Source organism: Anas acuta, chromosome Z (assembly GCF_963932015.1).
Source record: "Anas acuta chromosome Z, bAnaAcu1.1, whole genome shotgun sequence".
NCBI classification, from domain to species: domain Eukaryota; kingdom Metazoa; phylum Chordata; class Aves; order Anseriformes; family Anatidae; genus Anas; species Anas acuta.
The window spans coordinates 59,054,665-59,157,560 of record NC_089017.1 but is presented as its reverse complement, the minus strand read 5'-3'; the positions used below and the strand labels follow the sequence as shown (position 1 = coordinate 59,157,560).

Genomic DNA, 102,896 nt, shown 5'->3' with positions numbered 1-102,896 from the left:
ATTTGAGCCGTCAAGAGGGAATGGCTTCAAGTTGCACCAGGGAAGATTCAGGCTAGAAATGAGGAGACATTTCTTCTCAGAAGGAGCAGTCAGGCATTAGAACAGGTTGCCCAGGTAGGCGGTGGAGTAACCATCCCTAGGGGTGTTCAAGGAAAGGTTGGACGTGGTGCTTAGGGATATGGTTTAGTGGGCAAAATTGGTAGTAGGGGCATGGTTGGACCAGGTGATCTTGGAGGGCTTTTCCAACCTTAATGATTCTGTGATTCTGTTTATATTTAAGAGATTGATAATTGACATTCATGCAAAATAGGGTATTTACTGTTCATATATATTTATTTTATAAAAGCAGGATATTTAAAGATGATTTAGTAATATCTAATATCCATATGAACACTCTGCTCAGAAACAATCATTGCCCAAAATTTAGTTAGCTCTCATTTTGAATTAGACACATAACCACTTGAGCCATGAAGTTCTTTTTAGCAACAGGTTCCTGTGAAGAGGGTAGTTAGTAAACTGGTCCTTTACAGCAGCGTGCTATCTGAAGTACAGTGCCCATCTGGTCTAAATGATTTATCAGAAAATACATTAGAAATTATGGACATGTACTGCATATACTTTTAAATTCAACATTAAGCATTTTTTTCTTGGACAACATTGATCTGCTAGAGAATTAAATGCATAATGTGTGAGGCAATGGAATAAGATTTAGCGATGGGAATCATTTACAACATATATATGCTTTATTGCTTTCAGAGAGAGACTAAAAGTGTAGTAAAAAGAAACAAACAAAAACCACATAATTAGTCAGACAGTTGAATGATTCCAGTGGCTTCTTTTAGTCACCTCTCCTTTTCTAAGGATACCTTACTTGTCCTTTTCTTTATGTACAGTTCCCATATTTGCTATGTAAATATAAGAGTTTGCAGTTGGGTTGATCGCATGGTGATACTTCACCATGTGGGCAACTGTGGGTGTTCCCTAGAACATGATTTATTACATGATATATGATATGGCAATACCATATCATGTATTGTAACTTGTTATTATCCAAGCACAAATATAGGCTGGGCAGAGAATGGATTGAGAGAAGCCCTGAGGAGAAGGACCTGAGGGTGTTTTATGAGAAGCTTGACATGAACTGGAAATGTGCGCTCACAGCCCAGAAAGCCAGCTCTCCCATGGGCTGCACCAAAAACAGCATGACCAGCAGGGCTGGGGAGGTGATTCTCCCCCTCTGCTCTGCTCTCATGAGAACTCAACTGGAGTCCTGTGCTTAGCTCTGGGGCCCCCAGCACAAGAAAGATGTGGGTCTGTTATAGAGTGGGTCCAGAGGAGGGCCATGGAGATGATCAGAGGGCTGGAACAACTCTCCTCTGAAGAAAGGCTGAGGGATTTGGGTTTGCTCAGCCCAGAGAAGGCTCTGGGGATGCCTTATAGCAGCCTTCCAGTAACTAAAAGGGGCCTACAGGAAAGCTGGGGTGTGTAGCAATAGGACATAGGGTAATGGCTTTATACTAAAAGAGAGGAGATTTAGATTAGATGCAAGGAAGAAATTCTTTTTTATGTGAGTGGTGAGGCACTGGAGCAGGTTGCCTAGAGAAGCTGTGGATGCCCCATCCCTGGAGGTGTTCAAGGCTAGGCCGGATGGGGCTTTGAGCTTTGAATTGTCCTTTGGCCTGGTGGGAGGTGTCTCTGCCCATGACAGGAGGTTTGGAACTTGATGATTGTTAAGAAACCTTCCAACACAAACCATTCTGTGATTATGTGATTCTGTAATCCTTAGCCAAGCACATAATAGACTACATAGCCTCCTCTGGCAGAAAGCTGAGATATTTTTTGTTTAGTTGCATTCTATCCCATTTAAAAACAAACAAACAAACAAAAAACTCTGATGGTGTTAAAAGACAGAGAACTTTTAAACTAGTGTGCCACTGTGGATGGGTGAAGAGCAGACAGCCAAAGTTAATGCACCACAGCACCATGTTCCTGAATAATATGGATTTATTATTATTATTTTTTTAAATCACTTTTCATCACAGGTAATCAATAAATAGTTCTTTTTTGTTTGTTTGTTTGTTTTTTAACATAATGAAAGCACAGAAAATCACTGCACAAGTAATGTGCCTGTCCTGGTTTCAGTTAGCACAGAATTAATTTTCTTCCTAGTAGCTGGTGGAATGCTGTGTTTTGGCTTGGGATGAGAAGAGTGCTGATAACACCCCGATGCTTTAATTGTTGCAGAGCAGTGCTTACACCAAGCCAAGGACATCTCAGCCTTTTGCTCTGTCCTGCCAGCGGGCAGGCTGGGGGTGCAGTAAGAGCTGGGAGGGGACAGACCCAGGACAGGTGACCCAAACTAGCCAAAGGGGTATTCCATACCATCTGACGTCATGCTAAACAATATATAGGGGTGGCTAGCCGGGGGGAGGGGGCCGGACTGCTCGGGGTTAGGCTGGGCATCGGTCAGCGAGTGGTGAGCAATTGCATTGTGCATCACTTGTTTGTACATACTATTATTACTTTCCTATTATCACCATTGTATTATTATTGTTATTATTTTATTATTATTTTGTTATTATTATTTTCCTGTCTTATTAAACTGTCTTTATCTCAACTCACGGGCTTCACTTTCCATTTCTCTCCCCCGTCCCAGAGAGGGAGGGGGGAGGGTGAGCGAACGGCTGCGTGGTGTTTAGCTGCCGGCCGGGTTAAACCACGACAGTGCCATAGTTACACTTTGGTAATTCAGTGTTGGTAGGATGACACCACAGGAACCCAGTTCTTATTTCTGTGAATGGAACCAGGCTCTTGTAGTTTCAGCTGGAACTCCCATTTTTAGCTCCAGCTTTAAGGATGAACCTCTTGGAGCATGGCTTACATCAAATATGGACACATTTTTTTTCAGAACAGGCATAGTTGGTGCATCTTGCTTTCTGGATATCCAATTTAAAATACATTACTCATGTTTTTTTTAGTAGTTTCGAAAACTCAGAACTATCAGTGATTTCAGTTGGAGTTACTCAACAATCCACAATACAGAACTCCGAAACATGTGCCTGATTCACCTCACCTTTAAGAAGGAAACAAAATTAAGTAATTAGCCACATTGTATAGGTTACTGTACATAAATTGGCTAAAAGACTCTAAAAGTAATATCTTTTGCTGATTTGATATTGTGATCCTTCCTAATGCCCTCCTGGATTTCTCATTTTAACATTCTATATCAAGCTTTCTTACATGACATCTGTTATGTTATTGGAAGGATCTCTTCATAGTAATTTTAAAAGAAGATTTTTAAAATCCTGGTCCAACTTCAGATAAATTTGTAGAAATAGTTCCAGGTGAACTGCACACTCCCTGAAACTAGACCACCCATTTTACACATATTTAACAGGCATTCTGCATTTTTAAAAGAGTTCAGATTAAACAAAATCAAATATTTTTGAAAAAACATTTCAGATCTCGAGGAAAAAAACAGTTAAAACACTGTCAGATGGTTCTCAAGAAATATATTTTCTAAAGCAATGGAAATGTGACTTCTGTTTTTATTCTTTTGTTGCAGATGCCACAATATGTGAAAGCATAAGCTGTCTTCAGATCTGTTTAAGAATGGAAATGAAAGCAGACCTATGCTTAAAGGTGTACATGTGTGTATGATAGGCTTTTTCAATAGACCTGCATATATTATCGCCTCCAGACATGCATTACAATGTAAAACACAATTTGCATTCAGGATCCTTCACAAAGAGCTGTCAGACTACTAAATATATTATGAAATTGAGAAGCAATACAGCAACATACATAAACATTACAGAGTAATTTGAGCTATGAAATGAGTACCTTCCTGGTTAACACTGCAGAGAGAACTTCAGCTAGCCACAGGAATTATATGTAAATGATATAATTACTACAGCTATAATTTTTAGATATTTATTTAAAAATAAAATATTTTCATAGGTGTTTGCAAAACTAATTTGGATTCCTAGCAAACTAGTATTTTGCTAGACATTCTCTATTAGCTTTGCTGATTTTATGAAAAGTCTCCAGATACTTTTAGTGACAATTAATAGGCTAAATTTGATATTATGTTATCCATATGACATAACAACATATTACCAAAAACTATTGTATTGCTTACCCACATTAGGAGTTGCATTACAGCGCAACTTAGAACAGATTCAGTGGAAATAGCATACTAAATTAGCATTAATATATCACCTTGTATTTGCATGTCTTTGACATGTTCTCAAAGATGTGAAGAGTTCCATGTGGACCAACAGCTGCATGCTACCTTGGTTCTCTGTATTACAACTCAAATCTGGAGGAGAAAAAAGGTATAAAGGTTTTTTACCTGGTTTACCTTGTCCATGGAGCTTCTTGTTATTTCTACATGGAGTGCTCCAGAGATAACACCCTCATGTGCTTATTAATTATACCACCAACCCTTGAAGGTTTGGACACCCTTACTCACCAGTCAGAAAGAATCAAAGGTGTTTACTCCATTAAGGGACATGGACTGAATTCCCGTGAGATATGCACAGAAGAAAAACTGATTTTGTTCCTGACCGTGTCTTCAGAGCTCAATGCATTTGTGTTCAATGAAGTCAGTCCATAAGGACACAGAAACAAGAAGCCTGACTCAATTGCCCACATATATGTGCCTAGGATCTAGTTTGCCTTAGCTATCCGTGTAGTAGAGGCACTTAAGCTCACAGGGCCTGTGGTGGACTTGCATCCTCCTGGAATGGCGGCTGGTTATTTTAACACCAGTTAGGTTATTTTACAGCATTTCAAATGATATTTGGCATCTTTGGGTGGCCAGTTGTATCAGATACAATATGTCAGTAGATGGATCTCACACTTAGGATTTCTGTATGAAATTGTTCCTGTGTTCCTGGTGGACTCATCCACAAGTGTTGTTATTGTAGAGGTTAACATTTCCATTGTAGAGAAAAAAAAAAAAGAAAGAAAAGAAAAAAAGAAACGGATCAGTTATTAACCCTTGAAAGTTGGCTTTCATCTTAGCCATCAGTTATGCTCTTTGATGATACATTTTTGTTCTCTGCCTGAGTGCATGGAGGATACACTGAGGAGTGCTGAGGCTTAACTTTCTTTGACTTCTCTATGACTTCTTCCTATATTGGAGCATCTTAAGAGGAGAGTGGAAATGCCACAAAATATACAGTAATGAAAGGACTGTCTTCTCATTAACAAGATAGATCACTTCTCAAATTTTGTGCATAAAAATGCAGAAAAGGACAAACTATTTGCTGCATAGCACTATCAGCTGTTTATCAAATACTAGTACAGTGTTCTAGATCTGGGTGCAAATTAGCTTGCATACTGGATGCTGGCCTATGTTCCTGTTATGTCACTGGAAAGTTCACCAGCCTGATAGTGCCTGAGGTGCTAACCAAAGCTGAAATGGTTATCAAAAAGAACTACAGACAAGGCATAATGTGGACCTATATATATATATATATTTCCTAGACTTGTTAAGGAAAGGTCCCTTTTGATTTTTCAAGAGGGCAAAATATTTTGTCTCCCATGAGCTAGCAGTGATAATTTTGCCTAGGAAAGGAAATGTACCATGTATAGCCCTTTGCTTTGATTTTTCCTGGAGTTATGCTCAGTAGATTTCTTCGTGAAAAGCTCTTTATCTGTCCTTGGATTTCAACAATGGACTACAATACACCTCAGAAGGAAAAAAGAAATAACTTATCTTTATTTTTCTTAAACTCTTTTTAATATTATTTTTGGTACTAGTTATTAGTGTGTAATCATTCAGTCAGTCTTTGAAACAGGAAACTTAAATGAAATAATATGTTCTTTATGGCTCTTTATTTTCAGTCATCTTCAAGCAATTAAAAACTAGCATCACATCTCTTATTGCCAGAAATGTTATTTCCCATATAATTAGTGTAAAACACTATCAGATTTTTAGTAAAAGATTTTTACACAAATGATATTATCAACTTCTAGACTTGGCAATTACACCTGCTGACAGTTGTGTACACACAGGAGATGGAATATGTGGATGTTCAGATGATTTAGTCCCACTAAGTCTTCATGGATCTTGATATACTGATTTTACATTCTAGGATGATGGTGAGAGGGGGAATGGAAACATATTTCAGAATAGTTTTTTAAGCAAACAGTAGGAGTTACAACTCTGAAGTAGCAGAAAAGAAACACAAACAACCGTCATAACATGCATTATGTCTTGCATTTAGTTTCAACAGAATTTTTTACGTATTATGGAGATGAGTGCTTTCCTCTACTCAACAGAATGTTAGTTTTCTTCTCTGAAGACATATTTACTGGAATTGCAATAGCATCAACATCAGTTGCTGAGTTCATTGGCTACTCTTCAGGTGCTCTATCATTTCAGTAATCTAGAATTATTGTTCTCTAGGCTACTAGTAGGACTCAATGGTATAAAAAAATAGATGTATTTTAGTGAAAATAAAGTTTAAATGAATTAATTTAATTTTACTTCATTATGTCCTTCCCATCTACAGAAATACTATTATTTCAAAATCCTGACAAATAAAATCATACTACATGTAAGCCACTTGGAGATTTTTTTTGAAATATATCCTCTAATGCATAAAATAGTGCTGTGCTGTACTGCAGATAGCTTCTGCTAAATAGATTTTTTAATGAGAAAAATCAAATCTGCGTAAACTGGTGAGATGAAATGCCTAGTCTAAAGACATATAATATTTTTGCAGGCATAATAAAATTTGTCCAAAATTTGTATTCTCCACCTGTGTTCTACAAATAGAGACATTGGTTCAATGACTTTTTTTGTCCCATGAAAGGAAAAAAAAACCTTGCCCTCTTCTTCACTACCAAGGTAGATCAAATATCAGCTGTCTGTCAGGCATAGCACTCTTCGAAAAGAATCCTCACTTGATTGTAAACATGCTATTAAGTGCTGGAGACTACTTAATGCAAGTAACAGTGTTTAATTTTATGTTATTATATTACTGAATATACTGCACATTGTGTATTTTCCCCACTAAAATAATTTACACTTGAAAACCTAAGACCTTTGTCTTGTTAGTGCCTTCATATTTTTCTAAAGGGATCTAGTCTGGATATTTGCTTTTGCTCTTGACCAGTATCACAGAAACATTTTTAAGTCTTATATACACTAAGTGTCCAAAGAGTAAACAAGATCTAATGTGTTTTGGATTACTTTTTTTTTTTTTTCCTTTTAACTTACCTTTGCAGTACATTACTGACACAGGAGATTTCAGTTTTGCTACTGCCTATTACGTTTTAAAAGTGGTGTATAAAACTCAATATGTTCACTTACAGTTCCAGACAAATAAGATTTAGCAATGCCTATATTTTGTATTTTGCATCCTATAAATAACCATGAAGAAATTAAATTGAATCAACTGGAATTACCCTGATGTGCAAGCAGAATGACTAGATTGCAAAGGACACTGCTCCCAATTTTTAATATGCAAAGTTTTAAGAAATCAGCCTACCAATGGGAAGAATAAATGTAGTGTATGAATTTGCAAGTTAATATTTTTTGCTGCATGCTAGAATTTCCAAGCCCCCAAAAAACTCTCAGTAGAAAATTAATAAGGCCTCAGTGTCTGAAAAGTATTTATCTAAGAATTATTTGAATACATTTATTTCAAATTCTAGAAGCTTCTATGAATTGCAAATTCAGACAATATTTCTCAGATATTCTAGTGATCATTCTTTTCTTGAATATAATTTTACCTGTAAAATGTTAGCAATTGAACTACCAGTTAAAATAACGTCTAAAGCCCTGTTTGTAGTGATTGAAAGCCTTACTTGTACTGCTGAAATCAGAGTGCTAAATCATAAAAATATTTTTTCCTCTTGAATATGCAGTCTTAGATTTACAGCAATCCATTGCCAATACTGAACTGTTACTAGAATATGTATTTTTCTAAAGTCAGGAATTTTGCACGATTGATTGTTTCCCCATAGTTTATTCATACAAAGAATGGGATGACAGCTGTCTCACTGGCATTATCAGGAAAAGCAGAGAGCATAATTTATTATCACCACCATGCACTTTGGCTTTATCTGCTTTAAAATATTAATATCCTCTCATTATGATTGAATGGAATAATTTGCCTTTAACTTGCATGTAACCAGGACTCCAAGCAGGAATTTCTGGGACTGAAGTCAAGGGAACAATTCCCACTGGCACTGATGGGTGGTGGATTCCATGCAGGGCATTATACAAGATCATATGAATACCTTAAAATAAAAATCTCATGTGTATGTTGGTGAGAACCATACTTTGGCAACAAAAGATATACTGGATAATGTTGACTTACAAGACGATACAAAACCTGAAAAATACTTCACACTTTAATGGATATCTTTAGATCTGGTTCATTTGATGTGTTCTTTCACCATTTGATGTGGTTTCCTAGTCTTAACAAGCTTCTGCTGTCCTATGAAATCATTTTTTAATATGAAAAAAATTATAGTCTTCATCTTGAAAAGACTAAAAAAATATGAATAGACCTACTGAAGTCAACAGGCTAATTCATACGGAACAATAGCTATTCGTATACTTGTGAGTTTTCAGGTTCAGGTCTTAAATTTGTGACTTCTCAATAGCTAGAATGCACACAATTTTAAAATCGGCTTGCAATCATTCTACATGGTAGAGAAACAGTAGAAAGGTCTCAAAAATTGATATATTGATGGAGGAAATTATACCTGATGACTATCTCTCTCTCTTTTTTTTTTTTTTCTACGACAAAATAATAATATATATTCCTAGAGAAAATTCAATTTTATATAAATTAAAAATAGTTAATATTCAAGAGAAAGGTGTATATAATTATTAGAGAGGTATATATATATTTATTATATATATATGTAATTTCCCTGAAGGTTAACCCTACAAACACCATTTATTTATTTAATGTAATACTTTGCAAAGATCAAAAGAAGTTGCTTGTGCAGCTCTGTGTCTTGTTTTTTCCTTTTGCTCCTGGACTGGAGTTTGTACCTACCTGCATGCTTCTGCTTCTGACTGTTCTTGACGATTTTTGATTTTGTGCGTATTCATAATTAGGCCTCTACAATGATATCTTGCATATGCTTATATCTAAACATAAAACTACTTTAATAAATTCATTGTTTCTATAGGCTCCAATGCTTGATAGGACTGGGTTTTCAATAGCTTCTACAGTGACATAATATAATCATATTAGGCCATTAATCCATTTCTTCCAGATCAAGCTACTTCATTAACTTCTTTGGTTCTACCTTCTTTTTGTATGAAAGTTCAGTGCAACTACTGCTTTTTCTAAACTCAGTTTGGGTCTATCCTTATCCCACAGAGCTGGGAAGCATTGTAACAATATAAATATCATCCCTATAAGGAAAATGAAGCTTATTCTTTATGCTCCCTAATTTTACAGAAGCAGAGAATTTGTAGATTGACATAGAAGCAAGTTACTTTTGGCATATTTTCTTCCAGTTACATGGCCATTGGAAATCTCTTTGGAACAGATTAAACAACCATCTGGTTAAATTAATGTAGGTATGTATGGTCTTGAGACCGGGAGTTGGAGATAAGGATCTCTAAGGGCCTCTTAAGCAATATTTTTTAATTTAACTAATGTCAGATGCCTACAATATAAGTACTGACAACTTCAAATTGATGGTTTTAATTAATACTTTCAAGAAATGAGGACTGTGAATCACAAATATAAAGATCAAATTTATCAGAAGTCAGAAAACACTGTTAGACAAAGTTGCATAAAATGCTGGTATTTGTTTTTGAAAAGGCTACAAAACTAGGAAAGAAAATGATTCCTTTGAGTAGTAATACTGTTCAGACTGAAAATAAAAGAATGTTCAGTTCTTTTTTCTTTTGTCTGGATGTTGAAAATATATTGGGTAAACACCACCATTAATTTTTTTTTTTTTTCCTTCACAATGATCTAAAAGACTGAGAAAGTAACCTATTAGAAGTTACTATGTACATATACATATATATATATTTACAGTGGGCTCTCTGAGAATGGATAGCATATTAACCAAATGAGAGGAATAAGGGAAGACTTCATTCATAATTTCTAAAAATCCTTATGGTTCCATTTAGCTTTGGCAGAGGAAAAACTAAGAGGCACATAACCAGTTAAAAACTTGAGAATTCATTCTATGAAAATAGATTTTTTTTTGTAGAATATATGGTAATTTATATAATTTGAGTATCAGAAAAAGTAAAAAGAGGAAGAGGGAAAGAGTGCAGGAGGGAGGGAGTGTGCACCTTTCACATTTCAAGCAGAAAAGAAAACATAATGAAATAAGAGCATAGACCACAAACAACACTACAGCCTACATTGATTCCAAGTTATATCTCTACAAGGCTCTAGTCCATGAAATTACTAGAAATTACTCGAAATAACAGTAGAGAAATTACAGTAGAAATATAAATATTTAAATTGATAATGCTGAAAGATTTAGCATAATTGACAGATAATTGCAAATGTTATTACATGTACAACTGGAAGGCAAATTGTGGAATTATTTCAGCAGAATTTATGCTAAGAATAAACAGCCATAAAGTGGATCAGATCATAAAACCTGGAATATGTTACGTCCTAAAAGAGAACTGCATAGCTGTTTACTGGAAAGATTAGAAAATATTAAATCAGAAGCATACTATCTCAGATACCTTTTCAAGGCTTGGTCCTTTAAAGTCTTTCCACTCCTTTTACTTTGACATCTTGTTTCAGCTACTACCTAGTGTATGTGCTTATTCATGCATTTCCATGTTCAGACTTTGTGAGTTTCAGTCTGGCAATTCACGTACTTTTTGTTTTCTACTGGTGCTTCTGATTGCCAGAGAAAGAAGTAGAATGCATTCATTTCATACTCCCAGAGCTTTCATACTCCTAGAGCATACTTCCAGAACTACACTAGGAGCAGAAGAGCTACACTCTTCTCATGATGGAAGTATATTCGTCCAGACACTTCACCAGACACTTCAGAATTTCCTTTCACCTCCCAGCTGAAGTATTTCCTAGCATGATTTTCTTTAAGGCTGGTTTTCATTATTGCTCAAGTTCAACAGCTTCAAAATCTTAGAGAGAAACATCATGATGGACAGCTTCTATGGCCTATTATCCATGAAGTCAATGTTCATTCTCTTGTTTGCAGCTTACGGTTGGTAGTGGATCTGGTATTAAATGCCTTTATGTACTGTGGTTTCCACCTAAAGCTACACTGCCAGCTGTTCTTCTGCATGAAGAAGACCTTGGGAGACCACATAGGAAAACAAAAATATGGTGAATTTGAATGGAAAAAAAAATAAATTAATTTCAATGCAATGTTTTGAAAAGAGAAAAATGCTTGTATTTTTCAGAGTCAGATGCACAGAGATCCTTCTTCAGTGGTATTTTGGCTTCCTAAAGTACTGTACCAACCTTAAGATATGGGAATTTCCATATTTCAATGTCTTGTGATTCACTTGTTTTGTCTGAAACTGCCACTTCACTTTATGAGAACAAAGGACTACTACAAATCCAAGACTGATGTATGTTTTAAATGCATCTTAATTTTTAGATAATGTAATAATAAAATTTCCTGGAATACATGTTATGATCTCATGTCATGAGATCAAATCACATAGCAGTTGAAATGCCAGAACTTCAAAATATACAAAGATCGCATGATGGACATAGGGAAGAACGTTCCTAGCATCATATAGAAAATGACAGACTGATCATAACTACACAGACCCTAGTTTATGACATGTCTGTGCAAAACTTCAGCTTAATGCTTCATAGGGGCCAAAAAATAACATCAGATGTTAGAAATCATTTAAAAAGCACTATGAAATAAAACAATAAGACATATATTGTTCTGATCCCCTTATCTCAGAAAAGCAATACCGGAACTGGTGGAAGAATCACAGATGCGTGACAAGGATGACCAAAATGTGGAACACTTTCTTTACGTGGAACGACTAAATAAAGCAGGAATTTTCAGACTGGGAAAAAAAAGAAAAAAATTATAGCAGAAGTCTGCAAAATCATTTTCATCATCATTAGAAGCATATAAGGATCAATAAATTCAGTAGATCTTCTAAGAAAAAGGCCAAGGCTAGGAGGAACCAAATTCAAACCAAATAAAATTATTCAGACAACAGCTAAGTTTTCTGTGAATATTCTTACTACAGGATGTTGTTGATGCAAAAATTTGACATTAGTTCAAGTGGAGCCTTGGACTAGGATTGTGAAAGAAATCTTCTGGGGGTTATTAAACAGAAAAAATTAACAGGATTTCCTGACATGAGTAGTCAGAGACTAAGTACTTGGGGGCAGTGTCACATACGGTTGCTCTATTCTCTTAATATTCCCTGGGCCTAAATTTCTTTGAACAAGTCAGAAGGCAGCTGAGGAATGCTGGCTGCGTTTGTTCTCATGTTAAGGCCAAGGGCCTGTTTCCAAAGACACTAGGCTTCCAGCTTCACTGGTTCCAGTGGAAGTTGGTATCCCTCAATGAAGTTTTTGTGTCAGTTTGATGTTACCATTCTGCTAGTGTTTCTTCAGATAGGATTGCTATGAAGACAAAGCAGTTAAAACAGATCTTACCAAAGTAATTCTCCTAATAGGGGGGGATTCATCCATGGAAGGTCTGTAAAGAGCAAACATTTTTTAGATGAAAATGGAATCCCTGCAATGGTGCAGTGATATATCTTTTTCTTCAGAAAGACATAGAGGGAAAATTAAGTATAAATAAATCAAATATATGAGTGAGCCAGTTCACAGATACATAAGCTGCTTTAAGCCAGTTATGTTTCAATTCCTCACTTGCTCATACAGAAACAAAAATCAGGACATATTTCAGCTTTCCAGCCTTTACAGACAAAATATAACCGAGCACACAATATGATCCACAGAACTAGAAATTTTTCTTATGCAATTTTGGATTGTCAGAAAATTCTGTCCTCATTTTTGTTGATTAAAACAACACCTAAATTCCTGGAAAACCTCTTCCCACCCCTCCCCCCAGGTTTCTTTACAGAATGTCTAATAATTTAGATATAGCAACTTATTCATAAAAATTATTATTATTATTATTATTATTATTATATAGTATAATTATATTATTATACATTATATTATATAATATAATAATAATAATAATAATAATAATAATAATTATTATTATTATTATTATTATTAATAATAATAATAATAATAATATACCCCCCCCAAACATATAAAAACAACTCACTTTGTATCTATTTATCTACTCCTTCCACATAATCCAATATTTCATAAAGCAGTTGCTAGTATTTGTAGACTCAAGGATTTTCATGGAAAAGTAGTTCATAGAAATAGTAGTTCATAGTCCTTGATTTTTTCATAGTAATCATCATCCCCTGTGCTTAGCAACTAACTATGCCATTAGTTTTTGTGAATAAAAAAGACAAATTTTGTGGAAATAGCCTTGTTCTCTGTACATTATTAGTGAATTTCTCGAAAAATGTATATAATAATGTCAACAGGAAGCACGCAAGGAGCTCTCAAAAACAGACTTGTATTGAATTAATGAAAAGGTAATGATGTTAAGGAAGCCAAGCAATTAATATCTCATCCCTCATGCTCTACCTGACAGAATAATTGATTTCTATTTCTGAATGGAGCTTTTTTTTTTTCCTTTCTTCTAAATCCATATGAATTCAATTTCCAGAAATTTAATATTATATCTCAAAAAATAATATTATTATTTATAATAATATATAATATTAATTAATATTATATCGAAAAAAGATATGTTGAGGTTGTTTAGGGTTACTGCTCAAGTAAAATAAAATTACAAGCTTTCTAATTCAGAGCTGGTGGAAGAACCTCTACAAAACCCACAGCATAAACACAGATACAAATAAAAGCAATGAGATCTCATTTGACATGTGAGTTAGCAGCAAAGTTACTTTTTAGGGTGATGTTCTGCCTTTATTTCATGTCTGTTCACTAATCTCAGCTTTCAGAGAAAACATAAATAGAGCAATCAATAAACTGCAATATTTGTATCTAGAAAACCAAACAAACCAAACCAAATCTGAATACGAACTGTAATACAGTAAAACTAGTTAATACTAGCATGAGGCTAAGACTTTTGTGATGATGGGTATGTTTCACTTCTCTTTAACAACCTAACAAAAACTATACAGTCCCATCCTTTTCTGTCAGTGCCATATATGTGCACACAAATCTTAAGTGAATTCTGTACTTTATCTTATACAAAACCAAACCAAACCAAACCAAAACAAACAAACAAACAAACAACACAAATAATGACAACAAAACCCCCACCTTGGTCTAGGTAGCAGAGTCATATATCTGCCTGTTGGCTTTGTATTTGATCAGTTCCCCAATTTCAGGAAACATTTTAAATGTCAGTGGGCAGAATGCTATTGATTAGGTGGACAACTAGAAAGCCAAGGAGTTCCAGTTAAAATGGAAATCCTGTAGAATCTGTTTAGCTTGTTGAGCAGAGTGGTGCAACTCAAGTGCCTTCATTCTTTTTCAATAATCAAACAGCTGGTTTGACAGAAATGGCAAAATGGAAGTGTACTCACACTCTGTAGATAGAACAATGCTGGAAAATGTCTTCTAGAAGGTAAACAAGGTGCGCAAATGACATAGATTTTGGTACGTAAGGGTAAAGGAGGAAAGGAAACTCATCATATTGGACAGTTGAAATTAGGGTATATTAGGGTATATAGCGGTAGATACAGAGTCCAAGAGCTTCCTACAGAAAGGTGGCACACAGGAGGCTGCTGTTTGAAATAGAGGGAGCTCTTGATGTGTGCAAGAAAGCTGGTTTACAGAGACTACAGAATACGTTCTCCTTAGAACCAGCAGAATATTCTTGACAATTGTACAAAATATTGAAAGAAAAGTAATTGGCTTTGGGAAAGAGTGGCAATCATTCAGCAAGCTAATTAATGTTTCCCCTGTCCTGAGTACAGTTCTGCTTCTCCACATACTCTGCATTTAAATTACCTCCCACTATATTTGGTGACCTTAGACCATATTCAGTATAACAGCATGCAAAGTAACGTGGTGCTACTGTGAAAAAAATTGTCACATATTTCAGACAAAGAAAGTTTCACGAGAAGCAGACAAAATACAGACAGTGGTAGAATTTCCTTTGGAAAACATTAAAGGCCATTAAATGACATATAGGAAAGAGTAAAAGATCTAGTAGATGATGAGAGGGATGCAGAAGTGTCTACCAACAATTTAAAAAAAAAAAAAGTTTATTTTGCACTTTTGCCAGCTGCTTCTAATAAACTTTTCTTGTCTGCTTTGTTGTTCATGTAACCTATTCTGGAAATGATTAGCGGGCTGAGTGGGTGAGTCAGTTATTGAGGAGCAGCAGTTAAAACAATGGCTGGAAAATTTACATTCTGTATGACAGAAGAGTTGCTTCATTAGTGCAGAATGTGTGCTAAGAATTAGTGCTTTGTTACTAATTTACTATTGATTTTCTAAGGTAGAATTCAAACAACTCATAAATTAGAGAACAGGATTTGAGGACAGTGTATTGGAGATAAAGCCTAAAATGCTAGATTCAAGCAATGGACTATTCACTGTTTTTCTTCCAGAGAAAGAATTAGGAATTACTATAAATACCGGTGATGCCAATTCATTAATCATTTAGCAGCTGGCAGATGAAAGAAGTACAATTTATAACACAGTTTGAGATATATTAGCAAATCCAGCATTTTAAAAATCCTAGAACTTGACTAATTGCTTTTGTGAAAAGAAGTTGAAATATTGGAGAATAGCTTGAAACACATAAATGGTTTATTTGTACTCACAGACTATTACTTTACATGACAGAAAAATAAACACAAAGAGGCAGTACCTCAAATACTCAAACAATTTGAGTATGTTTATATAATAGAAAATTAAGTAGTTTTTTTTTTTTCAATTCAACTTGCAGCCAGCATTGAGACATTTATGAAACATACTGAAAACAGTAAATGAGGTAAAGAAAATATGCAAAAGTATCCATTACTGAATATATATATATATATATATAAAAACTCTTTAAAATGCATTAATAATTAAATTAATTTTGCAGTTGTGCTGAAATGGCACCCGTGAAGATTGACATGCCCTCTTTCTGAACTTTCTGCAGCTATGATTTCCACAAGCTTTTAAAAGCTCATTGTGGTCCATTAGTTTGGAAGAACTCAGCCAGAACACGCCACTTTTCTGTATCTCTTCCTCATCTGCAGTTCTTCTAAAGGAAAATTGAAAACAGCAAACTGCCAAGAAATCTGTTCAACCAAGAACTTCAGGATTGTGAAGAAAAAGTAGAACAATGTATGTAGCTCAGATGAAGCAGCCAAAGTCTGCTTTTGCTTTTTTACTTAAAGTACAGACATCCTGTCAGCTGCTTAACATTCTATGATGAACAAGGATGATATATTACAGAGATTCTCAAACTGGGCATGCTGTTTGCCACCATCACCAGCAATGACATTACTATGCCAAGAAGAGCATGAACTCCTATGTTTTTGTTGAGCTCCAGTCATGCAGTGCAGAAGGAAAGCCCCACCTGTCTCTCACGTGGTGCTATGTCTAGGTGCCTTGGTAAGTTCTCTGCACTGAGGACTATGCACTGCTCCTAATGGTCTTAAAATTTTGGAACCTACACGTGTACCTCAACCCCAATCTGCAAAGTCCAGCCAGGTAAGGCTTTCTGCTTCACAAACACCAAATGCTGCCAAACGGCATGAACTTTAGAACAAATGAAAAATACCCAGTTTTGTTTGTTTTCCCTGTTTGTACAGAGAAAACACATTTACATCAGCCAGAAACGGATTTCCTTCACTGCTTCTCCACAAAGAGCTAAGAGCTGGCTCATGACTCTGTAGCTTACTTACATTACAGGGATTTTCATTTTGCACAGTTGGAACTAGAAGAAAAAAAAAAAAAAAAAAACAAAACTTAAGCTAAAAGTTAGAGCCAAGAAGAATTTAGAAGAGCCATAAGAAAGAATTAATTTACTGCAGCAATTTGTATTACTGCTTGTTTAACTCTATTTTTAGGTGGTGAGATCTTCTTAGGTGCCTGGATTAAGTTACAGGATTCTGAATGGCAGAAAGGACTGTGATCAAGATACCACAGTGAGAGCAATCATTCTAAATGAGCTTGGCTGGTTCAAGTCATAAGAGAGTGGGAAAAACAAAACAAAACAAAAAACCAACAACAACAAAACCCAACAGTATTTAGAACTCAATATGCACTTAAAATACTGGGTGGAAGGAGGAGTATTATGATTATCCATTCCATCTGTGTGAAAAGAAGTAAGTTCTTAAAGATCTGGAAGCTGTTGTTAAGGGAAATCTGAACTGCGACAATGACAAACCAGAAGTTATGTCTGGGGGCTCTTTTAGTGCAAGTTCTTAATTTAACAGTATCTGATAATTAAGTGTTCCTGTACGCCATGTTGAAATTAAGTTCATCAGAAAACACTGCATAAATTAAATTGTGTAGGCTACTAGAAACAGACTTTGAATTATCAGTGCAAAACTATAAGTAGATATTAAAATGAAAGTTGAAAATTCACAGGAAATGAAATATCTCAACAAATTTCTCATAAAGTACTTTAAAAAAAAAGGTTTTGGAAAGTTAAGGGGCATGGTATTAGACAAGCTCTGTTATTCTGCTGTGTGCACAGGAATTTTTGAAAGATTCCCTGACAATGATAACGTTCAGCCTGGTATTAACACTTGAGCTAATTTTTTGTTCACTTGGAACAACATTTGTTCGTGTGTACCTCACATCATAAAGCTGAAGCCACAGCATTCCTGTCTGATTTTGTGTACTCGATGGTATGCTATGCCTGCATTTTCTTACTAAGCGTGCAAACACATTTTATACATAGCAATTATCTGCTTTGTTCAGCACTGACCGTAATTCCAACCACCCCAACAGATGCATTCTTTCTTCAAATTTCTAATATATGGAAAACATCTTTCCCTTTTGCCTTTGTTCTTCTGCTATATGGTAGTAATGAAGGTTACTAAATAATATGTTGAGTTGAATGAAAGGAAAATGAATTTAATTTTTGAAGTCAGAGATAATAACTTTACTGCAAAAAGCCCCTACAGCTTTTACACACAAAAGTCTGTATGCATTGATAAGTCTGTACACATCAGCAGGTTGCAACAGCCTCTTTAGTAAAGGCCAGGGAGTGCAGTATTAGGATTTGTGAGAATATGTCATTTTCTGATTAAGGCTGATGTCAAATTTGAGGATAGGTTCTGCAAAACAGATCTGGAGTCACAGCAATACCATGCTTATTTTGGTCTCTGGTTAGCCGGTTACAGGAGTGGAAAGTTTAAGCGTCTGACGGGATCCTGCAATAGTAGTATTAGTGGGTATGTGCCAATTGCTCTTTAACAAAACCAACTTTTATGGATGGAAAGCTTGTTACACAGCACAGTACGGATCTGTCCGCGGGCACTGCAGCCAGACAGCGGGTGAGGAAGGAAACCAGGCGGGTTGCTGTGAGGAGTCAGGCGTCCTGAAGGAGAATCGGCACTGTGCGTGGGGCGGGAGGCGATGCTCACAGGACTTGTGCTTCTGCAAATGAATGATGATGCTACCCAGGTCCACCTTGTGTGCCATACCGGCACACAACAAAAAGGTTAATATAAATTGGGGACGGGGACGGGGATGGGGGCGGGGATGGGCACAGGGATGGGGACGCGCCGCGGGCCGCCCCTCACGGCCCGGCGCTGCCCAGGCAGCGGCAGAGCGGCACCGCCCACGCCCTCTCTGATTGGCTACTTCCCCCGCCCTTCAGCGGGCCCCGGCGCTCTTTTCCTTTCGATTGGCCGGGAGGGCTGCCAATCTCCCTCCACACGGGCGGGAGGTGCCACAACGAGCCCCGCCCTCCATCCCGCCCGCCCGGTGCAGGGGCCGCGGCGGGGCCGGGGCCGGGGGCCATTTTCTGCCGCCGCCTACCCCGGGGGGGGGGGGGGGTCTCCGCCTCGCCGGTGAGTCTCCCGCCGCGAGCTGCCTGCTTTATTTTTAATAATAATAATTATTATTATTTTTTCCCCCGTTTTCGTCTGAAACGTTCTGCGGGGGGAGAGCTCCAGCTGGGGCTCGCTGCTTTGCAAGGGGAAGCGGGAGCCTTTTTTTTTTTCTTTTTTTTTTTCATTATTATTATGAAGTGATTGTTAAGAGGCGTCCTGCTGCCCGCAGCATCCTCCTCCTCCTCTCGGTTTCTTCTCCGCGCAGGAGTTTCAACAAGTGAAGCAGCAGCCGCAGAGGGATAAGCGGCACCGTGTGTTGCGGCTCTGAAATGAGAGAAATCAGCTGGCGAGCGGCGGAGGGATCGTTAGCAGGAGCTGGCTTTCAGCTGGAGAAGTGAGCCTCTTCTCCTGCTACTCGTGCTTCCGAAACAGGCTGGTTTGCTAATGAAATGTAAGTGAATTTCTGCGCCTAGAGAGCCAGTTCTGATACAGCGACGCTCGTGCAGCCCCGGTGCAGTCACCTCTTCTCTGTCCTGCCTGGCCAGGATGAAGGTTTTAGGGATTAGTTACCAGATGCCACCTGTGTGTGCCGAAGACCTGCGGGCGCGGTCCTAATAAACCTTTCTGAAGTTGCTCTTCCCCACAAGGAAGACTACTGAACCTGGAAAAAAGTTCTTTCTCGTCCAGTTAACAGGGCTGAGCTTGCTTACAGTGCTAACTTTTTCACTTTTCAGCAGTCGTGAGGCTTCTGTGAATAAACAGGTTTAACAGAGTTGATGGAGTGTATCAAAACTACAGTGTACCTGCAAAGTTATGTCCTAGGCAAATAATACTGTTTATGCTTCTAAAATGACTACACTGGGTTGTTTAAAGGTTAGAAGTGGGAAAGTGACGAGTGTTTGTAGCATCCTTATTTTTGTCTTAAAAATGAGTTTTAACAAAGAAAATTTTATAAAGTCTCCCAGTGTTTAGGATAAATTTCATTTTGTTCGGGCTTTGAGATAACAGTAGATGAAATGTGAGGAATAGGGAAGTGGTGGTTGTTACTTTTCTCAAGTATCGTGCAATGACACAAAACATCTCTACAAAGAATGAGGTATTGATTAGCTGTATTAACTGTCTGATTTATATTAATAAATCAAGCTGGCTAATGCAACCTTTTCAATCTGTTTAAGCAACCTATATGCTTTATTATAAGCAACCTATATGCTTTATTATTTATTTTTCTTTGGTCTTTATTTTTAACTAGTTGTTTTGAAGTGGCTATGGGTAGTAAATCAGTTGAGGACACAGACAAACCGCAGGAGGAAGGAGTTTTAAGGGGTGTCGTTTACCCGTTAAAGCTCACTGGCTCAACCAGAACCTAACTGCAGGAGTTTTTGCTCAGTCCTACCCAACCCGCAGTTGCGATGAGCTGATGCAGAGCTTAGAGGGGGAGTGGCTCAGTGGTTTTCCGTGGCTGACTCGTTAGATTAGCTTAAACGGATCATGATACTGAGAGTTATTTAGCAGTGAAATGGGGTGGGATATTCTCAAGGAGAATCCAGCCTGGAAGGATAGGCAGAAGCATTAAGAACTGCAACGTGCTGTTTGCTTTGTCTCTGGGCCTTTAACATTCTTCTGAAATGTTTTGAGACTTCGATATGATTGGTCTTTACCTTTTGGTAAATTGCGGAAAAGTAAGTTTTATCTGATTGTCTTACTTTCTTGCAAACCTTAATTTGAAGATTGTTGGCAGTGCCGATGCTTTGACTCTCTCAATGCTGCTGCAGAACCAGTGCAGTGAAATCAATCTGCTGTTTGTGAGCGTGTTTTTCTATGCTTAGTTCTGAGTAGCATCCTAGATAATATCACTGGGATTCTGGGAACTTGTGTGCTGCGATTGAAATAAGTCAGTGAAGGGAAAAAAAAAAAAGTGTGTTTATTTAATCTAAGTATTAGCATAAATAAAAGCACGATAGTTTGTTTGTTTTGTTATTTTAAATAAGTGAAAAGTTAGGAGAATAGGTAGAATACCAGTCTGTACTGTAGGAGTGGTTATGATTTTGATTACTTACCTTTCTGAAAGCACTAGTTTTAAATGTATTTCTGAAACTTCTAGTAAGTAGCAGAGTGCTCATCTGTATTCAGAAAACACAGAGGAATGCTTTATGATCTTCCCTTTAACCTTACTACCCTCTTCAGCTTCTAACATACCAAGACTTTTTAAGTAAAAAGTTATTTTAAAATCTGTTGATAATGTAATGTAATTTTCCAGGAGTGGATTTTTATTTTATTTTATTTTTTCAGATTACAGGGGTGTAATTGCCGGGGTGGCAGTTCATGCCCTTTGTCAATGTTACCTTCAAGTATTAAGCCGGTGTGAACGTGGAATATAAGAATGGAAGGTAGTGTCCTTTTCAGTGGTACAAAAATCCAGCAGTGTCCTCTGACAAGCTGGGCCTGGATTTCATGGTGAAGCATGTGGTTTGTCACACTGTAATTTCTATGTTTATTTATTGAGTGTTTCTGAGAAGCCAGTAAACTATGTACAGCAATAGTAAGTAGGTGAACCGGTCACAGGTAACAGTACGGTCTGGGTGGCAATTAGCCTGTGGAGGTCTGTGAACATTTTCTCTTTGAAAGATGCCTTAAGTTGATTGTGAAACAGCAGCCGTTGAAATTATGTGGAGTGCTTGGTCTGATTTGATGTCTGGTGCTGGGAGAGTCCTCCTCTTTGCTGCCAGGTGTTTCTTCTCCTTGCTCATTCCTGCCTGCTCTGTTTTGTACCTCTTCCCTTGCTCTGCCTCTTTCTCTTGTATCCTGAGTTCATTCAGCTGCCGTTCAATACTGAGTTTGTGTACTTTCTGCTTGGCTAGTGAACTTAATAGCTTTATAGCAGGCTTTAAGTTCAGAGTCTGTTGTGAATTAAGCAGTTAAAGCAGCAGGTACCTGTGGCCAGATGCAGCAGGAGAGGAGAGCCTTCGTGCTGAGCCATTGTACTGCCTATCTGTATTTTCCAAAACAGTTTCAGACCTGGATTGTCTGTACTGTTAAAGACTGTCTGTACTTAAAACTGACCTGTTTTTGGTTTGGTTCTTTGAGCTTGAGGTGTTAATTAGCTAGTAAGTGTTCATCTGCTGTGTTTGGAAGACTGAGTAGAGTATATTTTTGTAGAAAACTGCTGTAGTTCTTTGGAGGTAGGGGCTCCTTGGCAGATTATTTTTGTGATGCTAGAACTTGTGATTTAGTCCAGGGTATGACCCACCTCTGCGGCCTAGAAGACAGTAGTATTGAAAAAATGTGTTGTTTTGCACAGAAAGTCTCTGAAGTACTATTTTGACTTCAGACACTAAACAATTTCCATTTTAGGTCTTTATATTTGGACTTACATGGAGCAGCTAGCATTTCTATATGTAAAAATATGGAAGGCTTTTTATGTTCAATAGCTTTTTAATGTAATGATACAAAGTAGTTTTATAAAGGTTTGCTTTAGAGGAGTTCCAATATCTTAAAATGGAGTTGGTAATTATTTTCAAATGATGATGAAACTGTTGATGTCAGTTTCCATGTAGATGATATCCATGTAAATGGAGATATCTTAGAATAATAACTGTGCAGTATTGTCAGGAAGATGCAGTAATGTTGTAGAGATTGCAGTCCAGAGGCCTGATAAGGATCATTGGAGGTGTGACACTCCAGCCTGAACCTGTATTTTCTTACTTGTGTTACGCTGACTGGGAAAAATAGTGTGTTACACTGGTGGGAGGTTTAAAAAAAAAAAAAAAAAAAAAAAAGGAAGTCCAGTAAAAAATATTGGGCCATTTTTTCTCTTCAAGGTTGCCTCAAACTAATGATACTCATTGTAGTATTGTAGGAGCGGGTTCTCAGGAGCACGTTATGAAACTTGCACTTTTTACTTCTGTTCAACATTTTCTTTAAAGAGGCTGAGCATTTCTAAATCTGGAGAGATAACAAGTGGTGCAACTTGAGTTTACAGGTAACTGTAACTGGGTTGAGGTGAATAGTATCTACAGTTGACTGGAAGACCAAATGATTAAATTTATTTTCAGCTTTTACCAAACAGAGATAAGTATCTCTGACTTCCAGAAGTGCCCCTTTGATGTTTGTTTTAAATTTTCTGACTTTCAGCTCTAAGAATGGTCCATTGATAGTACTTGGAATGTTCTTCCAAAAGCCTTTAGTCTGTTTTCTAAAGAGATAAGACGTCTTAAGGTTAAAATAAAAAAAGTTTTTTTAATTAAAAAAAAAAAAAGCAAACTTTATTTTTAAAAAGTTTTAAGAAATGACATGCATTGCTGCCTTAGAATGACACATATTGGCTGCCTTAGATTTGCAAGAGTTAGTCTGTTGTTCCCCGTGTATGTCAAGTAGATGACATTGTTATGAATGAATTAAGTTACTGATGAGTAAGTTTCCATTATGTTGAGGTTGCTTTTACACAGTGCTATCCAAGAAATGTGTAATGACACAGTAATTAGCAATTTTGATGCAGTTTATTGTTAGCTGGAGAAAAATTGCCAGGAGAAATTGTTTGGAAATGGGTTTTTGTTTTTTCAAAACTCATCTCCAAGTAAGTAGTATATATGGAAATTACATACTGAATGTTTCAGTACTTTATCTTTGAGTTGTCTAGGGATTTCATCTTCTGTGATTTGGAAAATTAAGAAATAATATTCTTAAGTCAAAATCAGATTGGATATGTTCATGTGAGTTATGCAATGAACTTTTTAACATTTATTTTTAGGGTCTGAATGTGGCAGTTAGGGATTTGGGGGCCTTGATAAACAACTGTCAAAGTGGTGTAATACCAATATTATGAGTGTGTGTTTGAATGAAAACTACAGTTATAACTGAATTTATTTGTAATAAAAGCTGTAGGAATGTCAACTCTAGTTTTATGGGTCACATGAAGATCATGTGAAGATATGAATTTCTCTCAAGGGAATAAAATAAATATAGCACTGTTCAATAACTAGATTATTTTCAGTTTAAATAAACAATCCTAGCAAATTGTGTATCAATTTAGAGCTATTCTTCCTTTTAGATACCATCACAAGAATTTTTGGAGCTTAGAAGCTCTTAGAAAATTTTCTAAGATATAAGAAGATTAAGTTTCAAGGGCTCTTCAGCTGTGAATCTTTTGGCTGTAAACTTGAAATTTCACAGATGTCCTCTATTTTATGGAGACATGTTTATAAAAATGAAGGAAAATGATGCAGTCATCCCAGGTCTAGGCTAGAAAAAAGAGTTTAATCTTTTCATAATGTGTAAAAACAATACCATAAATAGTTTACTAGATATTTGAATGGTGTTTTGATTGCCTTACAAGGGAGCTCTCAATATGATCTAGATTTCTGACATGTAGTATGTAGTAATGTAAAAAAATGCATTTTTTTTTTTGTACTGTTAAGTACTTATGAAGGAGTTTTGTTGAGTAAAATTCTGCTATTCTGTCTGTCCATGCGTACTTGTAACATTTAGGTGAAGACTGAAAATTGAACAGGACTGTTCTTTGTTTGAAATAAGGGCTACTGAGTGGGTGGATTATTTCATAAAAGCTGTATGTAATGTTAGAGGAACACTGCTGGAAATCAGAGGCATTAGAAACTTTCTCTATGCATTTCTGGAAGGTGTGCAGAGAAGCTTTGCTGCTGGATTAATGCAAATGCCAAAAAAAAACACAACAACCATGAGACTATAGTGGAAGTACTATGAACCAAGAAGTCTGAGGGACTAGCAAAACTGAAGACATGAAAATGGTAGCGGCTTGGGTGATTTGTTTAAATGCTTTGTACTTAAACATGAAGTGCTTCTTAAAGTCTTTTTGTTTCATGGAGTCTTTTCTTTTTCCTCCCTAGCTCTTCTGCTACTGTATGCTTTTTCTAAAACTGGAGGAAAATGTTAGTCTACTGATACCAGCACAGATACAGGATCTTGCAATTATGCATTATCTTATGTAGTTTAATTTAATCTGATGATACTTAAAGGAAGAGTGACAGTTGTATGCTTCATTTAACTTTGTTATTTCCTGACTGGGAAATATTTTTAGCAGCTTTGGTGTTCTCTTAATATTTTTATTAAAGAGTAGATCTGGAGCATAGAAACTTTCTGGATGCTTTTTTCCTTTTAAAGGTGATTTGTGTATCTGAGAAAGAATGTTCTGGCATACACCTCAGATAAGCTTGCATGTGATTACAGTGGTGCTGCTGCAGCACCTGTAATCTAGGGATGTCTAACTCTTTTCTGGGTGTAGGCTCTTCCTGTGTGTCAATCCCTGTATTAGAATTTTAATTTTAGCAACGTGACACGGTTGCGATTAGACTTTGACCCTAAAAATGACTTGGAGCAGTGTTTTCTTATGTCATGTTCTGTTGAGTGTGGCTGTGCAAGATAATAGAAACACCCCTGTGATGATAAAATTTAATGGCACCTTCAAGTTGTTAGCCCAGCTGGCTCTCTTGAGTGAATCTGAGATTTTTCTTTTTAACCTGTAAATGTGAAAGAAATTGTTTGTGTGTTAATGTGATATCTTTGGTAGCGGTGCAACCTGAAGAGCTTATGGTTGTTTCCAGTGAACTTGAAAAATGTGAACTTTTAATACAAGTGATAAGGAAATTTGATTTTTTTTTTTTTTTTTTTGTAGCCTTATTTATTATGTAGCCTTATTTCCCTTTTTCTCATAGATGTTGTTGAAATGCTTTGAGGTTATGAATACTGATTCAAGGATAAAAAGATTAGGAGGACTTAAAATTTCTCCAGTGTAGGTTCAGGGAAAGATCGTTTTGCTTCACAGACTTTCTGTACCAGCATGTTTGCTTAATATATGATGTGTTCCTTTTGGGTGGTGTGTGAACTTGGAACAATAGCAGCAAAGCTGCTGACTATACTGAGTGTATAATGCAACAAAAGAGACTTTTTTTTTTTTTAAACTCATCCATTTATTCACCATGTGTATAGTATTACAGTGTTTTGTTTCAGTACCCTTTTTTCGAACTGTTTTCTTTTGATGTTTAAGTGCATACTTGTAAGTAGTTCAAAGGTCGCGATCTGTCAGAAGAAAAAAATACAGAACTTTCCCACACTGAATTCATTTGGAAGTGAGATATTTGCTTGTTTCCAGTTTTTCTATGTCTAATTCTTATGGAATTTTCAGTATTCTGGGTTCTTCTGATTACCCTACTGCAACATGGATTTAAAAAAAAAAAACAAACGAATATAGTGGTGAGTTGAGGCTCATTTTAATGCACATGTCCATGTAGTTTCATTAAATCATTCAGCTTTTTGTGTATGTAGAATTCAGTTTGGTAGAATGTGTGCAAAACAAGTGTTTAAACAAGCTGCATTTTCTGAGTTGGAAACTCCGTGTTGATTTTGTAAGCAAGCAAATCAGAAATGCACAAAACAATTCTGTAGAGTAAAAATGTTCTCTCAAGGAAATATTTGATGAGAAGGCTGAGAACTATCACAAAATGATCATCTAACTTTAGACAGTAGAGTCTTTAGGGAATGGTCTTTGTAATCCTTGCCTTGACTTCGGTGAACAAGAATTTGATCACCTATTGTATTTAGAAATAACATTATTGAAGTTGTAACATCAAGAGCAAAAAGTCTGAAAGAAGTAACATGTAGATGAACCGTAACAATAGGTTCCAATCATGGTGCAGAGCACAGAGCCAAACCCTCTTTTAGTGGGAATAACTATTGGAGTTTCAGAGTTGGTATGGCCGTACCAGCACGGTGGCTAATCTAGTTTTGCTATTAAGTTTTGCGTTTGACCTCATACTTCAGCTGATGTAGAGCAGTATTGGCATAAGCTTGTAATTCTCTGTGTACCCAGAAAATACAGTTGCTCTTACATGCTTCTCCCTTAAAATGGGGATTTTGTTTCAGGATGACTTTACTCTAGTATTACGGCTAATTTTATATTTATTGGGTTGATTTGACCATGTGTTCTCAATCTAAGCGGTATATTGACAGTATATATTGACCAGAAGCCTGCCTGTCTTTTACTGTCAATTTTAATTTCTGTCTCTAAAACTGAATCCTAGATTCCTTTTATACTTCAGCAGGTATAAGGTGTGTGACTGTTTTCTGTCAGCTGAAACATGCATCTAGGTATTGTTTTCACTGCTCTTGCTTGTCTTTACCACTCCTTTCTTTGCTTTTTAGGTGATCTCTTTACAGTGCTTGGGAATATCTGTTAAATTCCATCAAATAATGAGCTAATAGAGGGTTTGTTTATTTAACTTCACATTTCTATGCCTGTTAATTGCTTCCTTACAGTCACATTTCACCTTCTATCTTCCATCTATAGGAATTGAAGACTTAATTTGTAACTAATAGCTATTTTTTCTTGCTGTGTAATACAGTTGTGATTTTTTTGTTGGTGTTGTTAATGGCATACAAGTCTGATATATTACATAGAGTCTTTGAAAAAGTCTTCTGGGTTTTCTCTAACAGTTTGCTAAGACTGATGTGATTAACCCCATAACGTGCTCTATATGCATTCTACATCAGGACTATTTGAATGCCAAAGTAATTGCAAATGCTGCATATATGTATTTCCTTTTAGTGCTTTTCCTCTAAAAGGAGCATTATGATGAAGAAGAGAGATTGGCATGAGCAGCATTATTGTTTCATAGGTAAGTGCAATATAAATAAATACAAACAAAACCATTAATGTCTTTTGTATTTCTAAGGTAGATATTTCATAAAATGTTGTACAGGAACTTGTGTGATGAAAGTTGAGGTGATCTCCTTATGTCAAATTAACTGCAGATTATTTTATTAGCAAGTATTGTATCCTGAAGAAACTGATAGGAATGCCTTCTGACATTCTGACAAGTGTCTTCCTTCTGACATAGTGTGCTAAAAATGTAATGAGCTTATTATATTCATTTAGCAGAAATCTGATAAAAGGTGCTAATTTCAGTTTATATAAAGAAGCATACCCATAATGTAACTGGAATATCTGTTGGTTCAGTAGCAGAAGATGGAATTATATAAATTACCATATAATAGATTCATTTTTGGAAGCTGAAATATGTGTTAGTGTGGTTTAGTTTAGTAGTTAGTGTGGTTTCATGCATTGTTTCCTTAAATTTCAGTGAAGTTCTCAATAAAGTATTACTTAAACATTGTGAGAATTTTTTAATTTTTTAGGAAATAATTCAGTAAGCAGATTATTTAGTATGTACTCTATTATATGGAATTTTATTAGTTTTATTCTTGCTTTATGGTTTGCTCACAAAATGCTAGTACAATTTACGAAACAAATTATTTTGATAATCTTGAATATAAGCACAAGTATTTATCCCATTAAACCATTGTAACTTAACCTTTTTGATTTTTGGTTCCTTGGTTTTTAAAATGATGTCTGGCGAAATCTGTGTGTGGATACAAAAAAAATTTGGAAGTAGATGTTCCTTATTGAAAACTCTGTGGTAGACTATTTCTACTGAAAGCTTTTGCTGCTTTAGAAAAGCAGTTACTCACCTTCATTTTTTGGAATGTCACATATCTGAAAGACACGAACATTGTTTTTGTAAGTGTATTTGTTATCTGTGACAAGGTGTCGACAGTGAATAGCTGCAGGGTAGCTTCCATGAGAAGAGGCCTGGGACTGCCCTGTACTGGACACAGCTGCTCCATCCAGTACCAGTGACCCTGCCAGAGGACACAGATGAGCTCAGCAGCCAAGTGTGTGTGCCCCTCTGGGAAATCATATTTTAAAACGTGCAAAAACTGCTATGCAGCAGCTGAGGAAGATTGGAGTGGGAGAAATGTGAGAGAAACTGCCCAGCAGTCACTGAGAGGGTGGACAGCAAGTGCAGAAGGAGGGCAGGAGGCACTCCAGGCACAGAGCAGTTCTGCGTGGGCTCCTCTCCACGGGCTGCAGCTCCGGCCCGGGGCCTGCTCCTGCGGGGGCTCTCCATGGGCCGCAGCCTCCTCCAGGCCACATCCACCTGCTCCAGCGGGGGCTCCTCCACCCATGGGGGGGCTGCAGCGTGGAGATCTGCTCCATGGGGGACCCATGGGCTGCAGGGGGACAGCCTGCTCCACCAGGGGCCTCTCCCTGCACAGCCCGCAGGGGAACTGCTGGTCGGTGCTCTGGGGGGAGCTGCCACCCACCTGTGGGGGACCCGTGCTGGAGCAGTTTGCTCCAGGGGAATGGATCCCATAGTATGGAGCTATGTGGGAGCAGAAGAGCTGCTGCCTGTGGGCAGGGCTGATAGTGGAGCAGAGTTAAAATGCGAGGAGGAGAGTAGCAGAGAGGAGCTGCTGTGCACTGACCACAGCACCCTTTCCCCAGCCCCTTGCACTGCTCAGGGTGTGGGGTGAGGTGTTAGAGGAGTTGAGAACAAATGTGTGAAATTGGGCCTGGGAAGAGTAGGGGCAGGAGGTAGTTATTTTTATTTTTCACCACCTTAGTTCACTTTTAGTTGTCTATAAATTAATTTTGTGCAATTTGTATCTTTTGTCTGTGATGGTAATTGGTAAGCGGTTAGAGAATCATAGAATAGCTTGGGCAGGGGTGGAGTCAGCTTTCTCTGCAGCGGCCCATGCCGTGCTGTGCTCTGCACATGTAGCTCAGACAGCCCAGGTATCACAGCAGTGTTTGGTCTGTTGCTGAGCATTGCTGGCACAGCATCAGGACTCTGTCCAACCCCCACCAAGACTATAGGGGATGGGCAGGAGGCTGGGAGGGGACTTGGCCATGGCAGCTTGCCTAAACTGACCAAAGGGATGTTCCATGCCGTAATAGTGTCACACTCCGCAATAAGTCGTGGCAAAGGCAAAATATAGGGGGGGCTCTCATTATGAAGATGTCTGTCCCCCCAAACAACAGCTATGCATATCAAGGCCCTGCTTTCCAGGACGTGGCTGAACCCTGCTTGTTGATGGGAAGTAGAGAGTAACTTATTTTCTCTCAGTGCTTCCATGTGGCCATTGTGTATTTTTTTTCCCACTTCCTTTCCCCTTTAATTTGCTTATCCTTTTCTCAACCTGTGAGCTTTTTTTGATTTGTTTTCCAGCGTACTTTCTTCTCCCCTCTTCTGAGGAGGGGGAGTGAGGCAGTGGTTGTGGTTGAGTTCAGTTGCCCAGCTGGGTACAACCACCAGAACTGGAAGAGATCTTTAAAGATCATATATCCCAACCCCTCCTCTGAGTGATGGGGATGGTGGGGAGGAGGGGCAAACACTAGTTTGATGTCCACAGCTACGACATTGGCATTTTGATGACTAGATGCATAGCAGAAGTGTGTTATTTTACTGGGGAAAAAGAATCCTAAGAATCCTGTTCATTCTGAAATCAGATTTGGATCTTCTCAGGTTTACCTGCATGACCAGTCTCTGTTGTGGAACCTGTTGGTATCACTGAACGATTACTGACTGTCTAGCCTTTCACTGTTCTGAGATGATTCTTTAAGCACTTGGTAGGGTGAAGATTTTGGTATGTGAAAAATAATGTCAGGAAATTTGGCCTTCCCCTACTACTTAGATTACCAAAGCACTATGTTAGTACTGTGCAATTTTTATTTACTTATTTATTTATTTTACTATTTTGTGTTGGCAATTGTGTGCTGAGCTTAAGGGCATTGCTTCTACTTGCCATGAAGGCTGTATGTGTTTACTCAAAAATTCTAGGTTTGCTGTGCTAGTTCTCAGTGGAGAACCAGTAAAATATGGAACACAAGTCTTTTTTTTTCTTTTCATTTGCTGATTAAAAGATCTATATATTCTGCTGTGTCAAATGTACTGACCTTCTTTCCAAGTAATAATTAGTTCACTTAAAGTCCTACCTTAACATACTCCATTTCTAGTTTCCTTATTTCTTAACTGGCTTTGTAGCACAGTGGGTGAGGAAACAATGGGTAATGTTTCCTCTTTAGTTCTTCAAGGTCACTGGCTTGGAACGTTGCTGTAGGATATCTAACAATACTCGAGCCTGCAAGAGTACATTGCAGCCAAATGTGCCTGTATTATGATTCTCTTAAACGCATCTACTTGTATTATACCTCTACATTTATTACTTACTATCATACTTTTCCATTGCATTAGGCTTTTCTAATTGGATTGGAGCCCCTATTTGTGTTTCTGTGAACAAGTCTTTCATTCCCCTTTGATAGTAATCATGTTTCTTCACCAAATAATTTTGCTTGCGCTTCATTGTTCAGCAGATTGTTTAGTCAGCTCTTGATTAGTGATTTTTTTAAACATCATCTGCTAAAAACTATTATGTGAGTATCTCTGAATCAGCAGATGCAGTTATTCGGGTGGTTATTCATATTTTTTTATGACTTTTTCTCTGCTGTCTCTTTGATTTTTATGACAGTAATAAGCTGAAATATGTGTAATAATAATTATATTTCATGATAGTTGAGTTTAAGAAATTACAGCATCTTCCCTTCAAACCAGTGAAAATAAGCTCTTAGTGACCGTCTTTAACAAAGGCTGTATAAATAGCACTAGGTACATTATTTTTTTTTCAGAGGATGTTTTGTTCTTCTGCCATGTATTCTCAATATTGAGGAAACTGTAGCAAAATAATTCTGAACAGGTATTTAAATCTCCCTGAAGTTTTGGCTGTGTAGTAGCCAATCTTCTCAATTTTGTTTTTTTTTAAACCACTGTTGTCAAATAGAAAACACCAGTCACTATTCTTACGGGCCAGATAAAGCTGAAAGCTTTCTTTAATTCTTTATTGTAGTAGTAAGCTAACATGCATTTTCTGAAAAAAAAACATGTTGGAATTGGTGTCTGGGAAATGATGCTAAATGGTGGATGGGGGGAGTATGAAAGCAGATGTATGACCTAATTAAATGGGACAGGAGAGAATAAATATTTTGAGTGAATACATTTTCAAGTTCCACAATTTACTGAATGAATTGTAGTGTCCTTGTCGTAAGTGTATAAATCATGAATCTCAAACTAATTCAGAAAAGGTAAAGGAATCATTTTCACTTTGAGCGTCTTTCAGTAACTTCAGTAACTATGTAGCTTAAGCATTTCCTTTGGTAAATAGATACTACTTGGGGAAAAAATCAGAACTGAACCGTTGTCTCTTGCAGAGCTGGCATGAGATGCAACGAATGTTTAAATAGCAATTTTAGGTCTGTTCACAGAGTCAGGAAGTAGTTTTATAGGGTATTTCTTTAGGGAAAAAATCTGTTGTGTAGAGCCTTGAGATTTTTTTAGCTCATCTCAGTTGCACCAATATCTGTAGCAGTTGTGTGCTGGAAACAGACTTTTAACTATGCAGGGGTACTTCACAGAAGATCTGTGAAGCAAATGTTGTTGCATTCTAAGTGTATGGCAGATTAAAGGAAGATATAACTTTGTACAAGGATTTTACTGTTTTGAATAACTTTGTTTTTCTTTAACAGAGTTCTTGTAAATGCTAGTAAATATTGCTGGTTGCGTACATTTTGGAGATACGTTTTGCTGCAGATACTATCAAGGGGAAAAGAAACAAGAACAACTTTGCAAATGGGATGAATGCGCTGTTGTTGACTGCTTCCTGACAGTAACCAGCTGGGCACTCTGCTAGTGATGTTCGCATTCTCACACCATCTAATTGGAGTTTGCTTATACTGATTTTGAAAAGAGGAAGAAATCAAAGTGGAGTACCGTAAACTTGACATGGATAATAAAAAAAAAGACAAGGACAAGCCAGATGAAAGAATCCCACGGACTTCTGGGAGGTCTGGCCATATTCCACGTGGAACTGGTTCAAGTTCAGGAGTGTTAATGGTTGGCCCTAACTTCAGAGTTGGCAAAAAAATTGGAGGCGGTAACTTTGGAGAATTGCGATTAGGTAAGATGACTGTTCTTTATTTCAACTTTCATTATTCAAAGCCATGTGTGTAGGCTAGGCATGAAGATACCTTCATGATATCCACACCATACAGCTATTCAAACTACTTGCAAGTTTCAGATGTGTTCGTTTTGCCTTGTAGCTCTCTTCTGGGTTGAACCCTAGTCCATATAAGCTCTATTACATATTAAGACTCAATGCAGCCGGAGACTTTCCAGGGCTAATAACATTTCATAACCGTGTGCAGTGCTGTCCCATGTTCAGTCAGTTGTCTCTCCGAAGATGCTGGAAATGCTTTCATAGTTACTGTATTTTGCTCTCTATCCTGACTTCCAGAAGCAGCTTATTCAGATGTATTTGAAGCTAAACGTATATGAGTCTTAATAATGTGTTAAGAATGTCTCTTGGAAGACAGTGTAGCAGGCACTCCAGAAGGTTTAACAACAGCAAGCTGTTGGATCCCTTGGTTTCCTTTTCACCAGTAATGGTGTAGCGAGGCTAAACAGTAAGCTGCTGTTAATTAGGGGCAGTCAGACTGGGTCTGGAGTTTTGGAGAAGGAAGGGGGGGGAGGTGGTGCTGGATATCTTACCATTAATAAAAAAAGTACAGAATGGACACGATGGGTGGTTTTGAAAGAGAAGATACCAATTTATTTTTGGGCACTTACATTTCCGTGATGACAGCACGGCTGTCCAGGGTTTTTAAGATATGGAAATTTTGTATGTATTAACTAACGTAACTGAACAGTTAATGGCAAGAATTTGCTTCAATATTTATGGAAGACTTGACTTAATGCTGTTTTTGAAGGTTAAAAGGGACTTGTTCAGGTGTGGGGCATATGAGAGTAGGGTGGGCTATGTTGTTGTGTTTCTGTTGGTGTTCTGTTTTTGGTAGAACTACTTATTGTGCTGCAGAAAGATAATAGAAACTGGTTTTTGTATAGTGCTGTCAGGGGGCACTATGCTCTGTGTCAGAATGCAAATAAGATGAACACAGTAATGCTGTAGAGGAATGAAAGAATATTACTGTACCTCTTAATGAGGATACTGAATTTTAAAACAGTCTCAGGAAGAGGCACTGTAGTTATTCCAGCAGCAATTACACGAAATTGCTATATATGTGCCTCTGAAAATCAGAAGTCAGGCAGGAGCTCTGTTTTGAATTTGTCTTAAACTTTTCTAAACTCTCCTTGAATGATTACTTTTCACTTAAACCTCTCAATGAAATAAAAGAAACCAATACAATTAATATGCCACATTTACTGCTGAAGGTAACTGTAAAATAATCAAGTTGAATATTTTCTTGTCCATTACCTTGGTGTGGTCACAGCATGCAAAATTGGTTATCTATTTCAGATTATTATCATATTATCTATTTTGGTTACAGCAAATACAGAGTGAAATCATCCATTTCTTTTTAAAAGAAACAATATTGAAGTGGCTAAAAATTAGTGTGATAGTGAAATAAATTGTGCATACTGGTAAAAGAAATAGGGGGAAGAGTATTCTGTCCTTCCATCTGCAAAGTGCACCAGGCTTTTTTTTGAACATCTTATTTGTTCCATACATTGATTCTTCAAGCCCTAATTTATTAGGGGTAAAGCTGTAATTTATTAGGGGTAAGATGTTTTAATTAATAATTAACTGCTTAAAGCGACAGCTAAGATTCGTATTAGAGATAGATTTTTAACTTCTTACTTTCTACTGTAGTAATGCATACGGAAAAATAACTTAAAGCAGGCAACCCTCCGTTGTTGTGTACAAAGATGCACGCAAGCAGTTAATTTGTTTTGTGGACTTCATCAAACTTGAATATGTTTAGCATGTGGCTTAAGGTCCAGTCTTCAGCCATACAGGAGGAATAAAGTTGTTAGAGTGATGAAGATGTGCTTCAGAAAGTAAGAAATTCAGTTGCAGCTTAGCCATTGCGGTACTACTTCCTCCTGAGAAGAAAGGAATTGCCACTGTTCTGTGGCTTGTTGTGGTTAACATGGTAAATTGGCTGCATGTCAAATCAGTAATGTTACTGTAAGAATGTTGCAAACTTGGTGAAATAGCTGAAATTTTGTCTCAATGAAAGTGCCACTTAAAACACTATGCGCAACCATTGAGTTGCAAAGGACTAAATTGTTTTGAATATTGAGCTGTTAATCTTAAAACTTTCCTTAGCTGTAGTTAAGATGAGTTTTCTTTTATTGTCCCACCAGACTTACGTTCCTGCTGGTTGTGATGTATTACATGTTACTTCCTTCTGTGCTTTCAGAGATACCAGAAGTGTCAAATGTGATGTCCTACATTTTTTGAGATGATTGCGTTGATTCACTGTATTCAAAGTTACAATATCCCTTCTAATGTTTCTTCAGAATGATAAACCTGTCTGCACTCCCCTGGGGTACTGGAACTGGATAGTTACTGGATTTGTTAACTAATCTAGTAGATGACAGGAATATCTAGTTAGACTGAACTAGCACATTCCCTGCAAGGCTTTTTAAACTGTCTTCAATATGGTAATACAATGCAAAAACACAGAGACAGCTTCAAAGTATTCTTTTAAAACAAACTCAATCATAAAATACATATTTTAGGTACCTGGGATGTCTGCTATAGTCCCTGGATAGATCATTGAATCATGATAGATCATTTGCTTGGTAACCAGGTTAGGGTACATCCTTCAGGTAGCTTGCTTTTTGTAAATTTGATCCCATAACAGACACACGATTTTATAGTTATTCTTTTTTTTTTTTTTCTGCTTTGCAAGAGTAGTCTATTTTTAAAAATAAGGACTAGAGCTGAGATCAGTCTCTTATTATAAACATAATTATCTTTACCTTTTTGTTTTGGTCCATTTCTTTCTTTTCCTGTTCATTTTTTTTAACAAAACCAAGCTATATACGTCAAATTTAGACACTCGTAATGTTACAGAGAAAAACATAGGATTGTCTTTAAAATAGTACACACTGGAATCATTTGAATCCTGTAGGGAAATCAGAAGTGTCAGAAGTGATTACTTCTTTTTTTCTCCCTTACCTGATACGTTTCAGTTTTACACCTTTTGTAGCTTTAGTGTTACAGTCATTGCATAAAATTTTGAAGTAATGGTGATTAGAAATATGCTCATCCAGTTGCAGAATTGCTTTTAAAACAGCAGATGCATTTTCCAAATGGTGTAAGTATTTAACTTGGCAATAATATTCTTGCCATCTTCGTCTTAAGTCTGAGTTTAGTAATATACAGAAGTGGGGTGCTGGAGGGGAGAAGGGAAGAGGGATGGAAGCCCTAATCAATTCTAACTTGTTAGAATGTAATGTTGCAAAACTATATAACAATTTTAGAAAAAAAATAGTTTTCAGCAATGAATCTGAAAACATAAAATATCAAATTTGATTTAGATACTAGAGAAAGTTGAAAATTGGTACATTACTAATGTACCAATTGAAGAATGTAGCAAATGTGGTGAAATAGCTGAAATTTTGTCTCCATGATACTGCCACTTCTGACACTATTCAAGAACCAAGTTCTCCTTGAAGTATGGCATAACAGTAAAAGACTGCATTTTTAAAATGAGTACCACAATATTTATTATCTTTGACGAGCAGTTCCAAAGAATCTTAAATGAGGTTTAAATGTGATTTTCCTTGATTAAGGAAACAGTACCAGATTCTGTTATTTTTTTTTTTTTGTAACTGAAGATTGTTTAATTTGCCTTTCCTTTTTTTTAAGCCTGTGCTTTTAGTTACAATTCTTGAAGTGTATATAATTTATCTTTAATTGGTAGGCTTAAATCTTGAAGTAAGATGACTTATTTTACTCAGATGTGTATAGTAATGATATGTTCATCATGTAGACTTGTTCCATTTATCTTCTCTGTTCTCGGGATACCTAAAGCGTTTGTAAGACATGTTGAAAATGTTTAAGTGTTTATGCTCTTTTATTTATTTTTTTTTTTGTTTCTTATAGTCCTCCTATTGTCATTTAAAAAAACAATAATAAAAAACCTCTTAAACCTTACTAAATTATTATTTCTTTTTTTTAACTTTTGAGTAAGACGTTTATGGCAGAGTAACCCTGTGTTTTTTACTGTGAACTATAGTGAAAATTATCACAGAAATTCAGTGTGTTTCTGTAATTCAGACCAAAAATCTTATACTTTCTAAACTATAAACAAGTTCCTAAGACTTGTTGTGAGTTTAAATTGCTATTCATACTTTGCTTGTAAAGGTCCTCTGTTATTTTAACGCTGTTAAAGCCCAAGTTGTTTGTTTGCTGAGCGTGTCATCTGTAATTTTCTGATGAGTTCTTGACAAGTAATTTACTTAATTGCTAAGGAAAGTAGTCATAAGTTTGCTGTGTTTTATGAGGATAGTTTTTGGCAGAATAGATCTCCCACAGCTCTGTGTTTTTATGAACTGTCACTGCTGAAGTCTCACGTTCTTGTTTTTGTTGTTTTTTGTTTTGTTTTGTTTTCAAGGAAACAATTTATACACAAATGAACATGTGGCAATTAAGTTGGTAAGTTAATACTTTTTTGTTAAGATTTGGGATGAAAAACTAATCAGGATTTTCCTTACAATATACAATGGCTTTTTTCCTTAATTGAAATCATTAATACTTTTGTATGTTTTCATAGAGTAGATGAAAGTAGTTAGTCGTAGTTGTAATTATATGCTTTGGCCATATTGAATAAAGCTAAAAGTTAATTGTCACTATTCTGAGAGCTAAATCAATGTCTTTGAAGTCAGTAATTGACTCCTGCTTCAGCAGTTGCCACAAGTAGGTAAAAGCCAAATTTAATGCAAATCTGATATCAAATGACTACAAAAAGCTCCAGAAATTCTACAGAATGTCCTTAGTTTAACACCCTTATTCTAGCAACGAACTGGTTTTCATCTGTTGTCATTGATACTTGCACTTCTGATTTGGTAGGCTTCTTATTTGTGACGGTGTGTCAAAAGTTCCCTTTCACTTACAAATATGTAAAACTTACATATTTGTTAACGTGATACTGTTCTGTTCTTTTCTGCATCTTTCATTAGAACTATTCAACTTACTTCATGTTTTGCTTCTGAACTCATTTAAGCTTTTAGGTAAATGTCTGTTTTCATAACCAAGGTATTTCAAGACAGAATTAATTTGTTTACTGTTTGTCCTTTAACTTTTTTGGGGACTGCTGTAAGTTTCTTGTTGCTACAGTAGAACAGAATGCTTTTCACAGCGTAGAGTGGTGAAATTTGGGTTCTGTAAAGAGGAAGACAAGCTATGGAAACAGAGAAATAGATGGCTTAAAACTGGAAGCCTAAAAAGTATTACATGTTTATATATTCCATGCAAAATGTGTGTGCAACTATCCACTGTTCAGAAAAATATTATTAGAATAATAATTATTAGAAAATAATTATTTCAGGAGTAGTTACAGATTTAAAAACAGCCAGGTTATACTTCAAAAGAGTAATGCTGGATGCAATTCAAAGGGTGTTCATCGTGTTTGCATTATATCTGATCTAAATTGACTTTGTTTTAAAACAATCTTCAAGTGATTTTTTAATGTCTGGTGAAACTTGGAAAGTGTTCTGAGAACTCCTCTAGTTAAAAACTACTTACTGTAGAGCACGTTCAGAAACAGTTTGCAAGAGAGTGATATTTTGAAGCATTAATTGCTTGATGTTGAGTGAGAAAACTTTTTAATCTGCTCAGTGATAAAACTGTTTTTATTACTTACGTCGTTCTTTTTTGCTGAATTTTTGCTTTTCTGCCGTTTTGCTTCTCCTGCTGGAGAGCGTGCCAGGACTCTGTAACGGTTAGGGAGGTTGTATACCTGCTCATGGTATACGTTCCTTTCCCTTTATAAACATTAGTCTAACAGCTTAGCATTTATTCACTTTTTATGTTTTGCGAGCAGACATCAGGTCTGTGCTCTTTGTTTTGTTAGCTTAATTAAGGTGCTCATAACTTCCTCTACCTTTTAGTAATTATCTGTACCTGTTGTAGTTTACTGAATGAGGTAATTTGAATAATGCATGTATTCTAGTTTGAACAGCAGCTGGTGGAAGATATGGTTATAATACTTCCTACGCTATACCAAAATTGTATTTTAATTCCTTATGGTAGCATCACGCTATTTACTTGCTGGTTTATTGTGAGCAGCTGGTAGGAGAACCTGTTTTCTCCTATGCCAGATGTTTTGTATCTAAATGTAACCATATACCTTGTTCAAAAATGATAGTATGAGTTACTCCTGAAGGCTTGCTGAGTGTCTGTTACTGATGTTTAAACTAAATGGATTTTATGACTTTTGTTTTGACTTCAAATTTTTCAGTGTGTTTAATATTTTCCCTCCTGTGCAGTGTACAAGTATGTTCTTGTTCATGATACTTCTGGTAGTTTAGGGATTACTTGTGAAAGAAAAAAGTTTAAACTATGTAAATTTCTTCTTATGACCCTTAGGCCTCACACAGATACTCATTTTAATTTATGAAGTTTATATAAAGTGTGTATTTATTGTCCTAAGACAGCTACTTTCAGGATCTTAATGCTTATAATCCATTTTCTTTCATTTGGCCTTTATTTTGTTGGACAGGTACTCAAAATTGAAAGGCCAGAACTTCCCCCCTTTTTTTTTTTTTAATCGGAACAAGAGTGTTAGGAATGGGTTTTGTGCTGGCTAACTGCGTGTTTCTGCTGTTCTAGTAGTATGCAGACTAGTACCTTTTGATGAGGTAGTTCTGCAATTACATTACTATTTGGTGTACTGTAAAGGGTAGCAATTCCTAGCGTTTATGGGTAGATTTCCTTCTCTTAATACATGACCCTCTACTGCATTTGCACCTCCTACTTGTTACTCAGCTCTGTCTTCTCCTTCAATTAACTTCTCCATTGCCCAAACGTACCTCCATGGGAGGTTGCTGAAGCACTAACCAAATATCAACTGAAGGAATTTCTGCTCAAGCAAATAGCTTGATTTTCCTTTGTCTTTGTGAAAGGCAACAAATTACAAGGTAGTCACTGGTGTTTTTCATCTGTAATGCTTAATTCATCAACTCATTAATCATCTGACTTACTAGATTTTAGTCCATAAAAATTGTAAGAGGTTTGTAGGAAAGAAGATACCAGTTCCAAGGCTAGAACTTTTCCTTTTTTTTTTTTTTTTTTTTAAATTATTGCAGTCTAGAATGCTACCATTTCAAAACCTCTCTACTTGAAATGTGTAGACTAGTAAATCCAAATCACATGCTTAATAGACTGATCTTTTTCTTTAACAAGAACCCTACCTCTTAAAGAAAAATTTCCTGGAAATAGCTTTTGTTTGCTTCTTAAGGAAAGATGAAGTAGAGATGGAATGTACACTGAGTTCTCAATGGATTATTAAAAATATGAAAACTAGGTAGTAGGTGAATGTTGTGCTTTAGGCTAACAAAGTTGTTGAAAACTTGTAACACTACGGATAAAGTGTTTTGTCATGGACCTTTAGATGGAAAGGGCGCGTCTTGAAAACTATAGTAGTTTATTCCTTGTCTTTAGAGCAAAAATAATTGCAATAAAAATGCATTATGAACTTGAAATGGATTTTTCATTTCAAATGTCTTTATTCTTTTGTCTGAATGTACAAGCATCCCACAAAAGAAAATAAGAAATAAGGAAGAAAAGATTATGAATGAAGGAGCTATTTTTTCTGCTTCTTTGGTAACTGGTACTATGTCAACTGCATGCTAATGCTTTGATGGCAGGAAAATCTCGAGAACTCAGGTTGAACCCCAAGCTCCTCATTAAGAGGGAATGCTCTTCTGTGGCGAAAAGAAGCTATCTATGTTAATGAAACAGCTTTGAAATAATAATGGCTTAGGTATTTGCCAAAGGATTCATAAGGAACTGTTCCAGTTCTGCATTGTTCTGTAAATCACATTCACGATGCTGCTTGTACATTCAAGATTAATTATGTAAACCAAAAACACACAATTTATTTGGTAAGAGGAGGAGCTGGCTTCAGAGTCCTCTGGGATTAATGTGACATTTGAACAGTGCTTCAGTTTTGGGTTCCCAAACTTATTTTTAGTTCCTGAAATCTACCGTAACACTAATGAAAACAGAACCATGATGTGTTATTTCTTTTTTATTCTTGCACATAGTTCTCTTTTTAATAGTCACGAATTAAAAAGTTGTTTGCAGTGTGTCCTTCACTTTCGTCTTACAGTGAAAGTTTACATGTAACATACATTTTTTTCTGGATTTCTGTTTGTGTATCCTATTCTTCTCATATTTCAGTAGTTCTCTCCATACTTCAAAGTATGATGCGTAGGAACAAAACTAATTGTGTATGAATACGTTATTGTTCTTGCCCTCTCACAAGTTTTGTTGAATGAAAAAAATTATTTCCTCTGTATGTTTGGAGCTAGTGAATAGTCAATAAAGCATCTAAGCCTACTTACACATGCATGCAGTTGCAGAAAACCCTCGATCAGTAAATAGATTACAACTACATATTGTCACATTTTTCTGCATTACTGGAAGCAGTGAAAGTATTAACACTGTCTATCTCCTAGACAGGATTTTGACTTAGTCTATATGGTGGCCAGTTGGCAAGTAGACTTGTTAGACTGTTTGCAAACCTGTACCTCCTGGAGACTTATAAGAACTTTTCTGCTGATGACCTGAACAAGTGCCATTTATTTGAAGACCTGTCAGCGTAGATTTTTATGTCAAAAATAGGAAATCTTTTTCCTAGGAAAGTCCTCTCTTTTTTTTTTTTTTTCTTTTTGTGAATAGCAAATTAAATATATGCAAGCTATTTTTCTTCCTCGTTATGAGAATTGTGGGAGTGTTCTACAGTATTGAATAGTAAGAAATTGACGGTGTCTTCTCTTGTTGTATTAAACTGATGCAGAGTTTTATGGACTAAAATGTTTTACACTTAGCAGTCAGTTGCGAGCTTTAATTAATGTGTGTATACAGTTGTACATTGTGTAACTGTTAGATTTGTATAATAACACTGCAGGCAAACCAGTAGCAAGAGTTGTATAGTTTTGTAAAAAGTTAAAATGTTTTATGCTTTAGAGTGGATTAATTTAAATGTCTGGAAGCTGTATACTAAGGTTAATAATTGCACTTATTTGCTGAGAACCATATTTACAATAATATGCTTTAAATGAAATCTGCCTTTAATATATGGCAATAAATTTCAAGTATTCTCAAACTGGAAGTGAGAGCTTTTGGTGGCCCAGCTAGTGTAGCTTAACGGCTGTGTGTAAAAGATTAACACCTTTTTGTTTTTAGAAAGTTCTTGCTCAGTTCTTTGTAAAAATTTCCAGTAAACAACTGGAATGAATGCTATGGAGGATAAAAATATTAAATTGTGCTTAGTTCATGTATAAGCTGCTGTGTTGGCCTCTTTTTACTTGTGGTCCTCAACAGTTGGTGTCCTGCCAGAATCAAATAACAAATGGATTCTGACAGGGATTTTGGCTGTAGCACAAGCAGCAATTTGAAACATCTGAGTGTTGGAGGGAGATGGGTTGAGGAAGAGAACTCGGCTTCTTACAATTGCAGATTGGCTTGTGGCTTCTATAGCCTGGATGCATGACTTGGAAAGAACATAGGTTAATGAGCTGTTAGCTTCTGGAGAAGATGATGTGAGGAAAGAGATGAGTACCTTGCCCAAACTTTTCCTGAAAATTGTCATTCAGCACTATCTGTTGTTGTTGGTAAGTGTTTGTATTAACAATCTTCCAAGTACATGCAGTAGTTGGTGCAGGAATAATTAGCAGTTAATGTCCAAATTGTCACTGTCTCACTAGAAGTTTTCACGTATCACAAGAAACCAGGCGTATCTTCTAGAAGGTGCTCTAGGAAATTACTTTAACAATCTTATGATAAAGTAGTATTTACTTTGGAAAGGGAAATACTCAAGAAGTTAGGGCTTACATTTAGACTGCTTGTGTGTTCCTGTGTTTGATATCATGTCACTTTATTCTCTGAGATTTTGAAACATTAATATGTATGACAGAACTAAGATTTCATTAACTTATGTAAGATATGCCAGAGGAAAAAAGGTTTAAAAAGCAGTTATTTTGGTGCTTTTTTTTTTTTTGTACTTAAAGTTTTAGAATGATGCAACTTAATCTATGTTAGGATGTGGCTATTTGGTGAATGGATTTATTTTTTTCTCCTGATCCTAGCATAAAACTATTTTTGTTGATAAAAATGCATCTATCATGTATAGCAGGAGTGTGGACTGTCTGATTTGTTAAGCTCCATGCCAATGCTACCTTTTGTCTGAGGACTTTGACACATACTCTGGGGAGACAAACTTTTTGTTTGTTTGTTTTTTTACTCCATGAAGGGTCTGGGAATCAGTTTGCAAGTTGGACCACGGGATAATGGAGCAATGCAAGATGTAAAAGCCCTCTACACTCTGGTGTCACCTGTCTGGGCTTTGTTTCCTAGCTTTCTGATTACCTGTTGGTTTGGAGGGAATGTTCAAACTTTTCATGTATCTTGGGAGCAACAGGGTTAATTTGGCAGGTAATAGGTTAGTGTATTAGTTTTTTAGGGTTCAGTAGGAGGCTCAAAGGCTTTTAAATGTTGTTTTTGTTTTTTAAATCAGGAGCCAATGAAGTCGAGAGCACCACAGCTACATTTGGAATACAGATTCTACAAGCAGCTAGGAGCTGGAGGTAAAAAGCAGTGTCATATGTTTTACTGTAAAATAATACAGTATGCAATTTTTGCAGCAATTTTCTCATTTAGGGGTGTGAATCTTATTTAATGAAGTGTCCCGAGGTACTCAAAACAGGAAAAAGACCCATAATCAGTGGATTAATATATATGTTCTCCTGGTATTTTAAAATTTCTGTTCTTCATTAAAGTGTCTGAAATCCTCAGACTACTTAATAAATGTTAAATATCACACAAATCATACCAAATCGTTCAATTAAGCAGTCTTTATAAATGTTATGTTTTCTCTTTGAATAAACACTGTAAATAATCAAATTGCTGATCTAATAATATCTAAAGTTGATAAGGTGCTTAAATAGCTTTAGTCTTAGTTTTAGTATCAATGGAATTGAAGTATCTGTATGCTGCTTCGTATTTTAAGACTCTAAAACATGTTTAAAAAAAAAAAAAACAACAAACTTTAAATGCAGAGAAGACTTGCTCATTTCATTCCTCTTGGTGCTTTTATGCCCAGAAATACCCTTATGATTGTTCCCTCAATTGTCCAGTTTTCACCTTTTCCTGCTATAGGTGAGCTATCCCTGGTATTTTTCATGCAGTTTTGCACCTTTCACAAAACTGTAGGCACTTAGCAAGAAATAAAGCTTCTTCAGAGTACAAATCTTCCCTAAATTAGTTAATATAGCTAGGAAGAATATATGTTGCTTGAAAATGTTCTTGAATTCAAAGAGTAGTTTTTCATAGGTCACGTCGTTACTTTTTTTCCTCCATTTTTAATGTTTCTTTTGCAAAATGGGTTATTTTGCTTATACTTTACATACTTTATTTTTACATGCAAACTGTTTTTTTTTTTTTTCCTGTCAAAGGCTGTTTTTCATAGTGATCTTAAAGTTCTGTTTAGTCTGCAATAACGTTCTGTTCAAGCTGAAAAGTGCTGTCCAAAAGTCAGGGAATACAAAATAGACATGCTACTTGTATATTATTGCCTTGGGTGTATGTGTTATGATGAATTTTAATTAAATAACTTTTCTTTTTTAAAATTCAGCATCTCATATTTATTGATACACAGATTGGATAATGTTTCTCTGGTTAAGTAGCTTTCAAAATTTTGTACTCTGTGTTTCCTAGCAGAGGATCTTTAAACAACTTTCTGAACCTTTTACTTCATGTAGAACTTGTTTGATGCCGTGGCACCAGCAACATTTCTTCAGAAAGAACCCCTCATAAGATATGATATCGTCTATTCCTACTAATAGATGGAAAATTAAGTTGCAGACTGTGTCATCAAAATCTTGAGTCTTATATGCTTGTTAATTTGAGAAAACTGTCAGGGTACAATGTCTTTTTTTTTTTAAAAGTAGTTGTAAATTGTTAACGTACGCTAGGCTGGCATTCTGAAAGAGAAATTAAAAGCAGATATCTTAATCCCTTAGCTAATGAGACAGTCATAGTTACAGTCTGTTTTACTTCTGATATTATTCAGTCTTCAAAACTCTGTGGGTAGCAACAATTTGATCACTTATTCAGTTGCCTTATTACAGTGCTCTAAAGGAAAACAAACTTTCTGATTCTTTGTATATTGACTGAAGATGAGGAGGTCTTTGGTGTGGACTTCTCTATTTTTCTAAGTGTTTTATTACAAAGTGAAAGCTTCCCACATCAAGTCTAGAACCCTTTTAAGCTTCTTTTGAGACCTTTCTGACTTTCTCAGGCATCCCACTTGAGATTCATTTTAGTGTGCTGTGTGGGATTCACTGTGAAAAAAGTGATATTCATGCTCCCATATTCCTAGAGACAAGTTCAAAAACTCGTAGTTTCCTTTTCTTTCTGCAACACTTCTCCTATCTTTGTCAGAATTGGCTACTCATGTGTAGGAAGCCATTCTACTCAAGACACTTCTAGAAGAAAAACTGCAGAATGATTTATTTTCTATCCTCACGTAATCTGAGGCAATCTGTTTTAGTTCATTTTTTTTTGAATGCATGTTTCAGTCAGGTGTGGGTGTAAGAAATTTTCACACATGAACAGCTGAAAAACATGACGGCAGATATTTGATGGACCAAGTAATAAATCTTATATTAGTTCTGACTATATAGGCAGTGTTGCTTTCTAAGCAGTGGTTGTATTTTTGTCACAGAGTAAATTGAAGAAAATGTATCTTCATTGTACAACTGGCATTAGGAGGTATAAAAATAGCTGTCATTGCTAGAAGTCCTAACTGTAGTAATTATGACCAAATTGGTTTCTCTGCTGAGAAATTACTTACTGGAGTATCAGTTCCAGTTGTCTGGAGCCTTCTGGCTTCTATAAGTCCGTATTTGCAGGCTTTCATCATGAAGTTGTTTTTTCCTCATTTTTTTTTTTTGATGCAAAAATTTACATAATTTAGGTGGTAGTTTATATTGAGAGTAGACTGATTTTTGTATTTAATTGTAGTAAGTATCCTCCACTTATTCTCCACATCTGCACATGCATTCATGTAAATTAATAGTAAGTGACTACAAAAAATCAGTATAGTGAGTGTGAACTCATTTTTCAGAGGTAACTGGAAAAGCGTGTAACACTTTCCTTTCTTTCCCAGTTCTGAGAAATGGCAGAGCCATTGTTTCCTGAAGACAGATAACTTAATTTTTCACCAATAAGAACTATGCATTCCACAGGTGATGCTACAAACAGTCATGGTGACTGTGAAATAACCTGAGGCTGAAGAGGTACTTGTAGCTCCTGTGAAATCACAGTTTATTTGGGGTGATGGCATGGGAAGAAGGCACTGATGTGAATTAACAGTTCTGGAAGTAAATAAGGTTATTTTCCTGAAATACCTTCTTGAAGTCAAATAGTGTTACTGGGCAACCTATTACCTTGCTTTCTAACCATTTTTAACAGAGTAGCTAGGTGTTTCCTCTGATCTTATGAATTCTGTTGGTGGAAAGATTAGTATTTTGAAATTCCATATTTACTTGGTATTCCTTTATCTCTAGCCAATATTTGCCTGCTGAAGGTCTACTTATTCTTATAATGTGGATTTGTGACTTAAAGATTTAAAAAAAAATAAAATAATAATCCTGTGATAAGACTTACTATTTTGGTTTCTTCTTCTTTCTTGAATGCCGTGAATGGGTGGAAGATGTGCTTGGGTGCAACAAGCATTTTGGGAGGGATATCTCTTGTAATTTCCAACCCTGACAGAACAAAAGAGTCATGGAAAAAATAGGCAAGAAATATGCATGTAAAACCAGAAATGTTTCAAAACTGTTCCTCTTTGGAAAGAATCTGCTTATCAAGGAGGCTAAATCAGCCTCAAATGGGCTTCTTACTGACCATATCTGTGAACGTTCAGTAGAATGTAGGAGTTTGTCAGGAAAACAAAATTCTGAGGTCTCTTTCTTAAACAGGAAACATTTTATCTACTTTGAGGCTACTCTTGAAATATTTTGGATTATTCAGAGGAATGGATCTAAACTTCCTAAAGTAGTTCTTAAATCATTTTAAAGATGTAACTAATTTTGGTCACATCATTATTTACTTTTCATTTTAGGTTTTATGTAGACCGGTAGAGATTTTTTCTGAATATTACTTTGCTTTTTTTTCTACTATAACTTTGTTGTTTAGTAGTTGTGGGCAGGAGAATCTTGCTTAAAGTACATACTGTACTCATAAAGTTCGAGATCATTTAGCTGTTGGTATGCGGAAATTTCTAGTTAAGTGTATAAGCACCAACAGATGAAATTTGAGATACCTTGAATTCTACTATAATTTTAGTTAAAATTATTTTTCTTAAAACCCAGTAAGAAAAGATAAGAAAAACAGATAGATACATCAGTGATAGCACAGTACTACAAATAAAACTACAGCTGAGTTCTTATCTGAAGTTACACATGTATTAGGACTTTTAGCATGAATAAAAAGCAGTTTTGTATGCTTTCGTTTATTTATTTTGTGGTAGTTATCTTTCACGCTAAATCTTTCCCTTCATGATAAGAAGGTGAACTTCAGAAGTCAGCTCTTTCTCATGTTTTATGTCTGTAAATAACCCTTATAGACATAGGGTCTGTAATTTAACCACACCCAAACAGTGTTCTTTTCTATTTGGAAAGACTGAGTCAAAGAAATCAGTAGCTACTGGCTCAGTTCAACTTTTGAGGAGCAAAGCTGAGATATTTTTTTTAATGTGGGACGTAATGGTCCTGCATGAGTGAAAACTTCCAAGAAAGGAAGTTTTCCAAGGAAGACAGGTAGGAATTTACAGCATGGTTCAGTTTTGTCTTAAAATAAAGAGTCTGTGTACATATTGAAATAGAAGTTGTTCTCTATGTGTTTAAGAGTATAAAAACTATTCCAAATAATTTTTTTTCTTACCTCTCTTAACAAATCCGTAGGCCATTAATTGTAATGGCTGGAAGCCTCTACAGGAGATGGAGATCTCATAGCCATCTGATAAGTGGAACAGAAAGGCAGACAGCTGCTGCTGCCATAGCAAACTTCTGTCTGCAGTGCTGCTGACGTACTGAGAACTATATATATATACTGTTACTATAATACCTGTCTAGAGCAACAAGGAGGATCCATTTTAGATTTTATTTTTTTCGTTTGAGGTAATTTGTGAAAGAGACAAAGATCTGCTTAGCTCTGGATTATTCTACTTCTGAAATTGCTGTATTAACATTTCATGCTGAGTTCAATATTGGTAATGATATTTTATTTTTCTTAACTTTTGTACATCTGTTCTTTCAGATGAAGTTTAGCTGACTCTTCAGATTGGCAGTCAAATAGCATTTCTTACAGTGCAACCAAAATGTGACACTTGACTAATGAAGGTATAAAAGATGCATTTGTTCTATGAAAAACAGTATAGCATATTAAGTGGTTTTGGCCATTGTGAAAAGAATGCTAAGTAGTGCATTCTGTATGTGACAATCTTTTCTACAGATGGATACTAGTAGTCACATGGTAATATGCTCAGCATTAGTATCTAAAAATACATATAGTTTTCTGTTCTGAGGTAATGAGAGCCTACCTTAAACATTAAAAAAAAAAAAAAAGGCAATAAAAAACCAAACGTACTATTTGGATGGTTATAATTAAAAAAAAAAAGTTACTTTTGGTTGGAGGACATGGAACTGTGGGTGTAATGTAATTTTCAACAATACAGAAGCCAATAGATCGTGTGTGTATGTATTGGCGGGTAAAACAATGTTAGTTTAAGAACAGGACTACATAAGAAAAGCTGCAGCCAGGGAAGTAGGAAGCATTTTTGCAAGCTTGTCAACTGAGGAGTAGAATTTACTCACTATTCTGGCAATTGGGCTCAATTGAATTTTTATTTTAGTGTTTGGAGCATGTCAGGATTCTCTGTGTTGATAACTGGGTTTTGATTTGGGAAAGTAGCAAAGGTGGTCTGAAATCTTTTTTTGCACTTTTTGGTGCAGAATATGTTAAACTAAACATTTATTACAAAGTACTTTCTACACCATTTAATGTTGCTTTGGTAGAGTAGACATTGCTGGTCATAGTTTTTATCTTTGTTGAAAAACTTTTGCCAAGCTGAAGACGAGTAAAGTTGGTGTTCAGTACTCTTTCCTGTAGGTGAAGACCAAAATATTTATGGTAACGAAAATAAAATTGTTCCTCTAATTTCAGTTCAGACCGACTTCATCATATGGGACAAAACGAAAGGTTTGAGTGTTCAATGCCAACTTTTCATTTTTTTTGTACAACCCATTCTATACCTTTTATATATTCTTATATTCTATATATACCATTCTATACCTTTCAGGGTATAGAATGCATGATAAAGCATCCTTTTAATTTCCAATATCTGCCCATCTTCAGTGATAGGTGTTTTTTTTTTTCTACTCTTTCATAGTACACTACTAAAAAATACTAATTCAGTATGGGAGAGGGTTTTGTATTGCTACAGAGGTCAATCCATTGATTGGTTCTGCCTTATTGCCAGGGCCAGCCTACCTTCATAAGTAAAGGAGGTAGTTTGTTTCTTCCACAGCGTGACACTTATTACAGAAAAAAAGGTCATCATAGCATAGTTTCAGGTGCTGACACCATACCAGGATGGTATCAGCATCTCTGATCTGCTCTAACTCTTCCCAACACCATGACAACTCCTAATTCTCAGGGCACTGGGCCTCATGTCCTACTCCCCTCTCCTTTGCAACACATCGATCCCAGTACGTGACAGCTACCAATATTGTAGTACACAGCATAGTACCAAATATGATAAGAAAAGTGTTATCTATATGAAGCCCTTCTCCTGCATTGGAACAGAGTCCATGCAGACAGTGCTGTTTAAGTTCCCTATGCAAAACTGTCATCGCTTTATTACGATTGATTACTATATAATGAGGAGTTACCTTAGTAATGATTCTGTTTGATTTTAGTGCTAGAAGTGAATTGTAGCTAGATTAATACGATGATTTCATATGATTTTTGTTCAGGTATCACCTAAAATATCCTATTATGTATTTTTTAAAAATAGTACTTGCATTGGAGATTGGTACTTGCCATTGCCATTCCATAATATAATGATAATGGAAGTTAACATGGTTTAAAGCAAATTTGAAAAAAGACTACTACAAGACTAGTCCAATGCTGTAGATGTCCAAATATATTTATTAATGAACTGAATGTTTCTAATAACTTATTAAAAGAATAGTAATTTACTGGAGCTTCAGATTTTAGGAGATAAATTAATTTCTGAAACAAGCACACTGCTGTTACTGATTGTTCGAAACAAAAGTTAAAGACAAAATGTCTAGCTGTTAACTGCAGAGTTGGCAATTAACTCAGTTCAGGGTAGTCTTAATTATATACGTATACCTATTTATGACTTCTTGTGTATGTTTCTTTGAGTTATTGCAGTTCATAACTTGCCTATGTATCTTGCTAGCAGACATTCAATATACACTCAGTGATTTTTTTTGTAACATTATATGAACATTGCTTAGAGCTATATTCTTAGATAAGTAGTGGGAATTTGCTCCTAAACTGAGCAATGATTTTTTTTAAATTATTTTAGTACTGCTGTCCTACACTCACTTGTTCTATTTTCACTAGGGATGTTATGCAGAAGAATAAACAGTAAGCAATTGTACGTATTTGTTTTGCATATATATATATATATATATATTTGATATCTGTATCAATTAATAAAAATACAGATCAGGTGAACTTAGCACAAACCATGATTTTCTTATTAAAAAAAAAAAAAACACTTAAAATTAATCAACTAATGAACCTCTTGAATGAAGAGGTATCTATCTGCTTTTGGGCACTGTTATCTATGTGCTGATGACTATTACGGTTCTGTCAGGAGGTGTTTGGGAAATAACTGACTTGATTCTGAGTTCCATTGTAGCCAGTATACTTGAATAGGAAGGTTGAGCTGCTCAGTTATTAATGTGAATACGTGAATAATGTGATATTTCTATTTGAATGAATGAGACATTGAGAATTACAAATTTAGATCAGCTGTCTTAAGAACATTTCCAGCAAAACTTATAGGAGAATTTTGCTGGCAATTTTTGTGTTTTAGGCAAGTCCTTTCTAACATTTAATTTAAGGAAATGTACAGAATTTTTGCAATTTATATTTGAAGTATTTTACCTAGAATTAGTTCAGGAGATCTGTTAAGAAAGGCAGTTGTACGGATTTAAATTTAATTTACAAGTGCATGTGTTAATGATTTTGAGAAATGGTAATTACTGACTGTAAGAAGCCTGGCTTCTTACATTACTTCAAAAGTACTGAAGTAATGGTGCTTATATATTACGTCCTCGTTTAGTTTGGTGTTTTGCAGTCACGTGCAGGGATGATTGTGGTTCCCATAGCTGTAAAGTGCTGAGTTACCTGAGATTGTATGGCCTTCTGCATACGCTGCTTTGGTTTTCTGTATGCATGTTTTTTTGTATGCTGCTTTGGTTCAACTTGAAAAACACATGTGGCATTATCCTGCAATTTTGTCATTGCTTCTTTCCTGGAAGATTCAGGTCAGATGCTGCAAAGTGAAGTGAAGAATCCTTCTATTGGTGGCAGGTTGTTGAACTGAGTTGGATCGTTGACACTATCAATATGAATGTGCCATGGAAGACAGCTCTTAATGCATTTCTTCAATATCTTCAGCTTGGATTATTTCAGTGTCTCTTGAGTTGCTATATATGAAAAGTAAAGCTACAAATAAAAGACAGTGAAATGTAGGAAACTGAATACAGAATAGTGTGTTCTGTAATTGCAATTTTGTGTATTTTACTGTCATTTAGGAATCTGGTTTAACTGACAATCTAAGTAATAAGATATAACAGGTCACTTCAGTAAGTGTGTTTCTCAACTGGATTTGGAAGAAACTGTAAAATTAAAACACTGAAAAGTCACCTGCCCAATAGCTTTACAAATTACAGATTGTATTTTGTGGTGATACTGAGTTACTGGTCGTACATCCCATCTGTAAAAATTTTTGAACGCCCACTTTATAAATGTGTATTTATAAAATAAGTGTATCACTGTATTAATGTTATGTACATTAAAACATGTACAAAATGAGAAATTAAAGGGATGAGATACAGCTTAAATAGTATTTAATATATATACATTGTACCCGATCTTGCTCTTTTAAAAAAAATTATGGCTTTGTACTGAGAGTTATGTGCTTGAATGAACTTCTTTTTTTTTTTTTAAAAAAAAAAAAAAAAGCTCTTATTTTTGTACTTTGTGATAGAGTGATTTGAATGTCTGGCTCAAAGTTTGGTTTGAGTTTGTTTTAATTACTGTCATAGGTGGAAAATGTTCCTCACAAAGATATGTAGATCCAAATGGAAGAAGTGCATCTCTGGCTGGGCTTACTAAATCGTGGTGCTTGTTTTTAATCCCATTCACTACTTATTCTGCTTTTTTATTTAATTCCACTATTTTCCATCTTTCCAGATGTTAATCTCTTGTTCTTGAAAACTAATCAGAAGACATTAAATATCCATATTTTTAGAAAATATGTCCAAAATGCACTGAAACTCCTTGGGGGATTTTTGAACTGGTTAGAAATTTCTGTTTCCAGGTGTAAGTGTAAAATAGTTCACAAGAGATTTTTTTTTTAGGTCAGATTGCATTGTTTTGCTCAATGAAATCACTTAACAATGAAAACATTTCCAAACATCAGTTTCTAAAATGCTATCTCCATAGCACAAGTTTCTTTTGAAAATCAGCTACATTCTCACTCATTGTTTAAATTTGTCACTTTTACCCTTATGACGTGTCCTGTTTTTTGAACAGTCTGTGAAGTAGCCTACTACTGGCAGCCACTTGTCTTCACAGAGGTGGGTCAACATATTTGGAAGTCTTGTCTTTTTGTAAAAGAAAAATCTGCAACTCCTCTTTAAGTTCAGCTTCTTGAAGACCTTTGTCACAATATAATCACTAAGCAGCAGATTTTTCATGGTCAAGCACCTGTTTGAGCAACAGTTACACTGACATTTTTTCCATAAAACATGTTCTTTATTGTCATTTAGTGTTGAGAGTATATCAACTCTAGTATGTCTTTCTGGTAGTGATTCAGAAAAAGTTCTGTGTATGCTATTATCAAAGTATAACCTAACATACACCGTAGGCTGAGATGTATTTGAAATGTGTGTGGTCTCATCCACCTGTATGCCAAACCTACCACACTGACTAACTTGTCCTAACAGTTATTTACTCAAATCTCCAGCAGTATGTTCTTGTCTTCTGATGGTACTTGCTGACAAAGGAGTGCACTTCAGTTTGACACCATCTTTTTCTTCATGCATTATTTTCAACCATTTTTACCACAGCAGGAAGATCGAGTGTTTCCTCAATGGTTTGTGGCTTTTTGTGTCTTGCTACTAAGTAAGATATTTCAAAAGATACTGACAAAGATTTGTCATAGGATTTAGTGAAATGACATAAAGGTTGTGGATTCAATAACACGTGACTTGAAATGCTACTGAAAATAATTGTAGAGGCTTGTTTTCATGTTCTGGATGCTTAGTTTCTAATTTAAAAAAAATGTTTTGCTAACTGCAATTCCTTCATACTATCACTAGATAATATATCAAATCATAATAAACACTCAGGGTGAGGTTCTTTGTTAATAAGAGTGGATGTAAATCCATATTTCAAATAGTTTTCTTGATATTTTCCATTTTCTGGCCTATTTTTCTTTGAAAAGATTATCACTTTACTTTATAATGCAGCAGATGAAGAGCTTATACCACAGTAGAAGTGTCTGCTCTGCCTTGTTCTTCTTTGCTCATGTTAGCATTGTAAGTGGTATTTTCAGTCTGTGGTTTCTTTGGCAGAGTCTTTTTATACTGCTCCTCCATTTTGTGAGGGGTAGCCCAGTTTAAGCTAGACAATATAGTCTATAAATCCAATTAACTGGGCAATATGCAATATGCTGTAAACAGGTGAAGGAACAAGGATGATGTGTTTATCATCTCCATGTCTCCGTGTTTCTTTGATCATCCATGTGACCCTCCTCTGGACTCACTCTAATGGGAGGATGTCCTTCTTGTGTTGGGGACCCCAGAGCTGAACACAGTGCTCCACGTGGGGTCTCACGAGAGCAGAGTAGAGATGGAGAGTAGAGATGCCTTGCTGGCCATGCTGCTTTTGATGCAGGCCAGGATACCGTTGGTTTCTGGGCTGCAAGTGCACGTTGACAGGTCACATTGAGCTTCTCATCAACTACCATCCACCAGTCCTTCTCAGAGCTGGTCTCAATCTCCACCCAGAATCTATTTGTGCTTTGGATTGCTCTGACCCAGGTGCAGGACACTGCCCTTTGCCTTTGAGTCTCATGAGGTTTTCACAGGCCCACCTCTCAAGCCTGTCATGGTCCCTCCTGATGGCATCCCTTCCCTCCAGTGTGTTGACACCAAGCTGTGTGGTGTGGCCATCAGCAAACTTGCTGGGGGTGCACTGAATCCTACTGTCCACATAGCTGACAAAGATTTTAAACACCACCAATCCCAGTGCTGACTTCTGATCTCCACCTGGACATTGAGCTGTTGACTGCAGCTACTTGGTGTGGCTATCTCGCCAATTCCTTACCCATCAAGCTGTCCATCTGTCACATCCACATCTCCAGTTTAGAGACAAGGATATAATGGAGGACAGTGTTAAATGCTTTTCACGATGTCAGTTGCTCTTCCCCATCCACCAATTCTGTAACTACATCATAAATGGCCGCCAGGTTTGTCCAGCATGATCTGCCCTTAATGTATCCATGTTGGCTGTCACCAGTCACCTCTTTATTTTCCATGTGCCTTAGCACAGTTTCCATGAGGATCTGCTCCATGATCTTGCCAGGCACAGAGGTGAGACTGACGAGCCTGTACATCCCCAGGTCTTCCTTTTTTCCCTTTTTAAAAAATTGGGTTATGTTTCTCCTCTTCTAGTCCGTGTGTACTTCACCAGACTGCCATGACTTCTCAAATGTGACGGAAGGTAGCTTAGCACCTTCACTGGCCAGTTCCTTCAAGACCTGTAGCTATATCTCATCAAACACCATAGACTTGTGGTCCTTTAGGTTCCTTAGCTGGTCTCGAACCTGATCATCTCCTAGAGCACGCAATTCTTTTTTTCTGCCAGTACCTGCCTTTGCCTTTTGGGACCTGGGCTATGTGGCTATAGCACTTGCCAACGAAGACTGACGCAAAAATGTCACTGAGTATCTCAGCCTTCTCCGTATTCCAAGTAAACAGGTTTCCTTCTAGATAGGATTCACAACTTCCCTACTTTTCCTTTTATCACTGATGTACCTTGTTGCCCATGATGTCCATAGCCAAATTTATTTGTAATAGGGCTTTAGCTTTCATAATCTACCCCTAGCTTCTCGGATGATTTGTTCTGTATACCTCTTAGGTTACCTGTCCTTGCTTCCACCCTCTGTAGGTCTTCTTCTGTTTGAGTTTGGCCAGGAGCAGCTTGTTCCTCGATTCAGGCCTCCTGATGTTTTTGCCTGACTTCCTCTTTGCTCCTGAGCTCGGGGAGGTGATTCTTGAATGTTAACCTCTCTTAGGACCCTCTTCCATCCAAGGCTTTGTCCAATGGTATTCTACCAAGGAGATCCCCAAAGAGGACAAAGTCTGCTCTCTCGAAGTCCAGGGCAGCAGGGTTTTATAAAATATGAATTATGTTGGAAATACGGCATACTCTGTAACTTACATGGTGCTGTATAGCATATAATACATTAAGTATAACATGTTCTATAACTTATTTCATTTATTTACGTAGAAATTTCTGGATAGCTGTTGTATTAAAAAGATACAAAATACTTTGTGCAGCAAAATTGCTTGGAAAATCATAATACTTTAAATCATATGAAAATAGAGTAAGTGAGGTTTTATGGTATTGCAGCTAACAGTTAAAGCTTATTAATGAAAATAGCGATGCAGTAAACAGAAATATTTTTGTAAACAAAAAAAGTAAACAGTAAACAAAATATTTAAGTTCTTTTAGTGTTTTAAAATGCTATAAACCGACACAGAGCAAAGGCAGTGCTAATAGAGGAGAGTTTTGTAGTTCAAATCTTTAGACATGAAGATACAAGAGCAGAGATTCTTGGAATGTGTCTCAGACCATCACAAATATTCTCTTTTCTTCTTCATTACTGTTCTTTTTCTTCCTGTGTTCAATTGTTTGTTTTTTGGACTTACTTCTGCACATCTGTTGGATAACATAATTCACTACTGCATACTCATCCACATCTCCACGTACAATTCCACAGTACCACAAAGTGGAGGCAGAAAACTTGAAACTAGGGATATCTAGAATTATGATATCCTTTTCTGTACAGACAGCTTTTCTGAGCCGTTATTTTATGATTAGGGATGATCTTTTAAAAATCAAGCTTTGTTGTACCATGTACACACATAGTGTGTAATGTGGTTTATGTTACTTCCTTAGTAGGAATGAGCTGCTATTGCAAACTCTTTCTGGAATGGGTATGATTATGCTTGTTATAGGGTATAGTTATGATTAAAAAAATAATAAATGGAAGGTTGGTTGTTAGGGGTTACGTTTTCATTGTTATCAAACGTAGGAAAAGATATCAAGGAAAATGCTCTTAGAAAACACTTCTTTTGTTTGCTTTTAGTTTTGCTTAAATATAAGGGTGTTGGTTTTGGACACAGTTACACAGCTGTAGCTTGCGTGTAAATTAGCACTGTACTAAGGTATGGAAAATGTGAGATCACAGAATCACAGAATCGTTTAGTTGGAAGAGACCTCCAAGATCACCTATTCCAACCTCTGACCTAACACTAAGAAGTCCTCCACTAAACCATATCACTAAGCTCTACATCTAAACGTCTTTTAAAGACAGCCAGGGATGGTGACTCCACCACTTCCTTGGGCAGCCTACATGCATTCCAGTGCCTAAAAACCCTTTCAGTAAAGAAGTTCTTCCTAACATCCAACCTAAACTTCTGGCACAACTTTAGCCCATTCCCCCTCGTCCTATCACCAGGCACGTGGGAGAACAGACCAACTCCCACCTCGCTACAGCCTCCTTTAAGGTACCTGTAGAGAGTGATAAAGTCGCCCCTGAGTCTTCTTTTCTCCAGGCTGAACAATTCCAGCTCCCTCAGCTGCTCCTCATAGGACTTGTTCTCCAGACCCCTCACCAGCTTCGTCGCCCTTCTCTGGACTTGCTCGAGTACCTCCATGTCCTTCTTGTAGCAAGGGGCCCAAAACTGAACACAGTACTCAAGGTGCGGCCTCACCAGAGCTGAGTACAGGGGGACGATCACTTCCCTAGCCCTGCTGGCCACACTGCTTCTGATACAAGCCAGGATGCCGTTGGCCTTCTTGGCCACCTGAGCACCCTGCTGGCTCATATTCAGCCGACTGTCCACCATCACTCCCAGGTCCTTCTCCGCCAGGCAGCTTTCCAACCACTCATCTCCCAGCCTGTAGCTCTGCTTGGGGTTATTGTGCCCCAGGTGCAGGACCCGGCACTTGACCCTGTTGAACTTCATACAGTTGACCTCAGCCCATCGGTGCAGCCTTTCCAGATCCTCCTGCAGAGCCTTCCTACCCTTGAGCAGATCGACACACGCACCTAACTTGGTGTCATCTGCAAACTTACTGAGGGTGCACTCGATGCCCTCATCCAGATCATCGATAAAGATGCTAAGGAGGACTGGCCCTAGTACTGAGCCCTGGGGGACACCGCTAGTGACCGGCCTCCAACTGGATTTGACTCCATTCACCACGACTCTTTGGGCCCGGCTATCCAGCCAGTTTCTAACCCAATGAAGCGTGCGCCAGTCCAAGCCAAGAGCAGCCAGTTTCTTGAGGAGGATGCTGTGGGAAATGATGTCAAGGGCCTTACTGAAGTCAAGGTAGACCACATCCACAGCCTTTTCCTCATCCACCAAATGCGTCACTTTTTCATAGCAGATGTACTTCAGAGTACATCCGATGTTAGGAGTGTTTTCATATATAAAATTCCATTTTATCTTCAGAGAAGAAAGGCATTACCCAATGTTTGGGACATTCTGAAAATGGATATGGCTGTTAAATGTAGTACAGGATTGTAATAATAGAGACTATAGAAAAGCTCACGTGAAAGGAAAAATATACCGTCCTTTAATGTGCTTTTTATGACAAGCAAATTAGCAAAATGTATTCTTGAAAAATTCTGTGTCACTGTGTTTACTTTTATATCAGGAAAATTGTAAGGCCTATTTTATCTATCAGGAAATAAGACATCAGGATGCCAGTTCATATTTTAGACTGCATTTAATCCACAGTTTAAGTATTAACATGCTTTACTGTGATACTGCAAATGCAAATGGCTTGATTGTTTCTAAAGTGAAATAAAACAAGTGGTTAAGAATTCTTACTTTTAAATTCAAGAGTAGCTTAAATATAGTTACTTATTTGTATGCAAGATTTGAAAACAAATGCAGCTTTAACACCAAATTAGCCTTTTGCCCCTCTTGATAGGTTTATTTCATACTTACTCACACAGTATTTAAGAAATTGTTAGTGGAACATGCAGTGAGAGATTTATGTTTACATATGTTTTTTTCTGGAAATGTTGTATGATATTTTGTTCTGAACTTGCTCTTTATTTTAACAAAATTCAAAGTAAAAAATACACAACTACAGATGCAAACTTGCTTACAATAAACTTTTAAAATGTGAAATTTTGTTTTTATTCAAAGATATTTTTCTTCTAAATCACTTTAATGATGTAACAGTGTAGGAGTTAGTGGTTCATTTCTGGACACCATGAATTCAATTTTCAAAAGAATTTAAGAAATTAAGGAAAGTATTTGAATTCTGTAGAAGTGGAAAGACTGTGAATTGTTTTATCATAGGTTCCCCTTGAGACTTATGAAAACTCCCTTTGTCATCGTTTCTTATGAGTACATTAAAAAAAAACAAACAACCCTGTCCTTCATACAGTTTAAATAATAGATCTCAGTGTACCCCACAGTCTAGATTTTTTAATGGTTTTAAGACTTCAACTTGGTGGTGTTTAGATTTGTAATGAACCAACTCAGATTTAAGAAAAATTTTTGCTATTATGTGCCATCTATACAGAAACAAAAAGTAATCAAGGAATAGAAGACAGTGCAAATTTAAGTAAAAAATGCATATATTTCGTCGTAGAATCATAGAATGTCTTGGGTTGGAAGGGACCTTAAAAACCATCCAATTCCAATCCCTTGCCATGGGCAGGGACACCTCCCACCAGACGAGGTTGCTCAAAGCCCCATCCAACCTAGCCTTGAACACTTTGAGGTACAGGGCATCCACAGCTTCTCAGGGCAACATGGTCCAGTGCCTCACCACCAAGAATTTCTTCGTTACATCTAATCTAAACCTACTATCTCTTAGTTTAAAGCCATTCCCCTTGTCCTATCACTATCTTCCTGTGCAAAAAGTCACTTTCCATCTTGTTATAAGCCCCCTTTAGGTATTGAAAGGCTGCAATGAGATCTCTCTGGAGCCATATCACCTCCAGTTCTTTTAGATTTTTTTTTTCATAGGTGTTCCAACTCTCTTGTAGCTTTCTTTTGGACTCATTCTAACAGGTACACATCCTTCTTGTGCTGGGGACCCAGACCTGGGTGCAGCACTCCAGGTGGGACCCCTCAGTGCAGAGGGGAACAATCCCCTCCCTCGGCTTGCTGGCTGCTCCTGTGTTGATGCAGCCCAGGGTGCAGTTTGTCTTCTGGTTTGCAAGTTCGTACTGCTAGCTCATGTTTGGAAAACTGTCTATACTAACAAGTGATCACTACAACAGTTTATCTATGGCATTTCTATTTTGATAATGCATCTGCAACTTGACTTAATGTCTCATGAAGCTTATGGATTCATTAATCTCTTTTGGATTTTTAAATGACTAACATAAAGCAGTTTACTCCTGAATATAACCTTAATGTAAAAAAAATAATGTAAAAAAATGATTTTTGGTAAATAAGTTTATTTAAAAGCTCTCAATACCTTTTTAAAACCCCATTTTAATTTACTTTTACAAAATTCAACAGATTTTCCTCATTTTCTGTAAAAGATTGTAAATTTTTTTCGTGTCAAATATATAACATTCTTAAGACGTTTATTACTACTGATACTATTTTCACTACTCCTATTTTACCTTTTACTTGTATCTTTTACAAGGTTTTGTTGTTGGCTTTTGTGAAATACGTATTTTTTTACTTAAGATCATCTTGAAGTTAGGTAGGAATTCTAGTGTTATATTCATTAACATTATTTAACCCCTTATAGTTACACTGTATCTCTCTTTTACAGATGGACTACCTCAGGTCTACTATTTTGGCCCATGTGGCAAATATAATGCTATGGTGCTAGAACTACTTGGACCTAGTCTTGAAGACTTATTTGACTTGTGTGATAGGAAGTTTTCTCTTAAAACTGTTCTTATGATAGCCATACAGTTGGTAAGTAGAAGAGATGTGAATTTGAATGTTCATTAAAGTAATTTAGTCGTCAGTGGATTAAATACTCATTTCACTTGCTTAGCATGTTTTAAATTGTTATTTGTGGCTGTGATACAATTTTAGTAGGAGATTGACTTTATGTCATTTTCACTTGCTTTGTTCTAATTTTTCAAAAATCACTGCATGAATCACTGTCTTCTGAGTCTCTTGCCTAATCACAACCTGAAATAATGGATTTTAGTTTGACATTCACAATTAAAAAAACACCTTCTTGAAATATAAATAATTGTAATTATGAAAGGAGTTGGAAGCTAGGATTCCTAAGTAGCATAAATATTTAACCTGTGCTTTCTCAGGAACAAAGAGAAAAAATAAAACTCTGGAAATAATAAAATATAACAAATTTATGCAGTGAATAATATGTCAGATTTTTTGAAGCATTTTGTAATTTGGTTTCCAGTAAGACAAGTGTGTGTAATGAAAGGAAGAAACAAGGCTTTGCATGTTTGCCTTGATATAATGTGCTTTAAGTAAATCTTTCTGAAATCTTAAAGGTATTGAGCCTCCAACTCTATAAATAGATATTGATAGTGGGTTTATATTTATGATGGTGGAATTCCATCACTTCTCTTCTATTGGTATAAAGCTTTTATTCCTTTAATATATAGGTGGTCTATGTGGAACTTGTTTTAGTGACATAATTTCTGGTTAATGCAAACGTAAGATATTTAGCTTCTACCACAAGTTCATGTGGCAACCTGGAGCTTAAACTAAACTGTCATTTTTTCGTTTTATTAAAGATTTCTCGTATGGAATATGTCCATTCAAAGAACTTGATATACAGAGATGTTAAGCCTGAAAACTTCTTAATAGGACAACCTGGAAACAAAACCCAGCAAATTATTCATATTATAGATTTTGGTTTGGCAAAGGAGTATATAGATCCAGAAACGAAGCAGCACATACCATATCAAGAACACAAGAGCCTTACAGGAACAGCTAGATACATGAGTATAAATACACATTTAGGAAAAGGTACGTGTGCTTTTAAGTGCAGAAATGAGAATTAGCAGCTGTCATTTGTGTGAAATCATCTTCTTTTCAAGTTGTAATTTTTCTCAACAGTTTGAAGTTTAAAGTACTGTTCAAAATTAGTTTGGACTTGCTAAAATGCTATTTATGGAAATAAGGTTCTCTGGGTCTCTGTTGATCACGATTGTGTCTCAGCAAACATTTATGTTATTTTTGTTAGTTATCCAGAAGAAGAGGTGTATATTTATATTGTAACATCCTCACATTAGAAGTATGCTATGGAGAAAATAAAGGTAGATATTGTTGAGAAAGATACAAAAGTTAATAGATTGCAGTGATAAGGGTTTTCTATGCTGCCTTGCAAGTTTTTTTGATCCCTTTGAAATGTACTGCCTAGTGGAATAATAGGAGTTCCCATTTTCATGCAGACTTGTTGATTTTAATGGTTATTAATGAGGCTTTGTCGGAGTAGCTAAATATTAAGCTTCTGTTGCAAATGTGATGGACTAAGGAAATGACAAGATATATATGGAGATAAATAATTTTAATTGAAGGAATAAATTTACCTGGAAAAAGGTGCATGAGCATACAAGGTAGTCTTTGTTTATCCCAGTTGTGTAGATGATTTCTAATGACAATAGGTCTGACATCTTTGAATTTGTGCAAACCAGTAGCATATAATTGCATGGTAAATAGGTTGCTGTTTGAATCGGTCAGACAGACTGTTGCACAGTTTTTATAGTTCATGCTAATATGACAAATGTGATACTGTTCATGTTTTTCTTAGAGTGATAGTGGGGTTTAATCAGTAAAATCAAACAAGTTCAATTAGTGGTGAGCAGCCATAGCTGAGGAAATGATGGTAGATGTTTTGTAGTAGTTTGATTTAATGCATTTTTTATAACACTGTCACATTAGATTCCCTTAAAAGAATAACAATTATAGGCACATATATTCAGCTTTTATATCTTTATTCAAAATAGGAAAAAATTAGTTATCTTGTCTATTGGCAATTTTTTAATTTAATCAGTATGGAACTGTTCCACCTGTTAATGCTTTTCTCTTGGTTCCTGCCTCAGTCTCAACATAAATTAGAAAGATCTTTCTAAATTTCTCAGCTATTTATCTGGCTTCCGTGAAGATTTAGAGAAAGAATATATGTGTTCCTTTTTCAGTAAATCGCATGGCAAATATAGACCAATATTTACAAAATGTCATTTGACATTACTTTAGGACAGTAAACTTGGTAATTTTGCTCTATCTCTGGGCAAGTTAAAGAAAGTGGAGCTTTTTCAATTAAACAAAAATTACAAATGTTCCAGAACAGGAGAGAGGAGGACTTAAGTAGGTGATGATGAAAATATATTTTTCTATGGTGACAATTCAAAAAGGTATTGATTTTAAAATGCTAAATATTACTTTATAATTCAAAACATTTCAGATGTTTAACCTGACATATATCAGTGCATTCTTCACAAACAAATCTGAAATATTTATGATGTGCAAGCAAACTGTAGATCTTGGGTTTTCCCTCCCAATTCCTAAAACATCCTTTGGTTTTCTCCATTGCATAGGGAGAAAGAAGCAGGTGTATGTATGGCTATGCTGTATGTTCTTGTGTAAGACTGACAGTGCATGTAAGGTCCCCAGATTATTGGAAGGGTTTGTTATTATTACACGTGGAAAGGTTTGGATCGGAAGGGACCTTAAAGCCCATCCAGTTCCAATCCCCTACCATGTGCAGGAGGGACATCTCCCACCAGACCGGGTTACTCAAAGCCCCATCCAGCCTGGCCTTGAGCACTTCAAGGTATGGGGCATCCACAGCCTCTCTGGGCAGCCTGTGCCAGTGCCTCACCACCCTCATGGTGAAGAGTGTCTTCCTAATACCTAATCTAGATCTATGCACTTTTAGTTTAAAACGATTTTCACTTGTCACTGCACTCGCTGATAAAGAGTCCTTCCCCATCTTTCTTATAAGCCCTTTTAAGTAGTGGAAGGCTTCTAGTAGCATTAGACAATGTCTGAATGGCCACCCCACTCATATCTGGTAAGAGTTATGTTTGGGTACTTTTCCTATATAATGAAATAACTCATTACACACATACACAATGCATGTTTTAGAGAAACAGAAGAAGCACTGTTTAATGTGTAGCTGTCTTGTATTTTAATCCTGATTTTGGAGGTGGACTTTTTGTAGATTTTGAAATCTCACTGGCAGTCCCATGTTCTGGGAACATCTTCACAGGGTGGCTTACTTCTTTAAATGCATGTTCTAGGGGGAATTTTTAAGAATAAGCTAAATAATAACTGCTTCCCTTTTTAAAGGTGGGAGATTGTGCACTTTTGACCATGTTTTCATTTTCTGTGGGGTTGCTTCTGTGGTCAGAATGGGATTAATTAAAGTAACACATTTGAGATAGTTTCTGCTGGGCGTGTGAGACACTGGTGTAATTCTTTGTATTTATACATCAGGAATGCTTGAGCTTAAAGAATATTGTTTGTCAAATATATTCAATTTATAGCACATAGCCAAGTCTTGTGAGAAGCAATTGAGACTTTGCTGTCAATATAAATTATAAATTTCCTTTTCTGTCAATATAAACTTCATCAACTTCTTCACAAGACTGACATGAACAAAAGTTAGTAATGTGCACTTTTGCATATTAAGTGTCTGAAAAATCAATCCACAGATTTAAAAATACAAATTACTGTTCATGAAGTTTATGGCTTTAGAGATCTTGTTCACATTTTCCATTGCATCATGGCCACTGTGGTTCCTTTAGTTGTTATGGAAGTGTCTGCCAACCCTTGGCAAGTAAAGAAAGAAGACAGTAGGGATTCCAGTAGAAGACTTCCAGTAGAGATTCCAATCATGGAATGGTTGGTGTTGGAAGGGAGCTCTGGAGGTCATTTGGTCCAATTGCTTGCTCAGGCTGGGCCGCATAGAGCTGAGGACCACGTCCAAACAGCTTTTTGGTATCTCCAGTGGTGAAGACTCTACAGCCTCTCAGGGCAACCTGGTCATGTTTTATTTGATATTTATTAGAGATAAAGATCATTAGTTTATATTCATATTTTATTTTGTTATGGCATGCCGGTTGTGTGAAAATAAAATCTTTTCTTTTTTTTTTTCTTCCTTTTTTCTACTTAAATTATTTCCACAAATTCCACAAAGCTATCCAAATAATTACTGAAAACTGGCCTACTAGAACACTTTTTGGCTGTTTTCCCACTTTTGAAATGGAGTACAATATGCCAGCTTTATTTCAGCGAATACCTTAGTGTTTGAAAATGGAAAGAAGCCTATTGTAATGATACAGAAGCATTTACTACAGTGCTATGATATTTTCTGTTTTCACAATAATGATAAATTCGTTGCTACTCCAGGTCTTGTCAGTGTCAGTGTCAGTGGGTTTTGAACTGCCTGATCAGAAGCATTCTCTTAATTAAAACAGGTAGAATAGCATATATAATGAAAGCCCACCCACTCATGCATTGAAAAAAGCATGGTACATGAAACCGCCCTCAAGTCTGCATGCATTCACATAGTAACTGGATGTGTAAGAAGTAACTGAACTATTGTAAGCTTATCATGTGCTAGATTTACTATTCTTTTCCAAGTAAAGACTTCAAAAATGTCAATGTTTTTAAACCATATTAGAGCCAAAGAGCTTTAAGATTAGTTGCAATATTTTTTCATTTAAGGAATAACAATGTAAATATTAACATTTTCTTGTAGTATCATGAATATTTTTTACTGAGAACACATTTTAAAATTTATTAATGGTGATTGAATTTCTTAAACATAATTTTTAAACTGTAAATTTCTCAAGGAAGCATTTACTTTGTTTCCTGTGCATGGTATATCAAATTGGTGTCAGTTTAAGAAGATACAACCAATTTTAGAACCAAACAACCTATTTAATCCTTCTTAAATAAGACAACCCTCTTACCCCCAAATCATTTAAGAAAGAAAACCACACAACTTAAAGTTGCTAATTATGGGGAGAATATGTCTAATTCTTTAGGGAATTATATGTCTGATGTTAACACATTAACATAATAAAGGACACTTTCTCCTTCAAGTGGAGAGTCTTTTGCATTCTTTAGGTAGACTCTTAAAACTCTAGTTGGGTAAACTTATTCTTGTTTAAATGACATGTCTGTTTGAAAATTCTTCCAAATCTTACTTGCGTATCGTTAGTAGTCTGTACCTCTCAGCAAAGCTGTGGGGAAGAGTAGTTAGGTATATACTGACTCCTCTGGCCATGGTAGCTGTGGCAAAGCTAATAGTATTTTCACTAGCTGGTCTTACTTTACTGTGATACGGCTCCTTCTCACAGGAGTTACACAAATACTTACGCAATTCTTAAATGTAAGTGCAAAAAATTTAGCATGCATATCTGAAATCTTTACAATGGTGTTACTGGGCACTGTAAGTGATTAAACCATGCAAAATACCACAACCCTGTGTAAAAACTTCTTCAGTTCAAACTCAGAGCAGTGATTCTCCTTGACCCTGGAGGATTTTGTAGGCATTTCTTGGGTGTCAGAGAAGTATGACCTCTTAAGAGCTCAGTCCCCCTCACAATACCAATGGTCTTGTAGCAAAGCTAATGAATACATTATTGCTGCTTAACTATCCAAGGTTTCAGCTGACCCTTGTGAAAAATAAAAGCCGTTTGAGTAAAGAGGGAGACCGTCATGTTCTTATTCTCTTACAGGTTAATCTCAGTTATGCATTTAATTGAACTACAACTTACTCTGCATTATTACTTATAAACAAGAAAGCATGTATTCTCATCACCAAAAATATAGTTTAGGATCCGGATAGTTTACAAATGTCAAAACGAGTGCATAGCAACAAGGAGTTTTAAGTGTTTGCATGTGTTTAGTTGAAACTAGCACAAAATTGCCAAGACCCAATATTTTGAAGTGTGTATAGAAGGTGATTTATAGTTACCGAGCACTGTGTAGCCAATTATTTCCATTATGTTTTTTCCCCAAACATGCATTTGGTCAAATGTTTGTAGTGGCTTTGTACTACACTGGAAGTTTCTATCTGGAATAGAAGATACTTTGTCTATGTGAAAAATAATGTGGATTTATTTAGATAATTGGTTGAGGGAAATACAGATATTCTGCAGCCCTTTTCAGCATTTGGTTGGTGCACTTGCTTCTGTAAATTAACTTCTCCTGGGGATAAAATTATTCTATGCTTCTTCAGTTCCCTTCATTTTCAGGAAGGGAGAGTGGGGTGCCAGAGAGTGTGGATTCTGTATGGGAGCTAAAAATCTCTATCTGTAAGAGTCCTATGAGTTTTGTATCTGCTGGAAATCTACAATGGTAATTGGGGGATTTCCCTAAATTCAGAAAAATAGTGTACTGGATTGCTGTTTTAATTTATTGGTTAAAAGAAGTGTGGTAAAATGAAGTGGTAATTGCTATAAAATTGGTACATCTAATGGTGTCTGGGGAATGACGAATATCCTTGGTTATATTGGTCTTTTCCTGGTAGTGCTTGATTATTGAAAAGGCAGAGGTTAGCTATTTTACCATGAATGCCTGAGACTCCTGGGAATGAAACAGCTTTGCTCTGTAATGCTAATTGAAAGGCCAAATGAAGAAATTAACGGTAATTTAACAGTAATTATCTTAGGGGAAAAAAGAACGCAACAAAGACAGCAGCAACAGCAACAAAACAAAGAACACCCTTCCTTCAAGCCCCTCTGCCCTTCACTGGTAGGTCCACCCTGTAGTCAGAGCTGTTGTATGTTCTAGATTTAAAATACATCTTCTTAGGACCAGTCTTTTCTGTAATCTAAATCAGCAAAAATATTTGTAGATTGGATCAATGCTAGTGCATTTCTTAATGTAGTTTTGTTCACAATAAATGTCTGTACTAGCCTGCATTCTAGAGCTTTTTCATAAACTTGAAGAAAAAAATATTTTCTGCAGTTAATGGGCCATAGCCTTTCAGAGCCTAGCAACTCTCACTTGTTGCTGAGTCAGTTGGGCAGAATGAAATCTTTTTCCAGATCTAGTAGCCCCGCGTGGAAGATTGACTAGTCCTCATCATTGTACCATTGCTGAACCTCAGGGGCAGGGCTGTAGAGAGGCAGGCCTAAGAGCTAGTGAGGCTCAAGAAGTAATCTTGCATAGATACAGCAAGTGAAATTTCCGTAACCTTTATGGGGTTAATACAAAGCAGTGTGTCTGGCAAACAGAACTAGGGTTAGTGAAGTGTTCTGCTATGACAGAGAAGGGGAATGAACAATGTGGCTTTTGAACAGCAAGTAGGTTTGAAGGTTTTGTTGGTTGCTTGCTTTTATGCCAGGATTATTACTCCTAATTTTTCATAAGGGAAATGCAGTTCTTTGATTTTCGAGACCTTAATTTGCTTTTATAGCCAATTTAGTAGAATAGCTTCAAAACTGTGTTCTGAGCAGGTATCAGAGCTGTGTTGTCACAGTAAATCACTATGTTTCAAGTGAATTATAATAGTTATTAAATGATATTGCTCAAAATAAATATCTCTGAAATACAAAAAATACTAAAATTTGTGGTTCTTTGATCTCAGTTTATTTTTGGATAAGGGTATTAAGTAGTATGAGATGAATAACTTTTTCTGTGTAAAGAAAACCTGGAAACCTACAATTATATGAAACAGTGCTTCTAATACAAAATGATTTGAGATTCTAATTGTCCAAGATTCAGACTTACCAAATGCTAGATAATTTCCTTTGCTCAAGTAAAGGTATAACTGAAAACAGTTTGCTTAAAGCCCACATTATTCTTAATGTAACAATATGGCATACAATGCGTTTATTATAAAACCGGCAGAATTTCATCTTCAAACATAATGAGGGGGTGCCATTCTTTCCCTCAAAGTATGCTGTTGTGTGGAATTATATCATTTTGAACAAGATTAGAAACTTTGGGTGATAAGTTTTGAATCTACAGGATTTGACTCTACCTACAGGACATGTAGGCGTGTCACTTGCTATCTGCTTAGTGATTATATTAAGGAACCTGAGCATTGCACAGTCTCCTGCAGTCATTCCTGACAGCTAAAACCATTTTTTCTGATCCAAACAGATCAGAAAATTTCTGCTGTTTCAGCATTCCTATAGCAAGCAGTAAAACTTTATTTGGAGGGAGGAGTGTGGTGTTTATAATGGGCACATACTAAGACTGAAATGTCTTATTTGTCCTGTTATGGTTACTTTACCATGTAGGCTAAGAAGAGGTAATTTCTGGAGATAGCCTGAGGAATGAGGTTCTAGTTTTTATTAAAATCAACCTATTTGAGTCAAGACTTATGTGTAGCTTGTAAACTAAATAATGGGTATTAGTTTCTGACTAATTTAGCTGGCTTCAGATGACCTCTCCTCCTTGAGGGAGAGAGACTGTGCCCTAACGTCTTGTGGTTTTGTTATCTTATGATCGTATTACAACAAATCCTCTCGATCTCATTAATTTGTGATGCACTGGGATCAGCAAATATCAGCAACTCCTCCTCCAGCTGGTGCTTGAAATCCTTTTGTGTTCCAGCTTGTCCACTGCTCAGTTTTTCTGGCTTGCAAAAGCCCTTTCTCTAACCATAGCAATAAAAACCCTGGCTTTCTAGTTTGGCAGGATTATCTTGAAAATTTTCATCCTTGAGAAAGGATATTTGACTACTATTTTAAGTTAAAGTTATGACCAAAGAACTCAAATGAATTCTAAATAATAATCCCTCTTCAGTATAAAATATAAAACAAACAACGACAAAAAAAAAAAAGTCACCAGCAAAACCTTTCCCATAGCAGAATCTAGAGGGCATTATGAACACAAATGGCACATCCTTGAAATAGTTACTGTGGAACTGTTCTACAGAAGTATCTCAAACTACCCAAAGCTCATGCAAAAAACATCTTAATGAGAAATCATTTCAGGACAAGAATTGAAAGTTGCTCCTTTTTTAGAGATAGCCCTCAGTGAAGTAGCAATTGCTCCTAATGTATACATGTTTATTGTTGTTGATGTTTTTCACAAAGAGCTTAATTTTTCATTAGTGTAACCTGTAGAAGTTACTGCAAAAAGGAGGAATTATTATCTATCAGCGAAGACCAAGTAGAACTTTCCAGATTTATTTTTGTGAACCATACTTTGGTGTTGTTCATAGGTGGGCCTTGGGTTGCACACTTGCAACATTTTTGTATGCTTTGCCAGCATTTTCTTGCAGCCACAGAACTGATTTACATAATGCACGCACTGCTGTGCAACAAACATTTGTTGTGAGCAGTTCTCAACAAGTACCCGTTATCTCTGTGTCCACCCCATAAAGAGCTCTGGGTTCCAACAGGCAACAGAAGTCAACATTTACTGCACATTCTGAAACCTGTCAATCACAAAACTCCAGTAACTTCAGCAGTGGTATCAGCATTGCATATGCTCAGCAAATGGGATACTGCAGGCTCAGCAGAGGAGCTTAGAGAAAACAACGTTGTCTAGAGGATATTCACTGAGGAAGGAGACAGGAGTGGACAAGAAAAGTGGCAGAGCGGATGCAAACAGGATGAATGTTGGCATGGGATTTGGAAGGATGGAGAAGTGACTGTAGAAGCACCTCCATGTGGCTGGCAGATGTGTGATGAAGCGAGGGACTAGGTGTGGTCCAACCTCGGGATTATAATAATTTTTTGGTGTTTTTTTTTTTATTTACTTGCTAGTATGTTTTATTCAGTGTTCAAGTGAGAAGTTGGGCATAGAAAAAAGTAATAAGTAAAAGTTCTTTTTATATTAAGAATTATTGTTCAGATGCAGTGTATTTTCAGTGATATTTCGTGTTGATCTGGTCAAAACCGGGTTTGCTTTTTTAACATTCTTGTCTTCAAATGGTAACATGGTATGTACTTTTCTGTTCAATTTCTCTTGCTGTCAAGGCAAAGTGGTTTTGTGACAGTGCTGAGTAGAAGCAATGCTAATATTTTGGTTTTCTGCCTTCTGTAAGGGAGGAAGTCAAAGTTAGAGGGGAAATAGTGTTTGTTACTAGAAAACATAATACACTGTGTAACAGCTCTTTCAACAACGGAACAGAATGAAGTCAGGTGAAAATGTAAAATTCCTTTTCTACTAGTCCTTTAAAGATTTTTACTAATTCTATTACATTGAATTTTCCTAAGTAGATTTGATTTTACTTTAAAATAATACAGAATGTATTTTGAAAACTTCAAACTTTGTATAAACTGTATTTTGTTTGTTACTCTTCTGTTTTCAAATGTTCTATAAATTTTTTGAAGGAATGCCATTGTAATACTGCAGATCCAATGTTATGGTTCGTGCCAGACACTTCTTTCCAGTACTTATGAGAGTAGCCTGTGCGTACATGTGTCTTTATGCTGCTTTCTGATCAAATAGTAAGACTTCTGAGCCTTCTTCAGAAGACCTTTTGTTTACTTATATATCCAGTAAAGTGAGACTGAGAAATCAACCATCTTCCATGATTTTATAGATGAAAAATAAGTTAAGTTGAAGCTTTTTTAAACTTGTTTCAAGTTCGTAACTGGAAAAAAATTATGAAAAAATGTGGGACAAAAGTGCAATTATGTATGTAAAGGATCAAAATCTGTTTTAAAATAAGATCAATTTATTATAACATGATAATTTGTTTAATGTACTGCTGAGTTTTATTTAGTTGCCAACTGCATCTGCCTGTTCTGATTTACCTCTGTTCTTAATGTAGGCTATAGTACTTAAAAAGTCTTAAATGTTTGTTTTGATTTCAAGTACTTTACACTTCTCAATTACTTTTACACAATTTTGAACTTAGACTTTAAAATATAATGGTAAATTAAGCAGATTGACTTCTAATAATATTTGAATTTTGTTTCAGAGCAAAGTAGAAGAGATGATTTGGAAGCTTTAGGTCATATGTTTATGTATTTTCTCAGAGGAAGCCTTCCATGGCAAGGTTTAAAGGTAGTAGTTTTTTACATCTTCACTTCCTTCCTGGTTTTAGATAATCAGCTTTTCTTAGTATGATCTTTTAATTTCTGAAAGCTTGTCTGAAAGCTGTATATCATCATAAATTTCTTTTGCTCTTTTATCATAGGCAGAAACATTAAAAGAACGTTACCAGAAAATAGGAGAGACAAAACAAACAACATCTATAGAAGTATTGTGTGAAAACTTCCCAGGTAATGTCTGCTGCTACTGAAAATGTTGTGTACTGATGTGTTGATTTAGAAAATGAACCTAGTATACCTTGTTTTTTAATATCTGTTTTTAAAAATAAATTAAACAATACTTCTAAATATCTATCACCATAGTGTGTGTATATATATTTATGTATCTTTTGAAACAAGCAGTAAACCAGTGCTGGTGTTGTTCAAAGATAAATAATTCTAAGAGAAACATTAAAAAATTATAATTATTGTTAAAGTGTTCCGCTAGTCTACACTTTTGCCTTCAAACACAAAATTTTGGTATTTGCTTCATAACCATTTAAAAACGAATCTGCTTTTCAGCTGGTACATGATTATTAGAAGCAGCTTGAAATAATATTTAAAAAAAATAATAACTTGCAGGTTTTCCTGTGACACTTACAGTTAGCTGTTCTTAAGTGTGCGAAGAGAAGATACGTCCTAATAAGGTATTTGGAAGACCAGACAGAAGCAAATACTTTTTTAAAAGTTGGATTAATAAACAGGATAGGTATGGTGTGGTTGCTAAAATAGAAATAAACACCTTCAAAGATAATCAGCATATCGATAGGCAAAATGGATTTGCTGAGACTAGGTCATGACAAACAGATTTGATTGTCTTTTATGACGAGACAGTGGGTCTTGTAGACAAGAGGCTGATGTTAAATGCCATGAAACCTTAGTACTTTTGCTTTTGACACTATTTTTAAATAACCTTATAAATAATATTAAAACATAATTGAGAGGAATTTACTTTGGGACAAAGAGTATAAAACTGTTTGAAGTACTCAAGAACTTGTCATTGCTATCAAATTGGAAAAATGAAAAAGAATTCCACAGAGATCTATGATGGTTCTGCTCAGTATTTTTGTTAATGCCTTGTATAATTGAGAATTCTTATTAAGCTTCCAAACGATAAATATGAAATTCATGGGCTTGATCGTGGAGTTGGAAATAAAAGATTTTGACAAATTATAAATACGGTCTAAAAATACAAGGTATAGTTCAGTAAGTTACAATAGGATATAAAGAAAGGATCAAGTCCAGATTAAAAATTACTGGATATGTAAAATGGCAAGGTGCTTTAGGTAATGACTTAAAGATGAGTCACAAAGTAAATGAGTGAATAGTGTCATGGTCTTATATTAAACAAACAAACAAACAAACACAAAACACACAAAACCAACCAACCAAACAAAAACCTGTACTAAACTGCATTATATAAACCAGTTGCAAACTAAAAGATACATGAATTGCTATTTCTGCTGTACTCGATTCTGTAAAACTGCAGCTGAAACAGTATGTTTGTTTCTGGGAACTGTACTTCAAGAAATTTACTCTATTTTAAGGGTGCAAAAGCAGGGATATTTTTTTTTGCTATACCTCTTTCAAAAGACTGAAGTTATAGAAACTGTTTTAGCCAAAATAAGACTGTGAGGAAATTAAGTTCCCCTGTACCTTTTGTACCTTTTGCCTTGGTACAGTCATGAAAGGAATTAGCTTACTACATTCACAGCAAAAAAGACACAGTAATGGATGTAATCCACTATAAAACCGTTTAGCGGTGAACTCATCTGTTTCGTATGCAATGAAGAGCAGGAGGGGATTGTTGAGGAGATTGTGGAGTTTCTTTCACAGGAGTTGTGTGAAAACCAATTACACAGACGTGGCTGGAACTGATTTCCTCTGAGCTAAGCATGGTGTACTAGGTTGCATCTTGAATTTCTTTCCAACCCTCTTGTAAAAATTAATCCATAACTATTTTTTTCTGATGATTTTCATTTTAATTTCTCTGTGTATCCTATAAAAAAAAAAGGATTTCAATTACAGAACTGGAGAAAATGTTGGAACATAAATTAGTTCACTAAGCATAAACAAATAATGTTAAATCTAATGTAGAGGGTATATGTTGCAATTCTTGCAAATAATAATGAGTAAGAGTAGCTTCATATCGGACAGCAACATCACTAAGCTGCATTCCAAATTACTTTTTCCAAGCTGGTCTCAAACGCTCTTTCTACCCCTCTAGTTATGGAGGAGTTTAACTTGGTGTAGCTCAGTCTCCTGTGCACTTCTCCGTAATCCTCTGTTAGAGGGCAGGTACCCTCTTTGTACTACAAAATGTCTGGTCCTTCACACTTAATGGAAGGTGAGGAAAGGCATGTGGTGATACTGTTGTTCTGTTTCTCATATACATAAGGGTCAGCGGGTGCTGGTCGAAACTACATTGAACCCTGTTCATCCTCAGACTCTCTGATCATACAGTTGTGTGAGCTTTCTCTTCTGCCTTGGAGTCATCCGAATAGTCTTTTTCGCTAGAGTGTGAGGAGTCATTGCTTTTTTCAGAATGAGTTACCGGTGTGTGATTTTCCACTCTTTCATGGACTTCAAAGTATTCAAAGCAATTTACATTTCAATCTTTCATTACATTACCTGTCCTCCTGAATTTATGCCTCAGGACTCAGGTCAGGTGTTTCATCTGATCAATATCACAGCCTATACTATGTGTCAGGACAGTTGAAGCTTCCCACTTCAGGAAGTAGTTGTAGATCCTCTCAGAAAGGAAGTTTGCATTCAGTAAAACATGTTCCTGGGGACACAGTCCACCCTGTCCTATATATACCCCTTCCTTACCTTTCCTTAGGCTTGTCTATAAGCAAAACATTGAAAAAAGTTGAAAAGTGGAGACGTTTACTTCCCCACTTTTTTGTTACATTATTATGCATGAGGATTCAAAAGGTTAAATGAAAGATGCACTGTCTTACATTACTTGTTTTAGATGCAAAGGTAAAATTGTAGGGGGAATCACTTTGTAGGATGTATTTGGAATGGGGCAGTATAACTTCAAGAATATAACTACTATGAGGCAACGTTTCTTTCTGATAATGCACACATGCATGGTGGACCACTATTCATGTTTTGTGTTAAGACAGAAGTTATTTTAAAATACATTAATAAATACTATTTTTGAGTGCCACTAAAAAGTGTTACAGTTAGGTGTGTTTCTTTTTACATAGAGGAAATGGCTACGTATCTACGTTATGTAAGAAGGCTGGATTTTTTTGAAAAGCCAGACTATGACTATTTAAGAAAGCTCTTCACTGACTTACTTGATCGAAAAGGCTATGTGTTTGATTATGAATATGACTGGACTGGCAAACAGTTGGTGAGTATGATTAAGCTATTAATAAGATACTGTTTAATTGTTTGATCAGTTATGAGCCACTGTTAGTCTTGAGTTTTAGAATATGAGTACATCTTATGGCAGCTAATTAGAGTTGTGAACACGTATGACAAACACATTTTCTATTGCATTTTGAAACACAGTGTTTTAGTTTGACATGCTTCGTATTGAGTCTCTTTCCAAGCATACTTCTAATATCCAATAAAACCTCTTTTCAGTCTAAAATGAGATAGGAATAGGAATTTAGACTGCTTTCTGAGTTGAAGAAAGCTTAAAACTCTGCAAGTGATTATTGTCATCGTTTATATTTTTTTCATTTATGAGCTTTCTTACTCCAAGCATTTTTAGAACATAAAGCAGTCACTTCTCTGACACATATTCCAGATATTTAGCTTTTCATTATGAAGAAACTTTTTTTTTTTTCTTTGTGAGTTACTCTATTGAAATGAGATGGAGGATATCAGCTTCCATCACAGGGAAGACACATCACTTCTGCATTTTCTGCAGAAGTTGCAGAAAATACTGTGTTTATATTCTTTAAAGAAATGGTAAAAAGTGAATTTTTCAAGACGTCAGAGCTTTTCTTTCTTCTTCTTCTTCTTCTAATAAATAGGAGAAGGGTTGTGAATGCAAGTTGCACAATTTCAGATTATACATTTTACCCTGAAGTGTGACAAGTGTGACACCTTTGAAGAATTGTGGGATTTTATTGCTAAATATTTTTTCAGTGTTTAATGTTAAAAATTACTTTAAGCTTCTTTTCAGATTGTCAGCAAAATATCCCATAAACAAATGCTAACTGCAGAAAATAGTAGCTTAAATCCTCTCAGAAAAAAATATCATCTGATAATACTCAGAATTGCTCATGCATGAAATTGTGTAAGACTTGGCTTGCTTTTTTCTTTCTGCTATTAGCAAATACCTTGTGACAGTTTTGCTTCAATTTTACAGTTTTAGATTATGGGAGACTGACAGATTTAAGGATTTATTTGGATTACAATTTAATAACTTCTGGTAAGACTTAGAAATTTATTTTTTTTACCAGTTGCTACATATTATTTGTATTTATAGCCTACGCCACTGGGTTCAATGCATTTAGACACTGCATTGTCATCAAACAGAGAAGCTTATCAGCACAGAGATAAGATGCAACAATCCAAAAATCAGGTAAAATGCTTATGTAAGACTGCCAGCATTACACTGACTTTTATCTAAAAATCTTTGCTATGTTCTTGTTACTTTTAGTATAACTTCAAAGTAAAATTGACTCCAGGTTATTTTTTTTCTTTTGTTTAAGTAGGTCCTTGTTAATATATTTCACATCTGTAGACATTTCAACATTGTAATAAGTTACTTGTTTTGATGCTATAATATAATTTACCATGCATCAATATTGAATTTTCTCTTTAATTTTTTTTTTATTTCTGTTTTTAATCACATTTCCCATTATCCTGTATCATCTGTTGAGGTTTTAACATGCATTTCTAACATATTTACTTTTTAAAAAAAAAAAAACAAAAAAAACGGGATAATGACCAAGGTTGTAAACACATTAAGAAGCTAAATCTTTGACTATTTATCTAAGCTTAGTTACAGGGTTTTATTAGTGGGTTTTGTTCATTTTTTTATAAGGAATTTTTAGTTTAGATACTTTGTAACTTCTTTATGAAATTTTTATTTTACTCTCTAGGTAATGTTGATATACAATTTATATAGGAATTGATTATGTAGTGCTTCTGTGCTTAAAAAATAATTTATAATATTTTATAAATGAATTGTTAATTTTTGGAATTTTTATTTTCATTTTGCCTATTTTACTGATACATTCAAAAAAACATAGGCAACAGATCACAGAGCAGCTTGGAACTCACAGCAGGCCAATACACATCATTTGAAGGCTCATCTAGCAGCTGACAGACACGGTGGCTCGGTACAGGTATTTTCTGCTTCTTTGCTTGACTGATTGCTTTCACATTAGATAACATTAGTCTCCTTTAATGCATGGCAATGATTCCTGCTTACCTCTTAGGCTTGCTTTCCAATTATGTGCAGAATATACCTATTTTTCACTACTTGACAATTGCCAAACTGAAATTTAAACAGGTGCAGAGAACGGTAGGTCTTTTTGTATGTGGAATATCTGCTGCATGCTTCTTACTAAAAGAGAAAAAAATAGTCTAACGCAACAGAATTATCTGTCCTTCTGAAGGAATATGTTCCTACATCAGTGTAACCAACTGAAGTTTAGACATTTGATATGTTACTTGGTTTTACTAGCAGCTAATACACTATTAACTTAGTTCATAGTTGTTCAAGTCACACTTTATGTTCCTTAAGCAAACTGCAAATGAAAGCACTAATTACAGATTTTACTTAAACTTTAACAGCTACTTTTCTTCAAGCACTAGGTGACTAGAAGAATGTTTACCAGTTACCCATAGAAAAATGAGTAGAAACCAACATATTTCCTTTATTAACATACATAAAAATGTATACATATATATACAGATAAAATATAGAAATAAATATGCATATATATGAATAATAATGGATAAAATGTATATATATATATAAATATAAATAAAAATGGATATAAAAGTAATATTTATTATTCCTTTGTTTCCATCATCTTCAAAGAGCTTTATTTTCCTTATGTGCTCTAAACTTTATTTTTTGGTGTCTTGCTGTATGAACATACTCTGGGGTGGAATGGTTAGATGCTACATACAGAAGGATTCAGAATGCCAACTGCCAATCTGCATATACTTTTGAGCTTTTGGTCTGAAATGAAAATAACTTATTTTGTAATGTGTTATGGGGAAAAATATATATTTTTTTCACCTAATGCAAGGTGAAGTTAAGTTTGAGCCCTTGAGTGTTGTCAGATATAACACAGATACTGGGTATATATGTTGTCAAATATCTTCATTGTAAGATATACTAACCAAGTATATCTAATATCTAATACTAACCAAGTCATGCTAGTGAGTTGGACCATTAGCTAGTTAGTTTATCTAAATTCCTAATTGCCCTCAGTAAGCCAAATTTTAAAAGTGCCAGGCACAATTGTTCAAAGTAAGGTTGTGACTCTAGGAGGTGAAACTGAATTGTGGGTTTTGTTATTTTTTCTTTTCTGTGTCATCATTGAGTCATTGCATATCTTTGAGACCAGTTTTATGCAGAATTACCAGATTTTCTTCAAGATATTAAAATCTCGTGGCAGAGAACTTCCTTTTAAAGAAAGACATCAAAAATGTTGGTACACTGCCACTACAGGTTTCAGTTATTGTCATCTATGGGATCCTTTTGTAGTAGGTTATTTAAACATGTTAATGATTCCTCAGTATTACATAATAAATTGAAGTGTACTGTCTGTTGGAATGTGCATATGTATCTTAGTATATGTGCTAATATTCTTAATAATGATGTTCAATTGGAAGCATTCAGGTTCTAAATGGTTTGATAATTAACAGTATTTTTTTGTTTGTTTGTTTTTGTTTTTTTTTTGGGGGGGTATAAATTTAAGTAATCTTAGACTATCTAGGCCTGTGTCACTGTTAATGTGCTTAATGCATCTAATTTTGCTTTGTAGGATCAGTTCATGTAAAAAGTTGAAATATTACTAGCAAACTGAATTGTAAAAGGAAGATGTCCAGAAATGGCCCTTTCTTCTGCTTATCTGTGTTTGGAATTAGGTGTAAATGCAGTAGCATCACAGTCTATCTTTCTAGTTTCTGTAGCCTTAGTAATGAAAGCAACTTCTTATACCTCCCAGCAATTCACTCAGCAACGTATTATCTTTATTTTGTGGATTTTCCTCACTTACCAAAAACAGTAGTTGTATAATACAAGCAGATCAACAGTCCTGCCTAAGTATCATCTGTGAATTTACTGAGGGAGCACTCAATGCTCTCCTCCATGTCATTGATAAAAATGTTAAACAAAACTGGACCCAAGACCGAGCCCTGGAGAACACCATGCTGAATGCTGATAAACTATTGAAAGAGGCGTGTTGAGCACTTCCCCCACCTCTTTCAGTACCCTTGGATAAATCTCATCTGTCCCTATAGACTTGTGAACATTCAAAACATGGAGGAGGTCATTTACAATTTCCCATTGAATTATAGGAGCTTCATCTTACTCTGTCACCATCTTCCAACTCAGGGGTCTGGGTACCCTGAGAATGATTGGCCTTATGAATAAAGACTGAGGCAAAGAAAGCATTAAGTACCTCAGCCTTAGCCTTAGGCATTGTGAAGCTTTTAGTTGCTTATAGAATATTTCATGTACCTCATTATCCTGGTTAAGATAGCAATATGTTAGATGAAACAAATCAATTTGCCTAAGCTTTTCTGAATGATAAAGGTAGTGCCAAGTATTTTCATTCTTTTATCTGGATAGATTCTGAAAGTAAAATATATCATTCTATAGTATCATTATTAATAATTTCATGCTTAGGCATGAAGGACAACTTTGTTTTTTGAAGAGTGGAGAATTCAGTTACTGAGAGTTGTAATAAAATGAAAGATTATTTCCTGTGTCTTCTTGACAATAGGCTGATTTGTTTTATGAGAGAATTTGACTGATTTTTGAACATAGCAAGTAAAAGTTTAGTTTTTGTGTATTCCTATTCAAAACAAAGCATAGGGCTAGCCTGATTTACTATTTGGGGAATTGATATTTAGGCTTAATTTTGTCTTAATTTAACTGGCCCTTATTAAGTTTCTAAAAAAGCATACATGTACATCCAAGAAACTAATCTTTCACAATTATTACGGCTTATCATTAGATAATGGGTCTAATTTTCTTTTTTGTCTTGTGGTGTAGAGGATGGTAAGAAACTGTGATTCATACACTTTTTTATGTAAGTGCTCTTCAATTGAACTTTCAAAGGCCAGTTTAATTTGTATGAACTAAATTTAAATCAAGATAAGATCTGTTATCACAATGCTTAGTTGTTTTAGATTTCTAGTTCAGTAGTTAATTTCCAACTTGCATACAAATGGGTAGCTTAACTTCATCCTTAATATTGAAACAAAATTTGAACCTTCGTTTTAAATAATAGTTTTCAGAAACCTCTGTTACTGTTCATGGAAAAAAAAAAACAAAACAAACACAAAACATCTAGTTCTTGTTAACAAAATGTTTACATAAAAAAGATAACTTTAATATCTACAGTAGTATACAAATTTATTATGAGCTGAATTGTGCCTTAATGGATTTAAGACTATGGATTTCCTCCAGACTGTGGAGGAAATCTGGTCCAATTCTACTCATAAGAAATGAAAATAAAAGTTTCTCCTTAAACACTATTAGTTTTGTGTACTCTTTCCCCTCATTTCCTAAAGTTTCAGCCTTTTTTTTTGTGAAACCAGAAAGATGATTCTTCTTTGTGCCTTATTGATGGTACACCAAAAAAAATTTGGTGTACCATACCTTTACTGCATGAGTTGTCTTCCAGATGTCTTCCAGACTTAGTCTTGCTTAATTTTGTTGGATTTCTATATTTTTCTTCCTGTGTTGAGCTGATTTTTTCGACTATTAGTAGGTAGCCTATGAGAGAAAAGTCTATGGTTGGTCTAAGTTAAGAGCCCATGTGCCAGGATTGGTAGTGAAGTTGTAATACTGCTTCATTTACCCTGTATTATCAATCTTTTGACAAATTCATTTTTTGGTCAGATACTAAGATATTTTACTGTCAATTTAAATACTGACTTATTTACTAACATCACAAGGAATTTATAGCATTGTAGCTTATTTTAGCAAGCTACAGAACTTAGGACTGTAAAATCACATTCTTTTAGCCTTACTGATGCTGGAATGAGAACATTCCTACATTTTTCTTGAGCCCTACCAATTAAATGAGTTTATTAATGCTTAAGTAAATAAGTTTGATTAAGTTTGCACATTTTACTGCTGCAGTTGTGTTAATTCTAAGATTTTCATCTTAGACCTTTCCTAGATCTATCATCTACAGTAGTAGACTAGAATGAAACTCAGGGTGTTTGTGATTCTTGAGAAACATGATTTGCGATTTTTTGGGCTATGAATATCCTTTGGTTCACTTACGTCTTCAGAGGCTGCATCTCTTTCCACAAATATGAAGATTGTTTTCCTCCCATCTAAACCAAGCCTTACAGTATGCCATTATATTTTATTATATTTGGATGCATGTTTGCTGAATGTATATGTATTATGTATATAGAAAGAAATGAGGTCTTGTTGTCTTTGAGCCTCCAGAGAAATCACCCGGAGGGAGGTAGGACAGTCTCTTGGTACTCCTGGTGCAAAGGTTTCTATAAAGTTTCTTAGAGAAAACTGTATTCTTAAATTGATTAAAAAGAAACCAACAGCAAAGCCCAACAACAAAAAAGGAAGACAAATGCTATCTTCAAAAAGAAGAAAGACTTCTCCCATTAAAGGAAATAACTGTCAGGAAATAGTGTTCAGTTTTGGAGTTAGTATGAAGACTTTAAAGAAAAGAATCACCAAACAGGTTGTTACAGCTTCAAAAGTGCCTCTGCATCCTCTTTTTTAAGCACATAAGCTTATTGGGAAACCCTGAAAATAACTTTGTTCATCATTACCATATGGCATTTCGTTGACCCAAGCAGATTATTATTACTTCTTTAAAGTTGCAGTCACCTTTGATCATGATGACTTCAGTTGTGGTTTAAAAAGTTAAACAAGACAAACAACAAAAACAGAATCAACCCTGTCAGAAACAGGGAGAATTTTTGTTTTTATGAGCTGCTCAAGTCTTGCAAATGTTCTTTTAAGCATTGACAGAAGAGGTTCTGAAGAGACTGGTAGAGTTGTTGACAAAGGCTGATACAGAACAACCACAAATCTTAAACTAGAGCAGCAAATCTTTTTTTTTTTGTTTTTGAATGATTTGAATGTTTTCATTTGCTTTTTGTAGGAAAAGAGAAAAAATCTGAGTTATTGCAAATACCCTGCTATTTGGTCCAGAGAATGTCTAGACTGTTTTTTCCTTTTATGATGAGTGCTTTGAGGTACAGTTGAAGGACACAGAGGAGCCAGAATGCACTAAAGAAGGAGACATAGGGGAAGACTGACTAAATTGCTATCAGAAAACGGCCTGGTGCCTTCCATTAGGGCTCTTAAGAGACATGAGGAAGACCAGCAAGCCTGATGAGCAGCATTGCTTTGCTTAGTCCACTCTATTTGAATGTCATGTAGATGTATGTTACACTATGTTTCGTGTCTTTTAGATATGAAAAAGGCAGAAAGTCGGGGATGCAGGAATAACAGCAGGAATGGATACTATTATTGTAATTAAAAGACTTATGGAATTAACAAAAATTGAGTTTTGAAGATGTAACTTCAGAAAATCATAAATGTGTTTCTGGCACTAGCATAACTTCAGATATTTCTGGTGATTTCAGGTAGTAAGTTCAACAAATGGAGAATTGAACACGGATGACCCAACTGCGGGCCGTTCAAATGTACCCATCGCAGCTCCTGCAGAAGTAGAAGTAACGGATGAAACAAAGTATGTTCTTCTTTCTGTATTCTTTAGATCTGGTCTTCTCAACTACTTCAAAATTTTTCTTGCTTAGTTACTCACAGAACATTGTCTAAGCTTAAAAGACACTGGTGAGTGGCAAAGTATTATGGTACATTACTTAATTTTGGCTTTAAACATTTAAGTAATAGACCTTCCGTAGCTTGTGCTTTTTAGGCTCAGATTTTAATAACACATTTCCCTATACTAGATAAGTGCATGCATTTTTTATATTTTAACTAATTTTGAAATATTTATTTTTACATAGTGTCTGACTACAAAAACGTATCTATCAAAGATTTGTAATTCTTTCTGTGTATTGTATCTGATTCTCTTTTTTCCCTTACTCTCTTTCTGTATAGCTGCGAGAAAGTGTTGAACATGTGGTGAGTTCTACAGCACAGGCAGGCAGAAATAGCTCCAAGGACTATTCTTATTTTGCTTAAAACTCATTTCAGAGGACTTTAAAATAATAAGTCCAATTGGAACTCATAAAACATTTTTAGTATCATGCAACAACTAACTGTTTTTACAAACAGATAGCCACCTTGATAAGCTATTTTGCCTGCTTCAGATCTTGCTTGTTCAAGTTTTGTAGTCTGTGGTGTGCCTTGTTCAATTATTTTTAGTGGGTAGTACAATATTTTTGCTACGCTGTTTTAGAGGGGTAGAAGTTGTTTTCAGATGTTATAACATTCAGCTAGTGTTTTAGCATCTAGAAAATAACTCACATGAACAAGCAATAAATGCTATATGATGTTTGAGCTTTGCCCATTACCTCTGTATAAACAGTATTTACCAAAATAATAGTCTTTGACAACTTGCTAGCTAACTACCAAAGCATTATTTCAGGGTACCTTAGAATTACAATGGAATTAATGGGGAAAACACTAATTTCTGTTAACACAAGATGGCTAAAATATATATATACATATTTTAGTAGTAAAGTCAAACCTGTAAGGCAGTGCAGAAAAAAAAGTTTTTGATAGATAAAGGCAGGATAACTTTCAAGGTACTTGATTGTATAATTGTTTGTGGAATAGAATTTCAGAAGGGTATGGATCCAGCTGATTACAGAGCCGCAGAAGCATGTAGCAGAAAAATCTAGTGAGCATTCATTAGTAGAATTTGTTTTCTAGATCCCACTTTGCAAATTTTTAAGCAACTATAAAATTCATAAAGTACAATTTTTTATTGAAGTGATTGTTCTTTATGGTCTCATTTTAATATGTGTCATTTATGTGCATAAGTAGTTAAAAATTGTGAATAACAGTTTTTGGCTTATTGTCACACTTTTTGCACTATCTTTCTATTGGGCACTGAGAAGACCAGTTCTTTACTTGCAGTCTTTACAGAGTGCTGTACTATTTTTATTTTTTCTCACAAGAATTTATTTTTCTTATTTGAAAACAAACAAAAAAAGGCCCAAAGTCTTGAATAACAAAGATGTTGGTAGGCTGCACATAGAGAAATTCCCTTTGGGTAAGTGCAGTGATAACCTTTATTGTACCCAGTGTATGTATACACAGGAAAGGATTAAATTTCCAAAGCTTTGGGTAATGTTCATCACAATTAAACTTATGTTTAATTATATACAGGAAAAAAAGAGAATTCTCAGAAACTAGGTGCTGCCAGCTCAATTAAAAATGTAGAAGTTATTTGTTCATTTGCTGTAATATGAGTAATGGAGGGACAAACAAGCTGTCCTTGACCTAGACTTACTGTTTTTTTATATATGAAATGTCAGTTCTTAATATTCTACTTTACAGATTAATCTTCTTCTTCAGTAGGAAACAAAATATTAGTTTTCCAGTAGTATCAGTTTAAACTGCAATTTCTTTGTTCACTATTCTGTTAGAACTTTTCTTATACTTTGTCAGTAATTAAGGCACACATGTCCAAAATTGCCACCATACACCAATGTATACATTCTTTTCTCAGTAAGAATAATTCAGAAGGTTTAAGTAACTTTACGTTTTAACATGTTAATTACAAACTTAATACAAAAGGCAGTTGAGGTATTTAAGCATCTATTTACAGATGTAACACTGCTGAATAGTGTAAGGAAATGCAAGTATAGGTTCTTCATGTATGTGATAGAAACTTCTTTTTAAGGAGACATTGTTTCATCAAAAGCGTATCACTCTGCCTTTTTTGTAATTTTTTTTTTTCCCATCTGAAGATGTGAACAAAGTTAGTCCCTTGTTTTTATCTTCTGTATGTATAATTTCCTCATCCTCTGAGGACACAAACTTGAGTGTTTTCCAGGAATGCTTCATTCATGAATTCTCATGCATTTTTCATGCATATTGAATATTTGGTGAAGTTTGTGTTTTAGTACTAAATAATGCCCCTTCATCCTTTGTAGATTTAAATTTGTCTTCAAGCAGTGTAAAATCTATACAAGATAATGATGCCCTCTAGTGACAATATTTTTAAAAACAAGTCAGTATTTCTATTTTTGCATGATGCTCTTCAAGAAATGATACACTATGGATCTTTAACACCAAGGCTACATTTTTTTCATGAAGTAAATTGACAGCTTATTCTGAATTCCCTTAGTTCCATGTAAATGTGCATATATTCAAAAATGATATTTATTTGTTCTTAGAAGGTTTGACAGATTTAGCATTACTAGACTGTTAAACATACAGTGTATAAGTATAAAGAATACTTATTTCTGTAAATGTTCAAAAAATACTGTGATTTACAGTGCTCTGTGGAATTTATATTTCTTTAATACTTTCTACACACATCAACAAGACATTAATTTTCCCCTACCGAATAACTGCATTTAGCATGATTAGTTAAATTCCCTGTACTGGAATACAGTTTAATAACTTCAGTCATTTTAAACTGATAGCTGCTAATAGAATACTCTTTATAACAATATTATGCAAAATCCAGCAGACAGAGTTTACGAAAGCAATGCTTTATGTTGGCTAAAGGTAGCACTCTTGAATTCCCCATTACATGATTCTGTTCTCTGATTGACAGAAAAGGAGCAAACAAAACAAGCTATGGAGCAGGAATAAAGGGCAGTACAAGATTTTCAGCAAAGGATAGGTTAAAACAACTTGCTTGGGAAGAAAGGGAAAAAAAAAGTCCTTGAATTACACAGAGGGTCTAAGCAATCTTAAACACTTAGGAAGTGTAAGCTGCTGTTACTTGGGACATATTCCATTTAAACTAAATGTACTTAAAAGGTGATGAATTAAATTTCAAGGTTTGTTTTTCTAGAATTTGAGTTAACTGTCCAGCACAATTTCATCTTCCTATAGTTACTTACACAATATGTGCTCTTTATAATAACTATGAATCTACAATTTTTTTTGGTAAGCTTTCCTTGAGGCTTCCTAATCTGGAACAGGTGCAAAAGTGATTTACTATCACAGTCCAGGTCAGCATTTCCTGACTTATAGGATCATAGAGTAATCCGCACTAAAAAAGTGAGAAACCAGTGTAAAATGCTTTGTTTTGATATGGTGTTTGTTGTGTATATACATATATATAAAATACTTGGGAAAAGATGGAGGTGAAGAAAGGATAAAGCTAGTTTGGACTCCACACATCTGTTTATAAATTCAGTAATAGCTTATGTAATAATGGATGCTAGTGTTTGTAAACAGCTGGTAAGGAAAAAGGCTAGCAGTTATTGGGAATTTCAGCTACAGTTGAATTTCAGCCTACAGCCTTCAAGAGCAATTATGTCTCTCTTGTAAGTTCTTTAAGGTAAATAATACAGTAATATTTCTGGTAGCTATAAAAATATTATCTCTGCAGTTTCCCCTATTGAATTTTAATGTGGGTTTTCCTCTCCCTCAATAACCAATGTTTTTTTCTACTGAAAGTTACATAACTTTCAGAGCAGCCCTGGTCTGCCTCTGCCCACTGCTACCTTTACAGTGACTGAGCAACAGGGTGCCATTGGATATTTTGAGAAGGTAACTTATGTCTCCACTTACTTTGGATGTTCTCACCCATTTTAGAACTTCATTTTTAGAACCCTATTCTCCTTGATTTTCAAATGCTTTTCCCTTTTCCCACATTCCAAATTAAGCTGTCAAGATTCCTTTTGAAGTTTAATGACATCTAATGCTTGGTGAACTTAAGGACTTGCAGATAAGCTGCTGATATGGTAAATCTGTAGTTTTCACTTTGTTGTATTCAATAGTTTGAGAAAAATATCAGTATTTAGTATAGTATATAGCACTGCAATGGATAATTGAGTAACCAAACAGCAGAACTAACAGTGGCAAAATCTGCCATTTAAAACGCTTGCTTGTTCAGTTTTGATTATAATTAAACTATTCTGAATACTTTCCTAAGTCAAGGCTTTAATTTCAAAATGATAGTCAGGAGCTAGGAGTTGCTTAAAATAAGCTAGACTACCTTGAAATGCAGATGAAAGGTTTTCTTTGTGTATTTGTTGCTTTCACCTAGTTTTTCAAAAATGCTTCCTGGACTCCTTCAATCTTTCTCACAAACTTCCTCCAATCCTTTTTCCTTTTGTAGTGTTTTCTTAGTTACTTTCAGACTTAGTTACTTTCTGCTAAGTGGAATTGGCAGTATTTATCAGTTTCAATTTTAGTTTCCTTCATGTATGCAATGAAGCAGAGGAAAGAATGTCAGTATACTTTAATACACTTAAAGCTGTGATTCTCACTGCAGTGCTATCATCACAGTAGTTAACTGGAGTATTAATTTTGTTACTGATGAAAATAGTTTTCTAAAATATTTTGGGGAGTAGCTTTGGGGAGGCTTTTCTAAGTTCTGGTTGACAAAAGAAGCTCAAGGTGGGTTCCTGTATTAGGCATGGTAGAGTCTTAAGTGCCCAGTTCAGGTAATGCAAACTTAAGATAAGCTCAAGCTTGTGCTTGTCATATTAACAGTTAATGTGAAAAAGTGTTCAGGTAACGGAACATTACTTATTTTTACAAATGCATTTTTAATCAGTCTGTAATGCCCATGTCTTTGATACCTTCACACAATACTCTGGATTCACTACCTATTTTTATTATAGCTTTTTTCCTTTGACAGACCTTGTTTTGTCAACAGTAACTCTCTTTGTTTTTCACAAATAAATCAACCACATACTTAGAACTTAATTTATTCCTTGTGGAGGTCATTATAACTGAGCTACATACGTCAAGTGAAACAAAATGCCAACAGTTTTGGGGCTTCTTTATAAATTATATGTAACTCATGTTACACCTGCAGGTGCTGCTGTTTTTTCAAGCGAAGAAGAAGGAAAACCATTCAGCACCAGAAATGACTAGAGCCATGCAGAACATGGGAAATTGCTCATTTGTTCAGTTGCTGTCTTGTGATCCTGAAAAAAACAAGAAGACACAAAAAGAAAAAACAAACAAACAAACAAAAACCACAATCAACAAAAACACCTCTGTAATGACTACATGTTTTCCAAGGACTCCCTTCAAAACAATGAAAGACTTCTGTGTTTTGTAGGTTCTCCTACATCTGTGTTTTGTTTCTTGAATTCATCTCTTCTGAAAGCTTTAAGGTTTTGTGACTTTGTTGACTATCAACAAATGGACCAATGAAATTGTAGAAATGACCACTTTCTACAGCAAAACTAAACTTCAGAAGTATTTCTCCCATCCTAGAATGTACTAGTGGTGAAGAAGTAGTAGCTGAAGACAGATATCACAAATCTGGTATATGAGTCTGTAACAGCATATCAAAAGCAGTTTTGAAAAAAAAATGCAGAAGAAAAATATAAATGCACAGCCATTTAAAAAAAAAATAATTCTGCATTGACTCCCACTGCCTAACCCTGGTACTGTAGCCAAATTATGTCAGCATTAATTCCTCTCTCTGTTAATGTGGTACAATCACTGTCCAGAGATGCTGAGGAGGTTGACAATTAACTAATGACAGTTGTCTAAATGCTGATGATGCTAATGAACTGAAAGTATTTCCTGTAGCTTCTGGGTTTGGAAACCTGCTTTTGTTATGCTTATATACTTGCTATTGCAGTATAGCAGAAATGACAAGAGCATTTGTACAAAGAATACAGAGATTTGTATTATGTAACATTGCTTCCAGTAATGTTAGTAAGATAGAAGTTACCTTCACAAGAGAGGATCTACATAGGAATTATAAAAGGAGAAATAAATGTGAATCTGGTTAAAGCAAAGTTGATACTAAAGCCCATGTGTTCGCTAAGGTAACTGCAGATTGACAACATCTTCAACTTGAAAATATGGATGTGCCATGTAATATTAGAGATATGCTTGTAAATTACTTTTCTGTTTGATTTAGAAGAGAAAGACAATAGAATTGTGTTAGGCTTTTCTCTTCTCTGCATACTAGCCCATAACAGCCAATTTTTTTTTTTTATTTTTTTTTTTTCCTGGAATTTTCTAATACTTCAGCGTGTAGCCTTGCTAGTACAATAGGATGACAAGGATGGATCAGGTACTTTTCCCACAGTCCAATGAAGTGCCTGCAATATGAACAAACCAGCACTTTTGTAGACAAGACAGCCCATTTTATATTGTCTTTTAAAGAAAATACATGCTTTATTTAAAGCCATAATGACAGAGGTGTGCTTTTGTCATGTTTAGCTGCTAGTTACTTTAAGGAAGTGTATAAAAGATTGAAGTGACTAGACAGATTTGTTGACCAAAAATCAGATTAATTATCTCCATGATTTTAAAGTTCTTCTAAAGCTAACTAGTGATTTTTGTGTGTGTGTGTGTGTGTGTGTGTGTGTGTGTGTGCGTATGTGTCCACAGATGCCTTTTGGCATACATATTTATTTTAAACTGTTTTGTGGTAACATTCAAAATGTATATTAAAAATAAATGCACACCTTTAAATTCATTATTACATTTATGGGGATTTTAATTGTATTTTGTAATTTAGTCTTCCTTGATGGCCAATAGTGTAGCATATTGTTTGGGTTATTTGCTCAGTGAATACACGGTATACTTTGATATTTGTGATTATTGCTGTTCATGATTTTAAGGTTTTGTTTTATAAAGAAAATCATCAACAACAAAACTGAACCTGGCCTACAAAAACATACTGTATGACTTTGGTCATAAGTTTCCTCTTTACCTTTTTTCACTGTTGATTATTTTAAACTCATAGAATTGCCTTCTTTTTTTTTTTTTTTAATTTGAGTTGGAAAGGTAGGAGGTTTCTTGACCATTTTCATACAAAAATGCATCCCTCTTTTTAGTATTTGACCAAATTTGTTACTTCAGAATATTCGTAAATATTTGTGATACGTGTATTTCTCACATACCTAATTGGTTTTGTTGTCTGACGCTTTTGACCTGTATAGTGTTTTTAGATTCTGAACACAGCTCACATACCAAGAAAATACATATATTATGGACTTGAAATATTCAGAAGTATGAAAGCTGTGTATTTGCTGAAATGACCACTATCCAGGCAGTAGCTTTTCAGCAGTATTTTCAAGTGCTTAACTGTAATGCTGAAGGTTTTCTTCTAGCAAAGCAAACTGTTCATTTGTAAGTAATGCAGATATATTTGTGTTATGAATATATGGTTATGTATATATGAAAATATGATTAGCATTTCTATACTTTGTTTCCTGTTCAAACTAATGAAGTCAACATTGCCTGGATGTCTAAATAATAAAATACACTCCTGTTTAAGTGTAAGAGAAGAGAACTAAAGGTAGGCTTTTTCTGCTTTCCTACAGTCTTGGATGAAATGATGGAAAATGTTATTTGAAAAATTGCTCAACTATTTTAATGTTTTTCAATATCAAGAAATCTGAAGGTAAGTTACTCAAAATACTACTTCAACATTGCAGTTATAGGTATGTCTGCTTAGTTAACAGGTATATAAGAAGCAGTGTGGCCAGCAGGGCTAGGGAGGTGATTGTCCCCCTGTATTCAGCTCTGGTGAGGCCGCACCTTGAGTACTGTGCTCAGTTTTGGGCCCCTCGCTACAAGAAGGACATCGAGGTGCTTGAGCGAGTCCAGAGAAGGGTGATGAAGCTGGTGAGGGGTCTGGAGAACAAGTCCTACGAGGAGCGGCTGAGGGAGCTGGGCTTGTTCAGCCTGGAGGAGGCTCAGGAGCGACCTTATCATGCTCTACAGGTACAGGAAGCTGTAGCGAGGTGGGAGTTGGTCTATTCTCCCACGTGCCTGGCGAGAGGATGAGTGGGAACAGGCTAAAGTTGCACCAGGGGAGTTTTAGGTTGGATATTAGGAAGAACTTCTTTACCGAAAGGGCTGTTAGACATTGGAACAGGCTGCCCAGGATAGTGGTGGAGTCACCATCCCTGGAGGTCTTTAAAAGACGTTTAGATGTAGAGCTTAGTGATATGGTTTAGTGGAAGACTGGTTAGTGTTAGGTCAGAGGTTGGACTCGATGATCTTGGAGGTCTCTTCCAACCTAGACAATTCTGTGATTCTGTGATATTGTTAAGTTTTAATACCCCTAATGATTACAATGGAGAGAAGAAATTTCAGTAAATGTTTCTAATGAAGAAATCTACTCAGGATCTCTTTGGGTTGGGTCTGTGCCACAAGGAATAAAAGCCATCAGACATATTCTATGATGTGGAATAGATGAACTTTTTTGAGACTTGGCTTTTTAATGCCTGAGATCTTAAAAAGTACACTCTCATGCATTTTTTTCTATAGTATTTTAGGAGCTGTTAGGAACTTTTTTGAAGGATAATAATACCTTCATTAATGACATAAATAGAATCAAGTGCATTTTCAGCAAGTTTGCAGATGACTCAAATCTGTGTGGTGCAGTTGACATATGGGAGAAGAAATGCCATCCAGAGGGACCTGGACGTGCTTGAGAAATGGGCCCACTTGAACCTAGTGAAGTTCAGCAAAGCCTAGAGCAAGGTGCTGCACCTGGGTTCAGGCAACCCCAAACATATAGGCTGGGGGGTGAAAGAATGGGGAGCAGCCCTGAGGAGAAGGATCTGGGGGCACTGTTTGATGAGAAGCTCCACATGAGCCATTAATGCTTGCAGGCCAGAAAGCCAAACATGTCTCGGGCTGCATCAAAGTCAGTGTGGCCAGCAGGCTGAGGGAGGGGATTCTTTTCCACTGCCCCACTCTTCTGAGACCCCAGCTGGAGCACTGCTTTCAGCTCTTAGGCCCCCAATACAAGAAAGACAGAATAGTCAAGAGGAGAGCCATAAGGATGATCAGAGGGCTTGAGGACCTCTCCTCCAGCCTGAGGGAGTTGTGTTTTTTCAGCCTAAGGGGTAAAAGGCTCTGAGGAGACCTTCTTGCAGCCTTTCAATACTTAAAGGGGGCTTGTAAAAAAGATAGAGTAGCTTTTTACAAGGAAGGACATGTAGTGACAGGACAAAGTGTAACAATTTTAAACTAAATAGGTTAGGTTTAGATTAGATACAAGGAAGAAATCCTTGACTTGGGAGGTGATGAGACAGTGGAACAGGTTGCCCAGGGGGGTTGTGAATGCCCCATCCCTGAAAGTGATCAAGGCCAGATTGGATGGGGCTTTGGGTAATCTGTACTAGTGACTGATTATCTAGTCCTTTCTAGTAGCACACTGTAATCATTCTTAATACTGTGTCTTAATAGTAAAGTCTACAAATAACGTATAAAACAGTGAATATTCTTGTACTGGTTGTATGGCATTCAGTATCACCACTGAATTCCATGGTTAATATGCTAGCATGTTTTTAAATGCAACTTTTTAGGGACTTTGTAATAGAGCTCATGGCTCAAAACCTGATTATTAGTGCTATGCATTCAGTAGTTTGAGAGCTATTTGCCCCGCATTTTGATCTATTGTAATTGCAGATCACATATGAGTGCATTAATAGGCAACAGTATTCTGCAGCTAGTTGCCATTTGTGTATCTCCTATTGAAATAACAGTAATGACCTCATTCCCATGCCCATATAGCATCATCCTTTTTTTTCTGAATAATATGGCGTATTAAATCAACATTGCTGGATTTCATTGGATACATCTGGTATGCTTTGATTGTGTTGCTGTTAGTGTTGAGGTTATTTCTATCAAGTTCCATATTTTCACAGACACAGTCCCTGCCTCAGCTGATCTGTTTTTGTACAGCTGCAACACCTTGACAGTAAGCATTTGTATAACCTCCACCCTTACTTAGCACACACTTCTTTACCTCTCTTTCCCGATCTAACTGCATAACTGCTAAATTTCAAGTCTCATGACAAATTTAATCCCTTGTGGGGGAACGAGGTAAGGATTTTTGTGAGCCAGAAGCTTGACTGGCTAGGATCACCAGCATGCAGCTATTGAGAAAGAGAGAGGAGGCCTGGACTAAAACATTGTGTACTACCTGTGCAGATTAAAAACTGACATTGCTGCTTAATTTTATATATATATATATATATATATATATATATACATACATATATATATATATATATATATATTATTTTTTTTTTTCCTGTGGGGTTGTATTTCCTGTTCTGGGTGCTAAAATACTTCTTTTCAGATGTGCTGCAATGCTAGCTACCACATAGAATGAGCATTTGAAAGTTCTCATAATGTGTGCTTTGCAACTGAACTTATTAAAGTTATTTCCAAATAAAATTCATATTATTGGGAATTGTAACCAGGAATGAAATAAGTATTTCAGGAAACTTTCCATTTTGTAGGTAAAAGGCATTGTTTTGAAAACGAAACAAACCGAACCAAACTGATCTTGTGTTCAGTATGTGAAACTGAAAATGACACCATATTCAATATTCAATAGGTGTTTCATGCAGCCAGTTGACAAAAAAGATCGTAACCTTTTTTTTTTTTTTTTTTTTTTTAAGGCTGTAAATATTTGTATATTGTACAAATTGTTGAAATTGTTGTAAATTGTCCAGTAGAGTATTTTTTGTGAGCATTTCTCATGGAATCATACATAGCAAAAATATATATGTATGCATATTTCTAAGTACATTCATCTGCTTACGGAAAAAACAAACAAACGACAACGACAAAACAACTAATGTTCCTAACTAGAAAAAAGAGATAGATTTTAGTAGACATCTTTTCATGATAGCAATAAGTGTTGTTTTGAGCCTTCCAAATACTTGTGGAAATCTAGTGTACATATGTGTAATACTTAAATTAGCACAGTAGCTATAATTACTGCATACTGATGACCAGCTGGAAAATCAGACACTGATATTCAGACAAAACTGAATGAGAAATTGATCATATCTTTAATCATGGGCCTACACTTGTGCAGTTATTGTTACTGATCTGCTTTATAAAAACAGCAAGCTGACAGCTTATGGATCTCTTTGGGATCCTTTCTTTAAAAAGGATCATGCTGCAGAAAGCATTTTATTTATATATATTTTATTTTATTTATATATTTTTATTTTATTTTTTATTTTATTTATATATTTTTATTTTATTTTTTATTTTATTTATATATTTTTATTTTTATTTTATTTTATTTTTATTTTTTATTTTATTTATATATTTATTACTATTATTTTCAGCTGTATAGCTTAGTAATTTTTGAATCTGTATTTGTTATTTTTATCCTATTGGTGGGGCAGTGCTAATGATGATAAACTGTATGTCTGACTTGACAACAGTGCAAAGAGGGACACAAGGAAAAAAAAGCAATTTTGGCCAACACTGTATTATAGGTGATTAAAACAATCAATTTAAACTGCATGCCTCAATTGTAAAACATGAAACATTTCCTTTCCTTTTATGTGAAGCCGGTATGACCTTCATTGTGTGAAATAGCAGGAAATTTTATTTCTCAAGTAACTATACTCTATTTTAGCCCAATAGTTGTTAAGCACAAAGCTTAGCATGAATAAATATAGATAGAAATTGTCAGGTCACGTTTCAGTGAGAGTTCATGTTAAGCAGTAATATAAATGTAAGAGCTTATAATGAAATGAAATTCATAATGTAAAGGTCAAACCTGCCTATAAGAGTTTCAGGCAGGCTGTTGGACTGAAAAGATTCCAATTTTGTTTTAATAGAGGCAACGTAGTACAACAAAACTAGGGCATTTCTGCTGGGTAAAATACATGACATAAATTAGGGCCTGATTCAGCAGAAATAAAACTGCACCTGCTTCCATGTGGGTCATTTTTCTATGCAAGAAAAACTGTCTTTTTAAATTTGAATGTTGCTCCTAGATCCAAACAAAATAACATGAAAGCATGGATAAATAGTAGCTGTTATATTTTTTTCCACTTTAAACTATTAATTTGGCTTTATGGTTGGTGAAGAGTTTGAGTGATTTAAATTCAAATGTCCAATGTTAGGATACGTGAAAAGTGAGTTAATGATGATTCTTAACCTTGTTCTTGTTTGCAACTTGCCTTCAGCAGGTACACTAAGTTAGAGCAATGCAGCAGTGAACCGTCATAACCCATGAAAGAAGGTGCAAAAATCAGTCTGCATGGAAATTCAGGAGATCACTCCCAGTCGGTATTTCATGTGACGATAGAAGGTAGTTTGACCCAACAGATGTGAAGCTTTTAAAGAAGTACATTTAAAGTCATATGGTCTATCAGAAACCACAAGCAGTCCCAGCATAGGATGATGACAAAGACATGTCTAATGAATTTCTGTAAATATTTTCACATGTAGTTTATCCAAATATGCTTGGTTCAAATTAAGAGTGAAAACAGATACGATTTTGAAAAATCTCTGCTGAAATACAGCTGTAGTGACTGAATGTATACTTGGTGAGACTTCTGTTGCAAGCAATGATCGCTATCAGATACTGCAGGAAGAATATGTGAAAAGCCTGTAGTAAACCATATCCTAGTAGTTGCCTCTTTCAGTATTCCACAGTTCAGGAACTTCCTCCATCATAAGCAGTATTTTCTTTTTAATGGTGTTGTGGTTTTTTTTCCCTACCATTAATTTGCCTGGTTGCTTTCTGAACTCAAACATTTATGGGTATCCTCAGCATCTTTGACACTGTTGTGTTCTGCAGAGAGCAAACTGCCATGTACCTCTTTAGACACTAGACACTTGGAAAGTCTTGCTGGTAACCTTCCTAGACGAGTTCAGCTGTGCTTATCCAAGACCTGGCCTTTTTTTTTTTTTTTTTTTTTTTTTTTTTTTTTTTTTTCCCTGAAAATATGCATTAGCCCTTCTATTTAAAAACTGGTAGTTTTGTGCAACAGTTGCAGAACTTCAGAGGCTGCTTCTTAGAATCTATGATGATAAAATGCTGCCACTTGACTGGGAAAATTTTGTTCCCCATTAAATAACCAGCTCCACTTATCACAGGTTTAGTTCTTTATACTAACTGCAAAGGGCTTTAAGATGCAGCAGTGTGCTAAACCTCTGAGGATTTTAGAAACTTGTATCTGACTGGAACTGAACAACTATAGCAATGCCTGATCACAATATTAGAGCCTGATTTCATAAGTGTCCTCTATATTGTTGTGGCATGGTAGTAGTGAAGAAATTCAGTACCAGCTGCAACATTACTTGAATTGGCACTCTGATTGTAGCGTTGGTTGCACTGGCGCATTATAAGTGCCTGTAGTTTACAGTTCTGCAATCTTCTTCCCTCCCTCCCTCCCTCCCTCCCTCCCTCCCTCCCTCCCTCCCTCCCTCCCTCCCTCCCTCCTTCTCTTCCTTCCTTTTTTTCCTCCTCTGTGTGTGTGTGTTGTTAATGCACTGCAATATTTCATGATGTCAAAGAAAATAATCTGAAATAGACTTTTTAAATATATCACAGAATCACAGAATTGTAGAGGTTGGAAGGGACCTTGAAAGATCATCGGGTCCAACCCTCCTGCCAAAGCAGTTCCCTAGAGCAGGCTGCCCTGGCAGGCGTCCAGACAGGCCTTGAATATCTCCAGAGAAGGAGGCTCCACAACCTCCCTGGGAGCCTGTCCCAGTGCTTCGTCACCGTCACCATGAAGAAGTTCTTTTGCATGTTGGTACAGAACTTCCTGTGATCCATCTTGTGGCCTTTGCCCCTTGTTCTGTCCCCACAAGCCACTGAAAAGAGGTTGGCCAAATCCCTCCGTCTCCCACACCTGAGAGTATATATATCTGGAATGTCTGTTTTGCCATCTTGCATGTTTTATCTGTACTTGGTGTCTCTTTTTTTTTTTTTTTTCCACATTTGCTTACACTGTGCAGACAGGTTAGATTTGTCCTCAACTGATCATATTTAGAACTTTTATTTTATTTTCAAAAAGCAGTGAAAGTCTCAGTTTCTGACCAACTAATAACTGGTAAGATGTGGTCTATTCAGTTGTCTTTCTCCTCATTATATACATCTCTCTTTAAAGGTACTTAAGGCAGAAACTAAAAATGTCAGTGTGATACCAGATGGTCCCAGCTGTGATCTTGGAATCTCTCCCTCCCCTCCTTCTCTCCCCCCACCCCCCACCTCCCCTTTTAAAGTGTCAATTCTTGGCTCATGATTAAAATCCTGTCTCCCTCCCTCTCCCCCCCCCCCCCCCGCTCCCCCCCCCCCCATTCTGACAAGTGTAGCCTCTAGTTCCTTTGAAACAACAATGTAAATTTACACTGTAGTTAAAGTGCTATTAACTAACATTATGTGTTTCTGCCTGTAACTGATTTAACTTATTCTGTGGATTTTGTCTGTCTTCCTGTCTTCATGATGTCATTTTCCCCTTGGCTTCCACTTCTATTTCAGTTCTCATTTTAGCCTACATATTCACTGACGCAAAAGCTTATCTGTGTTGTTAATGTTTACACTGGGAATATACTGTTTTGTGGCTCTATACATAAAAACACTCAGTAATAAAGGACAAAATGCATGTTTCTTCCTGCTACCTTAACACCATTGCTTATGGTTTATGAACTGTTTACTGTGACATTAGGTACTTAAAAGCAAAATTCTGGAATCATAATAGCTGTCTTTGGTAAACCCATTCTTCAGTCATATCAGCAATTGGCTACTTCTAATTTCTGGTTGTAAAACTCTGGAGAGCACCTAGTAATGCTCTAGCATCATAAAGGTTGTTATGGTTCCTTGCTTATTATATATTTGCTATTCAGTAAGTATGACACTTCCAGGTATAATGTCTGTAACTGACTGACTGGGGATGGTTAAAAGTTCCAGGTGTACACAAAAGAATTGCTTTAGATCACTCTTTCCTCAAGAGGAAGATACACTTCATTGCAAGCTGTTCATGCAGAAATGATCCATGGAGGAAAGAGCCACTAAGCTTACTTAGATAATCTGTTTCATAGACAAACCAAATGGGAAAAATAAGCATCTCTTTTTCAGAATAACTTTCCCACTGGAAAAACCAGCTACTTCACAGTTTATCCTATATATAGTTGTATTTTGGTTCATTAGGCAAAAAATACTAAAGTGTTTTTAAGCACAATTCAGCCCAAAATATTTATTGAGGTTATTGTCTAAGGAGAGACCATTCTGACAAATTCTACATTTTTTGGAAGGTAAACTGGGCTTCTCTATTTTGGATATACTGTTCTACACAGCTCACAGTAATACTTTTTTTTTTTTTTTTTTTTTTTTTTTTTGGAGGTGGTCAAAGCATTGTGAGTGTGAGCTCTTGCGATACAAAGTTTTTTTTTTTTTCTCTCTCTCTCTGACACCTGGAACACTTGTGGAGTACACTTAGCACCTTAAATTGCATTTCCAAATGTCTGACTTTTTTCCTGGGATGTTGGTGTGGACAAGTTTATTTCAGGATGTGATGAGATTACAGGAGGATGAAATGTCCTTATATATGTTGTGAACAGTTTAGAAAGCACATAAACTAAAGTATACTGAAGGAATCATTGACCTTTTGTGGTCTGTTTTGAGGCTAGGCTTGTCTGCATTGAATAGTCATGCTGTGTTTGCTGCTTTTTGTTATTGTTCTGACCCTGGTAGATGGTAATGGATTGAGTTTCAGGTGGCCAACAGAGCTGAGGGAACTTGGACAAGAGCATCCACATGCTCGAAGAGCTATCAAACCTCTTGAGTGCCTGCAAGAAGTGTGAGCTGGGAAATTATGCGTACTGCAACTCCTGGTTTTGCCACTTGATGGAAGCATTGACTACATGTTTGCAGTTTGTAGCTGTAGGGCTGGTCTGAGCTCTTGTTCAGCCTCGTTAAACATCAGTCGTGTAAAAGATTGATAGCAATGCAAATGTATTTATAACCACTAGAGATAGTCACCTTCCACCCCAATTAGCCTTTGAATTGATTTAGTGAGAAAAAACATCTATTATAGAATAAAAGTCTTAGAGATTAGTGTTGCATTATTTCACTACATTTGAAATATTTGTAGGTAAAAGGGCCTTACAGGCATCAATAAGCTTTATTATATTAAAGTGCTTTTAGCCTACATCAAAAGCAAATTACAAGTTGACGATTTGTTTGCTGAGTAAAATGCAACTACTGGTAAGATGGATTATGTTAGGCCTCTGTGGCATTTATGGAAATGAGTGTATAAAATTTTTTCTTCCCATTATTTTATTTGTAGAAGAGATTAATTCATAAGAAATTGCATATAATAAAATCATTCATTAAAAAATAATCTTCTTGCAAGGTAGCAGAAACCAATTATGATTCAAATTTTTATTTATTTATGGTTTGATTTTAGTTGTTTTCCCTTATTCATAAACCCAGTTTGCTAAAGAAAGCATGGGGTGTAAAGGAGTAGTAACAGTTTTCACTATGGAGTGCACGTCCTAGATATATACTGATGATGACCGACTAGTACTGCTGGGAGAGGATTCAGGAAAGAAGAGAGTTTTCCACTTGACATAGAGTTTAAAAAAATAGGAAAAAAAAAAAAAAGGAAAAAAAAAAAGGAATGTAAAGTGCCTGTAATATTTCTAGTTTAAAGACAAACACAGTTTGTCTTTAGGTCACTTTGAGTTCTTGTTACAGGTGAGAAACGCTATTTCTTTGAAAGGCAAAATTTCCCAAAGACCTTATAGCACATTGATTTTTCTGCTTTGCACCTGTGATGTAAATTAGCTCTCTTGCTAAGGAGTATAGTGTGAACAAACAGGAGCTTTTGAAAACAGAGTTGGCACTGTTGCTGGGTGATTCCTGATTAAGGGTTTTTTCTAGCCTTGTGTAAAATCTGTGCAGCTCTTTGCTTTCTATTTATGTATTCATTTGTGTTTGTATAAAGGATGAAGCTTAATGAAGTCTGTGTGGTCACAGTGGGATAAAACACTAGGAGATCAGATGTGGCCCTGTACTGTGAGTGAGAGCAAGACCTTTGAGCTGTGAGTGTTCTTATTCTCTTCATTGTTCCTCAATCAATCTTTATTCACTATGTAGCTTATATGGTTAACACCATTTAAACATAAAAGGTCGTTTCAAAATATATTTGTCCTTTTTAATTTTAGTGAAGAATATGACATGATTTTTATGACAATAGAAAAATATTACACACAATACAGCATACCGGTTTGGGGGTCTGAAACCACAAAAATCACCTTCCATTCCCACAACAACTATTGTGACCATTTCAAAACCTAGCCTGAAATTCACTTGAATTCATAAAGAACACTGGTTCACAGATGGCAAAATGTTTTGATTGATGCCCTCCTTTGTATAGAGCTATAGCTTTACTTTAGATACCTGTATTTATATTTTACATTCTAACATTTAATCACTGTGTATGGGGATAAGGCAATGATATAATAAACATTACTAATTTGTTTCTTTCTTGCCAAGCATTTCTTTGAAAGTGCAGCAACACTGAAATATTTCCTAAATCTGGATTGTTCTATTAAAAAATGAAAAAAGAAAAAAAAAAAAAAAAAAGAAACCATCAACGAAGTGAATTACCCTACTTTTAGTAATTCTGTATTGGATACCTATGGTGCATTGCAGCATTGATATCAGCTAATACAATGATATCCCACTTAGTCATTGTGAAGCATGCTTGGCAATCAATCAAAAATCAGCTAGAAGCAAAATCTCCTGAAGGCAGCCTAGATCTTATGGGATTTGTCTTTGTGTGTGTGCACAAGTGTGAGACACACAAGCTTTAAGCAAAAGTGGCATGCATGCAAACTACTGTATGATTTAAAACATAAATCATACATTCTGCAAAATGTCTGCTTTGGTATACTTCCTATTCCAAAGAAATAACCAATTTGATGAAAAAAATAGTATCCAGGGAACTAAAATCGGTATTGATTTTTAATTTACACAGAAGTTATTACAAATATACATCAGTGTCAATTAAAGTAGTTGCATTGCTTACAATATATAGGAAATCAGATTCCATAATTACATTTGCCATGTGGACAGTAGCACTACTTGCAGAGTTCAGAGGTCACTGACAATTAGCATAGAATTTAAAATTAAATCACATTAAATATTGTTCCCTTGCATTGTTTTAAAATTTGTCAGGATATTATGTATGTTAAATATAAATCACACGTTCTGGCAGAACACCTACTTGTCATTTTCCCTGAAGTTTGTAGTTTTAGAAGATGAATTTTTTATTTGGTTCATAGAGTAAGGTTTCTGTCATGGATAGGGCTTATTTACCATATAAACAAGGCTTTATGCAATGTTTGTAGTAGCCTGCGAACACAACAGTGCAGATAAGACTAATAAAAATGCAAAGGTAATAATCTGGCCCTGGTTACACATTTCACAATATAGCAACAAAAAAATCGGTTCTTTTGTAACTGTAGGGTTATATTTATATTTGTTATGTTTATTTATCTGTTTTTCAATACAGATTTTTTGTTGTTGTTTTGGCATTCAATTTTTAATCAGATTGTCTTATATTTTTAGCCTTTAAATTTGTGTGTTGTAAATCTAGATAATGATTTTCTCAAAGGAAATAATAAATTGTGGATGGCCTTTCTGTGCAAACAGTTTTAAAACAGGTATTCTTATAGTAGAGAATAGATTCAAAGAAGAAACACTATTTTGATTTTCTTTGTAAACACAATTTGAATGTTTTCCACAGCAATTCAAAGATATGAAGGTGGGAGCGCGTCAATGCAGAACCTACCCTAGTTGCGTTTTGTCTTGTGTCCTGACTGGCAATTTCAGAATTGCTAAAAAGATCTGCACAGCTAGCTGAATGTGGAATCTGTGCCCTTTACCTAGCCATAAAAAAGAAGTGGAACAGCATTGGGTCTACTGTTGGAAGGCATTGCTAATACCTATTTAAATGAGGGTAAGCTGTCAGCGGTTTTAAGAGATGTAATAGCTCAGTCTCTCTTCACCTAAGAAACTGTTGTTTGATGCTAATGTCCTCTTTAATTGTTTCCTGGTTTCTAAGAGACTGAAAGATACTGTAGTTTAAGGTGCTTCCTACATGTCAGTAAAACTTAATTGTGTCTAGTTAAAACAGGGATATGATTATGAGTTAGATGGCTTAAGATCAGTCTTACTCAAGAGGTGATTTTCAGAGGGTGGAAATATCTGGTAGTCCATTTGAGTGAACATATTTTTAGATGTGTACATAAGACTAAAAAAATTATCCTGTGCTCAAAACTTTGAGGGAGGAAGTGTCACAAAGCATGTAAAACACAAATGCATCAAAGATTTCTCCCATTCTTAACAGCTGGGAATGGTATGATTGATGTGCAATGTGTTACATACACAAGATGTTTGAACATTGGAATTTTCCATGTTACAGAACATAATCAAACAAGCCTTGAATTTGGAAAACAAGGCAACACTACTATCATCTGGGTTACTGTGTTACAGATTTCTAAGGAATATGCAGAAGTGTTAGTGAACTGAGTAAAGAAGAATATTCAGTATGCAAATAGGGTTAGTGTGCATTGATCTGCAGGGTGAATACTTGTTATGTGAGGAGAAAGAAATAATTATTTCAGACACTCACTAAGAAATAATTAATAAGAAACCACATTATTTTGAAACTTTTGGTTAAAGGAAAAAAATGTACCTTACATGTATTTTGTGGGTAAGGTTTTTTGTAATTCCTATGTAGTAAGGAAGAATTATTTGTAGAAAATGTTGAAGGGTCAGTGGTGAACTAATGATTATACTTTTGTGAGTGGAAACTTTATTAACTTCCAGTGTATGTGCACTTTATCATTATTTGAAGAAAAAAAAAGTTTCAAAAAACAGTAATGTTCCAAGTCATACAGTAGTCATGTTTTAGAAGTAAAGACTGTTGAATATTTTCCTGTTTCTTTCCGGTTTCAGAGAAAATATGGGGAAAATATAAAAATTTTGGAGTCAAAATAAATGTTGAGTCTCCAGCACAAGAGATTTGCACTTGATCAAACCACATCAGGAGAATGGACTGAGAAAAGCAGTACAAAAGAGCTTTAAAGACAAAAACACTTAGAGACTGTTTTTTTTTTTGTTGTTGTTTTTGTTTTGTTTTGTTTTGATAGTGTTCACTGTATTTTTTTATTTTATTTTATTTTTAAACAGAGAAAGACATAAAGTAACTTCTTCCGTTAAAGTCTTGACTGGGATATAACACCCTCAGAATATTTTGGTTTAGATGTTTTTGGTTGCTCAGTCTCTTCTGTGCTGTATGTCTTGAAAAACATGCAGTCTTCCT

General features: G+C 35.7%; 1 protein-coding gene across 15 annotated transcripts; it reads left to right on the top strand.

The window, feature by feature from the left end:
* Window positions 1-18,945: 18,945 nt before the first annotated feature.
* On the top strand, window positions 18,946-89,739 carry CSNK1G3 (casein kinase 1 gamma 3). Of its 15 annotated transcripts, none has more exons than XM_068666566.1 (15): window positions 18,946-19,060; window positions 19,308-19,493; window positions 27,618-27,687; window positions 32,433-32,863; window positions 37,332-37,372; window positions 43,458-43,527; window positions 60,320-60,468; window positions 61,269-61,503; window positions 71,381-71,466; window positions 71,600-71,684; window positions 74,708-74,856; window positions 75,946-76,041; window positions 76,715-76,810; window positions 82,284-82,494; window positions 87,623-89,739. In XM_068666566.1, exons 4-14 carry the CDS (start codon window positions 32,689-32,691, stop codon window positions 82,455-82,457), a joined length of 1,356 nt encoding a protein of 451 aa, XP_068522667.1. In that variant the 5' UTR covers window positions 18,946-19,060; window positions 19,308-19,493; window positions 27,618-27,687; window positions 32,433-32,688; the 3' UTR covers window positions 82,458-82,494; window positions 87,623-89,739. The 15 variants fall into 15 exon arrangements, with proteins under 15 accessions (XP_068522667.1, XP_068522672.1, XP_068522677.1 ...); XM_068666572.1 differs by adding an exon at window positions 86,254-86,346 and having other exon boundaries at window positions 18,975-19,493; window positions 82,284-82,390; XM_068666571.1 differs by having other exon boundaries at window positions 18,973-19,493; window positions 76,715-76,804.
* Window positions 89,740-102,896: the final 13,157 nt, after the last annotated feature.

What these genes read in the sequence shown, in the direction of transcription:
- CSNK1G3 (XM_068666566.1), top strand. Translation starts at nt 32,689, where the DNA reads ATGGATAATAAAAAAAAAGACAAGGACAAGCCAGATGAAAGAATCCCA. An exon ending in TTCCATGGCAAGGTTTAAAG is followed by an intron (nt 71,467 to 71,599) that starts GTAGTAGTTTTT and finishes CTTTTATCATAG; the next exon opens with GCAGAAACATTAAAAGAACG. An exon ending in ACTGGACTGGCAAACAGTTG is followed by an intron (nt 74,857 to 75,945) that starts GTGAGTATGATT and finishes TTGTATTTATAG; the next exon opens with CCTACGCCACTGGGTTCAAT.